Below are 126610 nucleotides of genomic sequence, written 5' to 3'. Positions count from 1 at the left end.
TTTTCCCTTCCCTTCCCCCATGGGTTTCTGTTAAGTTTCTCAGGATCCACATAAGAGGGAAAACATATGGTATCTGTCTTTCTCTGTATGGCTTATTTCACTTAGCATCACACTCTCCAGTTCCATCCACGTTGCTACAAAGGGCCATATTTCGTTCTTTCTCATTGCCATGTAGTACTCCATTGTGTATATAAACCACAAATTCTTTATCCATTCATCAGTTGATGGACATTTAGTGTCTTTCCATAATTTGGCTATTGTTGAGAGTGCTGCTATAAACATTGGGGTACAAGTGCCCCTATGCATCAGTACTCCTGTATCCCTTGGGTAAATTCCTAGCAGTTCTATTGCTGGGTCATAGGGTAGGTCTATTTTTAATTTTCTGAGGAACCTCCACACTGCTTTCCAGAGTGGCTGCACCAATTTGCATTCCCACCAACAGGATGGCCAACAGGCACATGAAAAGATGCTCAACGTCGCTCCTCATCAGGGAAATACAAATCAAAACCACACTCAGATATCACCTCACGCCAGTCAGAGTGGCCAAAATGAACAAAACATGTGCAAGTTTTAAGTACAGCCTCACTGTATCCTCAGACTTTTGGGAAAAGAGCAGAGGTTTCTTCTACTAGAGTCTGAAATTACTAATTATCCAACAATCAAATCATTTAAATTTATTAATGTTTACAATCTAAAGATCTTTACTGGGGCTGCCTTGGGAAAATTAGGGTATTATCTTAGTCTTGAAACAACAAATCATACATTTAATTCAAAACATATTTAAAACATAACAAAACTCTATGATTTCAAGTTCTTGTATATCATACAAACTGCTTTATATTTGGGATCCAACACAATGTCTACCTAGCTCATACTAGATGCTCAACAAATATTTGTTAAATAAATGAATTAATTCCATGTTCTGTGGTCTTTGGAGTTGTCAAAATTTCACAGAATAATCAATACACTGAGGCCTGTAGGGAAACAATGAGACAAACATTTTCTTAAATGTCTAACCATCCTTCTCCCAACTGCCTAGTAAAGAATGCAATATAGTGACTATATATCATTCAAATTGAAGTGGAATATCTGACAAGCATTTTTCTTGTTCTAGAAAAGCATTAAGCTGTAGGAGAAATACGGGCCCAGAGATGGGGTTTAGTGGTAACTTTAATTTACATTGAGTAAGAAAAAAAAAACACAAAAAAACCCATGGACATCCCTTAGAAATATTAAAAAAAATATTAAATTCTCAGTGGTGAAAATAGTTTTCTAATAGACATCTCACAACCACACTAAGTCCATATAGACTAAGAAACAGAAGTGGGTAGGGATGAGCACACACACAAAGTTTCAAAAATAAGCTAATAGAACAATCAGAATAGACTCTGAAGGTAACTACATTCCCTGGGAAATTTTTTTTTGAAAATGCTACAATTGTTTTCAGTAGTTACAATATTCTGTTTTTTGAGAAGAGCCAAATGAATCTTATGTCAATCCTCTTGGGTAATTTTTTTTTTTTTTTTTTTTTGTAAGTGCAAAACCAAGTAGATTCAAAAAGAGGGGAAAAATATACCCACTCGCAAGACATCTAACAAATCTCTTAAAAGGCCATCTGTTCATAGCTGAAAGTGATATAACTCAATGGCGACACAAACGCTGCATTTAATTTTTCAGGCTTAGCATACTGATTATTTTATCTATTATGCTGCAGAGTGAAGCCAGTAGGCCTTCCTCTAAAAGTAGGTGCAATGGAAAGTGACAGAGTTTTATTACTGCTGGAAGGTACCTAGTGGAGCTCTGGGAAAAATTACAAATTTCCAACGCAAAGAAGTCATAAAAATTTATGAGACACAACAAAGAGGAGTAAAGGCACCCAGCAGCAGGAAAGGTGACAAACTCTGAAAGGGATCTAGATATAAGTTTAATGATCTTCAAGTCTGTGGCATTTTATTATTACCTACCAGTAAATATAGGAGAGAGGTAGAAAGCATTTATTGCTCACTGGACCACAAAAATCATTATTTTGCAGGTAAAATCAGAAGCAGTCATGCATAAGCATGTACGTTCCAAGCTTAAACAAAAATTCTGACAATAAAGATGTTTCACTAATGTGCATTAATTACTCCTTATTATATAAAAATCCCAAAAATGTAACTAAAAAATATAATCCTGAAAATGAGGAAAAATTTTTAAAAAGATACATTTCATTTTATACCACAAACAAAATCAAAATAGAATCCAGGTACTATTTCTAAATCATAAAAAATACTATCGGTACGTAGTTGCTGTACAAAGTCAATCAACAAATTTGGGATCCAGGTGGTCATAGTAGGTCATAGTATGCCATAGTAGGTCCCAACAAATTTGGGACCCAGTTGCATTATTTGTGCATCTAGAAATGGTGAGAATGTATGGTAAGTGAATCTGAAGTTGCCATGAAGCAATAGTTATTATCCACTCTCAGGTGTCACTAGGATCACCCAAATCATCTTGTAGTTAACAATCGTACCACTCACAAAAGTGGTTCGGGAAAGTCCCATATTTACCATAGGAGAGTGGCTGATCCTGTGAGGGATTATGGAAATGTAAAGATATTTGGTCTGACAAGCAATCCAGTTCTTTAAACTGGTTTATCCTCTTCTACCTGATACAATTTTGTCCAGGAAAGAGTAATCATAATTGTGTGTCCTAGCTCTTTCTTATTCTTACACGTGGGTGGGGCTAGGAGACTAGCTTTACCACTGCAAGTGTACCCTCTTTCCCTTTACAGAAGATTTTGATAGGCAATATTGAAAAAGTACATCTCTCCATTTGATAAGGCCCTTGAAAATATAATAGTCTACATAGCTTCAAATATAGCAAAATTTTTGTTTGTTTTGTTTTTAAAAGTGGATTTTAATATGTCAAACTTTTGTATATTTGTACTCAGATCTAAATTACTTGCAGGTGCATCTCTCATTTTCCTGATACACTCTAGTTGTTTTAAGTTGAGTTTTTATTCATTAATTTTCTTTAACCCTTGGCAAGCTAGAAAATCCTCTTTTAGAAATCTAAGATCCACAAATATGTAGCAAATCTAAGAACAGCATTTCCTCTACTTTATAATTGTTGCTTGCCCTATACTTAAGAACATTCTTTAATTTCACTTACTGCTCATAAATAAAACCAACCTGAGCAATTAGATCCTTATTCTATTTACCCTTTGGGTGGTTAAACAGCATTAATTATTTGCATGGAGATGGTTCTCTTAATTTTCATGGTGTGGTCTTTGTAAATTAATGATATCTAATTTACATCACATTTATTCCAGTTCATGATTTCATGCTTATTGTCAGTTCCATGACTTACTATATGTTTGTCTACATTCACAAAGAATGGAGTAATTTTTGCCTACTTTTCTTCCCTTAAAAATATTTATCTCTTTAAATGTAGTTACTAGTATTGCAAACTATGATTCTAAGAGGATTGAAAGATTCTCAGTTTAAAACTTAGAGCTGGGGTTTCACACCCACCTTCCATTTGACTTGGGCTAATTGCTTAATATTTACGGTCTCAAGTATTTTTAAACTATATAAAAGTAAACTGTATAGAAGTAGTTCTCAGATTGCAAAGTTGTTGGTAGTGGGGAAAATATATGAAGGATCTAGCATAATTCTTTGCAAGGGATGCACATTCAATGTAGTTATCATTATTCTCATTATTGCCCCTGTCTTCATAATAGTCATTTTATTACAGTATTCCTTTATCGGTTCTGGAAAAATATGAACTGGAATACATTCAGGATTACCTTATGGAGAGTTGTTACTCTGCCTGTTTTTTTTACATTTATGGTAAACAAGGAAAATGATACTTGTATATTTTCAGTATTCATAATCGAACCCATTTCTAGGGCTGTCATCTATTGCTCTTTCAATTAGGTCGCAGAAGTTTATACACTGTGAGTCTGTACTACCTTTCGGTCTTTGCTTACTTTGTTTTTCTTTTGTCATTTCAGATCATCATGATTTGGAGTGTAATATTTGCAATGTGAATATATTTGTACTTGAGATTTACTATTTCTAACAAACTGATGATATGACAGAAAATGTGTTAGGATCATTACTACACTATTTTGAATTTACGTATCTTTGCTAGATACCAACATTAAGAAGGTTCGTAAAAAGATTACAGTAAAAACCTGGCCTATTTCCACTTCCAATATTCCTACCAAATGTCTATTTTGGTTGATTATTATAAAAGTATTTTCCACAGTCTAACAAGTGCTGCATTTCTCCTTACAGGGAGATTTCAGTAAATTTCTCTCAAACAGATTTTTCTTCTTTCATGTTCTGATACTTATTTCTTGAAGTGAAACCTTCTCATAAATGTTGCTGTAATTTTGAAATGTGTTTGTATGTTCTATATTTCTTTAATAAATGTATAGAATGCTTATTTTGTCTTAGCTCAATTTATAGAACACAATGGTATTCAGTAAAAAGGTGTAGCACCTGCAAGTCATAACTGTATGTCACCAAAATAAATTATGATGAATTGTGTGAAAGATTCTGGCTCAAAAGTTATCAGCTTAATATTATGGTACTTTGGTGCAGCAGACGCTTATATTCGTGTGTAAATTATTTGGAGATCATGAAATGATCACCTTTTATTAAAATTAGCTCTGACATGAGATAAATTCAAAGCAAAGCAGATGTGTTGAAAATTATTAAATACATTAAATACTAACTATGCATTAATTTCCACAGCTTAACATCCATCACATTTTTATATTGACATTTGGAATCCTTTCAGAAAGTCTAATTTATATGTTAGGTCATCACAATTGAAGGTGTCACAATACGATTCACAAAGGCTGCATTATACTCAGGTCCCTCTCATTCTCCCTTGTGTAGTAGTTTAAATGTATACACACACACATAGCTATGGGAATTTTAAATATACTTTAATTGTTTACAAAAAAAGTAGAGTTAAATGCTTTATTTAATAATGTTACTATTCAGAGTAAATGCAAAATAGCTAGATGCTAATTGTGAGGCTGTTGTTCTTCCTTTATCAGTTATACCTTTTCTCTCTAAAGATTCTTACAGCTTCCAAATAGAGGTAATAGCGTGCCTTATAGGCTCTTTGTGGCATTTTGTTTATTCCACAATTGTACTATTTATCACATGATTGCTACAGTTTATCTTTTTACTTTTCTATATCCTCCCAGATAATTTGAATACTCCTAGAATAGGGACCAGCATTGAAGCCATTATGTAAAACAATGATTTATATTTGTGGTGTTGTCTATAAATTGAATTATCCAGTTTCATTTAATAAATACTGTGGTAAGCCATTTTGATCATGGCTACCAATGCACTCTCATTCCCGTTTGTGTAATACCCTCTCCTCCAGGAAGGGCTGGTTCTAGTGACTTGCTTCTAACTAACAGAATGTGGCAGAAGTAATGAGATGCTGCTAGTGAGTTCAAGTTATAAGAAGACTGGCTTCTTTCTTGCTTGCCCTTTAGTGCTGCCTGACTTGCTCGTTTTGCTGGAAACCAATGTTATGTTTGGATACTATATAGGGAGTCTCTCATTGTCTTTAGCCACCAATCGGCAAGATCTGAAGCTTTTAGTTCAAAAGGCCTAGAGAAACCAAACCTGCCTGCACCACCTGAATGAGTTTTGAAGTGAGTCCTTTCCCATTTGAGCCTTGGGATAACTGCAGCCTGACACCTTAATTGTAGGTTTGTGACAAACCCTGAGCCAGAAGTACCCAGTTAACACACTCCTGATTCCAGACACACAAACAAACGTGGGAAAATGTCTGTTGTTTTAAGTCACTACATTCTGAAGTATGCTGTTACACAGCCATAGATAATTAATACAGACACTTACTGAATAAATGAATTGGTCAACCAAGTAATGTAAAATTTAAGTCTGTAACACAAGATGCACTCCAGAGTAAATGTCACATTGTAGAAGTATCTTCACTGTCTCATGATGAAGCAGAAATCATAAATTTTATGTGATATTAACAGATATAAAATTAAACGTTGCCTTCTCATATAACTGTCTTTCTTAGTACCATAGAGTATTTGAATATTTAACACAGTTATAATTAAAAAGAATTAGAATTAAGTTCTAGACGTATATTTTCTATTTTAATATTAAAAAATTTTCATATCTAAGTCTAAATTCAATCATTCATAAAATACTTCTAAAACCACTTCACTCTATTGGGAAAAAAAATGTGATGATTTTTTTCTCACATCAACAGAAGTTATTACAAACAACAATTATGGAACAATGGGAACCTCACTATTCTGGCAATTTCACTGAGCACACACATAATTGAGTCTAGACCTTAATTTCTCAATGAAGACACTATATGCAGAATTACTCTCATGTCTTTTAACCAGCTCCAGCATACCGCGGCCATAAGCTAAACTAGAGGCTTTATTCAATTTCACTTTTTTTTTTTTAAGCCAAATATCCCTTTTCTGTTTCTGTTCCAGGATCCAATCCCAAAAGAATCTTATACTGCACTTAGTGTTGGGTCTCTTTGGTCTCATCCAATCTGTCACAATTCCTCAGGTTTCCCTTTCCTTTCATGATGTTGACACTTGATGAATAGTGGTAAGCTATTTTATAGGATCGCTCTCAAGTTGTTTCTCACAATTAAATTGACATTATGAAGTTTTGGTTAAAAAAATACCACAGGAGTGATGTTGAGTTCTCAGGAGTACATGATATCAATATGTCTTATTACCAATGGTATTAACCTTGACCAACTGACAGATTTCTCCACTGCTAACACTCCCAGTCTACTCTTTGTAACTGATAAATATTTGGAAAGAGAAGATACTTTGAGACTTCACTGATAATCCTTATACCCTGTTTCTCCTCAAGTGTTTGCCCACTACTATCAGCATCCATTTGTAGCTCTCATCCACGACAATTATTACAGTGGTGTTTGCTATTGATACTTTATTTTTCTAATTTCTTCTACATTTATTACAAACACAATTTTGTAAAACTGAAATATTCCTATAATTAGTGTCCACATAAAGTAAGGAGAAATGAGTCAAACCTTGCTGATTACTTACTTATTCCTTTTTCTAACTCACACTGGTCAATTAGTCTATACTAGAAGGGCATGCTAACAGAGGAATGCAAAGGCTTTCTGCCAGAGATCTACTTATTTTTATGTCAGTGAACAGAAAGATCTTTTTGAGTGTTTGTGGCTTTCCAGAAAACAAAGCTGGATTTGAGGAATGGAGCAATGTCCTGGGATGAGGTAGACTGGAGTTATCATTTAATAACTCAACAGGTGACTTTGGGTAAGGCATATAACCTCTTTGAGTCTCAGTTTTTGTTTTTATTTTCTTTGTTTGTTTTCCATCTACAAAATAAGAAACTTCATTTAGATGATCTGCTGTAAGGTTTCTTTCTATTTTACAAAAGGGTCATCATGAATTTATTTTTCATCACGGACCAAAATTTAGAGAAATAATTTACTTTTACAATAAGTCAGTTTAAATCCTGTATGTAAACATTGCTACGTTTCCATTTTTCTCATATGTCCTCGTTTTAGTATCTGAATCATTCTGAATGCATAATGTTCTACCACATTGTTCCTCTGCCACCAAAGAACAATTAATATTTAATCAATACTTGACTATAGAGACTCTCTCTGATTAATTGCTGTATCTCAATACCCAGAAAGGCAGGCATAAAGTATACCCTCAGTGCACATTTTTCACTTTTTCTTGAACTATTGGTTGAATTAATCCCCAAAATAGGCCTTTGTGAGACTCTCCTTTGAAAGTGTTTTATCTCTTATTAATGTAAATAGTATTCTCCCTAGGGTTTCTTACTTTTGGATGTGTCAAATTCCATTTTATTATTGGCATGGATTATAAATATAGGCTTTTCTTCTTCAGGTACTTTTCCCCCAAGGATAATAGATTTGAAGATTGGGGCTTAGATATGACATTTAATCTATAGTCCATCAACAATGATCAATGCAAACCAGATTCAGGGAACTGATCCACATCCCCAGGCAAATATAAAAATCAATTTTACCTGCTTCATCGATGCATGTCTTGTCCGTGCTACATTTTTACTTTTCTTTCATTCTTTAAAAACTCCTCATAAGTCATCTGCATGAGGATGTAAGGATTAAGCAGATGGTGATTTGAGATGTTTTAATGAAAATGCATTATGGATGTTTTCCTCCTCAGAAGGAGAAACTATCACATATATAATCTATGATAATATATCAGTCAGCTTCTATAATTGATGTATAACTTCTATAGGAAGTTCAAACTCTGGAAAATGACTTATGGTTGGTTGACAACATCTGACTCACTCATGAGTGAAATATTTCTCAAATGTGTTGGAACGTGGCAGTTCAACTTTGGGTATTAAAGAGTCTAATATCTTATCCTTTTGGAGGAAAAAAAAGAAGTCTCCAAGTAATGTTGCCTTAATTAATTCTGGAAGTAAAAATAAGACAAGTAAATCTCATTCCTGTCATGATTTCAGGAAAGAAGAGGAGAACAGAAAAAGAATGAGTACAGATCAAGAAGACCACATAAATATTCCCCCTTATTTTTTTTTAATGTTTATTTATTTTTGAGACAGAGACAGAGACAGAATGTGAGTGGGTTAGGGGCAGAGAGAGAGGGAGACACAGAAGCAGAAGCAAGCTCCAGGCTCTGAGCTGTCAGCACAGAGCCCGACGCAGAGCTCAAACTCACGAGCTGTGAAATCATGACCTGAGCCGAAGTTGGACGCTCAACTGACTGAGCCACCCAGGCGCCCCTCCCCACTAATTTTGGATTAAAGCATCCTTTCTTGCTTACAAAACTACATTAAATTAGAAAGTCAAAAAAATTTTATACACAGTCATGTATCATATATTCATAAAAAATGATTTGCAATACAAAAATGTTAGTAAGACATACAAATAATGTAAATGCATCATGAAGTTACCTTTACAAAATCAAAATTAAGTGAAATACTACTTTTTTTTAAAAAATGCTTATTATTTTTGAGAGAGAGACAGAGAGAATGCAAGCAGGGGAGGGTTAGAGAGAAAGGGACACACAGAATCTGAAGCAGTCTCCAGGCTCTGAGGTGTCCACGCAGAGCCCGACACGGGGCTTGAACTCTCAAACCCTGAGATCGTGACCTGAGCCGAAGTTGAATGCTTAACCTACTAAGTCACCCAGGTGTCCCATGAAATACTACTCTGAATTTCCTTTATCACAATAAATTATCTATGTTAATATGACTTTATTTTGTGTGCTAAATCACTTTATTCAATTAATATATTCTCTCCATAAACTCCTAATAAAATGAAACCACTTTTACTTTTCACAGGTGGGGGATTTTCCTTCCTAACTCTGAGGAGGTGCTCTGCTTCTCATTCCCAGAGGTGAACCAGGCTGACCCATAGCCTACACTTACTAGCATTGAGAATACATCCTTCTTCACCGCCTGGTGGTCTTCAGAAGAGGATGTATCCTACAACATTTTGTATCCCTTAAAGGTTAATGAGTCTTACTAATGCATCTTAATTAATGAGTCTTTTAATTTGAAAATAAGGTATTTGTCCTGTGATCATCTGTAGCCTCAATATATGGCTCAGCTTAACACCCACTTTTACTTCGTTTCTCTACACAAGACTTGAGCCAAAGGACTATGAAATAACAAACAGTATAATATATAGAATCTGAATAGCCATGGAGACAATGTGGGAAATGGAATGAGAAAAGACAAGGTGTAAGCAGACAGAGGCTATTGCAAAAATCCAAGTGACAGATGATAAAAAACCAACCTAAGGCACTGAAGATGAGGATGACAAGAGGAGGGCAGAAGAATCAGAATTTGGGAACAAATTAGATGTAGAAATTAATGAGATGAAGTGTCAAGAAAGACGGTGATGTTTTTAGCACTTAAGTTATTCAATAGAATTTAAGTAATTTTCTAATCACTCACAAAATATTAGGTAACAGCTAAAATTACATATTCATAGATAATTTGAACTCAATTTCAACTTTTTCTGTCTAAAACCATTATAGGAAATTGATAGGTAATCTTCATATTACTATATTTATTGAACTGTATTATATACTTTGCAATTATCATATGTTTATCACTGATATTAACAGTTGCTGCTATTGTAGACAAATCTGAATTTGAGACTAGTTTGAGAATCAGCCACATTCTGTTTTCTCCCTCTCATGTTGACCATTTCACAGTTCATTATCACATCCAACAGTGAAAAGGTAGGATAGGAGAGTAAAAATGAGACTCCTACTTATCACATATAGGTGTTGATTCCTGAGTCACTTTTTTTTAACAGCACTTTACACACTGTAAAGATACTTTTCTGCAAAAACTGAAATAAACTAAATTTTCCACACATCAGCATTGTCTGGACTAGGCAAATTCAGCAATGCTTACTTCCACGCTGCACAGTTTCAACCAATTACAGTTGTTGATCTGCAGAGATGTGAGTTTGCACAGTTTAATAAAGAGTTAAATTGTGAATAATAAAAGAAAAACTTTTCTGTTATCAGCCTATGCATTGTATTGATTAGCTGTATTTTTAGAGGATAGAGGATATACTCCCCCAAGATTTTCCTGAATTAAGACCATGTCTCTCTAGAACTCTTGACAATCATCATTTTTATATACCAAATATAACCAATTGTAATTGTTCCTATAAATCCAGCTTCAGTTCACTGTATCTTATTTGTTGATACAGACCCTGAGAAACTGCACTAGCTTTTAATTCATATACAATAAAATATAAAGAGAAAAAGGCCTTGGCAATGAGGGTTAGCCATAGATTTAATCTTTTTGCCCTTGATTAACAATTTTGAACTATTGATTTTTCCATGTTTATAAACAGCATATGTCTAATTATAATTACAAGAAACACTCAAATGCACAATTACTCTTAATGCTGCAATGAAACAATTAGCAACGATACATAGACAATAACTTGGAAGTATATGGTATGCAGTGATGAGGTCACAGTGTTTACACTAATGACTTGGGCAGGGTTCTTCACATTTTATTAAAAAGAAACTAAATAGGTGTGCCTGGGTGGCTCAGTGGGTTAAACACTTGACTCTTGGTTTCAGATCAGGTCATGATCTCAAAGGTCGTGGGTTCAAGTCACATGACAGGCTGAGTGCTGACAGCATACAGCTTGCTTGGGATTCCCCTCTCTCCTTCCCTCTCTGCTGCTTCCCACTTATGCGTGCGCTCTCTCTCTCTTTCAAAATAAATAAATAAACTTTAAAAAAATACTTAAATTTTTTTTGAAAAGCTAAAGATTATACCATTGGGAATATCAGTAATTTAAGACATGTACATATGCACATACTCAGACAAAGCCATCAGGAACTCTTGCTGAATTGTACCTGCTCATCTGGAGAATTAGTACAATGATGGTAAAGCTAAAGAAATACTGATTTTTGACAGTTATTGAGAAATTGCTAATTGAATCATACACCTTGGAATTATACAGATATGAATTACACTTTATGTTTCAGTTAGCTGTATATTCTTGGGTAATTTACTTGATTTCTCTGTTCAGCTTTAGTACAGGGATGAATATATCTATCTTGAAGACTTATTATCAAAAGTAAGTAAAACAATGTGGGAACAGTGCCTTGTTTGGAGGCAAAGGAACTGGGTAACGATAACAATTGGATACTACCTACATATTTTGGGGGATAATTGACCTCATTTTCAAATACTACTTTGTCCTTCTTTAATAATTATTTGATTAAATTCACACTATATTTGAAATATTTAAATCTTTTCTAATTACACATAGTTTTCAGTGTTTATATCATTGATAAAATATGCATGAAGATTAAGATTTTATTTTTCTAGGAGTTTGAAGTTGTTTTGCACATCTGTGGTACTGTGGGATACAAAGCAAATAAAAAATCTAACTCTTCACATCAAGTTCTGACTCCTAAAGAAGGTATTTGATATAACAAATCTTTCCTGCTTAATAACAAATATATAATCAGTACATATTCTAGGAGTTGCGTTTTTAACTAACTTCTTTCATTCTTTTAATATAATTCAACTTGAAAATAGGAAAGTGTCAAAATGCTGCTTCTGTTGCCAAAATACTACACGATTTTAAATGAGAAAGCATCATCTATAGTTGGTATAAGAGTATTATACCAATTGGTATAACAGTATTATACCAATCATTTATTTAACTATAATTTTAAACAATTTATTAAAGATTTTCTGAGTCTTTACTAAGTACAAATATTTAGATGACATGAGTATGTCCACATACAATTTAAAATTTTTAGAAGTTATACTACTCTCCTTAATCTTACCTAAATAAATACAGAGCCTACAAAAATACTAAATAAAAGGCAAAGGTCAAATAGTAAAAACATTGGGGTCTAGATGCTATCGCAACAGTACTATAACACACACAGAAAGTCACATTTTTATCAAATTCAACATAATATATTTAAGGTAAAAATTGGTATGAGAGTAACATACAACTTGGAAAAATCATAAACCCAACAAACAAAACCAGATTCCTGCTAGACAAAGCTCTTTAAAATTACACTGTGTGATAAAACAGATTAACTCCAAAAATGGGATGTTGCCTGCTAGCATTCCTGCTGACCGCTCTAAGTATTGTATAAGGGACTAAATTTCTCAGGCATTCTGGCAATTGCTTTTTATAAGTGCCAGCTGAGCTAAATTTGCTAAATGCAAATCTCTCTAGGTAACAAAGTGCAAAAGCGATGTGAGCTGGCTTTTGCTTGCACTAATTCCAAAGTATGGCACATGAACCCTTGTAGTGGAAAATGCAGAACTATGCCTTGCAAGCTGGGTTCACACTCAATATTAACCTTTCTGTGCATCACTGTAAGATGTGCAGTTTTTAGATTTCAGCCTGAATTACATAGGAAATGAAGTTGGATGTGTCATTATTCAATGGCACAATCATACCTTGCTCTTTGGAGACAGCAACAATACATGGAGAGGCATTTTTCAATCTTTAGCATGCATACAAATTGCCTGGGGATCTTGTTAAAAAGTAGATTTTGATTCACAGGTTTGAAAAAGGCTCTGAGATTCTGCATGTCTAACAATATCCTAGGTGATACTTATGCCTTGATCTAAGGTCCTTGTTTTATGCATCAAAGTATAGAAAGCACTGTGTACAGAAATATAATGGAGCCACATATGTGATTTAAAATTTTCTAATATCTGCATTAAACAATCTTTTTAAAAGATGCAATTAATTTTAGTAATTGATTTTATTAAAATAAATATATCCAAAACGTTGCCATTTCAGCATATAATCAATATACCATTGATAATGAGATATTTCACATTCTTAGTACTGTCTTCAAATCTGATGTATTTTATACTTCTGGCAATCACAGTTTGTACTAGCCACATTTCAAATGCTCAATAGTAACGTGGCTAGCAGCTACCATGTTGGACAACACAGATATAAAATTTATGGTTTAAAAAGAAACACAAAAACTAACATTTTAGTAGTGAAATGGTGGGTTGTGTTCTTTTCTAAATCCCTCCCTTCTGTTTAAAGCCTAGGCTCCAGGTGCTTTCTGTTGTGGTCTTATAATAATAGCACCCATAATTTATTTTATCCCTGCTAGGGAAATGAAACAATCTGGGGTGGGGGGGCAGGGGAATGATGCCTACATCAGACCATTGGAGATCTTCAAACAGGATAATCAGAGAAAGAAGCAAGGCAGTAGTAAAAGCAACAACAGGAATGGAAATAGGTTCCTTCAACATTTTTTTTTGAGTGCCTGTGTTCCAGATACTGTGCTGGAGGTGGAATTATAATAGTGAACAAGAAATATGCTTTCCTGTTTTCAGGATTCTTGAAAAGAGTGAACAGGAAAAAAAGAGATGGTGGTTAAGAATCAAACTGTTGAGGAAGTTTATGCATAAATAATTGTTCTAGGCCAATGAAAGGAAATTCATAAAGAAAAACATTTAGGGCATCTGGCAATAAGAAATGAATATGTCAGAGCTCAGTTACATAATATTTTTAAGCCTATATCCTCAAACTGGGCAAATCAAAATTTTTGATGACCATCGCATGAAAAAAAAAGAAAGTTTTCACTATATGTACAGAGATACCAAGCTATTATAAGTTTTCATTTAAGAAAAAAAACACCCTAAGTCCATTGCACTGTTGATGCCATTGGTAGGTGCGGAGTTTAAATATTTTAGAACATGTATTATTTCTTTCAAATTACCAGGTCCCTCTTAATTACAGTAGAGGTTTCCTAACCAGTGGCATTATTCTACATATTGCCCTTTCTTCCCTTAGTAAACCTCTCTCTCTTTTGGTTCCATTAAGTCATGCTTCTCGACTTCCTCCTACACCTCAAGCTACTCCTTCTTCCACTCTTCTCCTTTGTCCTCTTTCCAAAGCCAGGCTCTAATCACAAAGTGCTCATGGACTGATCCTGAACCTTTTTCTCTTCTTTATACAGACTATCCTTTGATGATCTTGCTAAAGACATGTCTAGCATACTAACAAATTTATAACTCATGCCAAGAATTCCCTCTCTCTCTCTCTCTGATCTTCCAGGTGACTAATAGAAATTTCCCTTTGATTGTATATCTTTACAAATTGTAAAATATTTTTTTCATTAGTTATTCTTCCTACTTATATATCTTTCATAATCTTTTCTATCTGACCAAATAGTATCATAGTCTGTAATATAGTTGTTCAACCTGTAAATGTGGGAGTCATCCTTGATATCTTTCTTTTCGTACCCATATTCAATCCATCAGCAAATTCTATTGATTTTAAATCCAAACATATATTTTGAACGTGTCAATGTCACTCCAAGTCCATTACAAACATTTTAGTCCAATCACATCTAAACTATAGCAATGGCTTTCACTCTTGTTTCCCGATAATTGATTCTTTCCATTGTAGCCAGAGTATTCTCTATAAAAGTGAAACCAGAAATGGTATACTTACATATCTTTAGAGAACCATTTAGAATAAAATCCACAATTTTCATGAAAGTATTAAGTGGTAGAAAGTTCTGGCCCCTGTCTACCTCTTCAACTATGCCCCCATTACAGTACAACCGTAATAGTAATTTATTTTCTGTTTTTGGAAATCACTAATTTCTTCCTTAATCTTGAGCCATTACATTTCCTGTTCCTGTTGTATTTCTCTCCCAGTTATTTTCATGATTGACTCCTTTCTGTCCTTCAGTTTTCATATGAAATGTTATCTATTTGGAGAAAACTCCTATCATTCTATTTAGAACAATATTACACTACTCTCCACAATTACACTTCCACAGATCACCTTGGTAATTTCCCCCATAATCTATATTTCAATATGCAATTGTCTTCTCTATTTATTTAATCACATTTTAATTTTTTGGCTCCCCTAATAGCAGGTAAGTTTCCCAGAACCTGGCACATATTAGACATGATATAAATATTGATTGATTATTGGATGAATTGCATGAGTATAGGAAAAACTGATTTCTACTCTCAGATCTGCTACTTACAAACTATACTTTATTCAGTCATGAATGCTAATTCATGAGTCTGCTTCTTCCTGAGGTAAATAAGCATTAAAGGATGAGTTCCCACTTTATTATGAGCTTATAATTTTATGAAGAGAGTGGATAATGAAAAAAAAGTAACTAATAGTGACACTATTTATTTATTTACTATAAAACATTCATGCCAAATGGCTGATATATCCGTGAAATTACTCAGCTATGCTGAAACCACAATTCTGGAAGAGTCAGCAACAGACATCGATTCAATTTGGTCTGCTAATGTAGGGAGAAGTATAGAGATGATACTAAATGGCAGATTTTGCACTTTGTAACTGTGTTTTGTTTTTGGCAATCCCATGGCTAAATTAAAATTTATCATTAAAAGGTATATGTATAGAATCCAAGAGTTGACTATATTCATATAATATAATATTGTTAAAGACACTCACAACAGAAGGGCAAGTTCTACTGGCATTTATGTGTGCTATTATCTCTGTGACCCACTGTCTATGAAATGATAGAAACAGGCAGAAATGTCTTATGTATATGTGTTATTATTATAAAAGGATTTAAATTTATAGTATGCATCCCTTTATTTAAAAAAATCTCTTCCTTTGTTTTTGGTCATGCTTCACAAACCTGTATATTAATCCATGTCTATTTTTTATGTCTATAGAAAGATTTGTTCTTTGTTATTTTTCTTTAAATATTTTTATTTTTAAGTAATCTCTACACCCAACATGAGGCTTGAACTTACAACACCAAGATCAAGAGTCACATGCTCTACCAACTGAGTCAGCCAGGTTCCCCACTGTCAGTTAATTTTTAATCTTACTTTACCTATCAGATCATTACTTATTCTAAGTTGAAACAGTCTTAGTGTCTTCTAAATGATCAATACTGTATGATCGTGTGAAAGAATCAAAACATAGAAACTGAAAGAATACCCTCTATTTATATGGGTGTAAGTTTCAATAATTTAATTGGGTAGTATATTAACTAACTAAAGCTTGGCTTAAGACAAAGCAGTTGTATGAGGCTCATGAGTAAATACATAAACATTTTATACTGTCATGGAAATTTACTTCTGAGCTTTTAACTAGGGCATTGATACTTCAGGGAGCAGGAGAAGAAGTTAGTTCCTGCTATCAGAACACTCCACAATCCCCTGTTAGACATTAACTTCATGTAATCTAGACATTATCCAATTTTGTTAACAATAATTTGTAACCTAGATGCCTACATCAGAGTAACAGTGTTCATCTCTCTTGATATGCTGCTGTCATCAGCTGAAAACTGAATGCCAGCAAGTTGTTACTAATGATAGTGTACTGATTGTGAAAAGTATTTACTCTGTAAAGTAAGTTTATAGAAATCACTTCACATAACAAACAAAATGAAAAGTGAGATGAGAGAAAGGGTTGATCACTTCTCATTTGCAACCTACAAGTAATGACACTGCTGTTGTGGTCATTAAATATTATGGGACTGCATTATAACCCCCTCTTCAAGCCACTTTTTATCCAAGATTATCATGGTCTATTCCAATATGTTGAGAAATTGAATGCTGCCTGCCAGAAGCATTCTGTTATGATTAAATTCTAAAAAAAACGGTTTGAGAAGAAAATTTCATGATAATACAATCAGTTTCACACTACAGAAGTATTTATTCTGTTCACTCAATATATTAGACTGTATACATATTATGAGCCAATTATTAATCAACATGTGTTAAAAAAGTGTACAGTGTATGTTATAGTTCTTAATTGTTTTTAAATAAGATTTAGTATTTTAAACAATTACTAGAAAGCATTATTTTATATTCACTAAATGTAAAGAGTTTAGTAAAATCATAATAGTTTGCCTTGAATTTATCTACCTTCACATCTCACAATTATATAGTTACTTTCATTTTAGTTTAAGTTTCTAGTACTCTTTTGTTAAAGGTTCTAATACTCTTAATCTTCCACACTTGTTCCAGTCAAAACTTAATTCATTGGCATATAAACTAATTCCTCCTTCTTTATGAATTAATAAGTAATGGAGATAGAAGAACATTAATCCATCTACACAACTGCTATGAAATTAGATTCTCTTCAGTGATGTTGACTTATGAGTTAAGGCATTTAAAGCAATGGGCATAATGCTTTTTACACAGTGGTCATTCCATAAATGTCAATTATTATAACTATTTGTCCTATCTTCTAAGCATATGGGATCCAAATCCAACTGCTTTCTGATGCATTCTCATTGTTTCTCTTCTATCTAAATATCAAGATATATGTATAGGGAAATCTAAGGAAAAGTGTTTTTCTCTTCCCAACAGAGAAAATAACTTTTTTTCTGAGAGAACTAGAAAATTGAGGTCACTGATATCCCTAAATATATCCCTAAATGATATTCCTAAGTAGGAGAGTCATAGGCAAGATCATGATTAAGTTTTCTTGGATACAGACATATTTTTCAGGAGACCAGTCTGTGCTAATAATAATGCATTACCCATGTTATTCATAACCCTGTTTTATATATTTAGTTTATATTTATTTCCCAAATTAATAAAATATTTCACTCCTTGTTCTTAGGTCTCTCTCAATGTTATTAAACTGCATCATTCCTTATCAATTTAAAAAAATAATAATTTTAGAATGGCAAAAATTAACAACACAGGAAATGACAGATGTTGGGATGGGAATGCAAACTGGTACAGCCATTTCAGAAAACAGGCTGGAGGTTCCACAAAAAGCTAAAAATAGAATTACCCTACAACCCAGCAATTGCACTACTAGGTATTTACCAAAGGATACAAAAATACTGATGAGAGGGGGCACATGTACCCTGATGTTTATAGAAGCATTATCAAACAATAGACAAATTATGGAAAGAGCCCAAATGTCCAGCAACTGATGAATGTATAAAGAACATATGGTACACACACACACACACACACACACACACACACACCCTATGCCAAGGAATATTACTCAGCCATAAGAAAGATTGAAATCTTACTATTCGCAAAGATGTGGATGAAGCTAGAGTATATTATGCTAAGTGAAATAAGTCAGAGAAATTTCACTCATATGTGGAATTTAAGAAACAAAACATATGAACATAGGCCAAAGAAAAACAAAAAGAGAGAGGGAGGGAAACCATACAACAGACTATTAATTACAGAGAACAAACTGAGGGCTGCTGGACGGGAGGTGGGCAGAGGGATAGACTCATGACCTGAGCCGAAATTAAGAGTCGGATGCTTAACTGACTGAGCCACCCAGGTGCCCCTGACAAAATTATTTCTAAAACATTGTCTCTCACTAATTACTATTTTGAGAAACTAATATCAAAGCAACTTTTAAAATTTAGGTCTTTATAATATTATTGTATTCTAAGTATAGGCTCTTAGCATTCATATGTTAAACAAAAAAAAAATTATAGGCTCAATTTGGTCACATAGCTCAAACAACCTCAATTTAATATTTTTAGGTGTTCCATTTTCACAGATACCATAAAATATACAAATTGTTTAATAAACAATCTATTGTATTCTATCTAAATTAATATGTACACAATAAATTGGATATATTTATAAAAGACACATTCATCCTTCCATCTTTGGTGATAAAAAGAAGATTGCATAAACCCAGAAAGAATGGGAGCACTTACTGCTGTTAAATGTGAAAATCTTCCTCTGACAGAAGTATAATTTGTGTTAGGTGACCCATAACTTTGTGGGTTAGTGGAATCTCAGCTGCCACCACATCTCTGCATTCCCTGACATTCTTACTCAAAGTTAAAAATATTTCTTTGTCTTAAATTTTCTATCTGCTTGAGAAATACTAAGATATAAAAAAGGGGGAGGATTTCAAACCAATCCCAGCTCTGCTAAAAATGAAAACATTTGACTGGAATTTCAAAGATTTTTTTTTTTTTTTTGCTAATATCGACATTCTAGAATTAATTGAAACCAGGATTAAACATGTATGAGGATACATCGTCTGTATTAAGAGACTTTTAAAAGTACTTTGTTTCAAGAAGTATCTTCATTGAGACAGAAGTGTCCACTCGTCTTGTGATCTTTTCCTAATGAAAAGATCACAGTTCTACTTCTCAGGCTACCATGTTTCTTTCAAAAGGAAATACAGAGTTCGAATGGTGCTAGGTAAAGTAGCATTTTTCACTGGAGAAAATAATCGTTAACAATTCAATTTTCCTATGTTAGAAACACATTGAAAGCCAAAGTATAGAATTAAAATATCTACCAATGTTTGGTAAAATATCTACCAATTAAAATATCTACCAATGGTAGATACCAATTGGTATCTACCAATGTTTGCTGGGGCTCCATAGGCAATGCACTTTCTCCTCTCTGTGCCTCATTGTCTTATGGTGAGGACTAAAATACTGAATGCATGTAGATCTCTTAGAGCAGTGCTTAAGATGAGTAAGCACTCAATAAATGTTAGCTTTAATATTATTAATTATTATTATTATTAATTTCATCTAAGATAATAAATTTTACCAAATTTCCTCAAAGACCTCATTCTATGTAACATGGATCTCAAGAACATCCTCTTAATTATAAAATCACCAGAAGATCATTAGTTATCATTAATTCAAGCTTAAAATTTCCATCGAAGTTGGTATTAATATCTGCGTTTTTCTGTATCTAATAAAGCATTATACAATATCCAGTCAAAATTATTTATCTATAGTTGGGTTGTTCACATTGTAGATTATTTATAATGAGGTTTTAATCTCCAACTAACTTCTGCTTTACATAACACTTCAAATCCATCTCAATCTGCTTCTAGTTGGCATATTGTAGGGGAATTCAAAGTAATTTTGGTATTACTGTAGCTGAACACTGGTATCCAAGCAAACATGCTATCAAAATTACACACAGTATGGGGCGCCTGGGTGGCTCAGTCGGTTGAGAGTCTGACTTCGGTTCAGGTCATGGTCTCGCGGTCCGTGGGTTCGAGCCCCGCGTCGGGCTCTGTGCTGACCGCTCAGAGCCTGGAGCCTGTTTTGGATTCTGTGTCTCCCTCTCTCTCTGACCCTCCCCCGTTCATGCTCTGTCTCTCTCTGTCTCAAAAATAAATAAACGTTAAAAAAAAAATAAAAAAAAATTACACACAGTATATCCCAAAGGTAAATGTAAACGGCTTGAACATTAGCTATGCTACCACTGCCCTCTATTAGTCTGAATATCAAGAATTCAGTATAATTAAAAAACTGTACTATCCAAGAGCTTTAGATTTTTAACACACGGTAAAGGACCAAAATATGATACAGTCCAATAATGAAAAGCATTTTTTGTTCTTTGAGTGATGGCATTTGATTGAATAATATATGTTTTAATGAACATGTTTTTCTTTATAGAAATATTTTAATCTAAGTTTTTTTTTTAATATGCTCAATAAGAAAAAACAGTCTAAAAAGAACATAGAGTATATGATTCCATTTATGTGAAAAATCCAGAAGAGGAAAACCTATGCAGGCAAAACTAGATTAGTAGTTGCCATGGGCTGGGGTACGTGGGTGGGAAGAAGAGTGATTGTTGATGGGCATGGAACCTCTTTTTGGGGTGATGAAATAGTCTAAAAGTAGAATGTGGCAATAGTACACATCTGTTTGAATTGATTAAAGCAATTGAATTATGTACTTCGAATGACTGAATTCTATGGTATGTAAATTATACATCAATAAAGAGATTTAAAAACTAGTTTCTTTTTTTAATTTTTTTTAATGTTTATTCATTTTTGAGAGACAAAGAGAGACAGAGTGCAAATGAGGGGCGGGGGGGAGCAGAGAGAGAGGGAGACACAGAATCCGAAGCAGGCTCCAGGCTCTGAGCTGTCAGCACAGAGCTCAATGTGGGGCTCGAACTCACAAACCGTGATATCATGACCTGAGCCAAAGTCAGACGTTTGACTGAGCCACGAGGCACCCCTATAAACCTAGTTTCTTAAGAGAAACTTGCTTTCAATGTTACAGAAAATAAAGTATTATTAAGAAAGCCAAATAAAAGTTTTTAAAATTTTAGTCAAATATCGTGACAAAATAAAATCCATTATCATCATTAATGTATTTTCCATATTATAATGTAGTGACTATACACTCAATTAAAAAATGGAATTACAATATTGCCAATAAAATTTATCATGAAAGTTATATTTTCAGCAAATGTTTTCTGCTTCATGAATGGTTTGTTTCAAGCAAAAAATTATTTCCACAGTTCTCACCTTTGTTGTGACTGCAGAAAAACACAAATTTTTCGTGTCATTTGTTTGTCCAAATGGAGTAGGAACAACAATTAATCATTACCTTTTGTGATCATTCAGCATTTTGTTGTTGTTGTTGTTGTTGTTGTTGTTGTTGTTGTTGTTTGGTTTTTTGAAATTGCTTCTTTCAGAGCCAGAATGAGAAGTAAGTAGCATGAGGTGGAAGAGGTGAGAACTATAGAAATTGAGCAACCATACAGGAACACAGGAGAAGACAGGGTCCATCCCATTTCACTCCAAAAAGAATTCAGATTATATATGAATAAAACACATACACACAAACCATGCCAGGATACATTAAAGTCTTTTCTAATCCCTCCTAATCTATTTAGTGCTATGCTGTTAACAAGAGGCATACCTTTCTATTGATATAAGTTCCAAAGCAAGATAAGGAGCCATGGGCCCAAACCTTTGTGCTTGGTTCTGTCCCCCCACACACAGAATGATTGTAACAAGCTTGCATGTAACGCTTACCACATGCCAGGAACTGTTCTCTGTGCTTTATATATGATAAATTTATAACATTACATGGCGAAGTAGATTCTATTGTTATGCACATTTCACATATAAAAAACAGGTCCTAAAAGTTGAAATAATTTGACCAACAGGCAAGTGGCAGAGCCAGAATGTAGTTAAACCCTGGTGTTCTGATGTATATTCTCTGCTTCCAAACACTGCATTGCTAACTGAGTGGTACTCCATCACCTCACCTAAAATAGTACATTACTGAACAAATAACACATTTGAAGAACAAAAACATCTTCATTTTTTACACATTTTAGAAACATCACTAGGGAACAACATTTTTTTAATCAAAGTAATCATCAAGATGGCTGTTGTTAAAAGTCAGAGTGGTATCAGGAAATTGTATGTCTTAAATAATTATTAGTACACTACAAGTCACAATTCATTGGGCCATATTAGGCTAAGAAAATAGAATAAACAAACAATTCTGACTTTAGTTTTGGTCCTTCACCTGACACTCTATGAATCTTAGTGAGAACAATAACTTCTTAGTATATTATATGGAGCCAAGTGGAAGACCAGGGAAAATTATTTCCAGGAACGCTCCAAGTCTAAAATTCTAGGATTTATTTTGTTTTTTCTAAGTACAGAAACTATTGGGCATCTCTCAATGCAGTATTTCAAGATGATGCTCTAAAATTTAAGTTTAAAGACCCAGAATAGCCAACATAATATTAAAGGACAAGAATAAAGTTGATATACTGATGCTACCCAACTTTAAGACTTCCTATAAAGCTATAGAAATCAAGAGAGCGTGGTATTGGTGAACGTGAAAAATTGATCAAAGGAACAAAATAGAGAACACGGAAACAGACCCCATAAATACAGTCAAATGATGTCCGACAAAGGAGCAAAGGCAATACAATGAAGCAATCTGAAAATCTTTTTGACAAAGGGTCCTGGAAACTACTGGACATCCACATGCAAAAATAAATAAATGTAGACACAGACCTAACACCACTCAAAAAATTAACTCAAAATGGATCACTGACCTAAATATAAAATGCAAAACTATAAAACTCATGGAAGGTAACAGAAAAAAATATCAGGACCATGGATATTGCAGTGAGTTTTTAGGTATAACACCGAAGTCATGACCCATCAAGGAAAAAACTGATAAGCTGAACTTCATTAAAATTAAAAATTTAACTCTGCAAAAGATACTGTCAGGGGAATGAGTAGATAAGCCAGGATCTGGGGGAAAAATTTTAAAATGCTATCTGATGAAGGACTGTTATGCAAAATATACAACAAACTATTAAAATGCAACAATAGGGGTGCCTGGGTGGCTCAGTCAGTTAAGAGTCTGACTCTTAATTTCAGCTCTGGTCATGATCTTGTGGTTCGAGGGATCAAGCCCCATGTCAGGCTCCATGCTGACAGCAATGGAGCATGCTTGGGATTCTCTCTCCCCCCCTCTCCTGTCCCTCTCCACCCCCCAATAAATTAATAAATTTAAAAAATAACTAATAAAATAAAATGCAACAATAAGAAAATAATCCGATTGAAAAATGAGACAAAGACCATAACAAACATTTCAACAAAGAAGAGGTACAGATGGAAAATAAGTAAATGTCATCATATACCATCGAAGAAATTAAAATTCAAACAATCATGAGACACAAGTACGCACCCATTACAATGGCCCATCTCAGAACACTAAAACAGGACTGTTGAGGAGGCAGAGCAATAGAAACTTCATTCATTAATGGTGGGAATGCAAAATACTATAGTCACTTTAAAGACAGTTTGGTGGCCTCTTACAAAACTAAGTATATTCTTACCATAGGATTCTTTTAAGGGCAATAATGCATTCTGTACTAATTTTCTTTGGGACAAGAGGTAGTCTCTATTTGTTATATTTAGTAGGTGTCCTGATAGCCTGGCACTGGGGCTCAAAACTGATTGCTGCTGAACTAATTCAGAAGTGAGGCATGTGACCTAGAACAGTAAAGATGTAGACTTGGAAACCAGATCTCTGTCATCAAATAATGATTTTATTTTAAGACAGAGCCTGGATATGTGCTACCTAGTTTAATTTTGCCAATCCTGTGTACTAATAAGTAAAATGCAGATTGTATCTATCTTAGATGTTGTTGTGAAAATTAGATAGATTATGAATCATGCCAGAATATCACTATAAAAGCCTAATGATGAACATCTGCAATCGTTTTATCACTCAGCTCTGCTTCTCTATGTTTATATATTAAATCCTTATTTTTTTTTACCTTCTTAAAAGAAGTTTATTTATTCAATTTGAGAGATAGAGAGCAGGAGAGGGGCAGAGAGAATAGAAGAGAGAGAATCCCAAGCAGGCCTACACTGTCAGCACAGAGCTCAATGTGGGGCTTGAACCCCCAAACTGTGAGATCATGACCTGAGCAGAAATCAAGAATTAGACGCTTAACCGGCAGAGCCACCCTGGTGCTTCATATCAAATATTTCCAGTGCAAAGTGGGAACTGAGAACTTATTCACCATGTTTGTAGCCTGATGCTATGCTAGATGCTATAGATAACACACACACACACACACACACACACACACACACACACACACACAGCTTCTGCCCTCAAGATACTTAACATTCACTACAAAAGGGAGATTAGCAAATATTCAAGGGATGATAGAGTGTTAACATAAATATATCCTATAACTCTTCTCACACTTCAAAAAAATGAGTAATTACTTCTGAATAGAATGGCCACAGAAAACTTCAAAAATTTCTTGGAGCCACCTACATGGTTCTCCCCTTGTTTATGAATTCTTAACTTTGCATATATCTCCAGTTATTTCTACAACCTTGAATGCAAAAAAATTAATGCAAGCATTAATTGCTTGAATTTAAAAAAAATCTAATCTCTATTTCCATTATGCAATTAAAATGCATTCCAGATGAATCTAAATTATGTTAAAAGTCAAAAAATGCTTCAGAGGAGAGCCGAAGTTTTAAAATGAAGTAATATGTAGTAAAGATCCTGTTTTCTTCTAATTTCCAAATATGAACTATATTTCTTTTACCAGTAAATAAATAACACTTACAAACAATAAAAATACATAAGTAAACAAATACATAAATAAAATCTAATTAGTCAAGATTAAGAAATAATGAAAAAACAAAGAATTACCCTTTAGACTAAATATAAAAACAACTTTCCTAATTTATCTTAATTTCAAAAAGTAAGAATATTTCAATTTTACTTGGAGGCATTCGATTTTTTTATTCAAATAAAAAATAAGCTGCCCTAAGGGCACCTGGGTGGCTCAGTTGGTTAAGTGTATGAGGTCGGCTCAGGTCATGATCTCACAGTTTGTGGATTCAAGCCCCACATGGGGCTCTGTGCTGACAGCTTGGAGCCTCGAGCCTGCTTCAGATTCTGTCTCTCCCTCTCTCTACCCCTCCTCCACTCACACTTGGTCTCTCTCTCTCTCAAAAATAAAAAGAAATTTAAAACATTTTAAAAATTGATTGATACAAAAAATGAACAAATATAGTCATTTCTTCAGATGACAAAAACATCTACCAAAAATTACTATTCTTCTTGATTCAACTTCTGAATAAAAAAGATTAGATGGGTATTTTATTAAAACCAGAGAATATATCTGTCTCACTCAAAAGGCAACATTATAATTAGTTGGGAAATGCTAGAAAAAGTCCTCCTCAAAACAGGAAGAGATAAGTTTCCTAACCAGTATCAATTCACATTTTTCTAGAGGCAAAAGCCAATTAGAAAATGACACTAGAAATAGAAAGATTGAGGGGCACCTGGATGGTTCAGCCAGTTAAGCATCTGACGTTGGTTCAAGTCATGATCTCAAGGTTCGTGGGTTCAAGCCCCATGTGTGGTTGGTTCTGTGCTGACAGCTCAGAGCCTGGAACCTGCTTTGGATTCTGTGTCTCCCTCTCTCTCTGTCCCTCCCACACTCACACTCTGTCTCTCTGTTTTTCTGTCTCTCTCTCTCTCAAAAATAAATAAACATTTAAAAAAAATTTAAAAAAAGAAATAAGATTGGTAAGTAGGTGATAATAGCATTATTCATAAATGATGTGTTCATAAATGTGCAATTCACAAGGGGATCTCTGAAAACCTACTATCTACAATAAGTAAATCAGTAAAATTGTAGAGTGCAAGATTAATATATAGAAAACTATGATTTTCATAAAGTATAAAAATCAATTAGGATATATATAGGAAAACAATAACAATAGCAATAACAACAATAATTGCAAATAGTAAGATAAAATACCTAAAAATCAACTTTGGTTTAATTTAAAATGTCAATATCTATACCAGAAAAAGTTGAAATGTTTAAAAAAAAGGACTTTAATACATAGCAAGCTGTATCCCCTTCTTGGATTTGATCAAATTCATGAAGATATAAAATTTCCCTATATTAACCTAGAAACAATTTTCAATAAAATATCAATAGCATTCTTGTTTTTTGAAAGTAAATAATTTCAAGTTTAAGATGAAAAATTACTGAAACTCCAGATAACATTCGGAACAACATCACTGAGTCATTGATTTCAATAGAAAAGGATTGAGTAAACTTTATGTCTGTCAATAGGGCAAAGGTTAAATAAATTACCCACACAACAGAATAATATGCAGCCATAATAAGAATATGGAGCTCTTTAAGAATAAAAAAATGTTACCCAAAACATATTAATAAGGCAAGATTCAGAATAATATATGTAGCACACAGCAATTTTAATATGGAAAATGTGATTTGCTTATGTAATCTGCAACATATTTCTAGAAAAGGAAATAGGTGGTTGGGCCATAGTGGTAGGTAGAAATCTAATCACTGGCCTTATGCCTTTTAAAATGTGAACATTTGAATGCATTATCTACTTAAAAGATAAAATAAAATTTCCTATTGCTAATTTTTGGAGTAGTATTTTATATGGCATGCCATAAAATCAATAGTTGTAACTATTTTCATTCAATAAGTTTAGATATCTAATGATTAGAAAACTTAATGATAATTCTGTTGTACTGATGAAAACCATGTGAATAATCAAAAATATTAGAATATTAAAAATATCAAAAAACAATAACCTATCTCCTCATAGGTAAAAACCCCTAGAATATCTGTGCCTCTAACAGTGTGATTCTAGTTCCTATTTGCAAAGAGATGTCAGAAAACCTGGTAGTCTCCAGAGAAAACTGATTAATGAGAGTTCATTTTAGAAGAACAGTGAAAAATACTTAAATATGTATAATAGGAAAGGAAAATATTGAAATTGAATAGGAACAAAATATTTAAAACTATGATCAGTATAAATGACTCATACATGGACTTGCCAAGTAATTCTCAAAACAATGGAACAAGAGAGCATTCCATAATTGAAATACAAGTAGATGCCATTATAAAAAAAGAGAAAGAAATGAGTCTAATTTACCCAGAGGGGAATGTTTTTTCTAGTATACATTATTTCTAATGATGTCAAAATTTAAGACCTAAGTGCATTTTCAAAGGCTTATAAAAATAATGGAAAGTAGAGCCAAAATGAAGGACCAACTTTTGAGGCCAATTATTAGGAGGACAAACATATCCTACCACCATGCTTGTTTGGTACCACTGTCCAAGGAAGCATGCTATGAAGAATTGTCTGTAACTAGCCCTGTTTCTTCTGGGACTGGAGCAGGAAAACTGCCAAAGTCCTAGTTGTGCAACTAACGAAGCATCAGGGGGATGAAGTAATATTAACTAATAATTGAAACTGGACTGAAAAAATCATGTTTCTAAGTCAATGTGCCTTGATATTTTGATATTTCTATTCAAACGAAAACACTCATAGGATTCATCACTTAGTACATAAATCCTCCATAATTTACACTGACCTTGCTAGTGGAAACATATTCTTTGTTGTTTTTGTCCAAGATTTACTTTGCTCTGTCAGTTGGAGAATCGATTCAGGTCAGGGAGAAAACCTCCAAACACCTATTGTGAGCCAACAGGCAAAAATTAGACCACCTGGTGTGTGAATGCCAGAGGACAAAACACTTTGCTTTTTCAGAAAACTCAGTAGAAGGTGTGATGCAGAATAAGTCTGTCAAAGTAAATGATTAGTTTCCCAAACATGTACAGCTGGTCAGAGGAGCAAAAGAGGACAAATCCAAAAGCCAAACTTTGCTACATCTTTATTGATTTGTCTTGCTTCCCTTCTCAAATAGTCACATAAAAATAGGCATTTCTTTTGCCCTAAGCATACACAGCCATCCCTTTGTGAGAACAGCTAAAGACAAATGGATTAGCTGAGGGAGATGGCCAACTGCAGGTTCAGCATCAGGATGTTTATCTGAAGCTGACTGATCTCATTAGATACTGAAGAGTATCAGATAGAAAAATCTTTAAGAGATAGTTCCTCTTCACCTCATGATCATGGACACAGAGAAAAATAAGCTTTGGTGCACGATCTATACCAACAACAGTTCAGTTGCAATATTTCGGATGGTAGCAGGTTTCTAAAAAGTGTCTACCTTCCTAGGCGTCATAGAGTGCTCAGAAGAGTGTGCCAGGTACAGAAATGTTACCAGATTCTACCTGAAAGAATCCATCATTTCCAAACTAGATCATTGCTAATGCAATTACTTTTGCTATTTTTTCCCATTTCTTATCACAGTGGAGTCATATTTAGCTATCTGAACCCTGCCAATTCTACTGCTGGAAGAGAGCCAATCATAAACGAAAATTCAGTCACCTCTGAAGTTATAAAGGGTATTTTAGCTTCTCATTTAATAATCATTGCTCTAAAATCTTATGCTCATTCTAAAATTTCTCCCTAATACTTAGGTGGATACTCAATAATTATAAAGTCAACAATTAGCACTATTTTAACCTATACCATGCAAAAAATTTAAGTTACTCCACAAATACTCTTTCCCTTTCTCTCCCCCCCACACACACATACACACATACACACACACACACACACACACACACACACACACACACACACAATTTCCTTTATCTAACTGTATTAATGATGCCTTTAGATCCCTTTCCATGGTCCTCTCATACTATCATATGCTCGTAGGACTCATATTGTTATTTGACTGAGAAAAAGCACATGAACTCACACAACATAGACATACACACAAAAGTCACATTTAGTAAGGAGTTGTTGGGAATGAATGTGTTTCTGGGGGAAAAATATGTATACGATCTCATCAATCCCTGATTAGAAAATTAAGTCACTCACTTTACACCTGATTCAACTACATCTAGAAAAAGTGACACAATACATCTGAAAGTTAGATGCTGAAAATTTTATTCTCATGTATTATTTCCCTTTGTATTCTCAAAGGTTTTATTAATTCATCATGCTTCAAGTTGCAAATGAAATGATTTTTATTGGGAAAACTGTCAAGCAAATAAATATGTTCATATAGTTTATTGTGTTCTATAACCTAAAAAATTAAGAGCATTAATTCTATGCAATATATCATGCATATGTCAAATGTTGGACCACATATGAATTGTAGTTTTTCTTAAACATAAATCTATGTCCTGATTCTGGGTTTGTTAAGTAAGTTTAAATAAACCTTTCTTTAGTGCATAAGAAGTAGAGGGGAAAAAGGAAAAAATAAGAGAGAAAGAAACATCTGTAATTAGCATATACTAAAATCAGCTACACCAATGAAACATATATTTACCTTAGACTTCCAGATTTGAAATAAGAAAACGGTCTGGAAGTAATATTTTCAGGATCTTAGTAATTCTTTTCCTCTTTTTACATAATAGATTATACTAATGATAATCACAGCTATATTTTAAATTGAAGAAGAGAACAATTAGCCTAAAGTCATATTAAAAATGGTCTAGCACACATAAAGCTACAAATAAGCAAATTAAAACTACAAAGACGTATTGTGAATTTACCTACCAAATTGGTAAAAATATAGATAAAAGATAGCAGGCAGTATTTATTTACAAGAGTGCTGTAAAACATACATTTTTACTGTAGATAGGATTATTAAGTTTGTTGCATTTTTTTCTTTGCAAAAAAATATTAAGTCATGAATGTGTATATACACTAACTCAGCAATTCCACTCTCAGGAAACAATTTTAAAGAAATTCCCAACAATAGAGAGACATGCTGAATTTATGCCACATTTATAGGGTATAATATTGTTTGGACACTAAAAATCATGTTTTAGAAGCATGTTTGATGGCATGGAAAAATGCTGATAATATAATGCTAAATGATTTTTTACAAAAGGTAATTAAACTGAACAAAGAGCACAAGCTTCATTTTATTATCACACTGGAGGTAATCAACCAAAAATATAGCTCATCAGATAAAATTGCAAAAGCCTGTTGATAAATATGATGTGGAAGGCAGCCTTTCTAATGCATCTTTTTTTGGTGTTAATAACGTTTTAAATGTTCTGAATTGACTACGTTTTCACACACACACACACACACACACACACACACACACACTGAAGGATATCTAAAAGCTATTTATATTCATTTAGCAGCATCTCTCTCTTCAAATCTATTCTCAGAAAATAGACATTTGTTTGTGTTATCTAGCTTATCCTAAAAGCTAAATTATGAGACATATTCAATTGTTTAAAAATGTATATCTGAGACTACAAGTTCACTTTTTAATAATAAATATTCTTTCATAATGTAGCTTTACTATTCCATAGGGAACATTGATGTTACTGCTCCACAGAATGGGAAACTAGCAATTCTCATTATATTTCAGCCATTATTATAGTCTTTATAATTGTTAAAATAGGAATAGTTTTATTTTGTTAAAAATATTATCTTTAATATGTATTTCTTAAGTACTTGTACATAAAAACTCATAAATATTTGTTTTACATGTAGAAACAAAAAAAAATGCTGACAAAAAGGATGAGATCCATTTTAATTTCTATGTTTTTATTGTTTGTATAGTTCCATAATTTGCAATAATTAGCTGGAACTAATGCCTATGTGCACTTTGACTCATTTTACCAGAGTTTAAAACCACTAGGCACATTAAATACACCTAATTTTCTTCTATGTCATCCTCAAGCATCTTTCTCTGCTGTTTAATACCTATGGAAAATATTAACATGTCACAGTTATATAATGTTTTCAGAAACTTTTGACATATTTGAAGTTTCTCTAAATCCCATCTCTTTTATTCAGGACTTTTGAGCTACATTATTTTTAATGGAATAGTGATTCTCTAGGCAATGGTTCTCATTATAGTTCCCAGATCAACAGTATGAGAATCAGAGCTTAAGAAATGAAAGTTATTGAGCTCTGTAAAAATTACGGGATTTGACCTGGAAACCTGTGTAATACCAAGTCTTTCACATGATTCTGATGGATGCTAAATTTTGAGAACCATAGCTCTAGGGTATAGAAAGTTGTGAGATTTTCCATGTCCACCTCATGTATGGTTTTTGCTTTGCAGATAGCAGTTAATGTTTTGGAGATGAGAAAGTATTCACTGTTGGATATAACTAGTGACACTCCATATTATTGAGTACTATTTAGCAGAATTTACATAGCTGTAAACATTGGGATTTATGATAAAATGGTTAAAACAACAACTTAAATAGCACAGCTGTCACTAGAATTCCTTTTTGGAAAGAAAGTATTTAGGAAAATACTTGGATAAACTACTTGAAAATAAGGTGAACTCTTGAGGATATATTCAGAAAGAAACAAGAAAAAATATATGGATAAAATAATCTGTATAAAAATATGAAGAAAATGTAAGCCCTGGGATAGGCAATAGAAGAGTGGGTAATGAGAATTCAGTCTAAGTAATAGATAAAATAGTCAAATGATTACATAATAGAAAACAATAGTCAAGTGACTTTTGAGAACATGTGTAAGTTGCAGTAAGAATGAATTGCTTTCAGGACCTTCCATCTACCAAAGCTTCAATAAAATCTATCCATATGCCCAAATGCCATGTGTCAGCGAATTGTGTTAAGAAAATTTTTGATTGAAGAAGATGACCTGGGAAAATGTAATTATTTTTCTTCCTTCTGAGAAAACTAAACTATGATAGTAAAGTTACTTTTTAAAAACTATAAGCCATAAAAATGAAGAGAACAAGTGGTAGGTCATCAGCAAACTTAGACATTTCAATAAATTTCTAGAAGACAGGTGGAAAGGTATTGACTCATAAAGCACAGTGCAGATAGTTGCAGCCAAAAATATTTATGGAGAGAACTGGAGCTAAGCAGACACGAATCTGTCCTAAAATACTCTTCAGAGGGTTGGGAGGCAGACTTGATGAATCAAGAATGGCAGGCAGTAAAAAGGCTAAAAACAAGATGATCAACTGAAAATATTCCAATCAACTACACTCTTCCACCATCCTTAACAGAATTAAAAGCAGTTCAGATTTTCTCTTTCATAGCAAAGCAAAACAAAACAAAACAAAATGAAGGATTTTTTTCAAAATGGAGTAGCTAGCATGGATCTTAGGGTTTCTTAGTAAAATCCTCTTGCCAATGACCATTTGTAGTTCTTTAGGTCATTGAATTAGAGGGAAAAAAAGGATAAACATTACTAGGGGAAAAATGGAATAAAATTTCCCAGAGCTGAAGAATTACAATATTCATTGTGTAGCTCAATAAATAATTTTAAAATGCAAATAACTAGCAATAATGTTGTAGATCTTTAGAACAGCAAAAATTACAGAGTTGATCCTAAATTTTTCCCACTGGTGGTGGGTAGGGGAGCAGGCCTTTTACAAACACATGATAACATGGTTGGTATTCTCTTAAGTAATATTTGATTCTATGGAACAACAGAACAATGCTTTCAAAGTTCTAAGAGAAATTACTCCCAACCCCCACAGTTGACACTACACTAAATTATACATCAAGGGTGAGGGTAGAATAAAGTGATGTTCACATATGCAAGGACTCAAGATTATATATCACATATATCATCACATAGTTAATGACTGAAGGATGAATGCCAGCAATAGAATAATAGAAGACATGCTTAATGAATGAAGGACTTAACAGGAAAAGGTAAACTATAATTTCAAGTTTAGATATCAGAAAATTTTTCAACCAATCCTCATTGATTAGTGATACTGAAGAATCAATTTAAATGAAAACATTTATAGGTTTAAAATGGTCTATAGATAGGCAGATATGTACCTTTGAAGAGAAATTCTTGAGGTCTTTGGGTCTAATGTATAAGTATTTTATAATCACTGCATTAGAAGCTTCAAATTGGCAGTAAACTCCTGAGGGGAAGGTCTGTATGTTCTACATTCTGATTAGTTTGATGATTTGTAGAAAAATAAAAAAAGAAAAAGAAAAAAAAACAAAACCCACAACCTATTGCTTTATAAATAAAGCAACTGTCAAAGTTTATGCACTAATATAGATGAAAAAAATCAAATGGATTATAATATCAGAAAGATTGATGATATTCCTTCCACTACTTTGGACATCAAACAGCTAGGATGATTATTACATTGTACTTTAACCATACCAATTTAAAAGAGATTTGGAAATAAAACCAGTAGAAGTTATGGAAAAATAATTCTTTCTCTTATGAAAAATAATCCAAAGGGATTTAAAGTTAGCTTCATACAAAAGAAAGTTTATTTATTCTTTTGAAATTTCTGGGAAACAAAACCAGAGAAACTGACAATGAAGAATATCTAGGTTATTAGTAAGAAAAAATTCAATGAAAAAAACATGTTATGAATCCTCAAAAATAACTAGTAAACTGAATCTAGCAACATATTAAAAGGATTAAATTGAATGATCATGTGGGGTTTATACCATTAATGCAAAGGTGGTTTAACATACAAAAAACAATCAATGTAGCATACCACATTAATAAAATGAAGGGAAAAATAAAACACAATATCTTTTCAAATGATACAGAAAAGGCATTTGATAAAAATCTAACAAATTTTCATCATAAAACACAGAAATCTAAGACAAAAGACAAACCTCTCAACACGATAAAAGGCATTTAAGGAAAACACAAAGCTACCATCACAGTTAATGGTGAAAGATTGAAAACTTTTTCTTTAGTTGAAGAAAAAGACAAAGATGTTTACTTTTGCCACTGTGATTTAACTTTGTACTGGAAGGTCTAGCTAGAGTAACTAGGCAAAAGAGATCAATAAAAGACATTAAATTGGAAAAGAAGAAGTAAAACTATCTCTGTTCACAGATGACATGATACTATATATAGAAAATTATAAAAATTCCAAAAAATCATTACAGCCAATAAACAAAGTCACCAAAAATTGCAGAATGCATGATCAAAACACAAAAGTAAGTTTTATTTCCATACACCTGCAATAATATTTCCCTTTACAAGAACAAAAAAAAAAAAAGTAAACAAATTTAACCAAGGCGGTACAAAACTTGCACAGTGAAAACTATCAAAATATTGTAGACAGAAATTAAATAAAATCTAATAAGTAGCTGATCTTTGTTCTTTTTCTCATGTTACAAATCCCTAAAAATAATACAAATTAAAAATTACCCTAAACTCTATTATCACGAATGACAACACAATTAATGGCATGACTCATATTTATAAACAAATCTCAGTTGATGCCTTAGTGTAAAATATTTCCATTTTTACAGTATACAAATGTTTAATCAATTTGTAAGGTAATGAGGCCTCACTTAGTTATTAATTACTCAAACTATTATGCAAACATAAAATATTTGTGTCAAAAGTGATTCATTTGTGAAGATCACAAAATAAAAGTTATAACTGGAAGAAAATGAATGAGAGAAAAAATGTACTTTATAATTTAAAAAGTGTAACATATTTCTTTTGTTTAATGTTTTTCAATAAAAACATTTTCTCCCAGTAGATCTCATTTAAGTTTCTTAACTAGGAAAAAGCATTTCAGGCTTCAAAAATAAAATAACTACCTACTCATTCTTGACAAATATTAAAATAAAAATTTATAAACTTGCTGGGTAAACATACAGGCATCATTGTTTAAAAGGGTTAAGTATATGCTTGTATAACATTCTATAGAAGGTAGACAGACACGGCTTCTATAATATTGTAAATCATTGCCCTCCTAATTTCAGACTTATCTACCTTTCACACATAAAGCCAGTCTAAATGGATGGACAACGCACTTTCTAAGAAAACAGTAGCCTTTTAAAGCATAGCTGAAAATAAAATTTTAGAAATTGGCAAGGAAGAGAAAGGGAAAAGGTTTTGAAAGGGCGGGCCTATGCCGGCCGACTCCACCTTGTTCTGTGTCCTTCACCTTGACCACGCCTCCTCCCCTTGAGTAACCTCCCGCTCACCTGCCTAACAGGACTACGACCCTTCCCTAGCCAATCGGCTGAGGCCACAGCCATTACCTCACCAACTGCCCCTAGGCCCCAATAAAACCTTTGTCCTTTTGAAACTCGCTCTCTCTCCCTGGTATCTCACCTGCGTTGGTGCAGGTAGGGGATTGAGCTCGAGGTAGCTCGAATAAAGGCTCTTTTGCTTTTACATGGGACTCGGCTCCCTGGTGGTCTTTGGGGATCATGAATTCTGGGCATAACAGTTTCATTTTATATTTGTTTGCTGTGGTACCCAATGGACCAAATTATTTTAAATTTTAGCCAGAAGTCACTAGTATTTTAAAAAAAGACCAGTGGAGGGAAATGTTATGGAACTACTATGAAATATTCTAATAAACAGAAATACTTGGAAAATTACAGTTATTCAGTCCCAAATCTATGTTCCAGTCTCATGACATGGCTTATTTCTTAAGCATCAAAATCACTTATTCTTGACCACAAAACTGAATCTTTGAAGTCTTATATCATATCAACTTTTGAAAATATTTCTGAGATAGCCCCTGATATTCAAATATATTTCTCTCTTTTTTGTACAGTTTGTAAAGAATTACAGTGGTTAATGTGCTTCATGTATATATGAAATGTCTCATAATATCTTACGGTATCTAAAAAATTATGTTAAGTCAGATTTGAACTGAAGTGTACAAATAATACTCTTTTAAAAAAAAATTGCCAGCTTTATTGTAAAGTAAAACTGACAAATAAAATTATATGCACTTAAGCTGTACAACAAAATATTTTGATATATATATCAAATATATATATATATATGTATATATATGTGTGTGTGTGTATAAATGATTACCACTATCAAGCTAATTATCTATTACCTCAATAGTTACAATTTTGTGTTTGTGTGTATGGTGAGAACTTTTAAGATCTACTCTCTTAACAAATTTCAAGTGTACAAGTGAGTATTATTAAGTACAATTAGTATGCTGCACATTAAACTCCAGAACTTACTAATCTTCCATAACACAATCTGTACCCTTTGACCAACGTCTCCCCATTTCCTACATTTCCCCATTCCCTAGCAATCACTGTGCTACTTCTGCTTTGGTGGGTTTGAATGTTTTTGATTCCAAATACAAGTGAGATCATTCAGTATATGTCTTTCTAAGTTTGGCTTATAGTACTTAGGATAACGTTCTCCAGATTTATTCATGCTGCCACAAATGAAAGGATTTCCTTCTTTTTCTTTCTTTTTTTTTTTTTTTACTTGAAAAATATTCCATTATATGTATCTCACATTTTCTTTATCCATTCATCCAGTGATGGGCACATAGGTTGTTTCTATATCGTTGCTATTGTGAATAATGTTGCGATGAACACGGGATTGTAGATATCTCTTCAAGATCTTTATTTCATTTACTTTGGATATATCTAAAAGTGAGAGTTCTGGATCATATAGTAGGTCTACTTTTAATTTTTTGAAGAATCTCCATACTGTTTTCCATAATGGCTGTATCAAACTGCATTGCCACCAATAGTGTACAAGGGTTGTGTTTTGTCAACATCCTTGCCAACATGTTATCTTTTGACTTTTTGATTCTTAGTAGAATTATTTAGTTAGACAAGAATACAATAGTTCATTTCAAAATCAAGATACTATGATTCTAGAGAGTCAGGAAAATGTCAGCAGAGTAGGAGGATCCTAGGTTCACCTGATGCCATGAATACAACTAGATAACTATCAAATCATCCTAAACACCCCAAATGTTGACCAGAAGACTAACAAAACAAACTCCACAACTAAAAGGAGAGAAAAGGTCATCTTGAAGAAGGTAAGAAGTGTGGAAACATGGATTAGAGGAGAAATGGATCTTGGCTGCTGTAGAGGGGAGGGAGCTATGCTCTTTGAGAAGGGTGAGAGAAAGAGAGGGGCACACAGGGGAACACACAAGCAGAACATTTCCCAAAAGCCATTTGCTTGGAAAATGAGAGGGGCTGAATTTCATGAGTTCTTGCAACCAGCAGAACTTAAAGCTTAGAGTTTTAAAACTCAGTGCATTTGGCTGGGATAGAGCTGGGAGGGTACTCTATTGTTTTTGCAGAGAAGGCAGGCAAACAACCTGGGGGCAGACAGCACCGGAAACAGCTATCTGAACAGCACCTGGGGTATACAATAGGGAGATTATTAGCTTTTTGTGGAGCACATCTTTGAGAGAAGGTGTTCAAGAAGATACGTCTCCAGGAACAAAGGAGCTGGCAAGTGCCATTTCCCTCCCCTGCCTCTCAGCACAAACACAGATTCACCTGCTAGAAGCAGCAAAAACAATGATGGTCTAACTTGTTTACACGTAGCCCCAACCTCCTGCATTCTGGTGGAACTGCCCTTCTCAGTCAGGCTTACTTCAGTCCCAGTGTGGTGGACTCCTCAGGAGACCAGCACAGACCCCTGACCACACCATATTTCCCATCCAGAGAATTATGCAGAGCCTCAGCTCTGGTGGAGGTGGTGACAGGTCTCATTTCACAAGCAAACCTGAGCACACCTAGTTAAAACTTGCCACATTCAGGCCAGGGACCCAAATCTGCCCACAGCAGGCAAGAAGAGCCTCTGCAGATGATTGGCCTGAAGGTTAGAACAGACAGAACACAACATCAGAGCACATGCAGCACACACTGGTGACCCCCCCTGAAGCAGCAGGCTCTGGACACTGCAGGAACTCTTCTTCATAAGTCCACTAGTTACAAGAGCAGGAGACATAATTTGTCTAACAGACAGAAGAAGGCAGAGACTTAGGCAAAATGAAAAGATAGAGGGATTTAGGCTAAAGAAACAAATAAGATAAGGACATGGACAGAGATTTAAATGAAACAGATATAAATAACATGCCTGATGGAGAATTTATAGCATTGATCATAGGGATACTCACTGGACTTGAGGAAAAAAAATTGAAGGCATCAGTGACACACTTACCACAGAGATAAAATGGTTAAAAAAGAATTAATCAGAGATGAAGAATACAATAAATGGGATTAGAAACATGCTTGATGCAACAACAGCAGGCTGGAAGAAGCAGAAAAATGAATTAATTTCCTAGAAGACAAAGTAATGGAAAGCAATGAAGTTGAACAAAAGACAGAAAGAAGAATGATGCAAAATGAGAATAGACTTAGGGAACTCATTGACTCCATCAAACATAACATTGAATCATAGTTGTCCTGGAAGAAGAAATGAGGAAAAAGAAGGCTCTGCACTGGGCATGGAGTTTGCTTAAGATTCTCTCCCTCTCCATTTATCTCTGTCTCTGTCTCTTTCTCTTTCTCTCAAAAAAAGGAAGAAACACAAATGCAATAAAAATGAGTATTTATGGAAAAAATCAGTCAAGAGACTAAAAAAATAAAAAGGATATAAAAAATATAACATACCTAAAATGTGGAGAGGAGAGGAATAAAATTGGGTTTAAACTTAAATGACCATCAATGTAATATAGATTGCTACATACAGAAGAGATTATATACAAACCTAATGGTAACTACGTATCAGAAACCACTAATAAACATGCTAATAAATAAAAATAAAGAATCCAAATATATCACTAAAGACACTAAAGAATTAATCACTAATAATACTAATCATACTAACACTACATAATCACTAAACAAATAAATCAGCAAAATATGGAAGAAAGACAAGAAAGGATCAGAGAAAATCTTCAGAAACAACCAAAACAAGTAATAAAGTGGCAATGAATACATATCTAAAAATAATTATTTTCAATGACAATGGCTACATACTCCAATCAAAAGACATAGGATGTCAGAATGGATTAAAAAAAAAAAAAAGACAAGACCCATCCATATGCTGTCTACAAGAGTCTCACCTTAGACCTAAAGAGACCTGCAGATTGAAAGTGAGGGGATGGAGAAATATTTATGATGCCACGAGAAAGCTGGAGTAGTAATACTCATATTGGACAAACTAGACCTTAAAACATAAAGTATAAGAAGAGGCAAAGAAAGGCATTATATAATAATAAATGGGACAATCTAACAAGAAGATATAATAATTGTAAATATGTATATACCCACTATGGAAGCACCCAAATACATAAAACAACTAGTAACAAATATAGCAAAACTAATCTATAATAATACATTAATAGTAGAGGGCTTTAGCACCTAACTTACATCAATGGACAAATAATCTAAACAAAAAATAAACAAGGAAACAATGACACCTTGGATGAGATGGATTTAACAAGTATATTCAGAACATTTTACCCCAAAACAGCAGAATACACATTGTTTTAGAGTGCACAGGGAACATTCTCCAGAATAGATCACATATTAGGACACTAAACAGGCCTCAACCAATTCAAGATCAAAGTCATACCATGTGCCTTTTCTGAACACAAGACTATGAAACTAGAAACCAACCACAAGAAAAAACTTGGAAAGACCACAAATATATGGAGGTTAAGTAACATGCTACTAAGTAAGGAATAGGTTGAAAAGGAAATCAAAGAAGAAATTTTTTAAAAAAGATGAAAACAAATGAAAGTGAAAACACAATAATTTAAAACCTTTGGGGCACAACAAAAGTGGTTATAAGAAGGAAGTTTATAGCAATACAGGCCTACCTCAAGAAGAAAGAAAATTTTCAACTAAACAACCTAACTTTACATCTAAAGGAGATAGAAAAAGAAAAACAAAGCCTCAGTACAGCAGAAGGAAGGAAATAATAAATATGAGAGCAGAAATAAATAGTATAGAAAGAAAAAAACAATACCAGCAAACAAACAAACAAACAAACAAAAACAATATAACAGATCAATGAAACCAAGAGCTGGTTATTTGAAAAAGATAATAAGATAAACCTCTAGCCAGACTTATCAAAAAGAAATAATAAAATCAAAAAATAAATAAAATCACAAATGAGAGGAAAGAAATAAAAACCAACACCATAGAAATACAAATAATTATAAGACATTATGAAAACTGTATGCCAACAAATTGAACAATTTAGAAGAAATAGACAAATTCCTAGAAACATATAACCTACCAAAACTGAATCAGGAGTAAATAAAAAATTCAAACAGACCAATATCCAGCAAATAAATTGAATCAGTAATAAAAATAATAAACAAAACAGACAAACAAACAAACAAATAAAAAACCCTCTCAAAAACAAAAGTCCAGGACGAGATGGCTTCATAGGCAAATTCTACCAAACATTTAAAGATAGTTAACACCTATTCACTTCAAGTCATCCAAAAAAAAGAAAAGGAAGGAAAACTTCCAAATTTATTCTATGAAGCAAGCATTACCCTGATACCAAAACCAGATAAAAACACCACAAACAAAGAAAACTACAGGCCAATATATCTGATGAACACAGGTGCAAAACCCTTAACAAAATACTAGCAAACTGAATGTAACAATACATTTTAAAAATGATTCATCACAATCAAGTGAGATTTATTCCTGAGTTGCAAGCATGGTTCAGTATTCTTAAATCAATCAGTGTGATGCATAACAGTAATAAAAGGAATTATAAAAACCATATGATATCAGTAGATGCAGAAAGAGCATTTGACAAAATATAACATCCGTTCACAATTACAAAAACCTCAGTGGGGGCGCCTGGATGGCTCAGTTGGTTGAGTGGCCAACTTCGGCTCAGGTCATGATCTCACAGTCCGTGGGTTCAAGCCCCCCATCGGGCTCTGTGCTGACAGCTTGGAGACTGGAGCCTGATTCAGATTCTGTGTCTCCCTCTCTTTCTGGCCCTCCCCCATTTGCACTCTGTCTCTCTCTGTCTTTCAAAATGAATAAATGTTAAATTTTTTTTTTTAAAAACCTCAGTGAAGTAGGTTTAGAAGGAACATACTCAACATAATAAAGACTATATATGAAAAACCCAGTTAATACCATCATAAACAGGGAAAAACTGACAGCTTTTCCTCTATCATCAGGAAGAAGACAGAAATGTTCATTCTCACCATTTTTATTCAATATAGTACTGGAAGCCTAGACACAGCAATCAGACAACAAAAAGAAATAAAAGGCATTCAAATTGGCAAGGAAGAAATAAAACTTTCACTATTTGCAGATGACATGATATTCTAAATAGAAAAACTAAAAGACTCCACCAACAAACTTCTAGAACTGATAATCAAATTCAGTGAAGTCTCAAAATACTAAACCAACATACAGAAATATATTGCATTTCTATACATCAGTAATGAAGCAGCAGAAAAAGAAATTAAGGAATCAATCCCATGTATAATTGTATCCCCCAAAATAAAATACTTAGAATAAACCTAACCAGGGAGGTTAAAGACCTGTACTCTGAAAACTATAGAACACTGATGAAACAAATTGAAGATGACACAGAGAAATGGAAAGATATTCCATGCTAATGAATTGGAAGAACAAATAGTGTTAAAATGTTTACACTGTCCCAAGCAATCTACACATGAAATGCAATCCCTATCAAAAATACCAAAACCAGTTTTCACAGAGCTAGAACAAACAGTCCTAAAATGTGTATGGAACCACAAAAGGCTCCAAATAGTCAAGGCAATCTTGAAAAAGAAAAGCAAAGCAGGAGGCATCACAATTCGAGACATCAAGCTATATTACAAAGCTGTACTAATCAAAATAGGCTGGTAATGACACAGAAATAGACTCACAGACCAATAGAACAGAGTAGAGTGTCCTGAAATACACTTATACGGTCAATTAATCTTCAACATAGGAAGTAAGCATATGCAATGTAAAAAATACAGCCTTTTCAATAAATACAATGAATAGTGGAAAAACCAGACAGCAACATGCAAAAGAAAGAAATTGGACCACTTTCTCACACCATATATAAAAGAAATAAACTAAAAATAGATTAAAGACCTAAATGTGAAACCTTGAAACCATAAAACTCCTAGAAGAGAACATAAGTAGTAACGTCTTTGACATTGGCCATAAGTAACTTCTTTCTAGATATGTCTCCTGAGGCAAGGGAAACAAAAGCAAAAATGAACTATGGGAACTAAAGAAAAAAAAAAAAAAAGCTTCAGCACAGTGAAGGAAACAATCAACAAAACTAAAAGGCAAAGGCAACCTTTGGAATAGGGGATTTGGAAATGACACATCTGATAAAAGGTTAGTATCCAAGATATATACAGAACTTATAAAACTTAACACCCCCAAAACAAAAAAAAAAATCCTAGTAAAAATGGGCAGAAGACATGAATAGACATTTTTCCCAAAGAAGACATAGATGGCCAATAGACACATGAAAAGATTCTCAGAATCACTTATCATCAGGGAAATGCAAATTAAAAGCACAATGAAATATCACCTCACACCTGTCAGAATCACTGGAATCAACAGCAAAGGAAACAAGTGTTGGCAAGGATGTGGAGAAAGGGGAACGCTTTTGCAATGTTGGTGAGAGTGCAAACTAGTGCAGCCACCATGGAAAACAGTATGGAATTTCCTCAAAAACTTAAAAATATAACTTTCCTATGTTCCAACAAGCACACTACAAGGTATTTACCCACAGAATACAAAAATACTAATTCATAGGGATACATACACCTTAATTTTTATAGCAGCACTATCTACAATAGCCAAATTATGGAAAAGGTCCAAGTGGCCAACATTGATGAATGGATAAAAAAAAAATAATAGATGTGATCTATCTATCTATGATTTCTAATCTATCTTGTTCCCTATATATATAATGGAGTTACTCAACCATAAAAAAAGAATGAAATCTTGTAATTTGCAAGAACATGGATGGAGCTAGAGGGTATAATGCTAAGTGAAATAAGTCAGGCTGAGTAAGACAAATACCATATGATTTCACTCATATGTAGAACTTAAGAAATAAAGGAGAAAAGGGGGAAAGAGAGAGAGAAGCAAGCAGACTCTTAATCAAAGGGAACAAACTGATGGTTGGCGGGTACAGTGATGGGTTCAATAGGTGATGGAGATTAAGGAGTGTACTTGTTGGGAAGAGCATCGGTGATGTATGGAAGTGTTGAATCACTATATTTTACAACTGAAATTAACATTATACTGTATATGTTAACCACCTGGATATTAAATAAAAACTGTTATTTATTTTTCTTTTTTAATGTTTTATTTTTATTTTTTTTTTTTTATTTTTGAGAGAGAGAGACACCACACAGAGTGTGTGCAGGGGAGGGGCAGAGAGAGGGAGACACAGAAACTGAAGCAGGCTCCAGGCTCTGAGCTGTCAGCACAGAGCCTGATGCAGGGTTGGAACTCATGAACTGCAAGATCATGACCTGAGCCAAAGTCCAATGCTTAACCGACTGAGTCACCCAGGCACCCCTAAATAAAAACTTCTAAAAAAGATACTATAATTCTATAAAACCCAGAGTCAAGTAAAAAGTAATTATTAAACATAAACTTATTAAGATACTTTGACCACTATGTGCCAAATTCTTTTACACATTAACCTGATTTAACAAATAAGACTATAAATTGCATATTCTTAATACCATTTTTCAGATTAAAGAAAGGAAGTTTAAGAGAATTCAATAATTTCGCACAAGCAGTGGCAAAGGTAAGATTTCAACCCAGGTTGTTGGAGTCTAAGTACAGATCTTTCTTAAATGAGAAGCCCTCTCAATGATAAAGTGTGCATTTTCTTTGTACTATCAATGCCCTCAAAATTCTTTAAGAATACTTTATCAAATAGATGAATGTTATCATGGCTTTTATATATTAATTTAGCCCACAAATTACATTATACCACACAGACTATGCTCACATCACTCTATTATTTTGTCAGCTCTGTATAAAAAAAAAGTAGTTCTACTTATTATACAAACACTACAGGTAAAATATTGTAACAGAACAACCAGAAAAATTACTTGTTGCTCTTGTTATGAATTAGTAGTTTTATTTTTTAAAGTGGGATACATTGCTTATTAAGAAAGAATTCCTTTTTAAAAAAACAAACTGAAAGCTCAGTGTTATGTAAAAAGGACAAAGTGGAAGAATATAATGAACATATGAAGGAAGTAAGGAAATAGGTATTCAAAGAATGTTTATTATTCTTCATTCAAATCAAAGGCTTTTTAAACAAGAAGTATGACGAGATAGAATACGTTTATTAATAAATACTACAAGGTATCTTTTAAAAGCCAATACTCCTGTAACTCCTTTAAATATTAAAACAAAACAGAATTATATTTTCTAAGTTTTCTAATGGGTAAAAAAATGGAAGAAATATTAATCCTATCAATGTAATATTCAAAATTAAGCCTAAGCAAAACCAATATGCTCAGTACAATGCCTACTTAACAGAAACAATTTAATTTGGGCTTTATTGGGGGAAGGTGGATTTCTTTTGGTTTATGCTATTACTAGATGGCAAAATCAAAGGATTACTATAGTTCCCAAAGATGATTCTAGAGAATTAAGTGCCTCAAATACTCTGCATTTTGAATGAGCATGCAAAATTTAGAGATTTTTCTAAATCAAGATCATTAGAAACTTTACCAGCTTGAAATGAAAAACATCTCTTACCTGTGATATAGTTTTGTTCAGTGTTTTCATTTTAGTGTGAAATCAGAAAAATGATCAGACCTTCAGTTCAGTGGCTAATTACCTGCTAAAGCTAAATACTGCTTTCCAATTCTCTGACGCAAATGCCATTCCTTTAATTAAATCACAAAAATCTACCTCAAGTAAATGTTAGATAGGAGAATTTACATAAATTCAATAAAGGCAAGAAAATTTAGAGATATATTAAACTGCAGAACATTGGCATGGCATATTTTCTACAAACTTGGTAGTCGCTATTTCTTTGTGCTTAATTCTTCATGTACGAGAACCTAAATATGCATGGAAACTCAATTAGTATCAGACTATTTCTGGGTTGACCAAATTCTCTTGAATATTAACCCCTAAACATCAAAATTGGACTTAAAACTTTCCAAATCACAGATTCTATAATGTTTGTATTAGTGGATGCACATAATACAATTGTTCTCTTTTTATTCCCTAGGTAGGTTTCCATTTTTAGTTCCCTATTGTTGAAGTGATTGGCTTAAGTGGCTACAGTTGGTGTTAAATGATAGGGATAGTAAAGTAGGTTGTCTCTATACTGTATCTGCACGGGGGTTCTGTTGAGAGACAATACTCTGTGTGTGTGTTACATTTCTGTACCTCTGGCAAGCAAAGCACTAATTGACCTTTTCTCCTGGGTTATCTTTTCAATGCTGTATAATAAACAACATTGAAGTTAGAAGCAGTGTCTCCCTCTGGAGCAAAGGGCAGGTATGCTTAGTATCCAGCATAATAAAGATTTATGTCCCTAGGGTCAGGTGTTCCTCACCTGAAATATATCTCTGTTGTGTACAGGTCTCACCTGGCTCTCTTTATACCAGTCTATGGAAACTGGAACTTGGGAACTAATATAAGAAAATACTAGTTCAAATTCACTACAAGTCCAGTGAATAATAAAATTCTTTATCTCTGTCCCAGGAGTCTCATCTCTTCTGCCATCATCCATGAAACTGGCAGGCTAAATTGTAAGCTAACAAGTAAGATAAAGCCTCTGACTCTTCACAAGTCTTAACAGGTTTTCCAGACAACTAGGGTAGGGGTAGTAATCTTTGTATGTCTCTTTTGACATGAAAACTTCTCTTGAACTAAGAAAATGGTTGTTCTAATAAAAGGCATAGGATGGTTCTTGAACATGAGCTATAATAAACTTGAATTGTATTGATTTCCAAGAGAAATAAGCAAGATGCTTTAAAGGGCTTATCTGATTCTATTATTTCAAATTATATATAAAGTAGGGGTCAGATTTTTGTTTTGGTGAGGGAGGAAGAGGGTGAGATATAGTCATAATACCAAACCATTGAAATTCACTGTGTAAATTACTGTAGAAAAAGCCTTGTAACTTGATAATTATCTATTTGCTACTTGAATCAATAGAACTTTTTCAGCACTTATAACCGAGGTCCTTGGTAATGTGATATGTTACATAGCAAATTTATAGGCCTTGTTTAGAAATATAAGAATATGTGAAATCTCTTAGAGAAACAGTGACTGCCATGATGAACTACTACCACTCTATCTTGTCAGGAATTGGTCACTCTTCATTCTATGTACTGATTTGCATGGTCACCACTATAAAATATGTTTCTTAACATCCAGCTAATTTCAAAATGTCTACATTTCCGACCATAAATTCACGTTCAAAATATTCATTAACAAGAGCAAAGAAATCACTGCATTTTCCTTATAGTTATTTTGTTTAGTGAGAACATCAATCACTTCTAATTTATTTGTACCAACATATCCCGGGGGCACAATTAATCTACATCATTGAAAACTGTTTTAGAAATACCATTATAACAATCTGAAATATTAAAATCGTATTTTGTTATTTCCCTTGTTCATAATTAAACACACTCTCAGACAGCCGTTGCCGTTGCAATTCTAATTCAGTAGTAAGGAAAATGTCTAGACTATTTACAGTGACACTGTAAAGATACACAAATGATGGGGCCTTTTGATAGCTTTTATATCTAAAGCTAATTCTTGTCCCCTGTGAACCTTTGCTAGTGAAATTAATGAAATAAAAACAATTTCAAAATTTGAATGAAGAAAGTTGGAAGGTGTACATGGAGCGATATGGAAAGAAATCAGTCAAAACAGAAAGCAGAGGCTTCCCAACATAAATAAAAGACCAGTTCCTAATATATGACTATGAAATGTAAGTTTGAGTACATTTCAAGTGAATGCATGAGTCAGAGTTCCAAGTCAATATATGTTGGCCTCTTGGAGCACCTGGGTGGCTCAGTCGTTGAGCGTCCGACTTCAGCTTAGGTTATGATCTCGAGGTTCACGCGTTCGAGCCCTGCGTCAGGCCCTGTGCTGACAGCTCAGGGCCTGGAGCCTGCTTTGGATTCTGTGTCTCCCCCTCTCTCTGCCCCTCCCTCATTCATGCTCTGTCTCTGTCTCAAAAATAAACATAAACATTAAAATTTTTTTTAAAATATACATATGTTGGCCTCTTAAAAAAATATATATATATGCATATATATTTCTTAATTTATACTTGGATCATGCCATTCCTAGAAGCTAGCTACAAGAAAAACAAATAAAAACAAAACAAAACCACAAACAACAAAACTCAACTACATATATCTACAAAGATTTTACCCATATACATGTCATTCAAGTTATTTGCTGTAGTTTGCATTGCACAACTTACGTATCATAAAAAAGGTAATATATTGTTATATATCCAGTTATACCTTCTATTTGCTTGTGGATAAAAGACATTATTTTCTTTTAAAATGGAAGTTACTTTGAGGACATAATTACTTCAGGGTTTTTCTTTTTCAATTTATTTTTCCATGTACTAAGCTAACATGTTGGTGCATGCCTCCAGAGATCTCTTACAAAGTTTTTCAAATATGAGTGACGCCTTTAATTTCTGAAGTGATTCTCTTTAACCTTGACACAGAAATCCCAACATTATAGTTTAATTTTTCTAGCCCCCTGGTAGGGGTGGGAGGAGACAAAAAGATAGAGGCAGAGAGAGAGAGAGAGAGAGAGAGAGAGATTGACATAGAGAGGGAGACAGAGAGAATATGAATTGTGTGCCTGGATTGAATAATAACTTAAATTATACTCAAAGTAACTTTTACATTTTGAGTTATTTCTTTTTTTGAGATCATTTCTTCATGTGTATCTGGATTCTACTGAAAACACTTCAGCAACAAGTAGAGAACGTTAACCTAATAAATGCACTTGTATTTATTGTGTTTATTTGCACCCCTTAGTAATTAATTCTGTACCCTTAGTAAGTTAAAGGCATATGTTAAAAATGTGGAAAGACTTCAGCTTAAGGGAAAGGCCTACTTCCATTTCGGAGAAAGCCTGTTCTAAATGATCTCAGGTACGAGAGAAAGTAAATCAGTAAAGCAGTTCAGGAACAACACAGAATGTGGAATGCCATCTTTAATTAGAAGCATCCCCACTAAGATGATGAAGCCACAACAAAGGGTCTTATTTCAGAGCCTTGATAATACAGGCAAAACATGCTGTAAAAAAGCTTGCAAAGTATTTTAATTAGTGTGAAAAGAAAGGGTAGGAAGGAGGGTAGGTGAAGAATTCCTTAAATTCTTCAAAATCTCAGAAAGGTATGGTTTAGAGACACGGCCATACTCTGTCATGTTTTTCTCCTGCTCTCAGCTATAAAGCAACAGTGGAGCTAGAAAAGTATAATCTTGTGCGACAGCAGGGCATGGACATATCTATCTTCAAAATTTAGTGCCCCAGGCTTGCCATGTGGCCATGTTTTGGAAGATAAATTTTTTAAAATGATTAAAAGAATGATGTACTTTTATTTCAACACACATCTTAAATTTGAGAAATTGTGATAATTTCTTCCCTATCCATGGTAAAATCAGCACACTGCACACTGTATTCAGTAGATTGGATAACTTCAGTCTAGTGTTACAGTCTCCTTAATGCTACTACAGGAGTGCTCATTAACTGCTTCATTGGTAAATACCAGGCGGCTATCGTTAATTACAAATCATCGACTGTTTTTATATGGCCAAAGTAGTGTGTATAATGTATTCAACTCTCCAGTCATGCCTTGGGGCATTTCTCCTAATATATTTTTGCCATATTTGTTGTTTCTTATAATGGAAATAATGGCTAAAGAAAATCAGAGTCCTATTTCATAAGGAATGAAGTAATGATCTTTTTACTGATTTCTAATAAGATGTAGTATTAGCAGAATTTACTTAAATTTTCAGCTTTATTTAAAAAAATCCCATGTTCAGAATGCCTGGTTGGCTCAGTCAATTAAGCATCTGACTCTTGATTTCAGTGCAGGTCATGATCTCCCGGTTCATGGGTTCGAGACCCAAATTGTGCTCCGTGCTGACAATGCGGAACCTCCTTAGGATTCTCTCTCTCTCTCTCTCTCTCTCTCTCTCTCTCTGCCCCTCCCTGGCTCCCTCACTCTTGTGCTCTCTCTCTCTCTCTCAAAATAAATAATAAACTTAAAAAAATCCATACGGGTTGTTTTACAACTTGAAAGAAAGCAACAAAAAAAGAAGTATTTTAGAAATTTTGGATGAAACATCCACTCACAGAATTCATAAAAATAGATTTGATACTAAAAAGTATATTCAACTATCAAAATTAATCTGTTAGTTCTTCACCAACAAAAATAGACCAAGAACTTATTAATATCACTGGTAAGCTATTTTGTAATGTCATGGTATGTTGAATACAACTAATTCCTAATTAATATTTTTGCTCATTCTTACAAAAGGGCAAAGACAGTCATAAGACAAAAAAAAATGTTTCACAGAAGAAAGTAAAAATAGGTGAAATACATCAATTTAATTCAGTATATACATTAAAATTAATACATAATGATAATATATCACTATTGCATTGCATAAATATTAGGCTTAGGTGATACACAGTACAAAAATGGTGATATATTCTTTTATTTTAATTGTTTTTAATGTTTGTTTATTTTTGAGAGACAGTGTGAGCGGGGGAGGGGCACAGAGAGGGAGACACAAAATCTGAAGCAGGCTCCACACTCTGAGCTGTCAGCACAGAGGCCCACGTGAGGCTGGACCTCACGAACCACGAGATCGTGACCTGAGCCAAAGTCAGGCACTTAATCAAGTGAGCCACCCAGGTCCCCCTAAAAGTCAGAAATAATATTGGGACATTTTATATTCAAGGATTGTTTGATTTCTTCTATTGATACAAACTTTTTTGTTGTTCTCTGTACTCAGTAATGACTATAACAACTTATTTTGTTTATTTTCTAGAATAATGTCCATTTTAAATTATATACACCTGTTCTGTACATATCAATTCATTACCTATGTAATGAAAATATGTAACAATTACTAACAGACCATACAGAAAATGCATTTTACCAATCCTGTGTTGCACCTGAAGTTCCAAAATGTTACCTGTCTCAAATTTAGTATCTAAGTGTCTCTCCTGCTGACCAGATTTAGTTTGTACTTGTAGACTTGAGGGCATATTCATTTAGCTTCTTGACCATTTTGCTGCCAAACAGACGCATGCCAGGCGTAGCATATTTTTCCCTTCTATGAACTTAAAACTTACATATCTTTGTAAAAATGTAGATTAATTTCAGATTTTATGTGAAAAAGTTAGGAAGACCACAATAGAACATCTTTATTTATTTAATTTTTTTAATGTTATTTATTTTTGAGAGAAACGAAGAGACAGAGCCCGAGCAGGGGAGAGGCAGAGAGAGACACACACAGAATCTGAAACATGCTCCAGGCTCTGAGCTGTCAGCACAGACCCTGACACCGAGCTCCAACTCACCAACTGTGAAATCACGACCTAGGCCTAAGTCTGACGTTCAACCTACTGAGCCACCCAGGCTCCCCTAGAACATCTTGTATATACTAAATGAACTTCTTCAAGAAAGTGTTATGATAAAAGAAGTGTTATGGTAAAGAACACAGTAATATGGTAAAGTACACAGAAAGCATGAAAACAAAAATACTGTCTGCCATCATTTATGATAAAAGTTTGTTATTGCCATTTCACTAATATAAAATATGAACTAATAACATGTTGATAAAAGTAGGCATCTTTACTTCTTAATTATTATATACCCATAAATGGGAATAATTAGAATCCTATGTGGGCTATATTTGGTTATTTCTAACACTATGTGTTATAATCCCTAAGAATTAGTACCACTAGGGATTTACTGTTGCCGTGCTTTTTTGTACTAAATGTACATAAACCAGAAAGAACATTTTTTTTTGTAAAAAATAAAAAAAAAGGTATTTCTTTGCCAATACTTCTAAAAGCAGGCCTCTATTTACTGCCCAAGGTTATTTGATTTAGAGATAGTTGCGCATTAAGGTGGTAAATTGGCAAAAGGAACCTTAGATGGAGCATGTTGTTTACACAATATATTTCCCTCCTGACACACCAGCCATTACTTTTCAGTCCAAGAATATCTGTATACATTTGTTGTACTGGAAAAGAGATATACATTCAATGTTGCCATAGCATTTGCTTTATAGTCACCCAACAATACAAAATATATGTGGTAAGAATACTACTTCAGTAACCATAGCAATACCTAACTACTTGCAGAAATAACTATTATGTGTTGCACATTTCAAATGTTTTTGATAGCTACAGTTAAGTTGTTCTCCAGAATGGTGGTATCATTTTATAAAGGCCTTTCTAAATCTTTAGCAAAGTGGATTAGGGAGAGCAATTTAATGAAAATACCTGTATGAAAAACATGGTTCTTTCAAAAACATACCATTATTGTGTTACAAATGGAAACTGCATCTAGTTAGTACTATTTGGCATATTATAGACAATCAAAAATTATATGCTAGGTGGTTGAATATATACAATAATGAAAGAAAAAATAAACTTACATCTAAAGGAAAGCATAAGAGAAAGAGTATCTACATTTTTTGGCATATTATGGATTAATACTCATGAGACAATGTTTGTACTCTATTTGTGCCATATCAACTCTATCAGAAAGTGGAATAAAATGAATAAGTTAAACAAGTCTTCACAAAACTGTACTCTTAAGCATCAGGCAGAGTAGAGCGTCCTCCATTTTTAAAATTTCTCCCAGAACACCACTCCCTGCTACCTTGACAAAATCTTAATAGTCTCTTACCTCTCAGCTGCATCGTTCAATGAAATCTTTGTTGCCTATTGATTCTGCTCAAAACTTTCAGAGATATTTTTTTTAAGTTAAATGAAATTATGTAATTCAAATACTTAATTACCATTGTTGGCTCAAATTTAGTGGCTCTCAATCTCCATGGACATCATAATCATCTAAAAATCATTACAAAAGCATGAATACAAACTGCTGGCACCTCAGACCTGCTTAGCAGGTTCTCTGGGGGTGCAGGGTTCTGTAATTTAAAGATCCTCCCAGGTGATTCTGATAAATCCATGAGCATATACTCTCCATCCTAAATCACTGGACATACTATGAATTTATCTGCTCAAGCATTGCCATCAAAGGTCTTTCTGAAAAAGCCAAAATGAGTATTTCCATATTATCTATCCTATATTACAATAGCACTAACTTTCTCACTACAGCCTGAGTATGGCTTATCCTTCTACACTCCTAATCCTAGAAATCCCTCCTTATTTCCTCTTCCTTAGCAATTTCTGGCTTTCCTAAATTATCACATCTTCTCTGTGAGGGTCTTCTTTAATTCCTCCCAGATGGAGTGAGTATCTAAGGCTCATATGTGTTCAAAGCTTTTGTTGTTTCTTTTAATTTGACAATTATCAACTTGTATAATCATACTTTATTTTTTGAAAGTGACATTTTATTGGAAAATAAATTGAAAAAGTGAAGATACATTTTTTTTCAAATTACTGTTTCTTCTACGTAGCATAGGATTAAAATCCTAATTTCCAAAATTACAATGTTTAGTGTAAAGTTTAGATAATCTGAATATATATGAAGACTTCTTTTTTTCAGTTAGGATTTTAATATTATAGTTGATGTTGACAATAGGTTGATACTTTCTATGATACATATATGTGTGTGTGTGCATATGTGTGCATGTATATTCTTAAGAGTTTATATTGAGGGGCACCTGGATGGCTTCAGTGAATTAAGCCTCCAACTTCGGCTCAGGTCCTGATCTCATAGTTCATGGGTTGGAGCCCTGTGTTAGGCTCTGTGCTTGCAGCGCAAAGCCTGCTTGGGATTCTCTCTCTCTCTGTCTCTCTCTGTCTCTCTCTCTCTGTCTCTCTCGCTGTCTGTTTCTCTCTGCCCCTCATCCACTCACACACTCTCTCTCTTTCATAAATAAATAAGCACTTAAGAAAAAAAAAAAGTTTACTTTGAGTATAAACTGGAAAATGAAAGTGTAAAATATCTGGGACACCTGGGTGGCTCAGTTGGTTAAGTGTTGACTTTAGCTCAGGTCATGATCTCATGGTTTATGAGTTCGAGCCCTGAATGGGGCTCTGTGCTGACAGTTCAGAGCCTGGAGCCTGCTCAGATTCTGTGTCTCTCTCTCTCTGCTCCGCTCAAGCACACTCTCTCTCTGTCTCCCTCTCTCTCTCTCTCAAAAATAAATAAACATTAAAAGAAATCTTAAAAAAAATATTTAAGACTAGTACAGGCCTGGCTACTATTGAGTATAGACCATTCAGTCTGGGGATGTATAGAGAGGCATGCATGAAAGCCAAATGACAAAAATTAAATCAAATAGTGTAGAAATATTTCCATCAACGTGACTGTTTAAAGGCACCAATACCAGTCTAAGTGAATTCAAATCTATTTTAAATCTTAAAACATGTCAAAAGGTTCTACACAACTATTTCAGAACTCTTTGGAAATATACACAGTATTTACTTTATACTTAGAAAGTATAACAAAAAGGGAAAAAAAGCAAAGTACTGAGGGCTTCTAGGTGCTTAAAAAAATCTTAGCAGGTAATTATACTGTATTATATCATATGCTTGGCTCTTTGATTAGGCTATAAGTTACTTAAATACAGAGCGTATGATCTATTGATGTTTTAAATATTGGAAATAATGCTTTAAAACACAAATGCTCAATTAATGAATGCTAAAAAATGGAGGTATTTGTGATTAATATTAAAGTTGTCACTATATAAACCTCAATATGCTCTGGATTTCCATATAGGACATATTTTCACCTTTAAAATATTAAAGGGGCACCTTTAATATAGGGGCGCCTGGGTTGCTCAGTCAGTTGAGTGTCTTCGGCTCAGGTCATAATCTCACGGTTTGTGAGTTCAAGCCCTGCATCAGGCTCTGTGTTGACAGCTCAGAGCCTGGAGCCTGCTTCAGATTCTATGTCTCCCTCTCTCTCTGCCCCTCCCCACTCATGTTCTGTCTGTCTCTCTCTCTCTCAAAAATAAAAACATTAAAAAAAAATGTAAGTAATAAAGCTAATGTCACATTACAATGACCAACCATCCAGGTTTTCCTGACACTAAAGAGCTTCCCAGAGTGCAAAAATTTTAAGTCCTAAAATTGAGACAGTATCAGGCAAAACTGGGAAAGTTAATCATACTTTTAAAATCAAATTTAATTTAACATTTGAAAATTAAAGCCATATTAATCAGGGGTTTTATTACCTGTAAGAGCTTTTTTTTTTACAATATATATATATGTGTGTATATATACACACACATATATTTAGGTTGAGTTGTTTTTCTTCCAATTATTAAAAAATTGATTTCACATCTGATGGAAGGTGATTATAATGGAATAGCTATAATCTAAATGTAAAAAAAAGTGGTATTTTATTTCAGTTATATATTAGAGTAAGCTCCTCCTATACTAAAATACTTGGATAAAATTGGGTCTGTTAAAGCATTGTCTAAAGAAAACAAAAAGTGACTAGATTTCATTATATGATTGTTCTTTGGTTTTATGATAATATAGATTTAATTTACTCCAGGATTTGTTTAAATCTAAGGTTTCTATAAATTACTAGATTAGAATAATCTTTACTTAAAAATACACACTTATTTTAAGGATAATTTAGGTCAGGTCAATCTTTTCAAGCTGTATTTTGAGAATGAACATATACTTAAAAGTCTCCCAGATATACTAAAACCAGAATAATTTTGACGGAAATTAAATAATGACCCAGTAACTTCACTAGTCGTTATTTTCCCAAAGAAAACAAAAAAACTAATTTGAAAATATATATGCACCTCTATGTTTATTGCAGTACTATTTACAATAGCCAAGTTATGGAAGTGTCCATCAATAGATGGATACATTAAGAAGAATTAAGAATTAAGAATGAATTAAGAAGACAGGGTATATATGGGAATAGGAGATAGAGGCTTCCAGTTATGGACTGAATAGGTCATGGGGAAAAAAAGGTACAGCATAGTGAATATAGTTGATGGTATTATGATAGTGCTGAATGGAGACGAACAGTAGCTACACTTGTGATGAGCATAGCATAATATATAAATTTGTTCGATCACTATATTATACACCTGAAAATAATGTAACATGTTTAAAATAAAAAGTTTTTAAAAGAAAATTTAATAATTAATTCCTGTGAATTTACAATCTTTTAATTACTTAAAATGAATCTGTTGATTACATTTATCAATTTAATGACTATTTCTACCCATATTCTCATTTATATTGAAAAAAATACTTAATGAGGATAAAGATGGCCTCAAAAATGCCTAACAAATTAAAGATGAAGCACATGTAGCCACTGCAGAATTAAGACAACACCAGAATTCTGTCAATACACTAAGAGAAATATCTATTTATAAACTATTGTTTTGGGCAGAGATTGATTTAAATCACAAGTTAAATTAGATATTTTATACTTGTATTTCATTACTGTCTTGAAGAATTAGCCTATATCATATTGTTTTGAATAAGATATTATAACCAATTATGCTAGCTTTATTTTCTTTGTTTTTTTTAATAGACACAGTTTTGATGCTAATATTTTTTCAAATAAAATTCTATCTTGCCTGAGTATCTTTTGTAATACTAAATTTTTTTTTAGAAATTGGTCGTTTGTTAACAATGTTCATTGCTTTAGTAGCTCATGAAATAATATGAGCTCTAATTTTAATTTGTTTACTTTAAGTTCAACCTTTAACCTTAATTTTTACCTGTTTTTTAGCAGTTAGCACAGTGTTCTCATAGCATGCACTCCGTGGATGTTTACATTATGAATACACAAATTTTTATTAAAATATTTGGTGATATAATTCACTCAAATAATTATACTGAGTAATTTTACATGAGAAAAGACACTAGCTGTTACCCATAATGAATATTTAAAAAAAATGTTTATGGATTTATTTTTGAGAGCAATAGAGAGACAGCAGGGGAGGGGCAGAGAGAGAGAGAGACAGAATCCCAAGCGGGCCCCATAGCTGTCAATGCAGAACCCAAAGTGGGGCTCAAACCCATGAACCCTCAGATCATGACCTGGGCTGAAACCAAGAGTCAGACGTTTAACTTACTGAGCCACCCAGGTGACTGGGACTTTAGTCGCCACATCATCAGCATCCTGGTAATATTCCATGAATCCCATGATATTTCCTGCTGTTAGGCATGATGGATCCTATCCAGTGATTGATCACCTGTTGGGTCCCAGAACTCAGGACCAATCCACAAAGTCAAATGGAATGGGCTAAGATACAGCTTCTCTGTGGGTTTTAATTAGGATAACACAGTGTGATCAATGCAGTCTCCTTCATATAACCAGTGTTACCTGTACGATTTCCCATAATTAACATCATAATTTTGACATTCTATTTTCCCTAAGTCCATCATGTAGGACACATTTCTGTTATTTCATGAATTATACCAAAGCAATCAGCATTAACCAAAGGTCAATTGCCAAATATATTTGGTTTGTTAGACTATAACACACGTTAAGCTTATTAGAAACTTATTTAAACAAAATTAAATTGTACTAGGATGTTTCTTTAATGGTTATCACAATAAGAAAGAAAACAATAATAAGAGTTTTGTTCCTCTATTCTTCATTTACTCATTCTCCTTACTCTTCTTTAGCATTCAATATATAGTTCTAGATAAAATAATAAAAATTAATGCAACATCAGACTGAAGCTACTAAATTTATTCAGCAAACTATTTTGTGAACAAAACCAAACCAAAAACATGTTTATCAGAAATGTCAATTAAAGAAACAAAACCTATCATTATTAATAAATTGAAATATAAAATATATCTTGCTACAGGCTGCATTTTGAGAGATGTATTTCATACATATTAGAAAAGATTTTGAAAATACAAGAAAATCAATAAACACTGCTACAAAGCAATTATAAATCAAGGCATAAATGATATTATGTAGGCATAAGAACACTTAGCCAAGTTGGAAAATACTTAAAATATGGGAGCAATTTTTTTTTTTAATGTTCCTTCACTTTTGAGAGAGACAGAGAGAGACAGAGTCCAAGCATGGGAGGAGCAGAGAAAGAGGGAGACGCAGAATCTGAAGCAGGCTCCAGGCTCTCAGCTGTCAGCACAGAGCTTGATGTGGGGTTCAAACCCACAAACTGTGAGGTCACGACATTGGCCAAAGTCAGACTCAACCTACCGACCCTCGCAGGTGCCCTGGAGCAATTGTTTTTGAAGTAGGTAAGTCAAAATGAGAAATACCAGAAAAAATAGATTTCTTTTTTTAAGCCAAATTTTGGCTAAAATTTTTTGTTGTTCAGTTGCTCACATTGGTTTACAAAAGAGTTGCATTAAACAAAATAGACCTAAACTATAACAGGAGATATTTAGTTGTATAATACAAGATTTGTTATCAGTGAATATGGCTGAACAGCAGAAAAGAATATTGATCTAATAGGAGGTAAAAGTCTTCTCTGTTTACTTCTTTAAATTTTTTTTAAGTATATTTTGAGAGAGAGAGAGAGAGTGCTAGTGAGCAAATAGGGGAGGGGCAGAAAGAGAGGGAGGGAGAGAGAGAATTCCAAGCAGGCTCTGCACTGTCAGCGTACTTGAAAACAGGGCTCGAACCCACAAACCATGAGATCATGACCTGAGCCAAAATCAAAAGCCCCGATGTCTAAACAACTGTGCCACCCAGGAGTCTTTGCCTTTTTAACTTTTAAAAATTTTTATTATTTTATATGTAAGAGGGTTAGGATTCCAATAATAGAAAAAAAATAAACTATCAAAATTTCTCCTATGCTTTTATGTTCAGGATATTTAAGGTAACTATAGGACATACACTGTATGACATATTTAAGAGGATTTTGTTTTTCTCTTATTATTTGTACAATAATAATTCAAGACAACCTGCAGGGATAGTCCACATCAAATAACAACAACAAAAAAAATATGGGGCGCCTGGGTGGCTCGGTCAGTTGAGCGACCAACTTTGGCTCAGGTCATGATCTCAAGGTCTGTGAGTTCAAGCCCCAAGTCGGGCTCTGTGCTGATAGCTCAGAGCCTGGAGCCTGCTTCTAATTCTGTGTATCCCTCTCTCTCTGCCCCTCCCCAGCTCATGCTCTGTCTCTCTCTCTCTCTGTCAAAAATAAATAAACATTAAAAAAAATTTTTTTAATATAACAAAGTTCATTTATTTCTAACTGTCATTTTATACAACAAGCACTATATCCTATGACATGTCACAAATATATCAAGATAAAAATGGGTAAGATGATAATGCTTTCTCTTCTTTCCTCTTGGATTATGAAGAGTAAGCAAAACCAACCAACAGCAATTGTTGAGGCACCCATATGTCTTTTCTTATCCTGCAGCTAGATCCCAAATAACAAAGAAGTAAACAAAAGGAGAAAGGTCAACTTAAAGATGAAGGAATGAATGTGTCATAGGATACTTAAAATATTTTGAGAGAGAAAAATCAAAGACTTTATAAAGGAGCATTTAACTAAAAATGGATAAAAGATCACTAGGACAGTTTGATGGTATTCCAAGAGATAGCAGACACTGTTTATAGAAACCAGTGGTCAAGCTGTCCTAAGTGAGTGGTGTGCAGAAAGGTTGGGACAATAAATATGCACTTTTACTCTTCATAATAAGGGAAGAATGAAGAACTCGCTCTTTCATGTACTTAACTGATTTTTTATCTGATGTTTTATTTTTTATTTATATTTTAAATGTTCATTTATTTATTTTTGAGAAAAAGAGAGAGAAAGACACAAGAAGCAGGGGGCGCAGGGGCAGAGAGAGGGAGGGAGAGAGAATCCCAAGCATGTTCCGCAGTGTCAGCATAGAGTCCGGTCCTGGGCTCAAACTTACAAACAAGGGAGCTGAAATAAGGAATTCGATGCTTAACCAACAGAGCCGCCCAGATGCCCCTTTATCTGAGTTTTTAAAATAATATTCTGAGGGAAATGAATTGGATAAAATGATTTGGAACAAACAAATGGGACACAGATTGGCCGAGGATAATGAAGTTTGGCTCATTTAAGGAAGTGGTATAAACAAGATTTAAAAAAAAAACACCTTCCTGTTCCTTCAGAGCAAGCAAGATGGTATGTTATAGAGTAGTAATTCATAAACTTTTATGTACCTATTGATGAAACACGTAAGAATCATAACATGCAAATTCTCATTGAGTAGATCTGGTGTGGGGCCTGACATTCTGCATTTCTAACAAACTCCATGGGGAAGCCAGGCTACTAGTTCAAGGCCAACACTCTGAGTAGTAAAGTTGTACAGTTAAAGTTAATCTAAGTCATAAAGAACACAAAAATACCAGGGAACTTTGTTCTGGGATAAGATTCAATGTCCCACGCATTTCTTTTTGGGGGGTGGGTAGGTATCTATGCAGTTTAGAAATTAAAAGGACACACGGACCAAGAGAGCTTTATCAAGCCACCTTAGTTGAGGAAGATTAAAGTGTGGATGTGAGAAGCAGGAAAAAGTGTTTCAAGCAAGGTTCCTAAGACCCAGCTTCTCAACTGGCTTTGAGTTCAACTCAGAAATGGCAGAATTCTTAGAAAAGTTTAAAAATTATCTTAGGACTGAGTAAAGTGTGCTCCCCACAGGCACAAACATCCAAGTGTAGCAAGAACACTAGCAAAGCCTTTGTCTTTAATTAAAAGCCCAGTGCAAGGGGAGCCCCAGGTTTATTTTTGCCCAAACCAAAAGAATAATCAATTTGCCATTAAAAAAAAATAGTTCTTTATTTAGAAAAAAAAAATTCTTAGTTAGGACTGTTTATTTTTTTGTCATATTTACTTTGATTAAAGATAGCTGATATGTATTTGAAAACACACCATTAATCTGTCCCTGTAAGTCTTGTACACGAATTAACTTTTTAGTTCTTTTATTTTTTTAACTTTATTTGAGAGTGAGAGAGAACGAGCATGAGTGGGGGAAGGGCAGAGAGAAAGAGAGAGAGAGAGAGAGAGAGAGAGAGAGAGAGAGAGAGAGAGAATCTAAAGTAGGCTCCATGCTGTCAGCACAGAGCCAATTCAGGGCTCCATCTCATGAACCCTGAGATCATGCCCTGAGCTGAAATCCAAGACTGATGCTTCATCAACTGAGCCATCCACCACCCCTGAATTGACTTTTTAAAACCTTCATCCACTTTTTCTACCTATTTGTCAATGGAGAAAACTAAGAATTAGTATTTATGACTTGATTAAAGTAGCACAAAAACTTAGTTGGCTCATAGCCAAATTAGTCTGTTAATAATTTAACATTAAAAGAGACTGGTTCACAGTTTATCTGAAATCCCCATTGCAAGCCCTGGGGGAAAATTCTGATTGTCTAAGCAATGAAAACTTGTAGCAGCTATATGAATTCCTTGAGTTATTAAATGACCAAGTCAAATTTCAGAGATTAGTTTTAGATCTGTACTGTTCTACATTGTAGCCACTAACCCTGTGTGCCTCCTTAAATTTATATTAATTAAAATTAAATGTAAGAAAAATTAACTTCTTTAATCAAGAGAGCCACATTTCAAGTGTTTAGTAGCAATATGTGGCTTGTGGCTACCATATCAAACAGCGTACTATTCCACATGCATGTTTCCAACATTACAGAAAATCCTGTTGGAAAAATCAATCCTATTTTAATATTGACAGATCTCTTATGCATTTGTTAATTTTCAAACCATTTAGTATATTACCTAACTTTATTCTCACAACCATCATATTAAAAATACAAGACTTACTATTACAATATTATATAAAGTTAGCCATGCTTTTTTTTGTTTTTTGTTTTTTTGGCTTTTTTTAAAACCAAGCTGTAGTTAAAGATCTGGGAAGCTCAAATCTGTGTAACTTGTGTAACTAATTTATTCAGTAGGATTCAAAATTCATTTCTATCTTTGTGTTGGGTGATCAAGTTTTGAATTTGAACAGTATTAGCTTTCAATAGTCTACTTTATCATCTAATATGATTTGCTGTACCATGGAAATTTTGTGTCTTTAGATAAAATAAATAAAATTCTTTAATTAAGTTGGAATATTAGGAAAAGCTCTATATGACATAGATTTTGAATAAATGCCATGGGTACTTAGCTCAGTATTAAAAAAAGAATAACACCTGTGTGTTTATGTTGATGTAGCAAAGCACCACCTTAAATTTTTCAAGCAACAATTTTAAAAGCTGTCACATTTTTACACAGTAAAACTAAATTAACGTGATCTACTGTAGTATTTCTTTCCACCAGAATTCATGCTAGAGTCATAAAGCTTTATGGACCACTCACCTCAATTGATATGTTTACAAGATGAAGCCTCTCTACACCTTCATTAATCTAAAATTCCTTTAGTATAATTCATAAATACCCACTTTCTTTCACTCTGTTCATTGACACTGGTACTCTTGGGTTTGACTTTCATTTCCTAATCTGTTTATCTCTTGAAGTTTTATAACCTGTTACTTTGTCGTGACTAATTATAAACAGCATGATTTTTGAGATTTTGCCTAATTATAATTTTCCTTGAATTGCTTTCTCCTTCTTTCCTACATACTTTCATGATTACTTTGTATTAGAAACTATACTACTATATCCATGTGCTTTATGCTCTGGTTGGTAAATGCACATGTATAATTTTGTGGCAAAAATAAATACTAACGTCCAATCTCACATTGTTCTACTAAAACCAGGATGTTCCACATTAAGTTATTAAATCAATAATAACTGTTAGTGTGAAACAAATGTCAAGGCAGTATTTAAATTTAGTGAAAAAAGACATTAGGGTTATTTCCATCTCGAGTATAATATACATAATTACAAAGTAATATATTGAAACTTAAAATGAGTACATGGGAAGTAAAATAGTATGTGATTTTTTGAACGAAGTTAAAGCTTTACTTTATATATTACTGTTATATTTAATTTAATTGAATATGTATTTATCCCAGTTCAAGGAATAATACTAAGAACTAAAAATAATGAAGCCACAGTTGCTGCCATCACATAGGTTAAGAGAAAAAGATATGTGCTTGAAGAAAGATTTTATGAGGATGATGATTTTAGAGCCTTGAATGATGGTAGGAGATTCTAAGGGGAGAATGAATTCATTTTGAGAGAGAAAATAAATATAAGGCACAGAGAGTATAAAAGACAGAGCATTTGGGGGGAATAGGAAACAGGCAGATTTAGATAGCTCGTAGGATTTGTGAGAAAATAATAAATGATGGAACTAAAAGTGTACGTTAGGGTCAGGTCACAGAAGATCATGAATGTCAGGCAAAGCAATGTGTACTTAATGCTATAGAAAATAGAAAACTTTACTTGTTTTCTTTTTTATTATTAGTTATTAGTTTAATGTGCAGTTGGAATGATGCCAGATATGCTGTAAGTTTTATGTAAGCACATCAGAGCAGGTAGAGACTGAAGAGATGGAATCGATAACTTTAAGTCTTTGTCTGTGAGGAGTACCCGGCTGACTCTGTGCTAAGACATGGAACCCTTGATCTGGAGCTCATGAGTTCGAGTCCCATGTTGGGTGTAGCGATTACTTAATAAAAATAAAACTTAAAAAAAAGAATGTTTCTGCGGGATTGCGGGGGGCAATCAGGGATAGAACTGTGTGCATGGGAGTTTGAAAGGATGTTAGAGACATTGCAGACTCATATCTAGTGCATGGGTCCTATGTGAAAGAATGTTAAAGGTGAAGAAAAGGGAGAGGTTAGTGACACCTCTGGGTTTCAGAGCCTATGTAACTAAGGGAAGATAGTGCTGTTCACAGAAATAAGAGAAGAAATTGGATTGAGGTGAATGGGGAGGACGGCTGAAGAGAAGTAGAAGCGGGGAAAAAGTTGTGAAGAGGCTGTCCTGGCAGAGCTACAGGCACTTTCCTCTTCAACAGATCCTTCCCCACCACCCTGCATTTGTTTTAAGCGTCCAATGTCCTTGCTCCATCCTCTGAGCACTTTGAGGGATGGTGATGCAGCATCTCATTCAAATTTTATTTCTAGTGTTTCGATTCTTGCCTGGCACTTAATCGTTTCCCTTTAACAATTCAATGAACATTTGAGGCACAATCTGCCTCAAATAAAAATAGTGTGCCATATTAAAAATTTTTATATTTAGTTTTCTGGTTGATGGAGAGAAACTTTTATAGTAAATCAAGAATCAGAATTGACTGAGGTTGAACACAGGTCTAAATTTCTTCCCCTAAAATAAATCTTCTTGTTTTTAAAGGCTTGAAATTTAACATTTTGAAATTTGCTCCCATGGGTTACTCCTGGTGAAAAATGTAGGTACGTCATTGAAGAGGCAAACAGACATCCTTGTCTTTATGTGTGAGACCAAGTTTAACAAAGAGAAAGGTATAGAAGGGAGGTAAGAAAAAAAGGTGATAAAAAGAAAAATCTAGGAATATTGCAGATTAATTTACCTACTTCACAGTTTTATATAAAGCTAAATTCCCCAAAACATCTTCCTGAGACCATGCTGTTAATTCAAACTTCCAATAATTTTTTTTTTTAATGCTAAGCAACCTTGGGGCACCTGGGTGGCTCAGTTGGTTAAGCCTCTGACTTCGGCCTAGGTCATGAATCTCGCCATTCCTGAATTGTAGCCCCGGGTCCGAGTCGGGCTCTGTGCTGACAGATCAGAGCCTGGAGCCTGTTTCAGATTCTGCATCTCCCTGTCTCTCTCTCTGCCCCTCCTCCACTCACACTCTGTCTCTCTCAAAAATAAATAAACATTAAAAAATAAATAAATAAAAGCTAAGTAACCTTTCCTGCCCTTAACTTCCTACAGTCCATTCTCAGCAGGGCAACTAGAGCAAACCTGTTAAAATAAGTCATTTTGTGTCTCTACTCCAAACCTGTTAGAGGTTCCCATCTAAAGCAGAATTAAAGTTGGCAACGATTTATAATGCCCTCCTGCTCCTATCCTTAACCTCCCGCTACTTTCTTCCTGGTTTATTCGTCTTCAAACACATTAGCTTCAGCTGGTCCTAAATCATTAGCACATTCCCAAATTTAGGTTCCCTGTACCCCATCCCTAAAACACTCCTCTCCTCCACAGCTTCTTGCCTAATTCCCTCACCTCCTTCAAGTCTATTCAAGCACACCTACCTCACTAGAACTAACTGCAACCCCCTCTCCCACATGTTCCAATCTGTCTGACCCTGTTGTTTCTTCATGGCATTTAGCATCTTCCAGCAGTTTATAAAATTCAATTATTCATTGCTTTATCACTCTCTTTCTCATCCTCCTTCACTAAGGTAGGGATAGTTCTTATTTTCGTTTTATTGTTGTTGATTACTTATATATTCCCAGCACCTAGCACTATCTCAGACACAATATGAATGTGCAATGAATGTTTTGCTGAATAAGTGAATGAATGAAATGCCTTTTACAAAAACTCTATTGATGGCTTACATTTTGCCCAGTAGTGTCCAACTCTTCTTTTTCCCCTTGTTGTTTGGTTTTCGGTCTGAAGATCACAGTAATCTGCCCTTTGGTAAAAATTAATCAATCAACCAATATAGCAAACTTCGTAAAATAAATGTTGATGATTAAATCAGTAGGTGCATCCTTACAGTGGCTTAGGAAATGTGGATTCCTACTTAGTAGCAGAAAGCATGGGATTGAGCCTCACTTGCATCAAAGTACAGCTCAAGACTGATTTTAGTTCTCAGAAATTCGATGACCTGTGACAATGATTCAGGATGCTGCCTCAGACTATCCCTTGTTGGAAACCTGTGTATCAGTGAATACCTCCTAAGATAATGAACAGCAAATTAAAACAAAAAGAAATTGAACTAAATAAAACAAACAAAAGAAACCTGGAGAGAAGACGAAAGAAAGAAAGAAAGAAAGAAAGAAAGAAAGAAAGAAAGAAAGAAAGAAAGAAAGAAGAAAGGAAGAAAGGGAAAGAAGGTTTATAAACATGAGAAAAATGTGAATTAAAAGTAATTTGTAATTATAAAAGTGTCTATAGATTTACATAGAATAGATTATTCTTGTTATTAATATTAGCATGTTTGACCATTTGGCATAATTGAATTCACAATTTTCTCCTTTTCAACACAGTGCTGTGTTAAACAGAAACAGAAACAGTCATCTTTTCTATGAAACTCCAATATTAAATTTTGATTCTGGAGGCTCTTTAATACATTTCTATTTATACAATTAAATTTCCTGCTTTATAAAGATACAATGAAATGATATGTGGTGTAAAACTCTGTAATTGGAAAAATGTTGTATGAAGAGATTATTATTATTATTTTTTTTACATACATTTCTTCTGATCACCTTCATTGTATCAGATTTAGGGTAGAAAAATACTGGGAAAACAGCTTTCAAGTAACCATGCACATCTCCCATTGAAACCTGTTAGGGGTTACACGTGAGCATAAAAGAATAATATTTGGCCCATAATGTGTTCAAGATCTAATTTACTGTACACTGAAAGCAGTACATTAGTAATAATAGTCAAAATTGAATCTCAGAGGGTTGGTAATTTTGCTGAAGCATCCAGAATTTTTCTTATCTGAACTACCCAAACTTTTAAAAGCTCTTCCTTTTTTCTCTCCCCCTCTGCAATCATCCAATTAAAAGAATTTTTCCCCTGCTGTAGAACAGTGGAAATTCAGCTTTATGCTACATTTAACAGCTCAGGGGTTTAAGCTAATAAAAAGTAGCCTTCGAAAACACAAGCACATACACTAGTACATGTTCAGTGGTGACATGTAGTATCTTTCATTATCATTAAGACAAAATAAAATTTTATTTCATGGTTTGCTGCTTTTAAAAAATGCTGGGAAAAAATAATGCTTTCTGTTTTAAGTCTGTCACATAGCTAGATCTCATATGTGGTTTAAAAAAAGGATGCATAACTTTATCCCATTGTTTTGATAATTTAAAACTTTCAGAGATTAAATGTTTATGTTCTCGTTGGGGAGCGGGGGGCTATGAGGAAGAAAGGATGGATATTCATCTTTTTATTTACTGTAATTTGATTTTTTTTAATGTTGCCAGGGCACTGATTCATCCTATGTGTACTAAACTATACAATCAAGGAGTAATAATTAAAATATATGAAAAATAAATGTGATGCATGTGTGGACTTGAATTATTGTGCTTTGATATAGATATGACATACAAATTTTATTCTTCTAATCTACAAAGATTTTCGAAACAGTGAATACCAAAACTAAGAGAAAATGTAACTCTGTACTTGTAAACTGTTCCTGAGCTGGAAAAATATATAAGCTTGCTTAGCCAAATTTGTTGGCCTCTTAAATCTTCTTAGGCTCTGCTCATGACTGTTGCACTCTATCACTGTGTGATCTTAGGTGAATAATCATTTAATTTCTTTGTGGCCTTTTTCCCAGTTTCCCATTTCAAGTGAACTGCTATCTGCTTGTACAATATTTAGGGCCCTAGCTAATGAGGTTTGATTTAACTTCCTTTTTTCATTGTGTTCCAGCAACAGCTCCAAGGTTGCCTTTACCTAAGAGGTAATATGTTTCCTCTGCAGTTATGCACTCAAGTGACTTTCCCAAATTAGGGAAGACCAATGCTCCAAGCCCAAATTTGAAATGAAAGATTTTGTGTGTAAAATTACTACTCTTCAACATGACTAAGAAAAGCTATAGTATCCAGGTAATAGGACTCTTTCTGGAAGGACCGTAGAAATATTCTGAAATAAGGTGGGATGGTAAAAAGAGGAAATACAGTTTGATTTAAAAATGGACTCCTATTTATTCTGAATTTCTTTATCATGCAACCTTAGCCTTTTCCCCCTGAAATACATTCCTTATAGGATTTAGAATAGCTTATAAACAAAACATAGGCCTAAAGTCTGACTTATGTTAAGAAGATAGTTGTTTTTCATTAATTTTTAGGTTATTACAGAAAAGTAAGGAGAGGGTTTGGCGGGAAAGAACAGGGAAGGCAGCTACTGTCCGTTCAGCACCATTTGAGGCAGGTAAAGAAGTTTAAGATTACGTGATTTAATTCCAGTAATAATCTTTGAAGCAGGTAAACATTAGCATCTCCATTACCAGATGAGAAAACAGAGACTTGCAAAGGTTAAGGAATCCACTCAGCACATAACAGGATCATAATTAAAACTTGGGTTTGTTTGACCACAATATTCGACCTAATAAATCACATAATGAACCTGCTTTAAATCTCTGCCTTTAAAGAACTGGGAAATTTTTATGATGAAAATAAATTGTAGTTAGCAGTTCTATAAGGTCACGTGTTTTCTTGACTGCACCAGTCCTACAATCCATAGTATATAATATTTCTCATATTAGAAAGTACAGTGACTTCAAACAATAGAGGTCTTAGGATGATGCTTACATAAACATTCTACCAGATTACCTGCACTAGTACAACCTTTTGAATGAGCCCACAATGATAGTTTCTTTATTTTCAAATATGTCATTGAGAAGCAATAAACCAGCAATGTAATTATCAACCAAGCTTTTTTGTATATTTGCTATCAGGACCCCATCTACAGCATAAGGCTTTTCTTCTATGTATCCTCACTGTATTAATTCTCAAAAAACTCATGTTGGATACTACTCTTAGGACACTATGTGACTGTTTAGCTCTTGAGTACCTATTGCTTAGAAGTTCTGTTAGGCTTTCTCAGAAATTACAACATATTTGTTTGACATTTTATGACTAATTGTGTTTAGATTTTTTTCTTTTAGAATTTATGGAGTTATGTAAGCCCCTCAATTCCATTACATTTACATAGGTATGACACCTTTTAATCATCATGAAATTTACATACTAGAGTGCTTTTAGTGTATTTTTAGAACTTCCGTAAAACCGTACTGTCCATAAATCAAAGATAATTCATTTTGGACTACATCAGTTCATTTTTCTTTTTATGTAAATCATTACTAAAATATTGGCAAAATACAGGGTTTTATAATTGCACTGAATCCATAAAAATCCAGGCACTGTTATAATTTTAATGGAGAAATAGCAAAGTTTTAAAGTCAATCAGATACATTGGGTTTCACGCCCATCATTGCTACTTTCTAGTTTTCTCTCCTTGGGGTGAAGGATTCAATTTCATTTCTCCCTTGTTTCTTCTTTTTGTTTTAGTATTTATTTATATATATATATATATATATATATAACGCTTGCTACAGTGTCCAGCACAGTAATTATTCAATAAATTTTAAGAATTTTAGTAACAGCCAGTGGACACTTCAACCCAAGACAATATTCTTTATGATCCAGATTTTACTTTAGCACTTAATACCACAGAAAATGTTTATTTCATTATTGGATAACTTAAATTGCAAAGATCTTCAGCCTTTCATTGATCCCAAATCTGTCTACGTAGACCTTCTATCCATGTGTGCCATTTGATAGTCTCTAAATAATCGAGATCTGAGAACAGATCAATTACATATAAAGAACCTGTTTCTCTCTTTGACTTATAAAGTAAATATCCTCTAGTTGTGTTTTACATATTTGTTTGTTTGTTTCCTATGTAATACATCAGTTAGGATTCTTTTGGTTCTGGCTTAAGCAAAACTTAACTATTTTTTGAACCAAGTACTGAAGTAAATCTACCAGCTTCAGGTTTAGTATGATTCAGGGGCTTAAATTATGTCATTGGAACATTGTTTTTACATCTCCAAAACTTAATTCATCTACCCCACACTGGCTTCACAGATTTTCCCATTTTAATATTAAGACAGTTATAATCTATGTCTTCATAACTCTGAGTCTAGCAAATACGAGAAAATGTCCTCAGCCTAATTCACATTAATCAGGAAATTAATTGCTGAGGGCAGGGCAAAAAAAAAAAAAGGCCGATTCAACTTAAGTTATGGGGTTATGCAGACATTTACTGGTTTTAAGCCAATCAGAATGGACACTGCCACCAATCAATCAGAACAGACACTGGTCTTAAACAACAATTATGACTACAGAGTCCATCTGTGCTGACCGTAATTCTATTTCAAATATTTCTCCTGACCTATTCCCAGAGCAGACTGTAAATACTGCTTCACTCTAAAAGCAAGGACTGAGAAAGTGCCTGGGTGGCTCAGTCGGTTAAACATCTGACTCTTGGTTTCAGCTCAGGGCATGATCTCATGTTTCATTAGATCGAATCCCACATTGGGCTCTGTGCGGACAGTGCAGAGCCTGCTTAGGATTCTCTCTCTGTCCCTCACCCTCTCGTGCATGCTCTGTCTCTCTCTCTCTCAAAAATAAATAAATAAACTTTGAAAAAAAATAAAAGAACTGAAAGTGGAAGGAGTCTCAATTCCGAGGAGGAAAATAGAATTATGATTACCAGAAGAAAGATGAATGGTTGAATAACAGATAGTAAAACCAACCATGGTCTACTACACACGGTTTTGAGAATTTCTAACAACCTAATTACTTTGCGGAATTAATTTCAGTTAAATAATTGTTCCTTTCTACATGCTTCCTGTAATAAAAAGTTGGCATGAAGTCTGACCAGTATAGTATAGAGCAGGGACATTGCCAGTTTTTGTCTAATATCTATACTTTTATTAATAAAACCCAAGATTTCCCTAACCAATTAAATATTCTACACTTGAAATATTGTCAAACTGGATTACTTAGCATTCTGTACTTGTATAGTTTATTTTTGAAAGTGAAATGCCAAATGTACAACTCTCTGCCTTATAAAATTTAATCTTGCTTGGTTTAGTCTATTCTTCTGGTCATTCAAGATAATACTAAACAGTTCATACAAATTCAAGCACTAAGTCATCACCTAGAAAATTGAAAATATCACATCCAGCCACTGAAAATTAATAAACAACCATCCAATCATTGAAAAATTAATTCTTTAAAAAAGAGACAATACATAGTAAAGGAGACTCTCCCTTTAGACTTATATGGATGTAGTAATTAACACTGTTTGGGTAAATTTGATCAACCAGCTATGAATGCACTTCAGTCCATATTTCTCCACAATATGAAAAAGAATATAATGGGTATTTTTGCTAAATATCTGATATAAATTAAAGTCCATTATTTTTACATAGTCCCTTGAGCTGATACTCACTATAATCAAAAAGCTCATGTTAGCTTCTAGTTGTTTCTCAGTGCTCACACTCTAGGCAATTAATCATCAAATTTAGTATGTTAGTAGGACCAACATCAAACTCATTGGCCTAGATACTGGAGAATCCATTGATCCTGTTATTTTATAAAACCATCCTTCTTTACTTATGCAGAAGTTGAAAACTTGAGATTCCAAAATAACACATCATCAACCCTACATTATCCTGAAACATATTACCTGCATTTCAACTTATCTTCATAAATCTCATTTCCAAGTTCTGACTTCTATAATTAAGCAGAGTACGTGATGAAGTCTTATAGTGCTACTGCTCTCTCACTTAATTTCTTTCACCTGTGCCAGCTGCAGCACAGCAGGGAATCTTTTAAACAGTAATAATGAATTATCTCTCTAAACCCAAGAAAAACATAAAGCAGAAATTTGTCCAATTTTAAAGATCAAGAGAAAGATAAGTTCCACACGGGCCAGTATACCGTGTTATAATATCAAAGCATAAGTTGGGGAATCATTCTTTTCCAAATCCTTAATGTTGCAGCTGAAGAAATAGGCTCAGGGACATTCAGTGACTTGTCCAGTGTGCAACAGCTAGAGGGGATCAGGGCTAGTAAAAGGTCTCAGCATTTCTGTGAATTCAGATCCCTTTCTATCTTTCCACAGTGCTGCTTGATTGAAATGTTATACTTCAATGAATATACAATAAAGAATTCTGAGGAAGTGGACAAGAAGGAGGGGATACTTAACTTTATGTATCTAGCCAACCATGATTTGTTTTATTTCCAATCACTGAGTATTCACTTCTGCTAGTCACTGCCTGAAGCTCTACGGAATACAAAGATGGGTAAGATAGGGACCATACTCAGAAAGAAATCTACATTCAAACTTTTACTGTGGCATAGGATTCACATGGTAATTTTATTTTATTTTAATAAAAGTAGTTTACAGTCTAAGAAAAAAATGCATCTATATCCAAGTATCATATCTCTTTCATTATTTCATATTGATACTTTTAAGTAATATGCTTTTTCAGGAAGTTAAAGGAATGTGTTTCTCTCATTTTCTTCCTTTGGAATTCATATTTCATATCTGTTGTAAATGAAATACCGTAGCTGCTGTATTATCTTATGCTAAACAGTTTATATCAGTTAGTAAATTGTTATTTTCGTTAACAAATGAAATTACTTTCAAAGAATCAATTCAACCTTACAAATCTGTAATAATCCATTGTTTTTAATGTAAAAAAGCAGATCACTTGGCAAGTCCTTACACTGAATTTCACAGTTTAGTGATACTAGAATTTAAACCATGGTCACTATTCAAAAATTAGCCTTCTTATTAATGATTTTTAAAATGAGTCTGTGTCTTTCTTTTAATTTCTTCAGTTTAATAAGAGTTATGAGTCGGCACTTTGAGTATATTAATAGATATGATAGCTAATATTTGTGGCCTACTATCTCTAACCAGCACTGGGAATGAATAATAACTGGCCACCTTTTTAGAGAAAATACATTCCTTATTACCACAACATAATCATATGGTTTGCATAATTAATTTCTAATACCATAAGGAAAACATATCTTTAAGAACAATTGTTTTATTTTTTTTTATCAATTTTTTTTAACGTTTATTTATTTTTGAGACAGAGAGAGAGACAGAGTATGAATGGGGGAGGGTCAGAGAGAGAGGGAGACACAGAATCTGAAACAGGCTCCAGGCTCTGAGCTGTTAGCACAGAGCCCGATGCGGGGCTCGAACCCACTAGCTGCGAGATCATGACCTGAGCCGAAGTTGGATGCTCAACCAACTGAGCCACTCAGGCGCCCCTAAGAACAATTGTTTTAAACAGAAGACTCTATCTCAAACAACACCAGTTACCTTTTTGAACAGATTCCCCATGTCTTTTAACACAAGAATTTAGAACCAACATCAGCACTAGTATTATTGCTTTATTATTCAAATATGATCAAAATGTGTATATACGCATGTGTATGTGTAGTGCTACTTTCAGTGCAAAGTACAATATAAGAGGCATCCTTTGGATGGCAAAATAATGGCAATTCTCAGTTATTTTAATAAAAAACAGGACAGAACTGCCCTTGAAAATCTGAGTTTAATGGCCAGTTTTGTATTACATATACCAAAAAACAAAAAAAATCATTTCTGCAAATTTACATTCTTCTTTTCTATGTACCTAGAGTACTGAAATAGAAAATAGGTTGTTTTCACCTAGTGCATGTACTAACATAAGGTTTCTTTTTGCTGTCCAGCTCCAGATGACAACCAGCTTAGTAAATAAGATGGCAACTTCTCATCTTTTTTTTTTTTCTTTTTCAAGTTTCTATTTAAATTCTGGTTAACGTATTTGATAAAACTGGTTTCAGGTGTAGAATTTAGTGATTCATCACTTACATATAACACCCAGTGCTCATTACAAGTGCCCTCCTGAATGCCCATCACCCATTTAGCCCATCCCCCACTCACCTTCCTCCATCAACCCTTAGTTTGTTCTCTATAATTAAGAGTCCCCTTTTCTTATTCAGAGAATGGATCAAATAGTTTTGTGGTTTATCCACGACTTCTCTCTCTACTTTTGTGTAGTCTGCTATTTGAGTCTGGAGATCATGTCTAACTTCTTACTCATTCTATATCTTTAATGTCTAATACAGTGCCTGGCACATAACAGGTACTCAGTTTTTTCAATATCTGAAAGTTTATTTCAATGAATTAAACAATATAGTTTCCCCAAGGGACTGAGGAAGAATCTGTTCAAGCCATCTATGAACATAGTGATTTGCTTGCATTACATTAATATGGAATAAAGCAATCTAGGTTTGATTCTGAACTGGTAACAAACAAAAGGTTATGGTAGAAAAACAGAGAAGAAAAATTCAGTATTTTCAAAATACAAAAAAAAAATGCATTTCATGGCATATTTACAAATTACATATACCATGGAATTTTCATTCTTTTCTTTCCAGGCAACCTGTTAGATAAAAAAATGTTGATTTATTTACATTAAAAAGAACAGATATATGGCTGGCATAAGCTTTATAAAAAATACAAGAGAAATATAAAAATGTTTGAAGCATAAAAATTCAAATAAGAAATGTTCATTAAACCATCATCAAATAAGAATACTCTATTCTAAAATTAGTTCTAATACATTAAATATATGCTTTCTGTTTTTCTACATAATGTCCATGCACATGGAATAATACAGATGATTAAATGGTAAGTAAAATCAACATTTATTTACTAAGAAGAGGTTTGGTAGTTTCCCTCCTGGGAATATTACCACACACTAGGGGCAGTATCAAACGCTAATCCTTAATTACACTTTCTAAGTAAACCAATGTTTATCATTGTGACTATCAACAGAAGTATGTTAGGACTAGCCAAACCCAAAAGACCGTGAGCTTCAAGAATGGCCAAATAATTTAATGAAAAAATGTTTTCTTTAAAACCCCTAATTCAGTAATCTTCCCCAAAAATCTCAACTCCTCATTCTACCCTAAGATATTGCATCTACAATAAGTACATTCAATATCCATTCTTGAGTCAATAATCTGAAAGAAAAATGGCAGTTTTAAACTATAAATATCACATAGATTGCTTGAGTACCAGAAAGCTGAGTTATATATTTAACATTCAAAAACTTTCCCAATATTTTTCTAGAAACATATTTTTTTATAAAAGAACACTTTCATTTCAAACTATCCTCAATTAAGATATAAATTAATATATTTTGTGTATTTAAAAGTTATTATTGGGGCGCCTGGGTGGCGCAGTCGGTTAAGCGTCCGACTTTAGCCAGGTCACGATCTCGCGGTCCGTGAGTTCGAGCCCCGCGTCAGGCTCTGGACTGATGGCTCGGAGCCTGGAGCCTGTTTCCGATTCTGTGTCTCCCTCTCTCTCTGCCCCTCCCCCGTTCATGCTCTGTCTCTCTCTGTCCCAAAAATAAATAAAAAAAAAAAAAAAAAAAAAAAAAGTTGAAAAAAAAAAAGAAAAAAATAAAAGTTATTATTTCCAGTAGGATTTTCCTATTTCCTAATTGTTGACATACAAAGCAGAGACTAACTAAAAAGTTAGATAAAAATACATGTTAGGAAAAGTAAATCATGAAAGAGCCCAAATGTCCATCAACTGATGAACAGATAAAGAAGATGTGGTGTAATGCACACACACACACACACACACACAATGGAATACTACTCGGTGATGAAAAAGAATGAAATCTTGCCATTTGCAACAATGTGGATGGAACTAGAGGGTATTATGCTAAGCAAAATAAGTCAGAAAAAGACAGATATAATATGATTTCACTCGTGTAAAATTTGAGATACTCAACAGATGACATAGGGGAAGGGAAGGGAAAAATAAGATAAAAACAGAGAGAGAGGCAAATCATGAGAGACTTTTAAATTCAGAGAACAAACTGAGGGTTGCTGGAGGGGAGGGGAGTGGGGAGATGGGTCAAATGGGTGACGGACATTAAGGAGGGCACTTTTGGGATGAGCACTAGGTGTCATATGTAAGAGATGAATCACTGAATTCTACTCCTAAAGCCAAGATGACACCATATATTGACTTGAATTTAAATTAAACAAAAAAAAAAAAAAAGAAAAAAAAAGAACTTCTAGGTTCACAGCACATTTCTCAATGTGATAGCTAAAAGATAATAAATACATTGAATTAGTTTGAAAAAAAACAAAAGTAAATCATTTTTGTGGGTCGTAAAGAGTAGGGATGTTTTTAAGTTTAAGCTCAAATCCCAAAAATGTCATAAATCCGCAAATACAAATATATTATACAAACTATTTTTTGAAATCAGAAAAACCGGTTTTGTAGACAGCATTCTCACACCCAACTCACTTTATTAGCATTAGACTGATATATAAGTTTTCAAGCTAACAAATCATTTCATAAAGCCCCTGCATTTCTCATTTCTCTCTGTTGCCATTGTAAGAGTGTTTTAGAAAAGGCAGAGATAGTTGAGGTGCTACAACCTATCTACAGCATAAAATGGAGACCTGAAATGCAAAGGCTATAAATGCACAGAGCATCACTACAGCATCTTATGCTAAGATTCTACATGAGCACTCCTCTCTCTGCCTTTAGATACAAGGGAAGTAAAAAAAAAAAAAAGTAAAATTTGAAAGGGGCACCTGGGTGGCTCAATTGGTTCAGCGTCCTTGGCTCAGGTCATGATCTCATGGTTCATGGGTTTGACCGCTGCATTGGGCTCTGTGCTGACAGCTGGGAGCTTGGAGCCTGCTTCAGATTCTATGTCTCCCTCTGTCTCTGCCCCTCCCCTGCTCGCTCTCTCTCTCTCTCTCTTTCTCTCCCTCCCTCAAAAAAAAACAAACATTAAAAAAATTTAAAAAGTAGAATTTGAAAGACTCACCTATTTAACATTTATGAACACAAAGAATTTTATAGATAACATAAAAATGAGAACTAGGCATGATTTCTTTCTACAATGTTAACTTTTAAAGTCCAATATGGCTTTTACTTTGTTCTATTTCCAAATTGCATTTCAGATCTTTAAACATTGAGCATCAGAAATTGGGGTTCCCTCAAACTATAAACTCATCTTAAATGGATTAGCTGGATTATGCTTGAAAACTCATTAATCAATGCTTACACTACACTAATACAGTCACATTTATACAATGTGGACTGACTCACATAGAAAAGTTTTCTCAGGAACTTTTATATGGCCCACAAGTTAATATGAATTTTCCATGTCCAGAATCTACTTATAAGCAATCTCCACAACATAGGTATACAATGCATGTGACACATTACATAACCTACATATGATTGTCCTATTATCAGATTTACAAATTTAATAGACAAAGCTTATGAAATCACATAAGCCTATGAAAACTTAAGGGTTGTTATCATTAGTAAAATGCACTCAAATGTATCATTATATCAATTAAAAATAATTGATCAAATTCTGATTATAATCAAAACTGAAGAGAAAATAACTAATTCTTTTCATATAACTGCTTCTTTTGAAAAGTTATCATGGATGGTTCATCATATCCTGTATAGGCTGCATCATATTCCATGAAACTTTAGGTTTATGGATGCTATCATATTTATTCATTTACTCACGATTTGTATATTTATTCAACCAACATGTATAAAAGAGTCTACTATGCACTATTCTTTGTGGTAGTATTGAGAAATAGGTAGACAGATGTAGTGTGTGCATCAAATGGGAAATAACGGTCTTTAGGAGAATATAGTCTATGGACGACAGAAAGAAATAAAAACCTTAAGTTAGAAAATTTGAAAATATATAGGTCATCCAGATATCTATCAGCTACCTTGAGTTGGGAAACTAAAGAAACTTGCTCTGCAGGTCTATGTGAGGATTCAGAGCCATCCAGACATTGTGCTACTGGGCTTTCTCTCTTTACCATCACACAGAAGAGCTTAGACCTCTAGGATGGGAAATAGCACAAGGAACCAGCAATAATGATGATAATAGTTCAAAAACTATGATCATAATAGTACGATAGGTTTATATTGTTCCTGACAATTATCACATATGCAATTATCTTTTTTAAACATAGCATAGGAGTGAAGACATGAGATGATTATAAAATGGGACTAATAATCCATGTATTAGTGATTCCTAAGTATTTTTTCCCAGAAGTAATAATAGGGTGAGATATTTCAAATTTAAAGGTTTTCTAGTCAAATGCAGATCTGCTTTTTGGTAATCCTTCTGGCATACAGGTATATTAGCGTGGCAAAGGCTCTCAGAAGCCTCCCCACAAATAAAATGGTTTATTTTTATTTAGCACAGCATTTTTCTAACTTAAAACTCCTAATATTGCTCTGGGTATTTCAAATAAGAAAAACAAAAGAGCCACTGACCAACCATCCAATATTGCCTCATCTTAAAGAGCATTGTTACTAATGTCTCTTTAATAAAAGACAGTTTACTAAAATCATTTGCAATCATACACTGCTTAATTTTGTTTTTGCTCTCTAAGACCCATATAATATTTTTCTATGCAAAACAAATGATCTTAAATTTTTAAAAAAATGTTTTTTTTAATTTAAAGTATGCATAAATCACACCTGGCTAAATGGTATTCTTGTCTGTGTTGCTTGATATTTAGCACTATAATCAAACCATATTGCAGTGTTCACAGTTTCTGATGAGCCCTAAATGAGGCTCCATCAATCTGGCAGACTATTTCAAGAGTAGAACTAAAGATGAAAAATTTCACCTTGCTTCTAAAATAAAACTGTATCCCATCAAATATGTCCAAACTAAATCATTTAAGTGAGAATAATTGAATCTGGGCACTTCTTAAGGATTATCCCTGAGCCATCACCTGCCCCAGCTCGCAGTAATCCTTAGTAAATGATATGTGCCCTAAGAATATTACCAGGACATAAAGGAAACTGAAAACACAACAGGCAAATGGACTTTTTAAAAAGACAACTATAGAAATAATACTAATGCCTATTTTCAAGAAATGTATGGAAACTAACTCCTTGCACACCTATCCAGTCACATTATTTAAATCATCTCTTCAATTTTATCTTTGAAACAATATTTTTAAAGTACTTGGGGCATCTGGATGGCTCAGTCAGTTAAGTGTCTGACTGCAGCTCAGGTCATGATCTCGCGTTTCATGAGTTTGAGCCCCACATCAGGCTCTGTGCTGACAGCTCGGAGCCTGGAGCCTGCTTCAGATTCTGTGTCTCCCTCTCTTTCTACCCCTTCCCCATTCCTGCTCTCTCTCTCACTCTCTCAAAAATAAATAAACAAAAAAAATTTTAAAGTACTTATTAAAAGATATTGCTTATGATCCTATACATGGTAATACATCACACCAAAAATTTTATTTCACAATACATTTCAACAACACATCAATTCCATCACTCCAACTTATTATTTGAGAGGCAGGGTTGTTCCCCAATAAAACATCTAAAAATAATGTTATTTGCATAATAACTAGAACAAAAATTTAGCAGATATTTCAGACTGCCTAAGCACTGCAAATGTATATTCCTATAATCTTATCTCATTCTCTATGAGGACAGAATGAGAAATATAGAAAGGGTTCTGGTTAAAGATGGTAACACAAGAGACTCCTGAACTTATCTCCTCTCACAGATACACCAAATCCACAGCTACCTACAGAACAATTCCCTCTGAAAGAAATCCAGAAATTAGCTGTGTGACTCCTACACATCAAGTGAAAGAAAGAAAACACAAACACACACACACACACACACACACACACACACACACACACTGAAAGGGGGAGAGGCTGAGGTAGCTTCTCACCATAAACCTTGACCTGGAGCAGGGTGACATATCATCAAGAGGGAACCCATAAATCCCAGCTTCTCCTTCAGGAGTGAAGGGTTTGTCCCATCTTTTAAGTCTTCCACCTGAGGCATGGCCCAGCAGGTCTTGTGTCTTTGAGACCCACAATACTAAACAAAAACAAGTTCTTAATGAACTTATGGGACTCCCTGTGGCTGTCACCCTCAGGCTCAGCAAAGATGCAGCAGACTAAACTACCCAGTTTTCAACTGAAAGAAGCAACTTAAGGAAGGGGGCACAGGGTCAAGCTTCTAATTTAACATACATCTAGGGGCTGACTGCAATCCTTTTCAGAGAGCTGAAGGGAAGCTGGTGCAATCTTCATGTTCTCTCTGTGGGTATATATACACGTGAAGGAAAGGAAACCAGTGCCTCAAAAAAGATATATGCACCCCAAGTTAGTTGCAACATTACTTACAGTAGTTGAGACATGGAAACAACTAAGTGTTCATTGACAAATGAACACATAAAATGTCACACACATACACACACACACACACACACACACACACAGGAATATTTTTCAGCCATAAAAAATAAGGAAAGCATGCCATTTGTGATAACATGGATAGAACTTTAGAGTGTTATGCTAAGTGAAATAAGCCAGAAACAAAAAGACAAATACTGCATGACTTCACTTCAAAAAAAAAGTTTATTCATTTTTGAGAGAGAGAGAGAGGAAGTGGCAAAGAGAGAAGGAGAGCGAGATTCCCAAGCAAACTCCACAATGTCAGCACAGAGCCCGATGTGGGGCTTGATCTCACAAAGCTGTGAGATCATGACCTGAGCCAAAATCAAGAGTCAGATGCTTAACCGACTGAGCCACCCAGATGCCCCTGTATGATCTCACTTTTATGTGAGAACAGATTGGTTGTCACCAAAGGCAGGGGGTATATAATTTTATTTTTATATTTAAGCTACATTACCCATTGGAATTCTATTGGATTCCTCCATTGTATTGTGAGATTCAGAAGCTAGGGCTGAAAGTCAGGTGCATGCTTGACTCTCTACAAGGGGGAATTTTAGTACTGACCCAAGCAGAACAGATCAACACCAAGAAACACTGCATAATGTTTACTTAATTTTTCCTTCATATTGAACTCATATACAACTAAAGCTTCTTTTTACATATCATGACTAAGGTATTTAAGTTAATAATTAATTGGTTGGTTTGACAAATAAATATTGAAGGTCTCTGTGAGTTAGACCCTGTGAATACAATTATGAATAATAAGAGTAACATTGTCCTTCGTGCTTACCAGCTAGTGTATGAGGGACTTCTAACAGGAGATAACCATTCTAGCACAAAGGAGCTTTGAAAGTCTCCAATGTCAACTGTATGGCTATACAGCACTAATTGTCTGTACACTGAAAAGGACGCCTTGGTACCTTGAAGACCAAGTGGCTATTAAGCTGTGCCATACAGGTAGAGAAATCTGATCAAGCTATAAGGTAGGTGTAAGGACACATTTTTAAAATTCTTTTTAAGTTGTTTTGTTTTGTTTTGAGAAACAGAGTGAGTGCACATGGAGGAGGGACAGAGAGAGGCGGGGGAGGGACAGAATCCCAGGCAGGCTCTGCACTGTCAGCTCTGAGCCTGACACAGGGCTCCAACTCCCAAACCATGAGATTATGACCTGAGCCAAAATTAAGAGTTGGAAGCCTAACTGACTGAGCCACCCAGGCTCCCCAACAGTTAGTTTTAACCAAATGATCCAGTTTAGTTTCCAGAGTAATATTAATAGGGCAAATATATTAGGCTTTCCAGAAAGAGTCATAGTGTGGGCTGGTAAACTCTTTGGATTTATCTGTGTATGTACTAGAAAGAATAGTAAGAAAGGCTAGGATTTCCCTTACAATCAAGGCTCACTGATGATGGTTACATTTCCCTACATTACAATGATGTGGTCAATTTTAATATGCAAACATAACTATCTAGGATTTCTTCCACTATTTATAATGGCAGAAAATAAAAGGGAGAACAAATTGTACTTTGTTTGCCCTTCCATTTAGTCTGTAGGATATTACAGATCAAATAAAACAACAGGGTGTTATAAACCAAATAATATCAGTATTAAATATTAGGGCTAATATTAGCCTTTTATAGTGTGCCAGGTGTGATGCTATTTACCTTACTACGTTGTTTCCTTCAATTATTAATACTATGAAAAGGTATTGTTATGGATATCATTTTACTTGCATCAAGTAACCACAGCATGGATCACAAAAGTAATTAATCACTGTCTTCCCTGAATGAGTCAAGGTATCAATACCCTTACATTTTCTACTTAAAGATATATATTTATATGTAAATATATAACATATATAAAATTAATAAATATATAATAATATAAAGATATCATTAACAATTTTGAAAATAAAATCATCACAACACATTTTATATCTTTCCTCCCAGTCCTTATCCATTTTCATTTACATTAAACACACTGCAAGTGGAACAAACACACATGCAATTCTGTATCCTTTTAATAATCTGATGTCAAAATAAGATAAAGCCCTAGAAAGCTAGAGAATCATTATACTAATTAAGGGTAATTAATTTAATATAATGCAATTTCCCCCAGAGCTTGGTGAAGAGCAAAGCATCAAATAACATTTAGTGTACCAACAGAATTTGGATAGCCCGATAGGCTTATAATAATGGGATTTTGCCTGAAGGGAGTTCAGCTTCATTTGACCTCTTACTGGATTTTTTTTTTTATAATCCTCTATGACATTTAATACATGTTATCTTTTTCTGTTATTATTTGTATGCACGTCACCTTTCTAACTAGATTATAACTTTGAGTTTAGGGAGTATTCCTTTATCACTGTATCTTTTACAAATTAAGAATTCAATAAATATTTGCTAAAAGAATGAATACATGAATATTAAAAGTAGGAAACAGGTGCAATTCAGTATAAGGAATTTTGTTGATGTACTTTGATTAAATAAAATACCCGGGAAATATTAAACAAGCCACATCCTACAAAAGTAAAAACATCCTTGAAATTCTTATTAATAAAGATTATCAAAGTTTGAAGCAGTGTCCATGTATTCCTCTTTTCCCCTATCCCTAAGCCATATACTGTCAACAAGTAATGGGCACCAATCTTACTCTAAATTAATGATGAGACTAAATTTACTGAAATAAATTAAATGTGCTACTAGGCTATATTTAAATTTTTAAAAAAATACCTGGGTTTATGGACTGTTCTAACCTACCACCAGCATCCCTTGGAAAAGATGTGTGATGTAGACATTAGGAGTAAATAACCTAATACTGAGTTAATAAATATTTTAATGGAAAATTCATGTCTTGCAGAAAAGGTAGGAAGGAATTTTCTTTGTTTGAGTGATATACTACTAGTTAAAATCAACTTGTGCCAGTAGGTAATCTAGGGGCTTCTTGGGAGAATTCTTCTCTGTGGAAGAATCTAACCCAGTTACGTCAATCAGGACTGCCATGCTGACTCTATCTTTCTCCTTTGACTTCTGAATGTTAAGTCTTTATTTTCAATCAAACAAATAAAGTATTTGGACCCAAACTATCGAACTGCTTAGAAATATCTGGGGAACACAAAGCACCAAATGGTTTGCTTTCTGGTTACCAAGTCTATGAAATTCATCTGAAAAGTAGTAAATACATTGAACAAAATATTAAATGTGTAAGGGGAGTGAAATATAAAAAGCCTTTCCGATCTCGAAATCTTCAGTCATTCTTCAAATTACGAGGTGTCTGAGGATGCCTGATCCTTGTCCCCAAAGGTATGGTGTAAAACTATCAACATGGACTTAGAGTCACTGTGCAGGACTAAGTGGTTTTTAGAGTGACAGGGCACACTAGTGGATTTCTGGGTGAAATTCTGAAACGACTGGAAGGGAGCCTGGTTGTGCTGACAGTCGAAGAATAAACTGTGTATCTGCGCTGATGCAGAGCTGAAGAACTTCATCTTCTTTGTTCTGCAGAAGAATGTGTGTGCAGACAGAATGTTGAAGATTTTCTTTTTGATAAAAGATGCTTTGCTAGCCCTCATTCCTTCATCAATTCAACACACTGCAAAGTTACTTCACTGCTGCATATTGTTCCCCACATATAATAAAGGAAATAGAAAATCCTGACAATTTCTTATTTTTAGAGGAAAATATAATGATGAATATTTTTCCTCTAGGCTAAATGTATTCCTTTCAAATAGAAAAGCATCACCTTGGAGCAGAATGAACCTTTGAAAACTACATATTCAAGTCCCTACCTCAGATACAGTGTACTAACCTGAGACTGTGTAATGCTATTGAACAAGGAATAAGAAGACAAAATTGTTTCTCATTTCCTTGTCATTTAAGCTTCCTGTTAATACTTTACACATAGATTGAGCTGCCGGAATTTAGTATGGAGGTCTTTCTGTGGAGAAATATATGTATTTTTAATTTCTTTTCCTTCTTTCTTATAAGTGTGAACACCCAAGATATTTCAAATACAAAACAAATTCACTGTTGATGGATGTTGAAATAACATGCTCTCTTTTATCTGGAAAAATGCAATAAAAATAGCACTGAATAAAGTTCAAAAACATGTTTTTAAGGGATTAATTCAACAATGTCCACATTTTTTAATGTTTATTTTTGAGAGAGAGAGAGAAAGAGGGAACACAAATAGGGGAGGGGCAGAGAGAGAGGGGGACAGAGGGTCCGAAGCAGGCTCTGTGCTGACAGCAGAGAGCCCGATGAGGGGTTCAAACTCAAAAACCTGGAGATCACGACCTGAGCCAAAGTTGAACACTTAACCAATTGAACCACCCAGGTACCCCAATAATGTCCACTTTTACCTTCATAATTAAAAACTTACGAGCATTTCTTAGGGTAGTGCACCAACATTGTTATTATAAATTCCTTCCTCCCACCTGAAAAAATAATAATGACTAAGTTAGAATCTCTGGTGACAAAGATCCTGGAATATGTGTTTTACCAGATTTTCCTAGGGTAGATAGGATACTCATTGATATGGTTGGTCTCGAAAAGAAAAGAAAAGAAAAGAAAAGAAAAGAAAAGAAAAGAAAAGAGAAAAGGAAAGGAAAGGAAAGAGGAAGAAAGAAAGAAAGAAAGAAAGAGAAAGAAAGAGAAAGAAAGAGGGAGAATGAGGGGGAGGGAGGGAGGGAGGAAGGAAGACAATTTAAAAATACTGGTTTTGATAGTCTGTAAAGTGTCCAAAACAGATAATCCATATCCTGCCAAACCATGTCATTTTAACATGAGGTGATAAGTCCTAAACATTCCAAAGGAATCCTTCTGGAGGTTGAGGCTTAAATTACTTGAAAACAATAAGCTAAAATTGTTAGAATTTTAGTTTTATAATATTGCATGCTAAAAATGCATGACAGTTACAGTAAAAAAGGGTATACTGGTTAGGACAACACTATGTATCTATGAGTGCAATTTCAGTGTACCACATGGTCCCCTGCCCTAGGTATTATTCTTTGTTATTTCAAAGGCCTTAAAGGCAGGAACTTTCCCTAGAGGACCAGAAGAGTTGGAAAGCAATTTTTAAAATTGGTATTGGTATACGGCATTTATCATAACACCCTGTGATGTAAGTCCTCAGTAAATGGTTAATGATTACTGTTATAAAATGTCATTTTCATTTACTCTAGATAAATATGGTCTTTGTGTTTAGCATTATTTAAATTTCTATCCTAAAATTATCTGATTTGGGGTAAATGATTTAATTTCTCTGGATCTCAATTTCCTCATCTATACAATAAATATGTTTTACTAAATCAGTGTTTTCCAAAATTCAGACCACCTACATATATTGTGTCATATCTGTATGCCACTTACGTTATTTACTATTAACATTTTTCTTCACAATAACATTTCAAAGTTCTAGCTATGTTTTTCTAAAATGCAGTAAAATTAACATATAGTTATTAAAGTTTTTCAAATCCTTATTCGTGCACTACCAAATATCATATTGTATTCAATCTGAGCATTATGACCTTGTATATGAAAAATTTAGAATGAATATTTTGTTTCATGAATTGTCCTTTTCTTAGAATACTTAGTTTCTTGATACATGTAAGATTTACCATTATTTTGAACAAAAATTTACATCCAACGAAGTTCAATTATTACCTAATTGAAATGTTACTGATTTTATTGACACACATTTGAATTCTGCTGAAAATCAAATATTTTAAAAATAATTTGAATGTCCATAAACATCAATTAAAAACGAAAAAACAAACTCAAGCCCCCACCAGAAAGTTTTTGAATAAAGAAAGTAAAAATGTTTGAAATATATAAATTAATTTTTTTTATTTTTTTACTTTATTTTATACTTTTACTGTATGAAACCAGGACAACTTTTGTAGGTTTTGTTGCAGTGTTTCTCTAAGCCATCAGACTATGAAACCTTAAACTTACTTCCTTACAAAGTTTAATTAAAAAAAAAAAAACTTCCACATTTTCCAGTATGCAAAGTGCAGCATAAATCATCAAAATCTCTAAATGTTGGCTTCTTATATCAGTTCTCCAGGCTATACAGCTTGCTCCTTTGATTCATTGGGGGGTCACACTCTACATTCACATAAAAACCAAAAAGCCCAGGGGTACAGTTGACAGAAATTAAATACTAGAACATGGTTTTGAAACTTCTAAAAACCAACTTAAAATGAATTTTAATGAGTAAGAGCAATATATTTAATAGAATCATAAGATCTTATCCTATTAGAAAACAGCTAGGTCAAGCCTCTTATTTTACACATTAAAAAAAAAAAAAAAAAAAACGAACAAAAAAAACACCCTGAGGTCTGAAGGTTAAGTAACAAGTTAATCATTAAGACATGATGAGAAATTGAACGTCAAAACTCCAGGGCATAAAGTTTTTATTTCTATTTATTTACCACTGTCTGTTCACCTAATGCTGCAGGAAAGTTTAAAGGAGAGAGAGGGGGTGGGGGAAAGAGAGGGGGTGGGGGAGAGAGAGGGGTGGGGGAGAGAGAGAAGTAGTGGGGTGGTGGGGGAGAAAATCCATATCTACTTCTTACTGGGAAAAAATTGTTTAAATTTTTTTTTTTATTTAGTACTTTTAAATAGGACAAAAGGTCCTAGAATTATTAGAGGTTGATGTTATCACAAGTTTGTCCTCTCATTTTATATTATTTACAGTCACAATTTAAAGTGATAAACTAAGCACAGTTACACACATACACCTTTTGCCACATATATTTAGGCACCCTATTTTAAGCTGTAAAATCCACAGATTACCTTCTGCTGCTCCACGGTGATGCTATTTTTTTTTCCTTTTCATAACATATAATATATACAACAGTTTCCAAGCCTTAAGACTTCAATTATTTCCCTATTAAAGATGAAATATAATTTTAAAAGTGAATGCTCTCTGTTAATGCTTTTTAAAACCATCTGTTAACTGTTTCTTCTTTATTAAAAATAATAAACTACAATATATATCTAATTCATATTATAATGTTTAATTTTCCTCTGTAGGAGTAATTTATTGGATGCACTAAAGGAGGAAATTATGAAATACTTTCATAGCATTCATTTATTCACTACATTCTTACAAAGCACCAACATACCATAAGCCGAAGCTATTCTACATGCAGAGTGAGTGTGATACAAGGTTTCTGCTCTCAAGGAGTTTGGGCACAAGTCAAATGGAAGATAATCAACTCGGTATCGTATATATATATACTTAATAGTAAACAATATCATACACATACCTATATAATACACACACACTTCAGATGATAGTTGAAATCAGAGTGGCCTGGAAGGCCTCTTAGGACAGGAGACACTTAATGAGAAACAATGATGTTTTGAGTATCTAGGGGAATAGGATTAGAGGGAGAGAAAAATGGACATTTAAAGGTGGGCAGGAGCTTATAATATACAAGAAAAGAAAAGCTAACCAGTATGACTGGAGTGTGGTTGATATGGGCAGTGACAAAAGAGGAAGTCACAAACTGTCAGAGAGAACATCAAGCCTTTAAATCGGGGTATCTCAGTTTTCATGCATTCATTCCTCCCTCTATTCATTTACAAGTAAATATTTTAGGCCCGTCATGTTTTGTACACTAAGCACACAAAGATGGGCTGGGTCTCTGCCTTTTCATACTGAAGGCATACATGAGTCACTCAAACTACCAGTTGGGCATTTCTAACAGAGAACTTTAGTTTTTGCATCTGTTTATTTTTTTATTGTTTACTTATTTATTTTGAGAGATAGACAGACAGATAGAAAGACAGACAGACAGGGGCGGGGGAGGGGCAGACAAAGAAAGAGAATTCCAAGCAGGCTCCATGCTGTCAGCTCAGGGGCTCAATCCCACAAAGCGTGAAATCATGGCTGAGCCAAAACCAAGTGTCAGACGCTTAACTGACTAAGCCACCTAGATGCCCCTATTGAGCACCCGTTTAAGCCAAAATCTCATGATATTTTTTTCACCTAAACTATGTATGTATTAGATACAGCCTTGTGTATAATGGCTGCCAAGAGGTTGTCTTGAGTACCAATATGTTTCATCATGATTACACTCAATGATCAAATTTGTCTTGATTTAATCATTTGTGACCTTGCTATAAATTCGACATAAGGATTGCTCTGCTAACGACAGTGTCACCAGTAAACTGTAATTACTGTAAGTACGATGTAATCTAATGTTTTTAATATGTCAGATGAAAAACTCTCCCCTGCACACACATAAACACACACATACACACATATACACAGGAAGAGAGAGAGAACAAAACCCACACATATTGCTCTTGTACTTATATACAATTTAAAAATAATTTCATTTTCTTCAGAAGCCACAGAAAACTGTGCATACCCATCATCCTAACATTTAGTTTGGATGTCATATAGAGTCCCAGAGAAAAGTAAAATACTTTGGAATCCATGATTTACATTTCCATATTTGAAAAAGACATTTTTGACATATCTTTTAAGAATATAAAAAGAAAGATATTCTAGCAACATTACTCTTCACAAATGCTAAGATGTACCTGACAATCTATTTTTGACATATTCTTTAGAAGTTAGTTCATAAAATTAATAGAATGCTTCACCAGTCTTCACTGTAAAATACTTTTCTAAAATACATTACACACACACACACACACACACACACACTACATAAAATGTAGCTTTTCTCTGCTTTTTCACCTACTTGTCAAACATAATTTATCAAAAGATAAAATACAAACTACTGCAAAGATGACACATTTTAGAAACTAGTCACAAATTATATCAACAAAGTGATTGCCCTTGATGTTTTAGAGGAGAAAGAATAGCCTAGTTGTTTCTATTTTAGTCTTCTATTCATCTATTTTACTGGAATTTTAAACTGGCAGAAGAATGAAATCCTTAGAGAATAAGTGTTTTGTAATAAATAAATTTATAATTGTAGGAGCAAAATAACCAAATTCTTTAATGACTGCAGCTGGCAGGAAACCAGTTCCTAACTGGCTTAATAATCCGTAGGTTTGTTGTGGCATTGGTGTGTAAGGGTGGACAGGAGCATTTTTTTTTCAAATAATTTGCCTTATAAAAGTTCCATATACCTAAACCCCATGATTCAAAATTAACACTGTTTTACAATAGCTCTACTGAAAGAATTTATGGAGCTCTCAAATTATAAATTGTCTTAATGTATTAAAAATTTATGCAGTAATATAAATACACTGGTCTAGGAAACAGTTGTATTCTGTGCATTAAAAATAACAAAAACAAACAAACAAATAAAAACAACTCTCAGTATCACCTACCCATCATCTATATCAGAATCGTCTGGTACAAACCCCAGGCTTCTAAACCAACTGCAGGAATGGGGCTCAGAACCCTGATGTGCAGTGAATTTTGAGAATCACTTTGAGTTGCAATTTCCTTATCTGTTAAATCATTCTCATGATTAACATTTTATGGCCTGTATATTTTGTATGATACTCTAAACACTTTTCCGGACTTCCTGCACATATCTAGCAAAAAATGTAATTGATTTTGTACAAATGGAACTTCAACAAGCAGGACAATGAAAACTCAAGTAGGATAGAAACCCAAGATTCTAGATGATGGAAAATTTGGAAATTCTATTGAATGGTAGAGCATTAAGAACTTCATTTAGCCTTTTACCAAGATATTAACTATTGTTCTTCTCTAAAGGTGTGAAATTCAAAAACTAATTCAATTAAAATTATCCTCTCCACATTCAGGAGTTCCAGAATCACTTGTTCAAATGTATGTCCATGATTCTCATTTCTGACCAACAGGAATTAGCATCAGACCTATTTTTATTATTTTTCAATGTGCGGGACTCCACAACCTTCACTGCTGATAATTATAATACTGTCTGTGGACGTGGCAACAAAATACACTGTTCTTGCTGACATATGATATGTTTCACTTGAGCTTTCTTCTCTGACTCTTGTGAAGAAAGCATTTAATTAATTGCAGACAAGGATAATCAACAGCATTTTTCATCAGTGACGTTGCACTGATAAACCATTCTACCACTTAGAACAGTTATTACTCTGAAGAATAGGTTATAAGACACAGAGGGCTAAACCATTTGAGTTCAGTCCTTTATTTATCAAAAATTTAACTACTCATGGCACATTTTCTATTTAAGGAAATAAATAATCTGAAATTTCTTAAAATATAATCAAAAGTCATTTGTGCTGCTTCTCTGACATCAAGAAATATCTACACAAACAATGAGGGAACACATGATATCATGAATTAAAGGTCACTTGAATAAGCCGTTAATTACAGATTTTTGAAAACAATCTCTACGTGTAGACATGATATGGTAACATAAAATATGGAAGACAGTTATGTGACTTAATTGTCAAAGAAAGGAAAACGTCAAGGATTTCCTACGCCGTTTGGTTCTTAAAATGTCTTTCACAAAAACATTAAGTACTCAGTCCACTGACACGCAGTGCACACTTATTTCCTAGGCTTGAAGCAAGACATTGAACATGTAAAATAAATGTTTACCTTTCTATAGATTCCAATGGAGGGGGAGAGGATGATATGTAAACAAATATACTAAATGTAATATGCAGATAGCTAAAGGTTGTATGAAGTGATGCAAGGATAATCAAGAAAGAAGCAACTAGTTGGTGGGTAAGACTGTGTCAGGAAGGCAACAAGTAAGGCCATCCATGTCTGTATCAAGGGACATATCAAACAAGTACATCTATCAAGTGACGTATCATCAAGTCCATATCAAGCAACTCAACTGATGATGAGCTATGAAACCCTACTGAAGCTCTGACAACATTTCCTCACAATATTTCACCCCTACCTACTCCCAACCCCCTTATCACAAGTGCAGTATTACTCAAAGTTTGGTCTTGTCTTTGATTCTGTGGACGGATAAAAACTTACATTTATTATCAATTTTTATCAATTTACTATTAGCGCTGTTTGAAACTTTCAATTTTTCATGTTCCTTTTCTTTTTAAGTAACAAATTAACATTAGTATATGATAATGATGTTTGTTTCCTTTTATATTTGCAGATTGTCTTGTTAGTCTCACAGTGCGTATTGCATGTTTTCAAGCAAGAATATTTTGGGACTGTTATTTTTTGACAATTAGACTTTAAAAGGCATATGGTTTATGGCTCAAATATGTGTTTATTCACTCAGTTTATTCAACAGATATACACTGAATGTCTGTTCTTTGGCAAATACCGTTCTTGGCATATGGAATAGAGAGTTACATGTGACATTTTAAGGTCCTTAACTTTGTGCAAATTACACAATAGTACTAGTAGGAAGGAAAAAGACAATAAACAAGAAAATATATAAATAACTAAAATCATTTTAAAAATAATAAAAGATAAGAGTGAAATAAAAATGAGTTCTGGGAGACTATATTACTGTTTTTTTCAGTGAAGGTGAAATGGCAAAGGAAAAATTTAATTTGAGACCTACCATATGGAGATCTGAGGCAGGAGGTTATATCTAAAAAAAGGAAAAGAGCCAGCTTTACTTTTTGGAGAAATATAAAGATAGCTAGGATGGCTAGAGCCTGACAAATAAGTGAGAAAATTATGAGGTGAAATTAGAATCTGGGAAGAAGCCAGATCACACTGGGCTTATGGTCCATGGTAATGAGCACAGATTTTATAATAAATTCAATGAATAATGTGTCATTTCTTTAATACCAAAGCAGATATATACTTAACTCCTGAAGAATTTGTTAAATTCAGTGGCAATTTATTTGTCATGTGTTTTCTATCAATCTGCATTACTAAAAAACTGGGCTTATTAAGTAAATATTTATTGCACATTATCAAAGCAAATATAATAAAATAATTATTTTATAAGACTATAATACATTATCATATGTTTAAGTTGATGTTGTATAATATAACTTGTTATTGAAGTGAAGAGCAAATAGTATATTATAAATTTTTAGTAAGTGTAAATTTATCTTAATACCATTACTTTCATTATATATCATTTTTATGCTAATACATAATGTGTTTAGTACAAATGGAATGCTGTTTAGAACTTTTTCATAATTTTGTTTATATCCAATTCTTCATTATCAGTGTGCTATTGGCCTCTGGGAACAGGGAATTGTGGGTTGAATGTGCAGCATAATCACTGAACCACAAAAACGCTCTCAAGGTAAGTTTCCAACAGCCAGAAAAACATACAGCATCCTATTTTTGTTCTGTATATCAAGTAGGCCAAAGAATACAACTGTAGACTCAACAGAGACACAACATATTCTATCTAGACAAAATTTTACAGGTCACTTCTGTAAAAGGGAATCTGATACAAGAATCAGACATGTATGTCTAAAGGCAGTATTTCACGCATATATTTATGAACTGGGGAAGTTACACAGCCAAAGATACTTATTGACAACTGGAAGAGTATAATTAAATTTCACACTCTTCCTTCCTGTAATCTTCCATATATTTTCTTTAATCTGAATTTTTGTTTATTTTGCTTACGAATGGTAAACAAACTTTGTGTTCTATTACGTCAATAGCCTAGTCCAAAACATCCATATGTCAGACCATCAGAACATTATCTGAGAAATTAAAGATTGTGACAGGGTTTCTTTCACACTGGAGAAAAAGAAGTGACTACATAAATATCACAGCAAGGGCAGAACTTCTTAAAAAGAACCAGTTGGAGCCATAGGATGCTATGGATATAATTCCAGGGACTACAGAACCATCCAACCTGTCAGGAAAGCATGCATCTCATTCTTGATTTAATCAATCAGATATTTTATATAGTTTAATCCTTCTACATTGATTTAATACAAAGAAAATGTTGTTAAGTTAGTAAAATGCTTGAAAACCACTGAATAATGAATTGATTAATAAAGAGAACATGAAAGAAAAATCAATTGGGGGATATCAAATAAACATGGGGGTTCCCGGAAGGGAGCTAAACCAGTTAGACAATAAAACAATGCTGTTGAGGTGGAATTAAACTGAGATATTGTGATGAGCTGCTGCATTCATGTTTGGTGGTACAGGTTGAGGTAAGATTTCTTAGTTGCTTCAGGTTATTACTATTATCTTCTCAGTGTCCTGTGGTGCCCTCGTCACTGGTGAACTTTCTCTTTTTCCATGCCAAATAACAGTGTGATCTCTTTACATTTGATGGAGTACCTGTTCCTAAATACCAGTGGATACTATACCCTGTCTAATATCCATAAATATTTTTTAAAAATCAATCGAGTATGGTTTATGTATTTCTTATTTGTAATAATATGTCATTGCTATGAATGTGCTTCTGCTTGTGACTGCAAAGTCCAGTGGGGAAATGTCTGAAGAAATCAAGCCCTTGACACATGATCTGCATGAGTTATCTGTCCATAAAGGATGTCTGTTTTGAGGAAATTTTGTTATTGTTCCAGATGGCAGTACTGTCATCTTGGCCACACCACATGTAGCACATTCAGGAATTATTCACTGTGTCTGGTGGCCTGGAAATGATTCTGCTATTGAAAAGACTGTAACAAAGTGTCAGCATATGCCAAGCTATTCAGCACTGTCCTCCAAAAGAACTTATTTTCCCATGGGAAGTTACCAAGAAGTTTTGGTCAACAACACAAATTTCTTTTACCAGACTTTTAAAAAAATATCTTAAATGTGTTGTTCTTTTGCTTGGCTCAGAGTCAAACTAGGTTTATGTCAAAAGGCAGTTATGACTGTTACTGTAAAATACTGGTAGTCTGATATTTTATTTTTGAATTTAAATAATTTGTGAATAGAAATGTGAAACAACTGGTCAACATTATTTGTCTTATTAATGGCAAAGATCTCAGAAACAAGTATATACTAGCCTTATACTAACCATCTTATATATGTTCTCTTATCATTTGAACTGACAGACTGAGACTTTACTAATAAGCTTATGGAGCTGAGAGAAGAGGAATCCTTTCTACTACAATGAAGGTCAAAGATCTTTGTTATATTATGTCCAGAGTGTAATGATTTCAGAGTATCCTAGCTATGCTGACTGACTTCAAAAGTCTTCCTTTCATGCTGACCTAACAATAGCAAATCCATTAGAAACATCCACTCTAAAGTCCTTTAACATTGAATTTCCACCTACACTTCTCAACACATCATCAAAGCCATCAAATGAAGACATGTTTTTCCTAGCAAAGTTACAATGGTGAAAGTGAAAATATCCACTATATACTCCATATAAAGATAGGCTCTCAACCAAGTGCCTACTCTATTGGTTAAAAGCTAATGTGGAATTCAGAATAAGGGCTAAAGAGTGAGGTTTAGGAGAGAAGGCTATTGTGATTTAATCTTGGTTGGCACAATTTCTGTTATCACTTATTGAGGTCTAGTTTGGTCATTTTAAGTGCCTTAATTGATAAACTGGAGGAGAAGGACAGGGATTTTCACAGGCTGCTGGATTAGGCAGATGTATGAAAAGTGATTATTCTTAAAATTCATAGGGACTGTAGTAGAATATAGTTGAATGTAGAGAGAAGGCTCAAAAGGGACAGTGCAAGAACATTTTTGAAAGAGTGAAGTTTAAAAGACAATGATCTCAACATGAGTAAATGATGAGGGTGGAGGAAAAATGTAGAAATGCACATGTTGGCAGAAAATAAAGGTCCACATGAAGAGATAAATGAAATTTCATAAGACAGGAAAACTCTAAGATACTGAATAACACATATTTCCAAGAGCTATCTAAGATTTACTATTTTAAGCAAAACCCTTAAAAAAGTTACTTAGCATTAATCAGTTAATTTGATAGACAAAATGGGTAAGTATTGACAGAAGAGCCAGTAGAAGGTAATTACTGGTAAATAACGAATGGATATTTTTAAAAAAAATTGTTGTGCACTTCTCAATCTGTCTCAAGTGGCAGGAGTCTGCAGCTGTCAATGATTTTTCTACCAAAGCAGCATTTAGGGCACTGAGTTTTCAGGATTTAAAAGAAAATGAATCAAGGATTTATTTACTTGAAGTTTCTATCTAAATAATTACATTTTAGGATACCTAAAATTACATCAGGACATTTAGCTTATAAAAAATGAACCCACAACAACCTGAATTTATGCTGATTAAGGTGTTTTCTAGGAGACAGTTTATCAAGCTGCAAAGTAGCAGAAACTGTCACTTTCCATCTGACAATGGAAATAGGAGAACATGCTTGGAGTTATAATTGGTGATGGCACAGGAAGCTCTGGGAAGCTCAAAATGCTTTACAAATAGTAATTCATGTCATACTGCTTTTACAGTGGATTTCTAGCACATCATAAGGAAGAACACAGGGAGATGCTGACTAATATGTTTCACGTCACAACACAACTATTAAAGGTCAAACACAAGGACCAGTGCACTTTGTGTAACTGATTATGTCCAAAAGAATTGTACAGAAGGATACTGATGTCATAAATTAGCATTTATGCTAATAAAAAATAGAATAATAATAGAAGTTTTATATGAAATTCTTGGTGTAAAAATTACCTCCGCCCCAACTTTTTGAGCACAGCTGTTACTAGAATACTTTTTTTAATCCTTAATTAATTTTCCCCATAGATGCCTTACATTTGTTAATTAATTTGCACAATACACTCCTGATTTTTGGGGGGAACAAAGTATGAAGTAAATGTACTGTGTAATTAGAGTGGAGATTGCAGATTATAGTTTTGCTATGATTGAAATTATTGTCAAAAATGTTGGAAAACTTCTGCAATGCATTTTGAAAGATTTAAATGCTCAGGTTACCAATTGGGCAAAGAAAAATTGCACCGAAGCCCTGTAGGACAGTTCTGCCAGTCTACAAGTCATTCTTTTAGTATTTATTGAATACTTATTATGGACCAGGGATTAGTTTAACTCTAGAGACACAATAAGAAAAATATAAAAAGTACCCATCTGGTAGGACCTTTTATCCTAGTAGGAGTCAGACAGCACATAAGTAAATAAATATGCAAAAAACATCACTACAGAAAATGATGAGATGGGAAGTAAATAAAGAGCCTGATGACGCTGGAAGTAATTGGGGAGGCCATCTGCAATGTTGCAATAAGCTGGAAAGGTAACATTTGGCTTGATACATGAAGAATCAGAACAAGGATGAGAGTAGGCTGATTAGAAGCCTCTTATATAATATGATTTCTCTAGTGTTTGCTTTCATTTCCTCCTATAATACATTATTTGTTGAGCATATATTTTGTGTAGTTAGGGAAGGATTAAGTGCCAGGAATATTGTCAACATGGAGTTGTAATGAAGCCAGGAGATACTTACAGTTTAAAAAGGAAGACAAAAACTTAAAGCAATGACAATAAAGATAGCCATTATTTAGATTAAGACCTTACTAGGTACTATGACGGCTATGACTAACCTAAGCTAGTGGTCGGGGCACCTAGGTGGCTTAGTCAGTTAAGCGTCTGACTTTGGCTCAGGTCATGATCTCATGTCTCGTGGGTTCGAGCCTTGCATTGGGCTCTGTGCTGACAGCTCAGAGCCTGGGGCCTGCTTTGGACTCCTTCTCTCTCTGCCCCACCCCTGCCCTCACTCTGTCTATCTCTCTCTGTGTTTCAAAAATTAAAAAAAAAAAAAAAAACATTAAAAACAATTTTTTAACCAGTCTATTGATCAATGAGCACAACTGAGAAAAAATGTTAGAAAAAAAGGAAGACTGATTTGGTAGATAGAATTCCAAAATGGCTCCCCAAGTTTCCCTCCTCCTAGTGCACATGACCTGCTTAATCAATCCACAGGACTGTGTACTTGGCAGATTTTACTCCTGTGCTTGGGTTAGGTTATATGACAAAACTGACTTAAAATGAATAAAAAGATTATCTGGATGGGCCTGATGCAATGATAAAAAACTTTAAAGAGCAGAGTGTTGTTTTTGTTTTTTTGTTTATTTCCAGTTTGTCACAAAAGAAGTCTAGGATTCTGTGACACACTGTTGTTTGTTTCAAAATGGAGGGACCACGATTCAAGGAATGTGGATGGGCTCTACAAGCTGAGTGGCTTCCAGCAGACAGTGAGCAAGCAGTGACCCCAGTTCTATAACCACAAGGAACTGAACATTGTCAATAACAAGAATGGACTTAGAAGTCTATAGAAGTTCTGCAGACAAGAACTCAGCCTGACTGACACTTTAATTTTAGCCTTTTGATACCCTGAACAGAGAACCCAGTTACTCTCTGTATGAGGTTGAAATATAGAACTATGAACTAATACATGGGTGTTGTTTAAGCTGTTATATTTGTAACCAGAATTTGTTATCAGAAACAGAAAACTAATACAGTGGTGGATAGTAATGATAAACCCTGCTCAATTAAAATTGGGTAGGGTCTATTTTTCATAATCTAGGCTTTTTTTTTTTTTGGCTTGAAATAGGAGTGATAAGTAAGAAAACATATATTTACTTAGACTTAAAATGCTCGCTACTCTCATAAATTAATTAACTCTACAGTAAACAACAATTTATTTCTTTAAATGCCTACATTCCTCATCTACTCCTTGCCTGACACATTTTCCTAGACCAGTAGCTTTTTAAAGAAGTCACTGTAGAAATTAATCATGATGAGCACTGAGCAATGTATAGAATTATTGAATCACTCCATTGTATACCTGAAACCAATATAACACTGTATGTTAACTATACTGGAATTAAAATTGAAAAATTAATAAAATTTAAAAATTAAATAAATATGAAGAGTAAAAAAATGAAGTCATGTACTTTGTACATGTACAATGAAGTCATTATACTTTGCACATTTTCTGATATATTGAACATAAGAAAAAATTTTATTCATGGTTGTTTTTCATTTGATAAATATTTAGTATTATCAACTAATTACTAGGTACTATGTAAGGCTAAAAGGAAATAGCAGTCAAAATAGGAAGAAATAGGAACAAAATGATGTCCCTACCCTCTTGGAAATTACATAATTATTGACAGATGAACGAATAACACATGGGTAAGTGAACTAATCAATTTCCACACACGTTCAAGTCTTTAATTGGAATTTTTAGAATTTAGCAGTTCATCGACGAATTTGGGGAGAAAAGGTGAAAAATTGCTGACAGTTTATAGCTGATCTCCCAGATTTTGCCCACTCTCACTGTCTTTATAGGCAACATTTACTTTGAAATGCCATCAAATCTATCATTGCAACAATCAAGCAGTACAACTGCTTTATTTCTGGCTTCTAAGTACTTTCACAAATCGTAATCTAAAACTTTAATCCAAGCTCTAAGTACAAAATAGGAAATAAAATTAAACCACTTTTAAAATTCTATACATGGACCAATATCTTGGTAAAGCACTGTATTGTAGAAAATAAATTGGTATTAACAAGGAGAAAATGGCCCTTAGCAAAATTTTTAGGTAGGCACAACATCTATTTATTGTCTTTTTTCCTTCCATCCAACTCTACATCAGCTTTGAATGTAAATTTTAAGGTTGACTTCTGAGTTCTGCTACTTGTTAACTCTCTACCCAGCCTGAAAATCAGGTCCAGTCAGTCCAAGTATATGGTCTCTGCTCTGGGGAGAGTCCACTGTCCCTCTCCCACATGTCTGAGCACCTGCCCTGGGCTGAGAACAGGCTGCTCCTGGGCCTCAGGAACCCTCACCTAATCAAGAGTCAGAGGCTTAACAACTGAACCAACCAGATGCTCCCAGATTGGAACTTTGGATTAATTCTTTAAAATAAGAGAATACAGGGATGCCTGGGTTACTCATTCAGTTGAGCTTCTGACCTTCGGTTTCATCTCAGGTCATGATCTCATGGCTCCTGGGGTTGAGCCCCACGTCTGGCTCCACACTGACAGTGCATGGCCTGTTCGGGATTCTATCTCTTGCTCTCTCTCTGACCCTCCCCAACTTGTGTGTATGCCCACCCCCCCCACCCCCCGCCAACTCTCTCTCTCAAAATCACTAAACTTAAAAAAAACAAAACAATAAAATAACAGAATACATATGAGAAGTTAATCATCTCTATACATAAACCTAACTCTGCACTCTACAAAATGTTGAAGAAAGCTTATCTTTTTAGATGACTTCTCCAATTTATCTGGTAAGATGTTCATGAGATGAAAAATTTTGTTTCTTAATAATGATGTCCTTTAATTTAAAATTTAGTAGAAAAACCTTCAGTCCAATGGTATAGTATTATTTACGTACATTAGCAGTATGATTGTTACTGAGACTCTTTATAACTATTATTTTTGAACTGATTCTTCCGGTAAAAAAAAAAAGAGTATTCAGAAATGCAAGAGCAACACAGCTTTATTCATGTTTTTGTTCCTTTAATTCTTCCATAAGGTGCATTTATTATTAGTATGTATTGCTTCAAGCAAATAGATATTTACACTTCATGCTCTGAGCAAACAATTTAACTTTGGACATATTGCTTATTAAAAATTGCAAGATCAAACCTAATGGTGAGAAGGGGGTCTGGGAAGGAAGGTAGGGAGCTGTGGAAAACAGTGGCCTTACATAAAACTGAAGATATAAGAACTCAGAAGTCAACAAGATGACAAGGATAGGAATGAAAATAGGATCCCAGAAAATACTGCATGTTAATATGTGATGAAAAAAGCAAGGAAGAATCAAATATGTTGCTTAGTTCTGAGCCTGGATCTCTTTGAGGATCTAACTGCCATCAGAAGAAATCAGCAACATGAAATGGAGGTGGAGATTACCAAGGAAGGATCTGTGGAGGAAAATGTAACTTGGGGAAAGACTTCTACATCTTTCCAGTAATAGTTTTAAAGTATAATTTTTAGTTGAGGTTTTCCCTAGTGATATTTAAAGCTATGTGGTTTTTTTTTTTTTTTTAGTAAATGAGAAACAATGTGAGACAAGATTTGACCTTACAAAATGTATACTATCAGTATATAATGAGTAAAAATAATCATTTTACCTTTTCTGCATTTAAAGCAAAAAAAGCAATTAACTTTATGTAATTTCTTCCACTATATTCATCTCTAGGATTATAAAAATTTCCAATAAAAAATTCCTTCCAGTATAAAAAAAGGTGTATTCTGCTTGTGAAGATATCAATCAATTTTAAGCAAAAAAAAAAAAAAAAAAAGTCTTAAACTCTATAATAAAATCGTAACAATAAGAACAGTTATTTTTTCAACTTCCATTAACTGACCACTTTTATTTGGTTTATATTCCCAAGGCCATTATGTTAAAGTTTAGATATTTGTAACATGGCTTTTGTTTTATTGTAGTAAAGAGAAGTACAATATTAATAATAGATTTTTGAACAGCTGGAATTAGTAAAACATGTCACATGCTGATTCATAAAACAACAAAGGGAACAACAGAAAACAATGAGAAGTTACTGAACCTATTAGTATAATGTATATACTCTTACAGGGCATATAAATACTTATAACTTTAGCAATAAAAATAATAAATTGGTTAATCAATATTTTTATCTGATGTAGATAGCTATTCTAGAAGGCAAAAATAGGAGTCACATACTTCTTTCTCTCTCCTATACTGTGCTTTTAAAGAATAGTTTTATATGTAAAGAGACATACAGAGGAAGAAACTTATTTGACAAGTGGAACATGGTTCATTAAGTCAGTCATCTTTCACTACAATGAATAGGACATTCATTTGTCATTCTGTCACTAAGTAGCTATAAGACATAGTTTCATAATGTTGGATTTGGGACATAAAAAAAAAATCTTAGAGTTAATTCTGTATGGTTAGAGTTTCAAAATGGCTACTTACAAGAATAGCTTAAAAGTGGAAATAATGGACATGCCAAAACTTTTATTGAATGAACCTAGCTTGATGAGTATAATTCATGTTTGAAATTGTTATCTTTTAAGCCAGATGTAGCATACACCAAAAATTTTTTTTTTTTTTTGTCAAAATGGGAAGTCCAAACAAGTGCTAATCTGAAAACACAGTTTCTCCGGGTGCCTGGGTAGCTCAGTCGGTTAAGATCTCACCATTCTCGAGTTCCAGTCCTGCGTCCAGCTCTGTGCTGACAGCTTGGAGCCTGAAGCCTGCTTCAGATTCTGTGCCTCCCTTTCTCTCTGCCCGTCCCCTGCTCATGCTCTGTCTCTCTCTCTCTCTCTCAAAAATAAATAAACATTAAAAAAACTGATAAAACCGAGTTTTTCTTAATGCAAAAGAGGGTAAAAAAAGACATTATTCCATAAACTTTCAATCCTTGGTCTTATTTTTTTTATTTACATAATTATTGATATTAATTTTGAAAATATACTTCATTTAGGAAATACATTAAAGCCCATTTTACTCCCATGTTCTTATTTGTAAATATGTGTTATTGTGTGATCAGTTTTACTTACTTGATAAAAAGGAATTTAATCTTAAAATACACACACACACACGCGCACACACACACACACACACACACACACACACACACACACTTATGTCCAGAAACTGACATGCTCTCAACATGTATCATTACATTAGCTGTTTTCACTAGGGCATGAGAATATCACTCCATGTTTCTCAGGTATAGGTAAACAAAATTTTTAATTGTTCTCTCAACAGGTATCTCTGCTTTTGCTCTAACAAGTCTTCCATTGGGCTAAATGCCCTGTGGGTAATGAGGAAATGCAGCATATTAATATAATTATTTTGTTGTTATTTAAATGGTGTCAATTACTACCAGTTTTCTACCCTTAAATCTATTTTCTTGCATGTTTTGGTGTATGGCCACTCAAAGTCTACATCCTTGACATTCTGTTGACTAGGTATAACCATATAAATAATTTTCATGCCATATTATTTATTTCATGGCATTAAAATCTGGTGAGAAAAAAATGCAAATAGACATGTTAGAAAGTAATAATATAAACAAATAAATGAAAACTAAATATTGTTTTAACAGAGTGAAAAGAGGGATTTAAACTTCTTATGGATTGGGAAAGGTATATGTAGAAGATAGAGGTAAATAATTTTCAAGAAAGGAAATAGCTCTTATTCATTCATTATCTACTTATTCAACAGGAATTTATCAAGCATTTATTGTTGCTAGAGTTTCTTGAAACTTGAGAAATAATAAAAGTTATGCTGCAATTGCTGACAGAAATGCAAGGTTTTGAAAAATATGAAAAAAAAAATCTCACACAGTATTGAGGGTTCAGCTAAGACTATAAAAAACATATATATTGTACAAAACTCTGTTGTGCAAATATTGCTAATATAGAATGTTAAATGATTGGAATAAAAATCATTGGAATGTGGAGTTCATTTTCAATGTTGACATAATGAGTTAAATGATTTTCTTTTCTTCTGACATTAATCCAGGAAAGTTTTGTATCAAGTCTAGACTTCTTCATTTACAGCTCCAGTGTTGTTGTGCCACAGACAGCAGCTGGAGTCTGAGAGAAACATGATAAATGTATGTTTTGAATGGTGTATAGGAGTATAATAATGTGGACCCTTTCAGCCTTGGGATGGACAGACAGAGAGAAAGTTTGTTTTCTCTTCATGGCAAAGATAATCATATTCTATGTGATCTATGGTATAGAAAAGTACTACAAAGTACCATAGGGTTTTTGAGGGTAGTATACGGTGATTATGGGAGCCTGTTGCTATAAGTAGACTAGGCAGAACTGAACCCACCCAAGAACAGAAAGATGCTTTTCCAATACTGAGGAGAGCTGCATGGAGATGAACAGTAGTGGGCACTTTGGCCGGAGACTAGAACTTGTACCAGTGGAAGCAGAAAGTAGTGGAGGAAAAGGACCTCTTGGTTTATGGGTGACAGGAGTGAGTGTGTGTGTGTGTGTGTGTGTGTGTGTGTGTGTGCAAAAAAAGTGGTAGGAAAACACTAATGGTGTGACTTTGGGAAAAATCTCTAAGACCATATTTAGCACAATGAAAGAAGTTTAACACCCCAGAAAGGCCAACAGAGTTTGGACAAGACATATCTCAGCAACAGTCATGGTGAATTAAAAACTCCTCCATTCTCCAGGTACCATATAAAGCCCCACTGAAAATCTTACATACCTAGACAGAGGGAAAGAACCCATAAAGTATTTATGAGATGGAATTTCCAACAACCTGTGGCCAGTAGAAGTAGAGCTAGATTTATCTTTATTTTATGAAAAATAAAATAGAATATTTCTTGTTCCCAAATGGTGTTATAAACCAAATTCAGACTCTTGTTGATATAGACAAATAATTTTGTTCAATGTGATATTTTTTTGTGGATAAATCTTTCTTAAACTTTTCTATACTGTCTTAAGCACCATAAATACACACACACAACACAATACAACACAAGTTTCCTTTTACATAAGATTCATTCATTATGAAATCAATGAATGAAATTTGCCTATTATTGTACCTGCACTAAATATTTTAATAGTATTTTTCATGCAACTTAAAGATGTGAACAAATGCCTGGTTCTTCCCCAACTACACAGATCTCATTGATCTAAATAATTATCACTCTTTATAAATCCTTACACAAAAGGACTCCATATCTTCAGGAATCGATTCCTTGCAAAAAATTTTAGGTGACCCCAGGAGCCTTTCTGAATTATTTTCCAAAGACAGTACTCATTTTGTGATCCATTCTTCTTTTGTAAATGACCATTACAAAGTCTGTGCATTTTTGCACACACTTTTCTCTGTAGGTGAGAACTTCAGGTCTCACCTTAATAGCTATTTATCTGGCAATTTTATGTGCTCCTGTGACCTATGAGAGAAAGCTTAAATTACGAACTTGGCCTTAGTTCTAGTTATTCTACTGATTCACTAGAAAGTTTGGACAAATGTTGTAAGTGCTACTCAACAAAACTTTTCTGTCATTGACTAAAATACAGATATATTAATGTTTGATGTGCACCTATTGCATATTAAATAATACCTAAAGAATTATCGCTTAATCATATTTTTAGATACTTAAATAATACCTGATTATACAGAAGGAAAAGCTAATTAAAGTAAACTGCAGACTATACCTATAATTGTAAATAATTTTCTAACACTAAATAAGAAATATATAACTATGATGAAATATAAACTGAACCCTCTCACCAGTTTACTATGTATTTTTGGATGAATTGTATTTATCTTTATCTCATTCCTTCAATTTGTTTAATGGAAACATTTCTTGGTGAAATAGTAGTGGATAGATTACTAGGTTATCTTTATTCCTGCAACCATCGAGAGACAAAACATCATACATTCTCAAAAGCAAGTGTTTTGAACTGCTGATTTTTCACGTAAACTATTCTAGCTGGTTTACTATATTTTAGGTCTTCCAGTAATCCACAAATATACCCTGCGTTTAACTATGACATCACATAAAAAGATCATGAAGTGTGATCTGATATCATTAAAGACATCTATTACTTCAGCAACAGAATTTTCTGCAAATTTAAAATATGTCAACAGAAATTAAAAACTAACTTGACTATTAAATTATCCAGTCATCTGCCTCTCCTCTCGCACCTTTTGACTTTCCTGTGCATAAATGCACACATCAGTAGTGAATAAATATTTGCTACAGATATTCATCTGTAGATGAAATACTTGTAATGCCTTCGACAAAGACACTGCATGAATTTTCAAAAGAAAACTTAGTCCCGCAAGTCTCTGGAGCTCCAGAAATTAATAGCTCAAGGGGTATTTTGAACAAATACCATCAGTTGAAGGAAGTAATGTGCTCTTCAGTTATTGTGGGTCTCAATACAACAGCTCCACATTTCAACCTTTTCAACTGGTCACTGTCACCTACCAGCGGTTTGCTATATTGTAATAAAATAACTGACCTGTTTGGATCACTTGAGAATTCAGATTTACTTTTTTAAAAATTTCCCAAAAGTAGCTAGTTCACTCAGAGGAACATACTGAAATACGTGGGTAGGAGATGAACAAGATATTGTAAGATACAATCTGCGTTTTTAAAATACTGATAATTAATGTCTAGAAGCTTGGAAGTTTATGTACAAACATTGCAAATAAAACCATATTTATATCACTGAATCTTGTCTGTGTTTACTACCAAAATTAGCTGTTAGTATTTATGAAAAATGTGCAACTATCACCAAAATGTAAATGTTACAAATATGAAGTTTTATAAGTAACAAAGTATCTGAAATAAAACATATTACTATATGAATATTATACAGATGTATAATCATTTTGGAATACAACATAGGTTAGTAAAACTTTTTTCAATATATATATAAATAGCACCAATGTATATTATATAGATTTACTCAAGTAATTTTGTAATGTGTCTATCTAAGAAAACATGTCAAATATATACAGATTGCTAGAAAAATAAATCATCTCTTAATACTCATAATAAAAAATAACCATGAATCAAGAAGAAAAGTATAAATTACTGTAAAATGTAAATACTGAATTCTATACCTGTCTCAAAGTCTTGGATTTTCGCTACATAGAAAAGATCATCTTGCTTCTTTTTAGAAGCTAATCATATACAGTATAATAGTGTTAAGTAGGGTGGAGACTATAATGGCTTGGTAATATCAAAGAAAATAGAAGTCCTTCTTAGACTGAAATAAAAGTTGCTTATTAAACCATGGGAAAAGGTGGAGAATAGAGAATGGAGTTGAGCAGAAAGGCAAATGAGAATGATGTAAGTAGCTAGAAGCTGGAAATGTGGAGTACACAGGAGGATATCAGAAACAAGAAAAGACAAAAAAAATTAAATAATTGAAAGTACTTTTTTTTTTAACAGGAACTGTTTTTGCTATATTTTAGCCAAGCCAACCCTTTACTTGCTCTTGACAATTGCTTCCCCCCAACTCCCTCACCACATGGTCTCAAACTTCCTTTTTTTGAAATAGTGTGGTCCAGAAAGAATGCTGTTCCAACTGTTCTAACCTCCCAAGTCAGAGTGGACTCCACACCTGCCAGAAGAGGAACTAGTCTATGAAAATGTAAGTGTTAAGGAAAGATGTATCTGCCGATGTCTCCCATTTGATAGGTAGGTTACAGTACTTAAGATATTGTCTAACTTGTCATCCCATCCTTGTGTCATCCCAACACAAAGTCAGAAACACTTGTTTTCCCCCTTCCTTGATTTCTATCAACCATTTTCAACTCAACGCTTGGCACAGGTGGCATGGAGGTGATAGAGGAGGTTATTATAACTCTCTTTACCTTGAGAAGTAAAATCTAGTGCATTAGTTTTTTGGGGCTGCCATACCACACTGGGTGGCTTAACCAACAAAAATATATTGTCTCACAGTTCTGGTGGGCAGAAAACCAAGATCAAAATGTCAACATGTTTGGGTGTCTTCCAAAGCCACCTTCTAAATGCTTCCTCATATGGTCTTTATTCTGAGTTGGCACATTTTTTTTTTTTAATTTTTTAACATTTATTTATTTTTGAGACAGAGAGAGAGAACATGAACAGGGGAGGGTCAGAGGAAGAGGGAGACATAGAATCCGAAACAGGCTCCAGGCTCTGAGCTGTCAGCACAGAGCCTGATGGAGGGCTCGAACCCACAGACCACGAGATCATGACCTGAGCCGAAGTCGGAAGCTTAACCAACTGAGCCACCCAGGCGCCCCCTGAGTTGGCACATTCTTGATGTTTTTCTAGGTGTCCAAATTTTCTTATAAGGACCACTAGTCAGATTCCATTAAGGGCCTACCCTAATAGCATCATTTAAACTTAATTACCTCTTTAAAGTCTCTATTTATAAAGACAGTCACAGTCTGAGATACTGGGAGTTAAGACTTTAACATATAAATGAGGGGAGGCACAATTTAACTCAATACCTAGATGCCCTGATACCAGATGGTGTAGGATGACTTTTTCCCTCCTTTCCCTGGTGCTTTTGGTTCTATTTTTGGTGGGGCCTAACTTCTACTCTATGTTTATATTTTATTGTAGTCCTTTCACCTGCTGTGCTTATACTCACTTTTTAAGGTATATACTAGTAGTTACTGTTATAAACACATGCCTTGACCTAAATCTAAACATGTCAATCCATCTGCTGATTAAAGACATGGTATGGTTAAATGGTGGCAGCCATTTTAATTGTAATCTAATATTACTTTATCATCATGAAAAACTGGTAGAAGTGGAAGCTACAGGAGACAACTGTTTAGTCAAATCTCAGTGAAGAGATTACATCGACTCATAGAACAATAGAGAAAATACCTGCCTACTGGTTCCTCAGTTGCCTGTATACTATTCCTGTGACTCTGTTCTTTCCCTAAAGTAAAGCATTGGGGATTCTCTAGTAAATAACAACTAATTTCCTACAAGAGTATAAGTGTGTGTACAATTAGTATTTTTATGATATAACTAATTAATGTTTTTATATATCTTAAATATATTAAAAGAAGCATTATAAATTGAAGGTATTTTTAAACAAATTAATTTAAGTGTATGAAACAATATTATCTCTAAAAAGTATACATATTTCTGACACTAAATAAAAGTAAACTCATTATAATACTTAAACAATATTGAAAACATTGCAATGCAAAAACTAAAAGTTTGGCAAAATCTAAAATTCCTAAAGATAATGATGGTTAAGTTTATAGTAAAGCCATTCAGATTTCTTCAATGATTATAAAAACATATGTATACAGAAATATATAGCTACACATGTATACATGTATATATGTATATATAAATATGCACAAATCTATATTTGTGCATATTTATATAAAATATATACAATGTGCACATAAATATAAAATCATATTCATGCAGAAATATATAATTACACATGTATACATGAATGTATGCATATTATATACGCATATGTGTGTGTATGTGCGTGTGAGTATGCCTTTCACAACTGTGAAAATAATGGCAATGGCCAACAATTATTAACAATTATCACCAGGTACTGAACTATATTCTTTATATACATTAAATCTTTTAATATTTAAAACACTATTATAAATTAAATCCCATTTTTCTTCCTATATCTATTTTGGATTAATCATGAATAAAACAAATTAAATGATGATAATAATGGTTAATTTGATTTACCTGTTTATTATTTTAATAAGAAAGTATATCAAAAAGATAAACATTATGAGAACTCCTAATCAAGAATCCATAATTACTCATTTCAAGCAATATTTATTCTATTTCTAACATATTGGGAATCTATAAAAATCAAACCTTTTTGTTCTATTCTTTTGTGGAACTCTACTACAAACTCAAATCAAATGATTCTGGTGTAATTCCAAATCCCAGTAGCACTCTTCATTAAATTAAATTCTTAAGTGGTAATGACACAGACCCACCACCCTGGTTACCCATTAATTACACCCCAGGAATTTTTCCAGATGTGGACATACGACTTAACCCAAGCCATTCCAAGTCCTCTGACATGTATTTTCCAAAATGGCGTTGAAGAAGTAGTTGGACTTTACATAGTTTTACTATGCAATTCTAAATATGCTCATCCACTGTTTCCATTTCTCATGTCACACGGAGAAAGCCTGTCTCCAGCAGGAGCAAATAAGGTCCATACACATGTGGCATAGAAGCAATAAATGAGGTAAGACAGAGAAGAAGGGATGGAGAGAGAGCTATATAGAGGAAGCAAAGAAGGAAAGAGTAGCAGGACAATGAAAGAGTAAGGGAAAGAAAAGGAGAGAACTGAAGGCCTGATTTGTATCTCTAGATTAAGTCAGGCCTAAAACCAGTTGCATGATGAAAAGTATTTAACAATAAGCTGACCTTAAAGAAAACAAAACAAACAAAAGTCTGACGTGAAGATTTGTTTATTTCTGTAGTGTTAATACTTCTACCAAGTTTTATTTCAAGCTGTTTATATTACATCAAGGAATGCACAATTGAGAGGAAATGAAGATTAGTATATCACCATTTCCATCATTCACAAACAACACCAGGTGTACATTACCAAAAGAGGATAGATAATAGTAAAATCTAGTATAATAAGCAGAAAGCGATGAGATTTGGTTTATCAACTTGTCCTTTGACAACAGATATGAAGATAATAAAATCCTCCCTAAAAACACTTATTTGCCTTACATATACTTGAATGTACCAACACACATGAAACTAACAATGTCCAATAGGTAGAAATTACTAGATTGTTTTTTTATAAATGAATGTGACATACCTTAGAGATACTGTGGGTTTAGTTCTAGACAACAAGAATAAAAGAAATATCAAAATAAAGCAAATCATAAAATTTTCTGGCTTCCTAGTACATGTAAAAGTTATCTTTACACCATACTATAGTCTGTTTAAGTGTAGTCATAACATAATCTTTAAAATTTTACATACCTTAATTAAAATATACTTTTTACTGTCGCTCACTCGGTTGAGTGTCTGGCTCTTGATCTTGGCTCAAGTCATGATCTCACAGTTCATGGACTGAGCCCCGCTTTGGCCTTTGTGCTGACAGCATGGAGCCTGCTTGTTTTCTCTCTCTCTGCCCCTCTCCCACTCGTGTTCTCTCTCAGAATAAGTAAACTTAAAAAAAAAATAATACTTTATTATAAAAATCGCTAACCATCATCTGAGCTATCAGTGAGTTGTAATCTTTTTGCTGGTAGAGGGTCTTTCCTTGATGTTGATGGCTTATGTCCGATCACAGTGGCAGCTGCTGTAGGTTGAGGTCGTGGTGGCAACTTCTTAAAATAAGACAATAATGAAGTTGGTCACATTGATTGACTCGTCCTAACACAAATGATTTCTCTATACAATGTAATACTGTTTGAAAGCATTTTACCCACTGTAGAACTTCTTTCAAAATTGGAGTAAATCCTCTCAAACCCTGCCACTACTTTATCAACTCAGTTTATTAATCTTCTAAATTCTTTGTTGTCATTTCAACAATCTTCACAGTATCTTCACCAGGAATGGATTCCATCTTAAGAGACCACTTTTTTTCTTTCTTTGCTCATCCATAAGAAGTAAATCTTCATCTGTTAAAGTTGTATCATGAGATTACAGCAGTTCAGTCACCTCTTCAGGCCCTACTTCTGACTCGAGTTCTCTTGCTATTTCTACCACACCTGTGGTTACTTCCCCCCTTCAAGTACTGAACTCCTCATGGATGCATGAGGGTTTGAATCACCTTCTCCCAAATTTCTGTTTATGTTGATATTTTGACCTCTTTCCATAAATCATGAATGTTCTTAATGGCATCTAGAATGTTGAATCCTTTCCAGAATGTTTTCAATGTATTTTGCCCAGACCATCAGAAGAATCATTACCTATGGCAGCTATAGCCTTATGAAGTACATTTCTTAAACAATAAGACTTGATAGTCAAATTATTCCTCGATCCACTGGCTACAGAATGTATGTTATGTTAGTAGTCAATAACAATTACATTCATCTCACTGTACCTCTCCATCAGAGCTCTTGAGTGACCAGATGCATCGTCAATGATCAGGCATATTTTGAAAGGAATCTTTTTTTTTTTTTTTTTTTTCCTGAATAGTAGGTCTCAATAGTGGACTTAAAACTTTTATTATACCATGCTGTAAAGAGATGTGCTGTCATCCATCCAGACCTTGCCATTTCATATATACAGTATAGGCAAAGTAGGCTTAGCATAATTCCTAAGGGTCCTAGGATTTTCTGAATGGTAAATGAGCACTGGCTTCAACTTAAAGTCAATAGCTACATTAGCCCCTAACAAGAGAGTCAGTCTGTCTTTTGAAGCTTTAAAGCAAAGCACTGACTTCTCTCTAGTTATTAAAGTTTTAGATGGCATCTTCTCCCAATAGAAGGCTTTTTTCCTCCTCACTGAAAATGTGTTGCCACCTTCATTAATGACCTTAGTTAGATCTTCTGGATAACTTGTTGCAGCTTCTACATCATCACTTCTGATTCACCTTGCACTTTAATGTTATGGAGACAGCTTCTTTCTTTAAACCTCGTGAACCAAATTCTACTAGCGTCAAACTTTTCTTCTGTAGCTTCCTCACTTCTTTTCTCCTTCACAGAATCAAAAAGACTTAGGGTCTTGCACTGGATCAGACTTTGCCTTAAGAGAATGTTGTGGCTGGTTTGATCTAAAACTTGTCCATATCACAATTAAGGCTGTTTCACTTGCTTATCATTCATGTGCTTACTGGAATAGTGCTTTTAATTTCCTTTCAGATCTTTTCCTCTGCATTTACAACTTGGCTAACTGGGAAAAGCAAGTGATATCTTGCCTATCTCACTTTCAACATTCCTTCCTCACTAACATTAATAATTTCTAGCTTTTGATATAAAATGAAGAGACATGTGACCCTTCCTTTCCCTTGAACACTTAGAGGCCAGTGTAGGGTTATGAACTGGCCTAATTTGAATATTGTTGTGTCTCAGCCAATAGGGAGGCCCAAGGAGAGGGAGAGAGATGGGGGAATAGCCAATTGGTAGAGCAGCCAATGGTACACACAACATGTACCATTAAGTTCACCATCTTACATGGGTGTGGTTCACGGTGCTGCAAAACAATTACAATAGTAAATCAAAGATCCCTGATCATAACAAATATAATTATAATAAAAAAATTTTTGAAATATTCGGAGAATTACCAAAATGTGACACAGAGACACAAAGTGAGCACATGCTGTTGGGAAAATGGCACTAACAGACTCGATGCAGGGTTGCCACAAACTTTCAATTTACAAAAAATGCAATATCCACTAAGTGCAATAAAATTAAGTGCAGTAAAATGAGGTATACCCGTACTAGTACATTTTAATTTAGAAAAAAAGATATTTGAAACACAATTCTTTCATTTACTATTTGACTGCCCTTTTTCGTAAAATACAGAGAATTTTATTCTATCCCATTCCATAAAATAAACATTCCTTGGGTAATCACACTTCATGACAATGGGCTAAATATGGGATAGAACACATCCTACTATAAATTTCATATGAATAAACTTATCAGTATAGCCATGTTTAGAATAATATAGTTATATTAGAAACACAGAGATCTTAAGTAAAAGACATATCTTTATGTTATTGAAAACAAGCCATTTAATATTTTAAAGTAATGTGATTTTATTTTTCAAAGGATTAGAAAGGAAAAGAAAAAACAAAAGGACAATATTAGAGAGACAGGAAGATGTGACCCAACTCATGTACAAGTTGTTGAAGTGTGGCATGGAGGTCTGACCAAGGACAAAACCATGGCAGATATTTGCCATTCTATGAGCATGAGTGAATGAAGGAGCCATGGAGAAATGCCAGGAGCAGAAGAGCTAGAGGCTGAAATTTTGCACTTTGACCTGGTTGTGTCTACCTCATGCTCAGCAAAAAATTAGGCAAGGTACCAAGGGAAGAGACAGCAACAGCATCATTAGAAAGGGAAAAGGTTATCTATTCAAGACCCTAACAAAACTAAAGTCTCAGCTATGAGCCAAGTAGTAGGAGCATAATACATATATTTAGCAAAATATTTCATTCTTTAAACTGGTCATGGATTGACAGATGACAAAAAAAAAGATAGGGTAACAATGAGAACAATTTAAAGGTGTTTTAATATTTTAAATAGTGAAAAAGAGATCATGGAGAGTCTTTAGGATGGTTTCTGGGAAGTGGCATTGTGTACTAAAGAGGGCTATCACTGAGGACAAATTATCTGCTTGGGATTCAGGACTTATCACTGAGGACATAAGAAACTATATGTCTCAGTTTCCTCATCTTTTAATAGGACTGGTAATAGTGCCTACATCTTGGGTTATTGTGATGATCGAATACATGTAAGACACGCAATAAACGTAGTTATCTTTATTTCAAGGAGATGCTGCAAGTGATATATAACACAAATACAGAAGATTGTACAGACTACTCTAAATCATTATATGCAAACAATTTGGAAAACCTAGAAGAAATGGATAAATTTCTAAAAACATATATCCTACCAGGACTGAATCATGATGAGATAGAAAATCTGAACAGATTGTTACTAGTAATAAGAAGGAATCAGTAACCAAAACCTCCTAACGGACAAAGGTGAAGGATCAAACAACATTACTGATAAATTCTACCATACAATCAAATAATTAATACCAATCAATCTCAAGCTCTTCCAAAAAATAGAAGAGAAGGAAATTCATCCAAACTCATTTTCTAAAGTCAGCAATACTCTGAAAACAACCATGGACAAGGATGCCATAAGAAAAGAAAAATTATAGGCCAATATCCCTGATTAACACAGATGCAAAAGTCTTCAACAGAATGTTAGCAAACCAAATTCAATACATTAAAAGGATCATATACCATGATCAAGTAGGGTTTATTCCAAGCATGCAAATCAGTCAACATGATATAACACATTAACAAAATGAAGGATAAAAATCATATAATCATCTCCAAAGATGCAGAAAAAGAATTTGGCATAATTCAAAATCTATTTATGGTAAAAACTATCAACAGAGTGGATATAGAGGAAATGTGCTTCAACGAAATAAAGGCCATATATGACAAGCCCACTGCTAACATTATACTCAATGGTGAAAAGCTGAAAGCTTTTCCTCTAGGATCAGGAACAAGACAGGGATACCCACTCTTGCCACTTTAATTCAGCATAGTATTGGAATTCCTAGCCAGAGAAAGTGGCAGAAAAAAATAAAGGCATCCAAATTAGAAAGGAACATTTAAATTGTCACTTTTTGCAGATGACATGATTCTATACAGAGAAAACCCTAAAGACTAAATCAATAAACTGTTAGAACTAATAAATTCAATAAAGTTGAAAGATATAAAATCAATATGCAAAAAAATTATTGTTTCTAATAAACTCTTAGCAAGGGAATTTAAGAAAACAATCGCACTCATAATTATATTAAAAAGAATAAAATATCTAGGAATGAATCTAATCAAGGAAATGAAAGACCTGTATATTGAAAACCATAAGATATTAATGATAAAAATTAAAGAAGACAGAAACAAATGGAAAGACAGTCCATGCTCATGGATTAGAATATTTAATATAATTAAAATGTCTATATGACCCTGGGGCACCAGGGTGGCTCAGTCAGTTAAGCCTTTGACTTTGGCTCAGGTCATGATCTCACGGTCTGTGAGTTTGAGCCTTGCTTTCAGCTCTGTGCTGACAGCTCAGAGCCTGGAAACTGCTTCAGATTCTGTGTCTCCCTCTCTCTCTCTCTGGTCCTCCCCCACTCATGCTCTGTCTCTCCCTCTCTCTCAAAGATAAATAAACACTAAATTTTTTTAAAATGTCTATACTACCCAAAGCAATATACAGAATCAATGCAATCCCTATCAAAATTTCAATGTTGTTTTTCACAGAAATAGAACAAAGATTTATATGGAACCATAAAAGACCCCAAATAGCCAAAAGAATTTTGAGAAAGAAGAACAAAGCTGGAGACATAATAGTCTCTGATTCCAAACTATATTACAAAGTTATCATAATTAAAACAGCCTTAAGTCTGTGGTATGAGGTATGAGGTTATCATACCTCAAAACAGATATTGAGGTAAAGGCAGACAACTAGATGAGTAGAATAGAATGGAGACCTCAGAAATAAACCCACACATATATGCAGGATTAATTTAGGACTACAGAGCCAAGAATATATAATGGAGAGAGGACAGTCTCTTCAATAAATGGTGCTGGGAAAATTAGTCACATGCAAAAGAATGAAACTAGACCACTAGCATATACCATTCACAAAATTAACTAAAAATGGATTAAAAACTTGAATGTAAAACCTGAAATAATAAAAGTCCTTAAAGAAAACAGAGGTAGACATAGATCTTAGCAATGCTATTTTTGCCTCTGATACCAAAAGGAAAAGCAACAAAAGCAAAAATAAACAAGTGGGACTATATATCAAAGAAGCTACTGCACAGCAAAGGAAACCATCAACAAAATTTTATAGTATATAGTGATACCCATGGCTTAATATATATTAAGCCCTAAAAAAGCGAAATCTTGCCATTTGCAAAACACAGATGGACCTCAAGGGCATTGTGCTAAGTAAAATAGGTCAGGTAGAGAACGACAGTACACTTGATCTCACTAGTATCTGGGATTGGGAAAAATGGGTGAACACTTTTAGTTTATATAAATTCTATTATTTAATTAAGAAATTAAATTAAAAATCAAATAAAAATTAAAGAAAAATAAGACATTCCTTAAATTCTTATGCACTGGAGCAAGGGAATGTGATCCAAATGTATATTGGAAGCCAAAAGATAAAGTAAGTTTCTTGAAAAAATACCAAGAGACCTAGGATAATTGTCAAAGGTATCAGCTTTAAACAAACAAACAAACAAACGAACACCTGTAATAACACAACTCCATTTCATTTGGATAGTTATTACCATGTAAGGACCTGTTACTCAAGGCATGGATAAGGATTGTAAAAATGAGGTAATGGGAAGAGGCAGGGAGGGGAGATGAGACAGGAAAGGGAGGTGGCGGGCAGAGAGCAGGGTAATATTTTACCCATTTTTGGTAGGTACCCTGTCTATATGTTCAAAAGTGGCAGAAAGAAAAAATAATAATTTCTGCCTTCATGTCATGTTTACAAAGAGAGTTTGTCTAGTTTCTAAAACAATGCCCCCAAAATAATAAACCTTTAATGAGTATTTGAATGACTGACCAACTTAAAACTTGATTTATGCTATATAAGAAAAATATTGCAAGGCTACTTCTTTTTCTCTGCATGACATGAGCAAAAAAAAAATTAAAAAAAATTTTTAAAATTCAATGCATGACATTTTTATAAAACCAATTAAAGTACCTCTATCTAAAATAGTGGTTTTTAAAGTATGGTGTGAGGTCCCTGGCAGTCCTTAGGACCTTTTCAGGGAATCCCTGAGGTCAAAGTGTTTTTATAATATTTTTAGAGATATTATTTTCCTTTTTCTTTGCACGGACACGTGCACTGATGTTGCTAAAGCAAAGATGGGTAAAACTGTTCGTACTTCATCCTAATTAAGGCACTGTCATTGGAATGTACTAGTGGTCAATAGCCACGTACTCACTTCTAATCAGTAAGTAGATAGACACAGACAGACAGACAAATATATAAAATCAGCTTGCTTAATAATCTCCTTGATAAAACAGTAAAAAGTTAAAATTTTACTGAATCTTAACTCTCTTTTTAATAGTCTATCTGATAAAATGAGAAGTACTTATAAAGTAGTTGTGTTATGTTTGAGATACAAGCTGAATTAGCCATGTGTTTTCATAAAATATCATTTTCATATAAAATAAATATGAAATATTTGTTTCATAAAATATCAATCCCACCAACCATTAGGATCATGAACTGAGCCAAAATCAAGTCAGATGCTTAACTGACTGAGCCACCCAGGAACCCCAAACATCATCATTACTCAGAATAATGAATGACAGAAAAACTGGTAACTTAGACTTGAGTATCTGATAAATGTTTTCTCAAAAATGAGTGAAATGAGTTTGTCTCAAAAATGAATGAAATGAGGGGTGCTGGGTGGCTCAGTTGGTTAAGCATCTGACTTTGGCTTGGGTCATGATCTTATGGTTCATGAGTTCGAGCCCTGCATCAGGCTCTGTGTTGACAGTTCACAGCCTGGAGCCTGCTTCAGATTCTGTGTCTCTATCTCTGCCCCTCCACCACTCACGCTATCTCCCTCCATCTCTCAAAAATGAATACACATTAAAAATAAACTTTTTTTAAATGAATGAAATGAGTTTGTCACTTTAAGGAAAACAAATCATATTACTTAACTCAAAATTGAAAATTTTTAAATCAGAATGAGAATTTTAAAACAACTTGTATGTGCCATAGTGCACTTGACAGGTTATCAAAACCTAAATAGTTTTTGGATGATATCAGTGATGACATTGACTGTAATGTTTTGATATTATATAATGAAATATGCAAAAATATGGAGACTTGCATAACTCAGTGAAACAATATTTTCAAACTAATCCATGCATTTTACAAAGCTATTCGTGGGTAAATATGCATTCAAAGAGCATCCTAGACCTATGGATTATCATTTAGCAGAGTAAAAAGCTTACTGACATGATTTCAAGATTCTACATTGCAACTACAACTTCTGTAGAAACTTCTATTTGTTGAGTTCTGTGTCGTATCAAAGAAAATCACCCACAATTATCTGAAATACTCCTTTCTTTTCCAACTAGATCTGTGTGAAGCTGGATTTCCCTCATATACTTTAACAGAATCAAAATACTGAAATACATTAAATGTAGGATCTTCTACTAAGATAAACATAAAATAGATTTGCACAACTTTAAAAAGTGCTTTCTCATGAAATCGTTTTTGTTTCAAAACATAATTTTCAATAAAAACGTTATCTATATTAACATGCAATGTGTTTATTATTTAATATTATGGTTTTAAAATAAATTAACATTTTCTAAGTTCAAATTTCTGATCTAGCAGACACTAAAAGATATATAACTCATGCAGACAAAAATTCTGTGGGGCCTTCACTAATTTATAAATGAAACCAGTACCTGATTCCCAAAAGTTTGAGAACCATTTCTCAAATCTGTGTACCTGCCAAATAAAAAGAACTAGTGACTAGACCTTGCTCCGTTGATGGCTTGCTTCACAAGCCTTTTGGTTACCTGATTTCATACACAGCTGCTTGACTTGTTTCAATCCTTTCAGGTTCTGATTTCTTAACTATAGTCTCACCTTTCCTAACACATATGCCCAAAATGTCTCTTACTGCCCCTGATACTTGATGTCAGCTGCATGTAGTTTTTTGGCTCCAGGCACTGGCGTCACTTTGCCCTTTGCCTGCAGATAACGTCTGCATCTAGATGGCCCCACTAACCCAGCACATAATACTTCTTGGCCCCTGTCTACGTTTGGGTTTGGTATCTATAAGATAGCGTATAATTTGATGCAGATTATTCAGTGGTAGTTATTACACTATCTTCTTACATTTTGTAACATTTCTAAATGATAGACTAATATAAATATTTAAACTCCCTTATTAAGCATCTGGAATCTCTTCATATACAACTAAGATATCAGATCAGCATCTAGCAAAACAAATGTTATTGATTAATATGATGGTGTACGGGCGGGTGCCTGGTTGGCTCAATCGGTTGACGGTCTGACTTCAGCTCAGGTCATGATCTCATGGTTCATGGGTTCGAGCCCCGCGTGGGGCTCTGTGCTGACAGCTCGGAGCCTGGAGCCTGCTTCGGATTCTGGGTCTCTGTCTCTCTCTGCCTCTTCCCTCCATAGCCCCCCACCATGCTCTCTTTCTCTCTCTCAAAAATAAGTAAACATTAAAAAAATTTAATATTATGATGTAAATATGTATTGTGTAAAAAGCTACTTGCTGGGCATTTAGACTCCTGTATTCAACTATGAGTACCTCAGGTATGCCTCGTTTTCTTTGTGATCACTATGCTTCAGATATTTTATGGTCACAAGTAACACAAGCCCTTTTAAGTAAAACAAATAATAACCAGGGTTAGAACTTTGATACAGCAGGGCCAAACGCCTAAAACATGTTAGTAATGAAGAGACTCTGGGCTTCATCACTATAAGGTGTTTACAAGCATAACATTATGTAGCATTCTTAAACACCCAACCATGGTATTTAAAAAGATGAACCCTAGGTTTTCCCTAAATGATTTTGTATAGTTGCAAGATTGCAATTTGGTAATAACTTCTCCAGAAGCATCTCACTAATGCCAGCTCAGGAGCTTCATCCATTTGACTGCAGCCCTGCCCATCTGTACTTTGACTTTTTCTTCATAGTCCTTAGTTTGCATAAAGCAAAGAAGATAAAAGGAAAATAAAATTAAAATGGCATTCCTATGCATTCCTTCAGGAGGGAAACTTACAGCTGTCAGAACTGCTAAGGGAAAAATTTTAAGTTGTATATATATATATATATATATATATATATATATACACACACACACATATATATATATGTGTCTGAGTACCATATTATGTAAGTGATAAGGTACAAAAATGAACTGTGAACTACAAATGTTTTCTCTTGGGCAATAACCTTTCTGGTTGCACTTGGCCTACACTGTCCTAGAGAAAATATCTTTGGCAAATCAGGCATCCAAATGCAGCTCATGTATAAAACTGCACCTGTTTATATGAGAAATGAATGCATTTGGAACATTATACTTTTTTGTAACTAAACTATGTTAATACTTAAGCGCTAATAAACTAATCCTCATCTAAATGTAGAGTAATAGTAATGAGCCCTTTGATCTGGAAATAAAACAATCTGGTAATATCAGATGCACCTTAAAAGATATCAAAAGCTCCTCAAACTGGCTCGTAACCCTTACTTCTGCACATGTGATATTATAGCTGTGGAAAGATAACACAGGTCATCAGCTATCTCGTTATTACTAAATAATATATGGTGCCTGCTAAGAAAAAACTATATATTTGGAAGTATTTTAAAATGTGCAAATTTACATTTGAGACATTTCTGACAGGAAAATTTCAGTTGGTTTTAATTCAGCAAAGTTTACCTGACAGTTCCAATGGAAGCAGAATTTTCAATTAACTTGTTCATTATGTGGGAAAAGCAGTTATTAAGTACAGCCTAGATTAATGTGGAAGAGGGTTGCTAGGAAGATTACAAGCTGACCATGTGTGAACCCAGATAAACCATTCACACTCGAACTGATTAGACAAAAGCAGATCTTGGGATCAGAATTCCTTGGCAAGCCAGTTGTTTTGGGGTTTCAGTGTTCATTTCCTGTTTGAATTGGTTATTAAGACAGAATTTATGGCCCTATAGCACATACAAGTAACCCATTTAGGTCACTTCTTTATAGAAGCAGGGTACCAAGAGAAGCAAAAATATTAAATTCATAGTTCAAATATAGAAATGTTACAGTGGAGCAAGAGATTTTCAAACATTTCTTTGAACTATTTCTTTGATTTTTAACTGAAGAGATACTACTTGGGAAATGTTGGGGTTATTACTGAGGATGATGAGATTATACACAATGCTTGGCTAGCTAAAATGTAACACGGAGATTTCTGGTGGGCTGTAGTTAAGTTTGGAGGGGGATGTGGGTCTCTTGGAATACCTGAGGCCTGCTTAACTGCCCAGACTCCAGAACACCCAGGGGCAGCCCTCCAGGGTATTTCTGCAATCCTTGGGGAACTCCTTTATCTATACATTGTATACAAAGTTTAGCAAAACAATAGGACACAAAGATCCTTGCTGTATATCTCTGATTTGAGTAGTCTCCTGATTGTTCACCTTTAAGTCATGCACCCTTTGTTTTTGCATGCCTGAAATGTTACATGCCCTCTGTACACAACAAGCCAGCTGAGATTTGTGGTTGGCCTGACACTGCAATAAATGAGAATACTAGTGAGGCGAGCGGGGTCTCCGTCTGTGAACACTGATCCCCATGCCTTCTCCTCTTTCTTAGCAAAGTGTGGAGTAATCTTTTTCGTGGGTGGCGCAGGGTTTGCTGGCCATTCCCAGCAGGGAGGCTGCATATGGCTTTGGTATCAATTATTTTACTTTGTAGAATAAAATAAGAAAAGGCATACACACCCAATTGCTCACTGAAGGCTTTTAGTATACACCACCTCTGAAGGAAAAGGATTATACAATTCCAAATAGTATCTCTCAAAGTAATATTTTTGTTTCTGGTACTTTTTAAGAATTAATGGAAGTCATTGGCTCTCATAAAAACTGTTCCAACTGGAATCTGAGGATAATTGAGGACTTAGCCAACCCTTCTAATGTAGCACCAAAATGTGGTCCACCCGTATCACAATGCTATGGGGTACAAATGAGAAAGCCAAATTCCTGGAACTTAGACTTACTGTATCAACAAGACTTAGGTCTCTGGAATGGCAGCTGGGAACCTGAATTTATCAAAGCCACCTAGATATTTAGATAGTAAGCATTTGAAATTTTTTTTTTTCAAGAAATAATTTGTATCAATATAGAAAATCAGGAATTAAATGTTTTCACAGGAGAAGACCTATACCACAAAAGCAATGATTTGTAAAAAATTATTGAGTCTAACAAGGATTAAAGTGAAATGAGAGACTGAGTGTCCTGATTTTAAATCATTTATTATTTCATTATATCTTACCCTATGCAGCATTTGAACAGCATTCCTCCAGATAGAGCTTCTCTGGATCTAATGCCAAAACTAACAGGATCTAATAGTTACTGAATGTTAATAATCTATTTCTTCAATTCTACAGTTTTAGGCATACGGCCACCTAGTAAAAAAAGCTATTAATTCCAAATATTTTAAGCTCCCTACTATTGCAGCCTTGCAAAGATGTTGATGTGATTATGTCATTGCGGTATTCCTATTTCTAACATTTTCATTAATGTATTCCTGTTTGTAACATTTTCATTTCAGTCTCTCAAAAAGTGGCATAAACAAATTTCACTGCATTAAGAGAAATATTAAACTGTAACAACGAATAGAAAAATGTAAATCACAGCTACCTAAGGATTTTTATAGACTACAAATCTAATTCCCATTTATAAAGTGGATGCCAACGATTTATGTATGAAATAATATATCCTTTTAAATATTGTGCCTTTAATTCAGCTTCTCTTGCACATGTTCATAGCACTTTAATTCCATCACATTGCTCAAAGATGTATGTTTCCCTGGGACATTTTAAAACTGCCAAATCTCACTTAGGGCTTCAAATGCTAGGAGATTACTTTCTGGAGTCTCAGATTTAATGATAATCCTCTTAACAATTGGTTAAAAAAAGGATTTATTTTGTTTCGGAGTTGTGTTGTTTGTTGTGTGTGTGTATGTACCTTGCTATAATTGGTATTTTATCCTAAGAGACTTGAAACCTTTTAATCTTGTTTGATTAAAAAAGTCATTTCTAATTCTGCTTCATCTCCTTTCCTATGTTGTCTGCTGATACAGTAGGAGGAGAAAGATGAAGTTTTTTCTTCTTCTACAGCATCCAGGACTCAAAACACACATGATGAAATAAGAACCAAAATCTAAACATGACAATGCCAAGTTGTGTTTACCAAATTTGTAAATCAGAGATACCTCATTAAAATGACTGAAAGCACAGAAGAGCCACTCTTCAACCATGCATCACAAAATACTAAAATTACACATGCTCACGGAAAGGCTCACAGTTTGGCTGCCACCACATTCCCAGACACACCAACTGATACGCAGGGTGCCAGCCAAGATATGCCACCAAGCCAAGGAGTATAAAAGGAAATAGAGACAAGATAAATGCTTTATTTCTGTGGTTGGTACTGGTAACTACAGAATGCACACCAAGCCTAGTCCAGGTGGCTTGAAGAAAATCGATAGCATTTTAGAAGGGTGCTGATGCAGGTGCTAGGAGTCTGAGAGTAGAGGAAAGGAGCCCAGAGAGAGAAAAATGAAGGAAAGCTTCTTTCACAGGAGGAGTTGCAGTCTCTAGGAGGTACTTCTTCTGCATTATAAAATACAGGTAAAGAATAATGATATTAATTTACCACCTGAAAACAGGCAATAACATTTTAATGTTGAAGGATCAAGTTTTACGTCTTCTAGAAGATGGGCTTCAATGCCATTTCCTCCATGTTCGAATATCAGCTTTAGAGATATTTTTTACAAAGTTATGTATGATTTGCAAAAATGAACATGGGAAGTTTGCTCAGTCTTTTTATTTCAAATGATAGCACACACTGAGAAAAATTTTCAATTTTCTATTTACTATTCATTTCAATTTCATAGTAAATTTCAATTTACTCTTGATTAGTCAAATGAATTGTTAACATTTCTCTTGATGTGTGCTCATGTTTAGGATTGTTTGATTTCCTAAAAGCTTGGAATACTATGTACAGTGTGGAGAACTTGCATCTGCATTGCAAAGACAGAATAAATTACCTCAAGTGTAAACCATTGTCATAAAAAAGATGTTTCAGACTTGAGAAAACACACATTACTCCCATCTGGTAAATGGTAACTACTAAAATATTTATAATTATCACATTATAATTCACATGTCACACATGGTAGTGATATTCAATTTTCATGTATCCCAATTAAAAGCCATTATGTATTATATAATACACATTTGTGTATCTAACAGAGAAATAAATGATTTCCTTAATATCTCCACAGGGATTACTTATTCATCTTGCTGTGCAAATAATGTAAATATAATATCAAAGGAGGTAAAACACTATGGCTTACTAAAGTTTATTTGTGCTTGTTTTCAATAACATGATAACTGCTTCATCTAGAAGCATCTAGGGTTTAGACTCATAATGGCTGATCTCAATTTTTCTTTTAAACATTGTCTCAGTCAAATGATTGGATACTATGTAGCACTTAGATACTTTCTGTAGGAATAATGGGTATGGTTAAGCAACATACATAAAAGAAGCCATTTCCCATCAACGCTTTGAAAAAAGACTCTAATTCATTTATGTGACTCAAACATAAATCATACATTGTTTAACCACAACAACTTGACTGTAGCTAATTTATAGTGGAGAGTACATTTGAATGCAATTACATAGGTGATAAGAGTAACTAGATCCCAGTCCAAATGCAACAACTTTTTATAGAATGACGCATGTGAAGGCACAGTCATGATACATTAGTGTGCCAGAAACCTTCTTAAGTTACTTTCAGATTATAAAAGAACTGTTGAAATATTCTTTTGCCATTTCTAACTCCCACCCTCAAATTTAAATTTCTTTAAAAAAAAAAAATTAATGTTTCTTTTATTTTTGAGAGAGACAGAGAGACAGAGTGCTAGCAGGGGAGGGGCAGAGAGAAAGGGAGACACAGAATCCGAACCAGGCTCCAGGCTCTGAGCTATCAGCACAGAGCCCAACCCGGGGCTCAAACTCATGAACTGCAAGATCCTGACCTGAGCCGAAGTTGGACGCTTAACCAATTGAGCCACTCAGGCACCCCATAATGTAAGTTTCTTCTTAAAATTTTGTACTTTTAGTGTTTCTTACATAAAAGGTCAGATAATAAATTTAAAATCTTACCTAATTTTTTTGAAGGCAGTATGTTTTCCACTGCAAAATTTCCTCAAGCAATCCTCCTTTGAAGATTTTCTTTTGAAAATGATTTCTTCTTCACTATTCATAATATTCCTCTTCTATTCCCCCATATATTGTACTACTACATCATATTTCCTTCACTGCAGGACTGTATTATGCCACTCTCTGCAGTATAACAAAAATTCAACCTTGTCATTTCAGTGTCTTTATATATGTGTCTATTTTAAATGAATCCTTTCTGTGTGTTACATATTCCTTAATCATGGTCACTAGGTTATAGGTCTATCTCTTTCCTCAGCTTTCCAACATGCTCTAATATTGCCTATAACAACTCTTTTCCTTGATACCTCTGCTTCCTTAAACTTTTTTTATTTTATTATTAAAAAAAAAATTAAGTTTATTCATTTCTGATAGAGAGAGACAGAGTGTGAGCAAGGGAGGGGCAGAGAGAGAAGGGAGACACAGAAACCGAAGCAGGCTCCAGGCTCTGAGCTGTCAGCACAGAGCCCAACGTGGGGCTCAAACTCACCAACCGCGAGACCATGACCTGAGCTGAAGTCAGATGCTTAACTGACTGAGCCACCCAGGTGCCCCTTAAACTTTCTTAAAATAGAAATGAACATAAAAAGTTCTTAGTGAACTGTAAGGCATTATGGAAATACTTGTTTTATTTTGTTGTTATTGCTTATTCATTCAAATATGTATTGGGCTGCTAAGCAGTTACTATTTGACATACCATACTTTTTTAAAATTTATTTTGAGAGACAGAGTGCACAGGGAGGAGAGGAGCAGAGAGAGAGCGAGAGAGAGAGAAAGAAAGAGAGAGAGAGAGAGAGAGAGAGAGAGAGAGAATCACAAGCAGGTTCTGCACTGCCAGCTCAGAGCCCAATGTGGGGCTTGAACTCACAAACCCATGAGATCATGACCTGAGCCGAACTTCAGAGTCAGATGCATAACCAACTGAGCCATCCAGGTGCCCCTCACTTAAATCCTAGTAGTCCTTAAGGTATGGTGTGAGAACCCGGAGTGTTCCTTACACACATTCAAGGTGTCACAGGAGATGAAAACTATTTACATAATAACACTAAGAGTTTATTTGCCTTTCTCATTTTCTCATAAATATACAATGGTTTCCCAAGAGCTACATGACACTTAGCTCTGATGGCTAATGGAAAGTGTGTTTGTGTATTTCACAATTTTAAAATTTTGTAAGCTTTAATTTCTTTTTTTAAAATGTTTATTTATTTATTTTGAGAGAGAGAGCAAGAGTGCAAGCAGGAGAGAGAGAGAGAGACAGAGAGAGACAGAGACAGAGACAGAGAGAAAATCCCAAGCAGGAAAGCTAGACACAGTATACTGGGATAGCTTTTACATCAGCAATATGTGAAAGACGATATGAAGTGGAAAGGGCAGAAACTACTCCACCTCATTTAAAGGAAGGATCTAAAAATACCAAAAAATACATCATAAAGAAATACCACTTATATTTTCCATTTGACAGTCAAGGCAAAACCATTTGGGGTTGAAGAATTCTCTTTTCTTTGCTACACGTAAATCAAGTCACAAGGTAATGCTTTGAAAACCTTTTGTATATATGTGCTTTAAACTAAAATAGGGTAATTAACTTATCTGTCAAACCTGATTTATTTCAGCTAAATTGTGTATTATTTTTAATTGTTAATGTTTTGTTTTTTTTTTTAATTTTGTTTTTACATTTATTAATTTTTGACAGACAGAGAGACAGAGCACAAGCGGGGGAGGGGCAGAGAGAGAGGGAGACAGCTATTAGCACAGAGCCTAACGCGGGGCTCAAAGCCACAAACTGCAAGATCATGACTTGAGCCAAAGTCAGACGCTAAACTGACTGAGTCACCCAGGCACCCCAAATTGTTAATTTTTTTTTTAAATCATGGCTCTTGAGGGGTGCCTGGGTGGCTCAGTGGGTTAAGCATCTGACTCAATTTTAGCTCAGGTCATGATCCTAGGGTTCTGGAATCAAGTCCCATGTCGAGCTCCACACTGAGCATGGAGCGTACTTAAGATTCTCTTTCTCTCTTTCTGCCTCTCTCCCCAGCTCTCGATATCCCTCCCTCTCCCTCCCTCCCTCTCATTCTCTCTTTCAAAAAATTTGTTTAAATATTGTGGATCTTGAATAAAGTGGTTTAATATCTTCACTTATCTAAGATATTTTTAAAGAAAGTAATATGTTAGTGCAATCAAAGTTATATTATGTTCTCCAAATTTACTATCTATCTTATAGTCACAGATTCTAAAGGTGGAACATATTTATTTACTCAAAAAGGATTAAAAACTTGAATATAAGAGCAGAAACCATAAAAATCCAAAAAGAAAACATAGATAAGCTCCCTCACATTGGTCTTAACAATATCTTTCTGGATCTGACTCCAGAAGCAATGACAAAAAAAAGCAAAAACAAACAGGTGTCACTACATCAAACTGCACAATGAGGGAAACCATCAACAAAATAATAAGCAACCTATGGAATGGGAAAAATATTTGCAAATCATGTATCTGATAAGGGGTTCATATACAAAACCTATAAACACTCATAAATCTCAACAACAACAAAAAAACAAACAATCTAATTAAAAATGGGCAGATCATCTGAGTAGATATTTCTTCCAAAAAAGACATACAGATAACCAATAGGCACATGACATGATGTTCAACATCAAGAAAATACAAATTAAAACCACAGTGAGATACTACCTGATACCTGTCAGAATGTCTACTATCATAAAGAAAAGGAAGAAAACATGTTAGGAAAGATATGGAGAAAAAGGAACTCATATTCACTGTTGGTTGGTGCAGCCAGTATGGAAATCATTGCTGAAGTTCTTCAAAAAATTAAAAAAATAGAACTACCATACTCCAGCAATTCCACTTTTGGGCATTTATCTGAAGAAAATGAAACACTAATTCGAAAACCTATATGTACTCTGTATGCTCACTGCAGCATTATTTACAAAACTAAGATATGGAAACAACTCAAATGTCCACTGATGAATGGAGAAGATGTG

General features: G+C 34.0%; 2 long non-coding RNA genes across 3 annotated transcripts; both read left to right on the top strand.

Annotated features, from left to right (window-relative positions):
* Window positions 1-33212: 33212 nt before the first annotated feature.
* LOC125922935 (uncharacterized) lies at window positions 33213-105594 on the top strand. Of its 2 annotated transcripts, none has more exons than XR_007457836.1 (3): window positions 33213-33389; window positions 44202-44256; window positions 105433-105594. It is a non-coding gene; the product is annotated as an uncharacterized LOC125922935 (long non-coding RNA). The 2 variants fall into 2 exon arrangements; XR_007457835.1 differs by lacking the exon at window positions 105433-105594 and adding an exon at window positions 71398-71674.
* On the top strand, window positions 91688-96930 carry LOC125922936 (uncharacterized). The gene is made up of 3 exons (XR_007457837.1): window positions 91688-91765; window positions 93495-93558; window positions 96517-96930. It is a non-coding gene; the product is annotated as an uncharacterized LOC125922936 (long non-coding RNA).
* Window positions 105595-126610: the final 21016 nt, after the last annotated feature.

The sequence above is a fragment of the Panthera uncia genome, chromosome B1 (genome assembly GCF_023721935.1).
Source record: "Panthera uncia isolate 11264 chromosome B1, Puncia_PCG_1.0, whole genome shotgun sequence".
In the NCBI taxonomy this organism is placed as follows: domain Eukaryota; kingdom Metazoa; phylum Chordata; class Mammalia; order Carnivora; family Felidae; genus Panthera; species Panthera uncia.
Note: the sequence above shows the minus strand (reverse complement) of the source record. Positions and strands in the feature narration are given on the sequence as shown.